This window comes from Dipteris shenzhenensis, chromosome 4 (assembly GCF_047967505.1).
Source record: "Dipteris shenzhenensis isolate YYH24624 ecotype China chromosome 4, Dip_SZ_1.0, whole genome shotgun sequence".
In the NCBI taxonomy this organism is placed as follows: Eukaryota; Viridiplantae; Streptophyta; class Polypodiopsida; order Gleicheniales; family Dipteridaceae; genus Dipteris; species Dipteris shenzhenensis.
In genome coordinates, this window is record NC_141599.1 from 18498506 (window position 1) to 18622085 (window position 123580).

At 42.0% G+C, this 123580-nt stretch overlaps 1 protein-coding gene across 1 annotated transcript; it reads left to right on the forward strand.

Annotated features, from left to right (window-relative positions):
* The first annotated feature begins 26751 nt into the window (after positions 1-26751).
* On the forward strand, positions 26752-87318 carry LOC147902547 (uncharacterized). Its single transcript, XM_087373893.1, has 15 exons — positions 26752-27592; positions 27824-27946; positions 28102-28256; positions 28374-28584; positions 29623-29857; positions 30054-30204; positions 30446-30873; positions 56961-57109; positions 59415-59852; positions 83715-84105; positions 84274-84667; positions 84785-84995; positions 86067-86301; positions 86498-86648; positions 86890-87318. The coding sequence occupies exons 1-15, from the start codon at positions 26803-26805 to the stop codon at positions 87316-87318; spliced, it is 4491 nt and encodes a 1496-aa protein (XP_087230019.1). The 5' UTR covers positions 26752-26802.
* The last annotated feature ends 36262 nt before the right edge of the window (positions 87319-123580 follow it).

The window sequence follows — 123580 nt, forward strand, 5'->3', positions numbered from 1 at the left end:
ACCTCTTTGGCTCCCCCTACCTCTAAGGTTACCACGTCCTCCATAGGATTGGTTTTCTTGAATTTGTTGCATATTTTGATTTTTGCCACGGCCTTCAGATCGGCCTGCTCTACCTCTGCCTCTACCCGTTCCAGCATTTGAGTAGAAGACAGTTTCTTTTGAAGTTCCTCCTGAGAAAGATGCACCACCATTTCTCTACTCTTCAGAAATTAGAAGAGCAATCAACTCCTCAAAGTCAGGAAATTTTTCACGGATGGCAATGGATGTCCGGAACTGTGCATAATCCTTTCCTAGACATTCAAGGTCACAGAAACTAAATCATCATCTTCCACTGGTGACCCAATGGAAGAAAGTGCATCTGCAATCTTCTTCACCTTCATGTGGTAGTCATTGATGCTCATATTTTCTCTCTGCACATTATGCAACTCCCGCTTGAGCTGCATTTTCATGGCTTGCATATTTGTGCTGTACATTTTATGCCTCCTTCGACGTGCTTGCATCCTGAATATGCACAATCATAGAAATTGAAATACTAATAGATAGCCAGTACATAACTTTTCTGGCTCTCTCATGCCATCCTTTAAATGCCTGCAACTCCTATTGATTGGAAACATTAGGAATAACTGGTTCTTGTTCAGCTCCAGTAATGAACTCCCAATAGCCTTTTCCCTTAAGGAATTTCATCATTCTAAACTTCCATGCTTGGAAGTTATTCTTGTCAAGCTTTTCAGTGACTATCTATGAAAGATCATCAGATGCCATTACAAAACACTACAAAAAACACAACTTTTGTCTCACAAGGGTAGATCTGCAAAATTGACAAAAGTGGTATTTGACCACACAGTCACTTCCTAGTGACGATTTTGCATCAATAGACAATAAGAACGATTCTGTCACTTCCAATATCTCTGCGCATAGGCATACGATGCAATTTCTATGATAACTTTTCACTGACCTGCAGAACAATGGTTGCACAACCAAAATAGAGCACTTTTCTGAGTGCCTGCGGAAAACCTCCGCCACCAAAATGAGCCCCGAAACAGCCTCAAATCAGAAAAATAATGTGACCAAGGGCTTTGCCTTCACCCATAGCATATGCTACCCTCTCATTGCACCACAAAGGGCGTCTCAATCTGAGACAGTGCACTCTTGCACTTTCTAGCTGTGCTACCTGCAAAGATTTACTCCACAACTGAAAAAAGGAAAGCAACATTGATCCTCTTACCAAGACACTACGAACTTGGTTTGCTTCCTTGAGCTCCTTACCACGAACTGAGCTCTGATAACATGTGAAGAGCGGAGGAAGAGAGTGGGAGACAGGTAAGGAGTCTCACTTGTAGCTTTCTCACATACACAATGGGGGAATACACACAAAGGTGGAGGCTGAAAATAGTTTTTCTCTTTTTAGTTGTGAAAAGCCAAAAGAACTCTCTCTCTCAATAAAAAACGAATAGATGAACCCTATATGTAGGTCTCAAACCAAACTCAGCTAACCTAAGTGGCATACTAACTGAGCCACTAACTAGAGTAGATAAAGATAGCTGTCATCCAGCTATTATTCATGGGCGGTGTACCAACTGCATCTGCAGCTAATAAGTCAGTGACATAAATGCACAACCGTCACCCTGGCATATCACAAGTGGAGCTCAATATCTCAACTATGTGTAGGAAGAGAGAGAGAGAGAGAGAGAGAGAGAGAGAGAGAGGGAGAGAGAGAGAGAGATGGAGAGAGAGAGAGAGAGAGAGAGAGAGAGAGGCAGGGAGGGAGGAGGAGAGAGAGAGCAAAAGAGAGAGCGAGAGAGAGAGAGAGAGAGAGAGAGAGAGAGAGAGAGAGATTAATATATATATATATACACACATACATATATACATATATTAAGAAGAGAAATAGCTTTGACTAGAGCTTATTTAGGGTAGAGATTAATTGGGGGGTTTGCAGAGACAAGAGACGTAAGAGGAGGGGGGGGGGATGGGGATAATGTGAATATCTAAATGTCAATAACTACATGAATGCGTATAAGAGTGTAGAAAATGTGTGTGTGTGTGTGTGGATTCCCTTTATGGTGATTTTCAAAATTTATCCAACTTCAACAAAGTGGTGGTTTTGGGGTTAGAGTCAGGTAGATGTGTGCGTGTGCATGTGAAATTTGTTTTGAGAAAAGTGTGTGTGTGTTTAAAAAATAATACCTTTTAACAACATGGCACACGAAGCTCAAATAAGAGTGGATAAAACATTGTATTAATATGTGGGTGTACATAAGTAAAAATTGCTAAAAAGGTATTGAATCTGTCAGGTAGTCCAAGCTCGAAGGTGAAGGTCCACTTACCTACCACCATCCAAACCAACCATTTCACAACAACACAAAGCAACTACAGACGCACTTGGTAGATGCGCAAAATACCGGGCACGTCTATAGGCATTGCTTTAGTAGAGGAATTACGGGCGCATCTAAAAGTGCATCGAACAACTCGTCTATTTGTGCGTATATTAACACGTCTACTTGCGCGTCTAAACTAAAAAATACGGGCCCGTCTAACATCGCGTTTATCAGCGCGTCTATTTGCGTGTGTATTAGCGTGTTTATTTGTACATTTACACTGAGAATCAGACACGCATTTAGACGCAAACCAGAGAATACAAAAAGTGAGATTTTGGTGTACATCATTGCTTTCCAAACATTGCCCATGATTACCAAAGCACATAATTTTTTGCAAGCCCACATACACAAGAATTAAGTGAGATGAGGAGAATGAGACAATATGTAAAATAGTTTTTCCAATATCAATTATGGAGCTACGGTTCAATCTCATCCTCAATGAGATCAACCCTTGCCAAACTATCTACTTCAAAATCCAAACAAGTGTTTAGATCTACAAATACATTCAACCCACTACTACTTGTGCCACTCATGTGCTCATCGAAATCAGCATCTTGAACGGTAGGCTCGTCCTCACGGGTAATGGCCTCAATATCTATATCTCCTATCTCATGATCATCCTCCTCTCTCGTATCACGGTCATCATCACGTCCATGGCCATGATAATCCTCCATACACTCCATATTAGTAAGTGTACTATACATCACTTTGGAACGTGGCATAATAGGTATGACATGCCACCATCTATTATTATCCACCATTGGTTGATAGACAACCTAATTCAAACACAAATACAATCATGTTATTTTTCTTGCATCAAATATTTAAAAGCGAGTATTTTTATATGTGTGCACAGTACCTGTTCACATTGTTGCGGTAGTACTAGTGTGTCCTTCCTACTTTGCCAAAACTTTGTGGAGTCAATAGTTACAAAGCCACTTGCATGGCATTTGATTGTTGCATTAGGGCCTCTTTCCACCACGTCCTTAAACCACTTTACATCCAAAACATACACAAAGAAGCGTCGAAAGTCAAGCATAATAATATCTTGGATTATGCCACAATAATCATCCATGGCTCCATTGGCTCCCTCAAAGCTAGCAATGACGCCGCAAGCTTGTGTGTTTCTCTTATCATCAATCCATTGTGTTCGAAAATGCTTGCCCTCACACCATATAGCATTGAACATAGTGCACTACACCAAGAAAAAATCAATTAAATAAGCAATCTAAATTATTGAAAGCTCCTAACTTATGCATAACATTCTATATACCGACCTTGCTCATGCATCCCCTAGCATACTCCCATTCTTCCATTGTGATATGCATCCCCTCGTCTTTCTCTGCTTTCTCCATTTCATCAAGTAGCCAATCCACATGAATATCCTTTGGAAGTGCTCTTAGATACTGAGGGTATGGCACACGAGATCCGTGGTGTGTACAAAAGAGGGCCCTTTCTTCTTGTCTTCTTGCCTTTGCATCCTCGTATCTTGTCACCCATCTTTTCATAACATCACTATTAAGCACGCAAAAGAGGTTAATACTATTATGCAACTCCGTGTCTATTACTTTGTTGCGTCCTTTCCCTTGAGGCACAATAGAGGTCATCCTTAGGTCTTCATCATCTCTCGATAGTCATGGGAGAGAGCTATCCACATCAACAAGAAAATCAGAAATATATACAAGTGACTCTTGTATCAACCAACCCTCAGCCATGCTACCTTCGGGTCTTGCATTTTGTCTCACAAAGCCCTTCAAGGTCTTCATGAAGCGCTCGAGGAAGAACAACCATCGTGCATGTATAGTACCGCATATAGCAATCTCATCCACCAAATGCACTGTGAGATGTAGTTGGCTTGTGAAAATAGAACGTGGAAATGTCTCCTCCACTAAACAAACCACCTCCACTGACATAACTCGAGCATTCTCAAGCGTGGTGGGATCTCTTTCCTTTGAGCTCACATACCTAGAAATGAAAAAGTACAGCATATTAGCAATATGCATTCAAACTTGCATGGAGCATTGATACGCATCATATTTTGTATCATGTAAAGTACCTCACAAGCTCGCCCATCTTGTAAATACAATCTTTCATGTCCTTCGATGCACTGCGTGAAATGCTAGTAGGTAGTATGAACTGAACCCATGAGGAGGTGGTTGATTAGTTGCTTATAACTATTCACTCACAAATTTGAAAGAAAGAGATATTATGCACATAAAATTCTTACTTGGAGCATCTTGTGCCAATCATGAGATTTCAAGCCATATAATTGCTCTACACCTCTTTTCTTGCTCTTTGTAAAGGCTCCCTTCAAACACCTCATGCCTCCAGTGGGAGTACGAATTGTAGTAATAGCACGATCACCGTCGCCATCTCTAGCTTTGATACCATCCATAGTGCACGAGGTAAAAAAACACGCCCATTTGGTCTCTCTTGAGGCCAAGCTTCACGCATCCTCCGTGTAGTACGTAGATCCTCCCTTATGCCTGCCGAATCTCGTGTCCCATTCAAATGCTCCCAAATGGTAGATACCACATTCTTGAAGATATGCATGGGATCAAGCAGGTGATTGATCTTGAGGTGGGACCAATATGGTAAATGATAAAAGATGGAGTATCTAAACAAAATAAAGTGTTAGCGGGCAATCTTTACTTTCAGCCAATATAGCTAATCTTTACTTCCAGCCAATAGTTACAAACCCTTACCGGCTCATGCCGAGTGGTGGAGGAGTCGTGGAACCATCCCAAATTCTCATCCAATCTCCTGCAGTGAGTGATTGTGGGAGGATTTCATTCCAAGGGGAAACATATCTAGGATGATCAGGTGGGAGAAATCGATGGTGATTCTCATAGATGACCTTATTCAATGCGTCTGCCCATGAGGCAACTAGCGAAGGACCACAAACAGGACATGCATGGTAACCCGATGTAGTGAGACCTGAACAATAGATGCAATTAAGAGTTGAAGGTGGGTTTAGGGTGCCACATCCTTTGCCTATTCATAATTAGAAGTGCAATGCTTACCTAAACACTCGCCATAGCCTGGGAAGTCATGCATCGTCCACATCAAGACTGCTTTGTAGTTGAAGTCTCATGACGAGGGAGGCCTGCTCACATCATGCATCTCAATACCTCTCCAAAGTATCTCTAGCTCGTCAATCAAAGGCTCCAAATAAACATCAGGGTTTTTGACTTTATGTTTCCCTGGAATTAGAAGGGACAGCATAACATGTCCTTTCTTAATAGCCATAGAGAGTGGAAGATTGTAATTCACCAATATCACTGGCCATACACTGTAAGACATGCTTTTGAGTCCAAATGGGTTCACACCATCCATAGCCAATCCAAGTCTCAAGCTCCTAGGTTCTTCCTTGAAGCTTGGCCATGTGTCTTCAATATGCTTCCACGTAGGAGAGTCCGCGGGAGTTCTCCACTTGCCATCAGTTGATCGATGGGAGGAATGCCATGACATTAGCTCTGCAATAGATTTGCACTTGAACATATGTTGGATGCAAGGGATTATGGGAAAATGTCGCAGAACCTTACGAGGCACGTCCAAGGTTTTGAGATCTGCTCTATATCTTTCCTTTCCACAAGTAGGACACTCTCTTGCATCCTTATGTAGTCCACAAAACAAAACGCAATCGTTGACACATGCATGGATGCACTTGTATTCTAATCCTCCAAGAGAGGTCACATGTTGCCTTGCCATATCTCTTGAGGTCGGTAGTTTATTCTCCCTTGGAAGCATTTTATACAATAGCCTGCACGTGAAGACCATAAATGAGGAAAAGCATTCGAGTAATTGACCCACTAGCATAATTCACCATGTTTGCAAAATAGACTTTAAAGCTTACTTGAGTGATGCATTCAAACTTGCATTGCTCCATCCATAGATGGTTTGCAAGTTTAGTAACTCAAGGGAGGCACGTAGAACAGAGAATGTACACCCCTCAAATAGTGGAGTCGATGCTGTAGTAGTCATCCTGCTCCATCCTATCATCCCTCCCTTGATGGACATATAAATCCCGCACCATATCATCAAACACCTCCTCCTCCACGGCTTCATGAGGTAATGGCGGAGGGCTACTATCACCATCACTCCATGCATCCGTAACGGTCCCTCCTGAAGATCCCACCTCATATCGCCGACGCTTCACCTCCTCACGGAGAGCATAGGGCAACATATGCAGGTGTGGCACTGCATCGTGCATCAAATTAAAACGGGAGCATAACTCAAACGTATGAACACCCATAGGTATCTCAATCAACCTTAACTTACAAACCCTTACCCTGTTTACGATCACATCCCATTCTCCATACTTTGAGATATGATTGAGTGTAATCCTGCATGCATGATACATGTTTCCTCGACATCAATCACACAGACATTTGATTTTTTGCTCCAACCACATTTCGCGATGGTGGATACGGAGGGATTCATCCTCACTGGAGCTACTTGTTGAAGACGAAGACATCCTACAAACAAACAACCTACCAAATTTGCTCTTCTTCAAATGTTTAATTTTAAACTCTGTGGCACGTCTAAAGGCACGTCTAAAAGCACGTCCACAGTTGCTTCTAAAAGCGCGTCTAAAAGCGCATCTACTCTGTGTATTTAGATGCACCTATAGATGTGCCATTAGATGCCATTATAGATGCTGCTTTTAAACCTGCTTTTAGCGCGCTCGCTTTGCTTTTCTTCACATTACTTATACTTCGCGCGACTTGCTTCCTTCCGTATTAGCAAATCCATAGTTTCGACGCTTAAGAGGAAGGCTCCCATACTTACTTCCAAGCTCACACTTAAGAGGAAGGCACCCACACTTACTTCTAAGCTTAAAGGAGAGGAGGACGAACAAGGAGGAGAAGCAACTTTGAAAAAGTTTTTGAAAAAGAAGAAGAACCTTCCATACCTCTATCCAAGGTAAGTCTTTTTGCAGTTGATCTTGTTTGGAGGTTTGCTCTCTTTAGATTTGTACTTTCTCGTATCCAAGAAATGCATGATCTGGGTATTAGTGTCACATTTATGTGTCAGGCGCAATGTCCTTTTCTACTTTTTAGAAATTTCGTCTGTCGGGGCGCGTCTATAGGTGCGTCTTAGAGCACATCTAAAACCACGCCTATAGGCGCATCTAAACGCACGTCTAGTCTATTTGTAGACACAAATAGACACGTCTATAGATGCGCTATTATACGCAAAAATAGACGCGCTAATCAGACGCATCTATAGACGCACTCTGATAGTAAGCCTCTCTTCTTTTCCCCTTTCTTCTCAGCTCAACAGTAATAGATTTTTTTTCTTTTTTCCAGTTCAACATGTGGCCAGGAAGCGCTTCCAGCTCACCTGATCCCCGGGATTCTATTTGGAAGGACTTATATAACCTTTTAGGGCACCCTCCTAGTCCTGTGGAGTTATACGGGTATATGACGGGTACTCTAAACACTCCCCAAGAGTCGGCACTATAGAATGCAAACCACCCCACACTGCTTGAGATCACCCCAACGGAATCAGCACAGCCGTCTTATGCCCCTTCTTATGCCCCTTCCCCCTTCCCCCATGCCATCTTATGTCCCTTCTGCCATCCCATCTTATGCCCCTTCCCCCATGCCGTCAGGAGGTCCTTCTGTCTCGCAGAGCCGTCGACGTACTCCTGTGCCGTCGAGACTCGGTTCTCTAGCTACGAGTGGTCAGCGTAGTCTCGTACAGTCTCCAGCTACGAGTGGCCAGCGTATGAGCTTGACACGACACGGTAGCAGGCGTAGTAGCAGGGAGAGTGGTGGGGGATGCATGGCACAGTGCTTTGGGAGGGGTGGCGGTAGGGACGATGATGATTCAGATGATTTAGACGTGCCTCCGGGTGATGGTACGATATTCTATGACATCACTCAGACAAGAGGCATCTTGATGGATGCACGGGGGAAGGACATCATGGCCTTCATGCACTCTGTAATTGCTAACAATTACAGAGATTTCTTTATCCACTTCAAAGACTAGCCAAAGAGGTTGGCTGATGAGACCCTCATTGTTATTCGCTTCAGGTATCCTAACCCCCCCAATTGCCAGTAATCCCTATATTCCTTGGCTTGTTATCACTATACCTAAGAATTTAAACAAATTTTTCAGATTCTAGAAGGAAAGTGAAACAACTTCTTAGACTATCAAAAAATTTAACAAGATTTAAGATCAACAAAAAGGATTATTTAAGAGAGAGGAGTAAATAGTGAGGGTAATAAAATGTACATAAATTACTTGAGAAACAAATTAAAAAGGGGGGTTAGGCCACACCCTTAACCAAATAATTATCTAAGAATTAAATAAAATGGAATAGACAAGCGGGGGGGAATCCACACCCTTAGAAAATTTCCATTACCAAAACTACATGACAAAGGAAACTAATTAAATGATCGTAAATTTCATGAAAATTTGACTAAATTCCTAAGAAGTATTAAGCAGAAAGGGAGGGTAGATAGTTATGAAATGTTTTTATTTAAAATTTCAAGAAGTTACGCGGTGCTACACACTACAAGGCACAGGCCATTTTCCGACGAAAATACCGACGCTTTTTACATTAAATTTTTTTTTTTTCACGGGCGCAAACATCGCTAAAAGCGTCAGAAAAGGACCATCGCTATAAATCGTCGCTATATAGGGATTACTTGTCTAGTCAAATTTAACTATATTACTTTTTTATTGTTAGCCATGGTGGGATATTGTAATTCACCATGACTATGGGCCATGTCGACCAAGATGTCGAGCGTAACCCGAAAGGATTCACGCCGTCCATGGCTAGCCCAAGATGTAAGTTGCGTGGCTCCCTCGCAAAGTCCGGCCACTGATTATCTATGTGCTTCCAAGGTGCACAATCTGCGGGAATCCTCAATGTGTCATCAGTGGACCGATGAGATGCATGCCATGTCATCAACTCCGCTATGGATTTGCATCGAAACATGTGTTGTATTCTTGCAATGATGGGAAAGTGTCTCAAGACCTTTACCGGTATCCGCTCACCCTGTAAGTCATCTCTATATCGTTGTTCCCCACACTTTGGACAACTAGCCAAATCTCCATTCCACGACAAAAGAGAATACAATCATTACGGCAAGCATGGATGGTATCATAATCCATATCCACCGTTGTTAGCATCTTTTTCGCTTCATCTCTTGATGCGGGCATGGTATTTGGTGCAGGCAACATCTTCTGGAGCAACCTATGACAAAGACAGTATCCAAATGATGATTCTCAAAACAAACAATATACAAATAATGAGTCAAATTAATGCAAGGGCTAACCTCATTAAGGCCGAGACACTTGTATCCGACCACCCATACTGTACTTGTAGATTCAAGATTGAGAGACAAGCACGTAGTTTAGACATCCTAGCACCCTCGTACAATTGTGTTGATTGCAACTCTCGCATTTTGACCTTAGACTCTGACATCACATGTACGTGGGATGTAGTGCCCCTAAAAATGGAATCCATCATGTCGACCATACCCTTGTCGTCATCCGAGAGACTATAGTCTTGCTGAAAGTGAGAAGGTATATGTGTACCCTCGTCACCCTCCTCATTTTGTTTTAAGATTTCGTGTAAATATAAGATCTTCCATTTCCTGGTATACAATAAGATTGCGAACTTAAATAGCTTTGACTTACAGATGAGCCATCAACATGTGCAACACCAACGGGGGGTACTAGTTCCGGTTCCTCTCCATACATCCGCAAGTGGTGCATGATAATACGACGTTGATGTCATACTTCTCGCTTGCAATGAGTGCAATGATAGTACAACCTTTCCATAAGCCACTTCGTGCTCCCGGGCGTTGGCGCATCATCGGCGGATGAGCTTCCACTCGTCCCTTCCATCTACACTTATAAAATCACAACATAAGCATGAGGAGGACATATTGACAATTATAAAAAAGCATGTTTGAGCTTCTCTTGATGCCACATCAAAAAAATGACAGTAAGCGTCGCTATATAGTGACGCTTTCCTCTGTTCCGTCGCTATATAGCGACGTTTTTAATTAAAAACATCGCTATATAGCGACGCTGTGGGTTAAAACCCGAAACGCCGAAACGCGCGGCGTTTTGCTCATTCCATTCCCTAATCTCTCAAGTAAGCAACCCAAAATCTCCTCCCACGTATTTGCGACGACATCCCATCTATTCCAAGCAACCTTCCACTCTATTTTCCACTCCTCACACTTCTCCTACCTCTTGTACTCCCTCTCTATCCTTTTTCCCTCTTTGGTTTCTTGAAAGAAAGTTCTTCAAGAGGTGAGTTTGTTTCAACAATGTAGGTTGTTTGTTTGTTAGCTTTAGTTTTGTGAGTGTTTCTTCTTGTATTGCTAAACCTGTAAACTAGTTTTCATGCTTGTTTTGAAAGGATTGAAACAAAAAACGAGATTTCAAGAAAGAAAGAAAACTCACCTCTTTTTTCTGTATTTCTCTTCCTTCTCTTTCTCCTTGTCTCCTCAATCTCCTCCTTTCCTTGTCTCCTCAATCTCCTCCCTTCAAGAAGTTGCTTTTGTAATCTCCTCCTTCCACTAACATCTTGTTTGAAAAAATGGGTTGTTTTCTCTCTTTTGTAGGGCCAATCCACTACACCGAGTGGGACATACTATTTCAGGTAAGTGCTTCCTCTTTTTTCCATTTATTATTTTTGTTATTTGCATTGGCCTTCAGCTAGCGCCTTAAGCGCTAGCTGCAGTGATGGGCGTAGGAACCCTCTCTTCCCCTCCCACTCTTTCCTTCTTCCCCCTTCTCTTATTCTCTTTTTTCCCCCTTCTCTTTTTTCCCTCTTCTCTTATTCTCTCTTTCCCCCTTCTCTATTTCCCCCTCATCTCTTTTCCCTTCTCTCTTTACTTTCCCTCTTATTCTCTATTTCCTTTCCCTCTTATTCTCTTATGCTTATGCTTCTCTCATTCCCCCTTCTCTCTTTCCCCCTTCTCTATTTTCCCCTTCTCTCATTCGCATAAGCTCATGCTCACGCATAAGCTCCTTCTCTACTTCCGCATGAGCATAAGCATGAGCTTATGCATGCGCATGAGCATAAGCATAAGCATGAGCTTATGCTCATGCATGAGCTTATGCGGAAATAGAGAATGAGAGAAGCTTATGCGGAAACTCATTCTCTATTTCCGCATAAGCTCCTTCTCTACTTCCGCATGAGCATAAACATGAGCTTATGCATTAAGCATGAGCTTATGCTTATGCATACACATAAGCATAAGCTCATGCTTATGCTCATGCATGCGCATGAGCTTATGCTTAAGTTTCTGCATAAGCTCATGCTTATGCATGAGCTTATGCGGAAATAGAGAATGAGAGAAGCTTATGCGGAAACTCATTCTCTATTTTCGCATAAGCTCCTTCTCTACTTCCGCATGAGCTTATGCATAAGCATAAGCATAAGCTCATGCGGAATGCTTATGCTCATGCGGAATGCTTATGCATAAGCTCATGCTTATGCTCATGCGGAAGTAGAGAAGGAGCTTATGCTTATGCATATAAGCTCATGCTTATGCTCATGCATGCACCTCATGCTTATGCATGAGCTTATGCGGAAATAGAGAATGAGAGAAGCTTCTTTATTTCTCTATTTCCCACTCTATTTCCCTCTTCTCTTATTTCCCCCTCATCTCTTTCCCCCTCATCTCTTTCCCCCTTCTCTCATTCAAATAAACTTTCCCTCTTCTTTATTTCTCTATTTCCCACTCTATTTCCCTCTTCTCTCATTTTCCCCTCATCTCTTTCCCCCTTCTCTCATTCGCATAAGCTTTCCCCCTTCTTTATTTCTCTATTTTCGCACAAGCTCCTTCTCTATTTCTGCATGCGCATGAGCTTATGCATGAGCTTATGTGGAAATAGAGAATGAGAGAAGCTTATGCAGAAACTCATTCTCTATTTCCGCATAAGCTCCTTCTCTATTTCCGCATGAGCATAAGCATGAGCTTATGCGGAAACTCATTCTCTATTTCTGCACAAGCTCCTTCTCTATTTCCGCATGAGCATGAGCTTATGCTTAAGTTTCTGCATAAGCTCATGCTTATGCATGAGCTTATGCGGAAATAGAGAATGAGAGAAGCTTATGCGGAAACTCATTCTCTATTTTCGCATAAGCTCCTTCTCTATTTCCACATGAGCATAAGCATGAGCTTATGCGGAAACTCATTCTCTATTTCCGCACAAGCTCCTTCTCTATTTCCGCATGAGCATGAGCTTATGCTTAAGTTTCTGCATAAGCTCATGCTTATGCATGAGCTTATGTGGAAATAGAGAATGAGAGAAGCTTATGTGGAAACTTATTCTCTATTTCCGCATAAGCTCCTTCTCTATTCCGGCATGAGCATAAGCATGAGCTTATGCGGAAACTCATTCTCTATTTCCACACAAGCTCCTCCTCTATTTCCGCATGAGCATGAGCTTATGCTTAAGTTTCCGCATAAGCTCATGCTTATGCATGAGCTTATGCGGAAATAGAGAATGAGAGAAGCTTATACGGAAACTCATTCTATTTCTGCATAAGCTCCTTCTCTATTTCCGCATGAGCATAAGCATGAGCTTATGCGGAAACTCATTCTCTATTTCCGCATAAGCTCCTTCTCTATTTCCGCATGAGCATGAGCTTATGCTTAAGTTTCCGCATAAGCTCATGCTTCTCTATTTCCGCATGAGCATAAGCATGAGCTTATGCGGAAACTCATTCTCTATTTCCGCATAAGCTCCTTCTCTATTTCTGCATGAGCATGAGCTTATGCGGAAATAGAGAATGAGAGAAGCTTATGCGAAAACTCATTCTATTTCCGCATAAGCTCCTTCTCTTATGCTCATGCATGGGCATGAGCTTATGCTTAAGTTTCCGCATAAGCTTATGCTTATGCATGAGCTTATGTGGAAATAAAGAATGAGAGAAGCTTATGCGGATCATGAGAGAAGCTTATGCGGATCTCATTCTCTATTTCCGCATAAGCTCATGCAGAAATAGAGAATGAGAGAACCTTATGTGGATCTCATTCTTTATTTCTCTATTTCCGCACAAGCTTTCTCTTATGCATGAGCTTATGCTTAAGTTTTCGCATAAGCTTTTCCCCCTTATCATTCCCCCTCATCTCTTTCCCCCTTCTCTCATTCGCATAAGCTTTTCCCCTTCTTTATTTCTCTATTTCCGCACAAGCTTTCTCTTATGCATGAGCTTATTCTCTATTTCCGCATAAGCTCATTCTCTATTTCCGCATAAGCTTATGCTTATGCATGAGCTTACGCGGAAATAGAGAATGAGAGAAGCATAAGCATCTCATTCTCTATTTCCGCATAAGCTCATTCTCTATTTCCGCATAAGCTTATGGTTATGCTTCTCTCATTCCCCCTCATCTCTTTCCCCTTCTCTAATTCCCCCTTCTCTCATTCTCTATTTAAGCTCATGCATAAGCATGAGCTTATTCTCTCTAACTCTTATTCTCTATTTCCCTTTTCTTCCTCTTCTCTTTCCTTTCCCTCTTCTTTCCTTTCCCTCTTCTTTCCCTCTTTCCTTTCCCTCTTCTTTCCTTTCCCTCTTCTTTCTTCTTGCCTATGCCTATGCTTATGTTTGTTTTTTTGTTTTCTGTTTTCGTGTTTGTGTCTATGTGAGACATGGGATCACACCGCTCATCCGACGAGTACAGACAGCCTCGCAAGAGGAGATCTCACGATCTATATGCTCCAGAGGACTTTGATTCCTCTCATGCGACTACCCCGAGGACTACCCCTGGTCCGACTCCTCTTGGACCTAGCACTACGACTACCCCTGGTCTGACTCCTCTTCCACATAGCACTGCGACTACCCCTCGGGGAACTCCTTTGCTAGCCACGCATGGCTTTGTCGGGAGTCCCGACGAGTTTGTAGCGTAGATGAGCGATGAGGAGGCAGCAAGATTCTTCTCTCTGCTCTCTCAAAGGACCTCAGCAATTCCTTCCCCTACACCAACGGGTGGACGTACTGCCCAGCCATCACCTCGCGCCCCTTCGACCGCGGGATCATCACCTGCGCATGCCTCTCGCAAGGGAAGGAAGAGTAGGACGGGCGGCTCATGTTGTGCTGACTCCAGAGATGTAGACGAGTCAGCACACTCACGCTCCTTTAGGTCTCCACTTGGTCCGGAGACACAGTATCAGTCAGGTCCCTTTCCCTCTCCTAGTCCCACTACTACTCCTTGCTCTAGAAGCGCTCGCGCACGTTCCACTCCTTCAGACTCTGCTACTGTCAGTCCCCCTTACTCATCAGGGGATCTCTTCTATCAAATCACATCTGCCGGAGAGATAATAGAAGATAAAAAGGGCAAAGAAGTGATGGCTACCATGAGGAGGTTGATGAGTCATCACCTCAAGAGCGGCATAAATACCGATTGGCAGTATCAAGATGCCCAAAAGAAGCAGGCGGTGATTGATGAGTTAAAACAAAGATATCCTAATCTGCCAAATGTGGAGTTTAATGACAATTATATGCGAGAGCGCATGGGTTTGGTCCTGAAGCGTCGTAGATCAACCTTGCGTACTTCCATCACAAAGGGGTTGGCTAAACCCAGCTGGGCAGACAAAGCTGATTGGAAGTACTTCAAGAAGCAACATAGGGACCATCCCGAAATGTTCGAGGGTCAAAGGAGGGCTGCGAAGAGACGACTGGATGTCGTAGGTACTTCGCACTTTGGTGCAGGCGGACGGTATGCGTTCGAGGCAATCGTGGTAAGTCTACTTCTTCTCATTTAATGTATTGTTCTATTTGTTTTACTTACATATTACATGCACTTTAGCTAACTCTAACTCTCCTAAATTGGATCCACAACAAGCTGCGATGGGCCGTATTCCTACAGATGCAGAGATGTGACGCGCATTTCGGATAGGAACAAAGCCGTGGTTCATTGAGCAAGAGGCAATGGGAGCGACGGTCAATTGGGCTGAGGTGGCTGCTCGCACGGTATAAGTTTACTCCTACTTGTAATCTCACTTTTTAATTTAAGTTCCAATCTAATTTTTGATTTATATGGTTCACTCTTAGGGTCAAAGCTCAAGCATCCCATCATCGGAGGCGAGCGATCAACAGGGCCAAGGATCAGATGCAGGTGGCGACGACGAGGGAGAAGACGCAGGTGTCAAGGACCAAGGAACAGGCCAACAAGACGAAGATAATTCGGATTCGGATTCGGATGAGTAGTAGTGGTAGTAGCATCTTATATATCCGCTCGTTTGAGCAATTTTTTATCGCCCTTTCGAAAGGGTAATTTTGTTACAAACACTGTTGTATATGTCCGACATGTATATGCATTTGTTACTCATCATTTCACAAGAACAATTTTGTATCACCCTGCAAGCAAGGGAAATTTTGTTATAAAAAACTTTCTTTTGTAACTACAAAAAAAAAAAAGGATTAGTGGGGCTAAACAGGGCCAAAAGGAAGCCCTGTTTAGCTCCACTAACCCTTTTCTTTAACTTCTGTTAATTGTTGCTATATAGCGACATTTACTAGTGTCGCTATATAGCGACGATTAACAGTGTCGCTATATAGCGACGATGCAAACGTCGCTATATAGCGACATTTGCCAGTGTCGCTATATAGCGACGATTTATAGTGACGGACCTTTTTCGACGCTTTTAGCGACACTTATAGCGACGTTTGCGCCTGTGAAAAAAAAAAATTTTAATGTAAAAAGCATCGGTATTTTCATCGAAAAATGGCCTGTGCCTTGTAGTGATATATACATACACGCGCGCGCGCACACACACACACACACACACATATATATATGTATACAAAAACTTATATATAAATAATGATAAATAAATAACTAGAGATACATATAAAGAAAGAAATAATAATTAAAGCAACCTTAAATTAAATTAAAAAATGAAAGTAAAAAAGGGGAGGCTAAGAGACAATTTTATATTAAAGAAACATACACTTAAATAACGAAATCTCGTAGGATAATAAAGACAAAATGCAAATACTAATAACTCATCAAAGAATTCGTGTAATAAACCCATATAACTGAATAAGAAACTCTAAACATACTTATGAAGATAAAAACGTAATACAATATCAAATCCCTTCACGGATTGTGAGAGTTAAAAAAAGCTCACAAATCTTGAGAATACGAGTCGCGATGTCAGTGGAGAAAACTAAAAGTAGTATGCGACAAACAACTAAGATAAGCTTAGTGCCGTAAGAGCTTTTGTCAGCCATTTGCATGCTTTTGCCGTTGAAAGCAGGGAATACAAGCAAAGCGGACACGGAGTTAAGCGAGGAGCAACCACTAAAAGGGAGCCCCCCTGTACTGGGAGCTTGATAACTCTAAAGAGTGAGCTTGTTACGGGTAAGCGTAGGTTATCCGAGAAGGAGGTGAAGCACCTAAAAGACAAGCGAAGGTTGCCGATCACGTAGAATAGCTCAGTGAGTCAACTTGAAGGGTGGCATATCGGCCTACTGCGAAAGTTACTAAGGCAAACTGAGAAGAAGCCCGAGACGAAGCGCCAAAATGGGGAGTCGTAAAGGTTTAGAGAAGATTCGTGAACCCAAGCAGTAGGCAAGAAGTAGTCATGAATGTGGTTAGGGAAGACACTAAGCAAGAAAGTGAAAGCTAGGGCAAAGAGTGTAGACTCTGTCCGTTAACACAGAGAGGCGAACTATGAAAGAGCAAGCTACCCGAAGGGAGACTTGACGAGAGGCCGTAAGGAAAGCACCACTAAGAGGCATTGAGAAGAAGGCCAGAGGAGGGTGTGCAAGACGAATATCAAGACTGTAGAACAATACGTATGGGTTGGCAAAGAAGCTTAGCAGTCAAAGGTAGGTTGGAGAAATGGCAGAATTAGTAAGGGTAGCGAGCTCGAAAGGCATAATAATAGTACTCAGTGTAAGAGAGGAAGGGTGATGGTGCCAAACGATGGGCATAAAGAACATGGTAGTCCATAAGGGTGGCGGTGCATAATGGTTGGTAGTGGTGGCAAAAAACAAATGGGTGGTTGGGAGAGGGTCACGTAAGAGGGAGAGTTAGGTAGGAGGGCCGGTATTAATGGTTTGGAACTTTGGAGGTTTGGAAGTTACTTTAAGTGGGGGTCATATGTGGCTAAGGGTTTAGAGAAAGTGTGTGTAAGTGTGAGCGTGTGTGTGTGTGACCGAATGGTTGGGGATGGTACATTTTGGAAACACGAAAAATTTACTAATACGTAACCATAAAGGTGCAATTAAAGTAACTTTAAAGGGGGTTTTTGGGAGTAAGGTAGGGGGCTAGGGAGGTCCATATAGTTAAAGTGTATATCAGGGTAAGGGGAGTTAGTAGCATAATAATTAAACAACAATAAAAAATTAACGAGAGTGGACAATATCTAAAAGAATATAAAATAATTAAAACATAAAGGGTTTTAGGGAGTAAGGTAAGGGCCTAGGGAGGTGTTAGGGGGTATGTGCATGTGTGTGAATGTGTAATAATACAATGTGCTAAAAAAGAGACCGTGGGGCAAAGTGTGTGTGTGTGTGTGTGTTTCCTATCAAACATCTATCCTACTATACTACTGGACCAGTTTTCAATGTCATAGTAAATCAATTGCAAACATCTACTATTGCCCCTTTCAAACACCTAGTGAGAGTAGTCCATTAATAACCAACTTCTCAATACCGCATAAGTGAGAATAATCCATATCATACCATTCCTCCTAACAAGGTGTCAAAGTGAGATTCAAACATTATAGTCACATTTATATCAGTAGATTTCCAAAATTACAATGATACTGATGATTAGTCTCCAATAGAGAGTTCAATCTTATTTAGCAGTACTTGGCGAGGATCCATTGTAGAGTACTCCTCAAAGTTGCCAACACCGTGTCTTTATGCCTTAGATTTCTAATGCAAACCTGATGGAGAGGTATGCTGACTCACCTGCATCCATCCACAAACATAGCACGTTAGAACATGTACACTATGAATTGTGGGACTGCAGGCTTCAATGCCGGCACACAATTGTTATCCATGTCACTCGATCTAAATTAGCATAATCAAATCTTGGCATTTTAGTATTCAATAGTAATCAGAGGTGGGCAATTAAAGATATGAATAAATGCATATAAAATGTTAGTGAAATCCAAGTAATAAGTGGGAATCTCAAGTAAACCATAAATTTGGGTATTCCAGCCAAGTCCAAGGGAATTACCAATGTCAAAAAATCAAAATATAACCTCAATATACTTATACCTTTCCTCGATCTCTTGTTGGTACTTTCCAATTATCAATATCACAATTAAATTTATGCACACATCAAAGTATGATAAGGTCCTTGAGAATGTTAATATTCAAGGACAGACTCCATGCTACATGGCCTTTTCACCATTTCACATTTAAAATCATGCTAAAATCTTTTCTATTAATAATCACACCATGAATGTTTCTTAATTCAGTAGATAGGAAATTCTCTTCATAATACAACTTATAAGATAAAAGAATACTCCGATGATAATTCTCTCGCCAATCACATTAGGAGAAGTTCTCAAGAAATGCAACCCAATATAACAAACATTGTTGGCAAGTTACCAACTCATGACAAATGCTAGCAAATTACCGACTCATGACAAATGATGGCCTTTTCCATTTATCAAAGTATAAAGTGTAAAGTGTAACATATTAAAGTATAAAGTGTAAAGTGTAACCCAATACCATCCTAAGGGTAAAATATTACCCAGGTGCTCTTAGTATAGAAAGATGGTTGTGCCAGACCCTACTACTATAATGAAATTCAAGTCACCAATCAACCAAACCTTAGGGATCTTCAAATAAGCCAAGGACTAATCCAATCCAATGATCATAGAATACAATAACAAAATTTCAAACAGTAAATAGCAAAAAAGTAGAAGGATACTCCCTTAATGATAGAAATATCGACCAAGGACTCTCCCTTGGTACAAGGTTGTACTCCAAGCCATGCCATCAATGGAGTATAATGAATTTGCTTGAAAAATTAGAGATATTCCCTTGGCACAAAGTTGTTTGATCCAAGGCAAATTCTAAGAGATATATTACAAGCAAACATAATATTTAAAGGATTTTCGATAAAGGATTCCTTTGGAATACAGTTTCCAAAAAGGGAACTCCCTTAAACCACCTCATTTGATCAAGTATAGGGGAGCTTTAAAAACTCTAGGGGGGTCCCTTAGGGAAAAGCCCTGTATAATCCTGAGGCACATCAGTATTTATAGGCATATCCTACCAAACCTAGCTGTTAAGGTATAAAGCTAACAAGTAATTCTGACAACTCAATTTATCTTTATGTGCCAAATGTATATCTAAGGCATGTAATTAACAATTGACCAACAGTTCTTTTGCTCAATAATTAAAGAAAATTTTCAAAGTAATGCATTATACTTTTCCATCTTGTTTGTCTAGCCATTGCCCCTAAGAGTCCAAATAATTATAGTCCAACCATTGCCCCTAGGAGTCTGAATAAATATAGTCCATGGATAATCATCCTTATGCAACTAAGGACGACTTTGTACTTACCCCCCAAGATCTATTAAGTCAAGAGGAAATTAACAGCATTTTTTTTATATAAAATTATAAGGTTTCATATAGCATTAAAAGACTTGGTCTTCAAGCCTTAATGCTTGAGAGTAAATAGATGTGGATATGTCCATGTGTGAATATAGTCAATTCTTTTGAAACCACATGTAAACAACACTAAATATGTCTACTATACATTACGTCCAAGGAGATGAGAAGGAGTGCAATCATGTAGACAGTTAGGCACCCCCTGATGGGCAATAAGCTACCTTTGAAGCAGTCAATAAAAGTACCCAAAAGGGGCCATGCACTTGGCAACAAAAAAGAAACCAACCACCACTACACACCAATATTCATCATGATATCAACAATTAGTGAGAGTATCAATGACTCAAGCTGAAAATCCCTTCAGCACTAATGTAAAATCATAGAGAACCATTATCATGATACTGAGACACTGGGATCCATAATAGAGAACAATATTTCCTCCCTATCTCTCTTATACACTTGAAGATATCAACGTCGCATTACAATAGTGCCCAGCATAACTTGTGCAAATGAGGGGATTATCCTCAAGTAATGGATTTAGAGTGTGATAGATTTTTATTGGGTCTAGCTCTAAGACAAGAAAATGCCATGCAAGTAAAGAGCCAACACAATTTCATGCAACTAGGCACCTAACACAGTAAGCCAGCAGTGCTACTAGCTCTAGCAGATGCATTTCCTATCCCGCCAAGATCTACGTAGCTACAATACACAACACTGGAAGGTCTGTGTACACGAATGCAACAACGAGATCAAGGCTCTCGCTGCCAGCTTGGCAGAATGATGACCGAGTGCAACGATGAGCTCAAGGGCTCATGAGCCATACAAAATGCAATGACCTGTCGACCATAGAACCGAAAGTATGTACAATGCACTCCACCAATAGCACGTAAGGCTATTGCAATTGTGGCACGGAGAACTATGACTAGAAAGAGTAGCTTTCCAAAGACTAAAAATCTCTACGTAGAGTTCTTCGTGAGACGTGCAAATGTAGAAGGCACAGTGGTAGTGCAAATGTAAAAGGCACCTACAGTAATCTGGAGTCGCACAGATTGGTAGCTCTTATGTTTAGTGAGCTGTGCCACAACAAATCCCAACTAAACAAACAAGATGAAGCCAGTCGGGGCAGCGATCTCCTAAAGCAATCAATGGAACTCAAAAGGTGAAAAACTCTAAATGTGTGCATGGTATAACTCACAGAGGTTGCCTGACCACCGACTATGTAGTAGCACATCCTAACAATGGTGGATAATAATGCAAGGCCCAGCTCAAATCCAAATGTAGCAGGTCTCATGGTCATCATGGGTTTGTTCTCGGTTTGTTTCCCCCTAGAATTTTTGAAAGCAAGGTCATAATCGACGATAGCACAAAAAGTTGAAGAATGAAAAGTGGAAAGCTCTCCATGAGCTTGTGACTATGTGTGACCGGCATAAAAAAACTTAGCAACATGGAATTAGTGTCATAATGGATGCAGAGAACATATATATTTGGAATGAGATCTGGATGTAGAGAATATATATATATATCTGGAACATCTTGCAGATCGAAAAGTTCCACAGGGACGGCTTGCTCCTCACCGTAGGTATTGCATTTCAAAACAGAGCTTCATAATGAAATGCATATTTGAGGTAATGCCAAGGAATAATTAGACAAAGGTTCTAAGTAAGGGATATGACAGAGGTTCCAAGTTTCCAAACGATGAGCATCCAAGTGAGGAGAGCACACAAGAATAAGAGAGAAAGTCTAGGTCGCTACCCTTTTACGTTCCACCTAGTCAGTAGTAGAGATGCTCATAAAACTCCTTACTTGAGCTCGAAGGTAATGTCCATTCATTTCAAAGATTTATCTCCAGTGCGGAGCTCCATTCAGCCACTCAACGAGAGCTTCCAACTAGTCCTAGCTTGTACCTAGGGACTATTCATCCTTCCACTGGCTGCCTATTGCCTTCTCTTGCATAGGTACCTCTTGTGCTAGTTCTTGAGCCAAGCATAAAGGAGTCGTCTTATCCAAGTCGTGACCATCTCAACTTCTCTAGCTTGGATCTTGCAGCTTCAGCCACTCAACATTGAACCATAAGATCAAACATTCGTAACTTCTAAGTTCTCGTAAGTGATATAGAATAGACAGCAGGGTTTTGAGCTCTTGAGTTGGCTATCACTAAGTGGTACAAAATAGAGACGTCCACTGAGGCTTTGTCCAAGTACAATGTCTTTACTTGTGTGAGAGGGGAGGAGTACATGTATCTGCCAAGTTTTTGGCATGCTTTTTATGGATACACTCAGACCATTAATGCGATATCCTCCTCCATATCTCACAAAAAAGTGTCAAATGGTCGTATTTTGAGTCTTGAGAATGCATCCACCCAAACTAGGGGAAGGGGGCAAGATGTACCGGCCAATGTACTTAGTAAGCTGCAATTATGTGAGTGGTCATAGTGGGATTATCACGTGGTCCAAGAGATATCTTATATGGGAGTGACCTGATACGAGGCAAAATCCATAGGGTCAAAACACCGCATCTCCTCCTCTATGATCACACAACTATAGGACTCTAATAATCATCCTTATAATTGTAGCTCTTTGGATTTTTCTTTATAAATATCCATATCAAGTCTTACTACTTACCACATCTAATATCATATCTGGTAGCTGACTAAGTCATCAAATTTTGAGTTATTGTGGGTCGAGTACTAATCCTCTCTTCAATCCATGAGCAGGTCCTCAAAATAATGAATCTATCATACCCTGATTGGGTATGTGGATCCCATAATCACCACTACTGGAACAAATGGAATAAATAAGTACAGTGTGACTATTCTTCCTTCGAGCTGATGAAAATGAAACAAATCAAATGCATAATTCCCAATGCTTACAAATACTCTCTCCCATGTCCCTCTCGCATCCATGTAGAGCCTTACTACTACTAATCCCTAAGGTAGATACAAACCATGTTGTAAAAAAAATGTTATCAGAATGAGCCACACCCTTAGAAAACAAGGGTTCCCAAAGGGGGAGGGGTGTGTGTGTGTGTGTGTGTGCATGCGTGCATGCGTGCGTGCATGTGTGTGTGTGTGTGCACGTGTGTGTGTGTGTGTGTGTGGCCCACCCCCAACCCAGAGGTAAGACCACATGGTGGGGAGTAAGCCCACCATGTGGAACTTACTCCCCACCTAATAGTAAATGCCAGAAAAATGGATTTCTATGATAAGTGTAAAAATGATTTAAAGGCACAATGCCATTAGTAGATGTATAATCTAGTTTTTCGTACCAATGTTATTGTACATAAAAAGTAACCATTAGTACACCAAGGAAATGGACTCAAAAAACTTGCAATGATAAGGATTTAGCCAAGCATAAAATTATCCTATGATTATGAATTAATTATATGGTACTAGCCTGACCAAAGGCTAGTTAGGAGATCAGTTTGTGTGTTTAGATTTAATAACCCGATCAAATAATGAACCATACAATTAATTCAATCATTGGATAATAATAAAAAGTTGCATATAAAAATTTAAGAAAACAAAATTGGCATAAATTTGACCTGAGTAACATGATTAGCAATAGAAGTTTTTATTTATATTGAAGCTGCAAATCTAATCAATGAAATAGTACAAACGTGTCGAATCCATCAGGTAGTCCAGGCTCCAAGGTCAAGGTTTCTGGGGTTTGACTAGGTTGGGTTTCTAGCGAGGGATAGTTTACGCAAGCGTAGTAACTAAGATTCTAATAAAATTAAATTTATTATTCAATAAGTAAAGGATAATAAATAGAGGGGGTTAAAAGTGAGAAAGAGAAAAAGGGGGGATGTCACATTGTAGATAAGATGATTTTTTACTTTAAATAAATAATTTTAAAAAGTAAAAATGAAATGAAGCAAGACCTAAATGAAAATAATACTGGGAAAAATATAATGTTAATAAAATTAGCAAGGGTAAGAAATAAAATATAAGGGGGGTTATTTTGAAAAAATGGGGGGTTGAATGTGCATGTGTGAGCAAAATTTATTGATGTGTGTGTGTGTGTCACAAATTAAGGATATGTGTGTGTGTTTGGGGGGGTTAGGAGTACGTGTGTGTACGTACATAAATGTGTGTAAGAGTGTAAAAACAAGTGTGTGTGAGTGTGTGTGTGTGTGAATGGATTCCCTTTATGGTGATTTTCAAAATCTATCCAACTTACAACAAAGTGGTGGTTTTGGGGTTAGAGTCAGGGAGATCTGTACAGGTGCATGTGCATGTGAAAATGTTTTTGAGAAATGTATGTGTGTGTGTGTGTGCGCGTGCGCGTGCATGTACGGAGAGAGAGAGAGAGGGGGGGGGGAGCATGGAGTATCTTGTAATATCTAGTCATTAGATTATGTTTTTTTCAATGGTACGAGAGGGGAGGGAGGGAGTAGGGACTATCTTGTAATATATGGTCATCAAATTATGCTTTTTTTCAATGGTACTTATGGCCATGACATTGTTTTTCCACACAATTAGGTGCTCATTGCAACTCGTCCCATGTGATTTTAACACTCGATTGTGTACATATGTATACATTTTTATTCGCAAATGCTCCAAGATGATCAATGAACAGACTTGAGTCCAAAATGCATGGGATTAACCATAGCAATTTGACTGCCTTCATTCTAATTATTGGTGTAAAGGTCTTCTTGAAATCCACCACTTCTTGTTGAGAGTAACCTTTTGCAACCGACCTTATTTTCCATATTTTGAATGTGCCATTTGCATTAATCGTCCCTCGATGCATTACCACATTTCCATGATGCTCTTAACACCTACCTCTATGCTCTAGCTTATTATTAATTTATGTAATAATGCATGATGTCTTTATAATATGTTCATCCTCCACAGTTTGAATTCAATTTTGTAGCTTGATTGCTTCTCCAGATGGTGCTCTCTATGTTTAACATTTGATAGTGTGTAATAAAGCTCTTGAGATCTAAGTTTCTTGTTCTTAATGAAAATATTGTGTGCACCTATTTTCTTACCGCTTGAGCATTAGATAGTAAAGTCTTTCAAAAAAAACATCAGCACAACATTCTTCGGGCATTTTTCTAAACCTATTTTCATCAAGTACTCTTTAATCTAATTTTTTTAAAAAGCTAGCAGAACATTCTTGTGAAATGTATGCAATTGGATGCATTTACCTTAAAAGCACATCCTCAAGAGAAAGTGACTTCCAACACTTGTTCTTTATCGTGGGCCATGTCATTTCAATTCTACTCCATTTGCCCCTTTCTTGACTCACAATGGGTACCTCTTTCCTCCCTTTGATTGAATTTGAGTCCACCTTGTTCTTCACGATACTTGAATTCCACAACTTGTACTTCACGGCAAGGAGGAAGGGGCATTTCATTTTGAATCCATTTTTCCCCTTTTTTGAGTCACCATGGATACCCCTAAATCACTTATTTTTCTAAGGCGACCCCCCTTTCATTGAATTTTTAGACGCCCTTTTGTGCACCCCCATGATGAGCTTTCATTCAAGGACTCTATATACATATGGCTCAAGATATGTTTACAACACTCTCCCCCTTGTAGATATATTGGGACTACCTATAGACAACCTAACAATAGTTGGCCTAACATCTTGATTTATGCATAAATCATTTGCAAAGCTCACAACAGTTTGATATCATTGTCGAGTTTTGTATGGCACCTTATTTCATTGTCATGAAATAAGTCTAGAAAGTCAAGGGGTGGTTGATATTAAGCAATATGTAATGGTCCAATGGTTCATATGATGATGGTGAGCTACAAACCTCCACATATGTTACGTGACATTATGGTTGGACCCAAGTCCTCTTGGAAGGAAGGTGAAAGTTCAAAGCACTTAGTATATACCATTGTGCCATTAATTTGCTTGGCATTGGAGAGGATCTCGAGGGTGGGTGTTCGAAGGTCACCTTTGAAAGTGAAATTGCAAACCACTTAATGGGAAAGCGGCCCTAGAAACATTGCCTTTCTTTTCCTAAATGCTTACTCTCATGCAATTTTTGGGGCACTTTTGCTAAGAAGTAAGCTTATAGACAGTAGCAATGGTTGGGTGGTGTGGTGCCACTTGTTAATTAACATTAGCGACATCGTTGTCACTATCTCCGCATGCTTGGTTGTATCATTAGTAGAGTTTAGTTGAGCATTGGAAGGCTAAGCCAACATTGGGGGTTTAGGGGTTGCTCGTCTAGCACTGCTTAGAAAAGTAAAATGATAGTAGAGGAGCTCCGATGCTACATAGTGATTAGAGAGATTTTGAAAACGTCCAACCAGAGTGCTTGCATCGTGCTCAAAATTTCATGAATTTGTCAAAGCCCTAGTACCAGCTATGTGGGGGATGTATTTCTCCCATAGGCAGTTGTAGCCACCAGAACCAAGTGGGGCATTGAAGAGTGAAAACAAAATGTTGCTAGCACTCGTGTGGGAACGTCAACAATAATAAGGCTCGAATGTCTTGGGTCGAGGTCCAAATGAAGGGAAAGTGCCTCAGCTACCGCGAGCCACTTTGTAGCGATCGGGAAAGCGGTGATCAGAGCACTTTCTGAGCTATCGAGGGCCGAAGGGAGGGGGGGATGGCAATGTGGACCAGATTACATGGCAAGGCGGGGAAGATTGTGAGAGCGCGGACTGACGGAGAGGTAGAAAAGAAGGGGTAGACTAGTAGTCGAAAGTAAAGGTAGTAGGACGAAGGAAAACCGTTGGATTAAAGTACGAGGAGGAGGGATCGCAACCGTTGATAGGATGGTGCCTACGGCCACCTTTTTTCTTTATCGTCCTTGTAGCCTCTTTTTCGTCGTCTTCATCTTCATCATCATCTTCGTTGTAGCCTCTGTTGTTGCAAAGCGCATACTGTGATCTTCATGGGTTGCTCCTCGTCCTCCACCCTCACCTTCTTCTTCTCCTCCTCCCTCCTCCTCCTCCTCCTCCTCTCCTCCTTTCCTCTCGTAGCTCATACCGAGTGCACCAACCAGTCCTCTCCCCTTCAACTCCATGGCTCCTTCAACCAAACGCTCTCCTCCCTCCTCCTCTCCCTCAACCTCTCTTCCTCCTCCCACCTCTACCACTTCAACTCCTCCTCCCCCTCCCCCGGTTCCAACCTCAGCGCCATGTACCAATGCCGTGGCGACTTGACCTTCCCCCAGTGCTCCACTTGCGTCTCCCAGGCCCTTAACACTGCTGCCCAGAGCTGCCCCAACGGCGCCACTTATCGCAATGACCTAGACACGTGTACTCTCCTCTACAAAAATGATACCATCGCGGCTGATTTCTCCCTGCTTTATTGGGTTTATAATACGAATAACAACACAGATGCCACCTTCCGTTCCAATCGTGACGCCGTTCTGAAAACAGTTTCGAGAGCAGCTCCTGCAAATGGCGGATACAATTCCTCATATTCAGGGGGTAGTGTTTCAGAGGGAGTTTACGCGCTTGCCCAATGCCATGGCTACCTCTCTGAATCTGACTGTCTTCAGTGTCTGTCGCGCGTATCTGACGTTCAGAGAATCGTTGGAGATCAAGTAGGGGCACGTGTAAATTATGGTAGCTGCTACTATCGCTTTGAGACCTACCTCTTCTACGCCCAGAGTTCCGTTGCACTTGGGCCAAGCTTTCCTCGCTCAGTGTCTTCTCCGGCACCGAATTCAAACACAGGTATTCTTCCAGAATTCCGAGGAAATATTAAAATCATTTTCATTCGCTCAATTTCCGAGATGACCCAGCGAAGTGCTGTTTCCAAGGCCACGCCCAGCGAGTGTGAGTCTGATATGTGTTCACCAAAAAAAGTGAGAGTGGTGTCTGCGAGTCTATTAAAACTGGCCTTGCCGGTATTGCTTACGAATCACCATCGTCCCTTAAAATCTTGGGATGTTGTGCGGGCTGCAGCTAAGAGCGTGAACAGATTACTTGTAGTCGGACTTGTAGTGGTGAGCTCCCTGCTTATTGTTGTTTTCGGCATCATTTCGTTCCTTTGGACGGGGATAAAGCGGAAGCGACCAAGATACACTGGTATGCGACAATTACTCCTTTCATTGTTGTCGTTTACATTTTCCCGATTCATTTATTTCACCCCGGCTGTGCTGTACATCTTCAATTGAGAGTCATGCGGAGAAACGCTGGTTTGATCATTAGTTCCTTCTGTATTCCCTTGTGCTCCCCAATAGAAACCCCAGATCCAGGACCGCAAGATTCTCTAGAACTGCAGTCGCGCTTGCAACATCAGGTTCAATTGTTTTCGCTCGAGGAAATGAAGATAGCTACAAACAACTTTCATGATGACCATAAGCTTGGGGACGGAGGATTTGGCTCCGTTTACAAGGTAGGAGATTTCTGACAGGAAACTGATCTTATTTTTCTTTCGGGGATACCCAAACATATTATCTAGTTCATTTGGGCATGGATGTACCGCATTAGGCAATGAGCTTTGTATTTACAGGGAAGAGTTGAAGGTGGACAAGTCGTAGCAATCAAGAAGCTTTCACGCCCAAGTCAACAGGCAGAACACCAGTTCTTGAGCGAAATAAAACTTATCACAACTGTACAGCATCGCAATCTCATCAGGCTGCTTGGATGTTGTGTTGAGGATTCAGAGAGGCTGCTAGTATATGAATACTTTCCAAATCAAAGTTTAGACAAGCATCTGTTCGGTAAGTCAATGATCTCCTGGCTAAAAGCTACTCGACAGTTCAAACCTTTGCTTCTCTAGAGGAGTTGTCACTTTGAGTGTCTTTCTTCTTTTTAATATGTCCTCTCTTTCTCTCTATACGAGTAGTAGGACCCGTCTACTACGGATTACAACCCCGCTCTGTTGGGTCTCAAAGTTTCGATCAAAAAACTGTCTTTCGTTTCTAGGAATAAAATATAAGGTTTCATTTACAAATTTCAAGCTTTGAGAAATTTTTAGGAAATCTCTCTCTCCCTCTCTCTCTCTCTCTCTTACATCTCTCTATAAAACACATGTGTGTGCATGTGCACACACACACACGCACACATAATCTCTCTCTCTCTCTCTCTCTCTCTGTGTTAACATTGTGTCAGCCACAATTACACCCCCTATCCAGCCGCATCGACTCCCCCCTCATGTCTACACACACACACTCCCCTCTCTCTCTGTCTCTCTCTCTCTCTCTCTCTCTCTCTCTCTCTCCATGTGTCAGCAGTGTGTCAGTCGCATTTACTCCCCCCCCCACACACACACACACACTATTATTATTATTATTATTATATACATGTGTGTGTGTGATAATATATAGTATATTATATATTATTTAATATATATTATAATATCATATATTATATTCGAATATCATGGCCTAGAGCTTGAGAACTATAATGAAACCCTAGATCATGGCCTTAAGAGCTCAAGAACTAGAATGAAATCCTTGTTTTTAAGGACTAGAGATGACGCCACATGTCCTCTACCAAGTTCTTTCGACTGTTAATCATAGGTGAGATTTAAATATGCATACAACCAGCTTTTTGCATTTGCATCCTGTTCCTCCCATGTACTCAGACCCTAGTTCCCTAGGAAGTTTCATAAAGCATTTATGATAGAAGAGACAATTTTGTGACTACAAATGGGACAAAAAACTGAATACTTATTTCCTTACTTTTCCCACCCATGTGGTAAGACTCTAAAGTAAATGTTAATTTGTGGTATATTTGACACCTTGCACATGTTGCAGATCTACAAGGACGAACAAGGTTGAGCTGGAGCATTCGACGAGAGATTATACTAGGCACAACTAAAGGGCTTGCATATCTGCACCATGATGCACACGTGCGAATTGTCCATAGGGACATTAAGGCATCAAACATTCTATTGGATGATAAGCTACACCCAAAAATTTCTGATTTTGGCTTAGCTAGGCTATTTTCAGTTAGCCAAACCCACATTAGCACACAAATTGCAGGAACACTGTAAGATCCCTTCTTGCTACACCTTTACTTCTTTATCAACTACATCAAGCTTCATTGTTTGTTAAAGTACGCTTGCTTGCATAGAGTAGAATTTAGAAAAAGGAAAATAGCCCAAAATAGTAGTTACATTCCATTTACATGCCACCTATTTTCTTAGCATTTCCCTTCAATGATTGATAAATCTATTTATATGCAGGGGTTATCTTGCTCCCGAGTATGCAATGCATGGACAACTCACAGAAAAGTCTGACGTTTTTAGCTTTGGGCTTGTCATTTTGGAGATAATAAGTGGACGAAGAGTTCTGGATATTAACCTACATGAGGAACAACAAGTCCTTCTCAATTGGGTGAGTACACTCTTTGTTTAGGATAGATGATAATGCCTTCACATGTTTCCAACATAGTTTGATTGAGAAAAGAATAGCCACTCCCTTTGTTTTATAGTTTTGCAATAATTGTAGAAGCAATTTTACTAGAGATGAATTTTGCTCAATGCTTGATTTCTACTATTATTGTTATATAAATTGCATGATGGTATGAAGTCCTTGGTAGCTATAACAAGTTATTGCTTAAAATCTGTGGTGGCAGACATGGAATTTGTATCAAGAGCAACGCCAATTGGAGCTAGTAGACCCATTATTGAACAATAATTATTCCATGAATGAAGCAGCTAGATACATTCATGTAGCACTATTATGCACACAAGCAGTTGCAGGATTGAGGCCCAACATGAACAAAGTGATTCTATTGCTGGATGGTCAATCAGAGATCTTGGACATACCCACCCAGCCTGCTTTTCTATCAAGTAGTGTCATTGAGGCTAAATTTGAAATGACCAATAATTATTCTCAAAATTATCAAAGAAATGCTCCATCATACGTGCCACCAATTTTGTTCGAACCTAGTCCAGCTAGCACATCCTCTCCTTCTCAATTGTCACCCTCTAGAACTCCCCTCATCTCCAAAGCATCTACAAATATTGTATCTTCCATCAGTGATGTACCAGAGCCTCGATGAACCAGACATTGTGCTCTTCCTATGTTTTTTAATTATAAGAAGGGTGAACTACTTCACAAAACGTTTTGATAATGGAGGTGTGATCTATTTATATCGATGTATGCCAAAAATTCTAGATCTAGTACTATTGCAGTGCATTTCTTGTCTTTTAGACTAGAAAAATATAATGTTTTATGCCTCCTTTATGCTTGTTTCTACACTAGATGTTTCATGATTCTCATGACACAATGGTCCTTTTTTCCATCAATTGTGGTTGGGCATAGTCATTGATAAGACAAAATAAGGCTTTGCAATGGAAAAATGAGAAGCATTACTCACAGTAATTTGATACTAATAGAGGAACACATGTGAAGATAGGCATTAAGGAGGACGGCCATCATAAATGCTTAAGATTGGGAATGTTTAAAAAATCGCACAAGGGTGATGTAGAAGTAGTATACAAGCTAGGAAGAACAAGGAATAGATGTACACAAATGAGATACGGTTGACTAACTATTCATCAAAAACTACGGGAATTTACTCAAAAAGAGCCTCATGAGGAGTGGATTATCAAAACAAATTAAGAACTAACAAGGCCTATGGAGGGTCCCATCACCCCCATATTGGGACAAGAAGGTACACCTCCCTAAGCCCTTGGGGGTCCCAAAAAGTGCACCTACCTATCCCACTTGGAGTGGCCCCTCACTTCCTCAAAGTTGACTCTCTTTACACTTTTCTGGTGGTCCCCATCCCTAAAAAGTATCTCGGGGGTAACCTTCTCACAAAAAAATTGAATTTTTTCAAAAGTGCCAAAAATGTCCCAAAACCCTTCTAAACCTTCCCTAAATTATACCTATGCATCCAAATCACTTTCCAACAACTAATCCCTACTCCTTCTCACCATAATCATGAGCACGGAAGGGGGTAGCTAACATCTGTGCAAATGGCTAACTGTCAATGTTGGCTATGTGTGATGGGGTTTGATGCTTGTGGATACTATTATGAAGTAACTAAGCGCACTGTCTCACAACAACACAAAGCAACTATAGACGCGCTTGGTAGACGCGCAAAATAGCGGGCGCGTCTATAGGCGTTGTTTTAGTAGAGAAATTACGGGCGCGTCTATTAGCCCGGCTAAATCCTCGTTTTTTTTCGCGTCAATATTCGCGTTTATTTGCGCGTTAGACCAAAGAAATTACGGGGCCGTCTATCATCCCGTTTATTAGCGCGTTTATTTGCGCGTGTATTTGCGCGTTTATTTGCACGTATATTTGCGCATTTACACTGAGAATCAGACGGGCATTTAGACGCGTAAATAGACGCGCTCCAGAGAATACAGAAAGTGAGATTTTGGTGTACATCATTGCTTTCCAAACATTGTCCATGATTACCAAAGCACATAATTTTTTGCAAGCCCACATATACAAGAATTAAGGGAAATGAGGAGAATGTGACAATATGTAAAAAATAGTTTTGCTAATATCAATTGTGGAGCTACGGTTCAATCTCATCCTCAATGAGATCAACCCTTGCCAAACTATCTACTTCAAAATCCAAACAAGTGTTTAGATCTACAAATACATTCAACCCACTACTACTTGTGCCACTCATGTGCTCATCGAAATCAAGATCTCCAATGGTAGGCTCGTCCTCACGAGTAATGCCGGCCTCAATAGCTATATCTCCTATCTCATGATCATCCTCCTCTCTTGTATCACGGTCATCATCACGTCCATGGCCATGATCATCCTCCATATGCTCCATATTAGTAAATGTACTATACATCACTTTGGAACGTGGCATAATAGGTATGACATGCCACCACCTATTATTATCCACCATTGGTTGATAGACAACCTAATTCAAACACAAATACAATCATGTTACTTTTCTTGCATCAAATATTTAAAAGCGAGTATTTTTATGTGTGTGCACAGTACCTGTTCACATTGTTGCGGTAGTATTAGTGTGTCCTTCCTACTTTGCCAAAACTTTGTGGAGTCAATAGTTACAAAGCCACTTGCATGGCGTTTGATTGTTGCATTAGGGCCTCTTTCCACCACGTCCTTAAACCACTTTACATCCAAAACATACACAAAGAAGCGTCGAAAGTCAAGCATAATGATATCTTGGATTATGCCACAATAATCATCCATGACTCCATTGGCTCCCTCAAAGCTAGCAATGACGCCGCAATCTTGTGTGTTTCTCTTATCATCAATCCGTTGTGTTCGAAAATGCTTGCCCTCACACCATATAGCATTGAACATAGTGCACTACACCAAGAAAAAATCAATTAAATAAGCAATCTAAATTATAAAAAGCTCCTAACTTATGCATAACATTCTATATACCGACCTTGCTCATGCATCCCCTAGCATACTCCCATTCTTCCATTGTGATATGCATCCCCTCGTCTTTCTCTGCTTTCTCCATTTCATCAAGTAGCCAATCCACATGAATATCCTTTGGAAGTGCTCTTAGACGCTGAGGGTATGGCACACGAGATCCGTGGTGTGTACGAAAGAGGGCCCTTTCTTCTTGTCTTCTTGCCTTTGCATCCTCGTATCTTGTCACCCATCTTTTCATCACATCACTATTAAGCACGCAAAAGAGGTTGATACTATTACGCAACTCCGTGTCTATTACTTTGTTGCGTCCTTTTCCTTGAGGCACAATAGAGGTCATCCTTAGGTCTTCATCATCTCTCCATAGTCGTGGGAGAGAGCTATCCACATCAACAAGAAACTCAGAAATATATACAAGTGACTCTTGTACCAACCAACCCTCGGCCATGCTACCTTCGGGTCTTGCATTTTGTCTCACGAAGCCCTTCAAGGTCTTCATGAAGCGCTCGAGGAAGAACAACCATCGTGCATGTATAGTACCGCATATAGCAATCTCATCCACCAAATGTACTATGAGATGTAGTTGGCTTGTGAGAATAGAACGTGGAAATGTCTCCTCCACTAAACAAACCGCCTCCACCGACATAACTCGAGCATTCTCAAGCGTGGTGGGATCTATTTCCTTTGAGCTCACATACCTCACAAGCTCGCCCATCTTGTAAATACAATCTTTTACGTCCTTTGATGCACTACGTGAAATGCTAGTAGGTAGTATGAACTGAACCCACAAGGAGGTGGTTGATTAGTTGCTTATAATTATTCACTCACAAATTTGAAAGAAAAAAGATATTATGCACATAAAATACTTACTTGGAGCATCTTGTGCCAATCATGAGATTTCAAGCCATATAATTGCTCTACACCTCTTTTCTTGCTCTTTGTAAAGGCTCCCTTCAAACACCTCATGCATCCAGTGGGAGTACGAATTGTAGTAATAGCGCGCTTCACCGTCGCCATCTCTAGCTTTGATAACATCCACGGTGCACGAGGTAAAAAAACACGTCCATTTGGTCTCTCTTGAGGCCAAGCTTCACGCATCCTTCCTGTGGTACGTAGATCCTCCCTTATGCCTGCCGAATCTCGTGTCCCATTCAAATGCTCCCAAATGGTAGATGCCACATTCTTGAAGATATGCATGGGATCGAGCAGGTGATTGATCTTGAGGTGGGACCAATATGGTAAACGATAAAAGATGGAGTATCTAAACAAAATAAAGTGTTAGCGTGCAATCCTCACTTTCAACCAATATAGCCAATCTTTACTTCCAGCCAATAGTTACAAATCCTTACCGGCTCATGCCAAGTGGTGGAGGAGTCGTGGAACCGTCCCAAATTCTCATCCAATCTCCCGTGGTGAGTGATTGTGGGAGGACTTCATTCCAAGGGGCAACATATCTAGGATGATCAGGTGGGAGAAATCGATGGTGATTCTCATAGATGACCTTATTTAATGCGTCTGCCCGTGAGGCAACTAGCGAAGGACCACAAACAGGACATGCATGGTAACCCGATGTAGTGAGACCTGAAACAATAGATGCAATTAAGAGTGGAAGGTGGGTTTAGGATGCCACGTCCTTGCCTATTCATAATTAAAAAATGCAATGCTTACCTGAACACTCGCCATAGCCTGGGAAGTCATGCATCGTCCACATCAAGATTGCTTTGCAGTTGAAGTCTCGTGACGAGGGAGACCTGCTCACATCATGCACCTCGATACCTCTCCAAAGTGTCTCTAGCTCATCAATCAAAGGCTCCAAATAAACATCAGGGTTTTTGACTTTATGCTTCCCTGGAATTAGAAGGGACAGCATGACATGTCCTTTCTTAATAGCCATAGAGGGTGGAAGATTGTAATTCACCAATACCACTGGCCACACACTGTAAGACGTGCTTTTGAGACCAAATGGGTTCACACCGTCCATACCCAATCCAAGTCTCAAGCTCCTAGGTTCTTCCTTGAAGCTTGGCCATGTGTCTTCAATATGCTTCCACGCAGGAGAGTCCGCAGGAGTTCTCCACTTGCCATCGGTTGATCGATGGGAGGAATGCCATGACATGAGCTCTGCAATAGATTTGCACTTGAACATATGTTGGATGCGAGGGATTATGGGAAAATGTCGCAATACCTTACGAGGCACGTCCAAGGTTTTGAGATCTGCTCTATATCTTGCCTCTCCACAAGTAGGACACTCTCTTGCATCCTTATGTAGTCCACGAAACAAAATGCAATCGTTGACACATGCATGGATGCGCTTGTAATCTAATCCTCCAAGAGAGGTCACATGTTGCCTTGCCATATCTCTTGAGGTCGGTAATTTATTCTCCCTTGGAAGCATTTTACACAATAGCCTGCACGTGAAGACCATAAATGAGGAAAAGCATTCGCGTAACTGACCCACGCGCATAATTCACCATGTTTGCAAAATCGACTTTAAAGCTTACTTGAGTAATGCATTCAAACTTACATTGCTCCATCCATAGATGGTTTGCAAGTTTAGTAACTCAAGGGAGGCACGTAGAACAGAGAATGTGCACCCCTCAAACAGTGGAGTCGATGCTGCGGTAAAAAGATCATCCTGCTCCATGCTATTATCCCTCCCTTGATGGACATATAAATCCCGCACCATATCATCAAACACCTCCTCCTCCACGGCTTCATGAGGTAATGGTGGAGGGCTACTATCACCATCACTCCATGCATCCGTAACGGTCCCTCCTGAAGATCCCACCTCATATCGCCGACGCTTCGCCTCCTCACGACGGGCATAGGGTAACATGTGCGGGTGTGGCACTGCATCCTGTATCAAATTAAAACGGGATCATTATAACTCAAACATATGAACACCCATAGGTATCTCAATCAACCTTAACTTACAAATCCTTACCCTGTTTACGGTCACATTCCATTCTCCATACTTTGAGATATGATTGAGCGTAATCCTGCGTGCACGATACATGTTTCCTCGACATCGATCACACAGACATTTGATTTTTTGCTCCAACCACATTTCGCGATGGTGGATACGGAGGGATTCATCCTCACTGGAGCTGCTTGTTGAAGATGGAGACATCCTACAAACAAACAACCCACCAAATTTGCTCTTCCTCAAATCCTTAAAAACTCTGTGTTGCGTCTATCTTCGCGTCTATCATCGCGTCTAATTGCGCGTCTAAATGCCCGTCTACTCTGTGTATTTTAACGCGCCTTTAGACGCGCTAATAGACGCGACTACTCTGTGTATTCAGACGCGACTATAGACGCGCTAATAGACGCGACTATACCCGCGACTTTTAAACCTGCTTTTCGGCGCGCCGCTCGCTTTGCTTTTCTTTTGACTACTTAAACATCCCGAGCGGTTTTCTTTCTTCTTTATTAGCACTTCTATAGATTCGAAGCTCCCATACACAAAGCTCCCATACACAGTTTCAAGCTTTCACTCAAGACAAAAGAGCCGTACCTGCACAGCTTGCTTCCAAGCCTAAAGAAGAGGAAGAGTACAAACAAAGAGAAGAAACAAGCTTGGAAAAGAAAGATCCTTTCGTACCTTTTCCAAGTAAGTCCTTTTGAAGTTGTTCTTGCTTGCCTTTTCTAGTTTTGTACTTTTTCGCATCCACGAAACGCAGCATCTAGGTATGAGCAACACGTTCTTTTGTCGGGCGAAACGTCCTTTTCCACTTTTGAGTATTCTCGACTGTCGGAACGCGTGTATAGAGGCGTCTCAGAGCGCGTCTAAACCTGCGTCTATGGGCGCGTCTATATGCGCGTCTGAGTTGCTCTAAACATCACAAACGCGGCGATAGACGCCCAAATAGACGCCCTGTTAAACGATGTTTTAAACGAAGGTTTAGACGCAATTTTAGACGCGCTGTGTAACGCACTGATAGACGGAATCTAGAACGGACTGTTAGACGCTCTTTTAAACAGAGTTTTAAACGAACTTTTAGACGGTCTGTTAGACGCGATTATAGACGCGCAGATCAGACGGATCTATAGACGCGCTCTGACAGAGCCTCTTTTTTTTTTCCCCCCTTTTCTTCTCAGCTCCCAAAGTAATAGATTTGTTTATTTTTTTCCAGTTCAAGATGTGGCCAGGAAGTGCTTCTAGCTCACCTGATCCGCGGGAATCGATATGGAAGGATTTATATAATCTTTTAGGACACCCTCCTAGTCCTGCGGAGTTGTACGGGTATATGACGGGTACCCTTAACACTCCCCAGGAGTCGGCACTACAGACTCCGAGCCACCCCACACCGCCTGAGATCACCCCAGCGGAGTCCGCACAGCCATCCTATGCCCCTTCCCCCGTACCGTCCTATGCCCCTTCCCCCATGCCGTCTTATGTCCCTTCTGCCATCCCGTCTTATGCCCCTTCCCCCATGCCTTCAGGAGGTCCTTCTGCCTCAGCGAGCCGTCGACGTACTCCCCAGCCGTCGAGACTCGGTTCTCCAGCTACGAGTGGTCAGCGTAGTCCCGCGCGGTCCCCAGCTACGAGTGGCCAGCGTACGAGCTCGACACGACAGGGTAACAGGCGTAGTAGCAGGGAGAGCGGTGGCGGATGCTGCTTTGGGCCATGTGGCGGTGAGGAGGAGGATGATTCAGATGATTTAGACGTGCCTTTGGGTGATGGTACGATTTATTATGACATCACCCAGACAGGAGGCATCTTGATGGATGCGCGGGGGAAGGACATAATGGCCTTCATGCGCTCTGTAATTGCTAACAATTACAGAGATTGCTTTATCCACTATAAAGACCACCCAAAGAGGTTGGCTGATGAGACCCTCGCTACTATTCGCTCTAGGTATCCTAACCCCCCCAATCGCCAGTTCACAGATAAATGGGGGAAGTCAAAGATTGTTACGATACTTAGCAATAAAAGATCTTCCCTTAAGAGGCAGGCACTAGCGGAGCTTGCCAGACTTGAGGCAGGTCAACCTCCAAGGGGCCCGCCCCACACCGCTCACAAGCGTGAGTGGAAGAAGGCAATGAAGTCAGCGAGGGAGGAGCCCAGTCTACAGCACGTGGAGGCACGGAGGATCCAGATGGAGGAGTATGGGAGCGCGTATTTTGGAGCAGGGGGTGTTGACTCATGGGAGGCCCAATTTGTAAGTATCGATCTCAAATTATATTGCTTATGTAGTTTCTTAGGAGGTTGGTTGTTTCTTTGTACTAATCCCTCCACAAAGTGTATCGCGGTCATGCAGCTTGAGATCGTGGGCAGATACCCTACTCCAGTGGAGACAGCCTACCACCGCCACCATCGCAGAGGAGATACATGGAGGCACTTCTATGATGACGGGTTGATTACTGAGGAGCAGTATACCCGAGCTACTGGACAGGCCCCCCAGGTATTTGAAAGTAATTAAATAATGCCAAAATTATAAGTAAAGATTTGATTTTTCATACATTGATATATGTTGTCCCTTGTTTACAGGGCGCCCCTGCACAAGACGACGAGGAAGACGCAGAAGGCAGCGCAGAAGGGAGCGCAGAAGGGAGCGTGGAAGGCAGCGAGGATTAGTCGTAGAAGTAGTGCTACTATTCTTTTTTGTACTTAAAGCCATTGGCTTGGCTTCGTGCCTCTTGTATATAGACTCCTCTTATTTTTTGTACTTGAAGCCACATGACATGGCTTAGCTTCCTTATTCTTTGTACTTGGAGCCACATGACGTGGCTTAGCTTCGTGCTATATGTATATACAAGCACTTTTTGAGCTTTCAATTTTATTGCGTTTTGGAGTTGCAATATTTTATTTGGAATTGTAATTAAAATGCTGTGGATATGGGACTCTTGTAACTATATAGCATACACAACATACACAATATTCTGTAAAATTTCTATTTTATTTTTTTAAAGGCGCGTCTATCAGTGCGTTTAAAAACGCGTTTATATGCGCGTCTGTCTGTTCGAATTGCGTTTATACATGCGTCTATCAATGCGTTTATAGGCGCGTCTATTTACGCATGTCTGAGCGCGTCTATACGCGCGTAAGTCTGATATATAGACGCACAATTAGACGCGGGTCTCCTGACGCGCGAATAGACGCGCAAATAGACGCGCCCGTAAGTTTTTTGTTTAGTTCATAAAACGCGTCTGTGCGCGCGTCTATGGGTGCTTTGTCTTGTTGTGTCTATTTTGTTTTACCTGATAAGTTTGCTCATACCTAGATTCATGTAGATGTATGTCTATTAGGATTGCATTTGATATCCCCCCTTGTTTTCTTTAGGGGTTTTCTAATTATAATATAAGCTAGCATACTATACACCCCCAAAAGAAGAGGGATTGTGTTTGATCAGCTCTGCTTTTACTGCTAGGTCTATAAGAATGTTGATGTGGTCACATATTAGTATAGCCCACCCCTGCTTTTGGGTTGGAGTTTGTTTTTACAATAAAAGCCCAACTTCTTAGCCTGTGTAGATGCGTGAATCTCCATCATTAACATGGAAATACATGCATGTGTCCTCCAACTAATTTTGGGTGCAGTTTATACAAGTAGCGGCCTTTGTGGCCACTACTCTAGAAGTGATTGAGCAAAGAATTGAGAGAGCATGGTGGGTAGGGAGGGACCCCAACCGAGAGTAGCCCCTTATCATATGATTCCATGATGCCTAGGCACCACTTTCGGCTTTATGTCGTAGGTTAGCCTTACGAGACCAGCCAGCGATCTCGATGGATGAGGATCTCACTCCACTAAAGGTTGAGGAGAGGCGCTTTCTATTGCAGTAGCAGGATCAAGCCCACAAGGAGGGGAAGTGGGTGGTAGTACGAGATAGACGACTCCTTATAGGCCCTCGTCGGGCACCCACCTCTCCTCCCACATAGGGAGGCAGGGTCTATTAGACTCAAACATCCGAAACCCTATCTTGTACCATCTGGAACTGTAATGGTACCTTATGATCAGAACCAGGGAACTTCTCGGAATCCTATACAGGTCACGACATAGTCCTTTATACAGAGAAACATCAGAGTCTAGAGCACCCACTACCAGTAGTCAACAGGTATACATGGGAGTCTGCCTACAAAGATGAGATGAGGGATACAGGAGGGGTTCAAGGGTCAAGAGGAGTCGCAGTCCTTTACAGATCCACACTTTTGGGGGCCATCTTAGTGGGGCAGAGAGATACACATTCTAGGTTTCTCTGGATCCAGATTCAACACATGAACAGCCGGGATCTGTTTATTGAAGTTTGCTACTTCCCCTCTAAGACCTCCCGCTTTGCCAGAGATATTCAAGGGGACGATGAGACATCCCCATTTGCTGCTCTTTATCAGTCCACCATTGACTTCTCTACATTAGGGGAGAATTGGGGTCTCAAAAGGGACTCATAAGGAATGGATTAGGGAATGCTTAGTGGGCTAATGCAAGGGGCTTGGAGGGTCCCAAGGAGGCCTAACCAGCCCAACCTAGGTGGGTTAAGCCCACATTTTTGAAATTTGAATTTCAAATTTTGAATCTCCCTCCCTCCCTCTCTCTCTCTCTCCCTCCCTCCCTCTTTCTCCCTCCCTCCCTCCCTCCGTTCCTCCCTCTCCTTCCCTCCCACTCCCTCCTCCTCTCCCCTCCTCCATCTTGCTCCTCCTCCTCCCTGCTCCCTCTCCCCTCGTCCTCCTTCTGGCTCCTCCTCCCTCCTTCCTCTCCCCTCCTTCTCCAGCCGCCTAGGATCCCTCTCCTCTACTCCTCCCTCCTGCAGAATCTCTCCCCTCCTCCTCCCTCTTGTAGCATCTCTCCCCTCCTCCTCCCTTCTACATCTGTCACCCTACTCTTCTCCTCCTCTTCCTCTTGCCCTCATTTGCTTCTCCTCCTCCCTCTTCCTTGCTACTCTCTCCCTCTCACTGCTCCATCTTTGCCAGCTCTCCCCTACATTTTAGCCTACATCAGCGATACTTCTCTTTAAGTACTCATGGCAGCATTCAAGGACATATCCAACAAGTACCATGTGAACCTACAACTGGAGGTAGAATATGCAAGCACACATTCGTTGGGATATAGTGGAACTCCTCAAAGTGTGCTCCACAGTCTTCGATTGCAAGGGAAGAAGCATCTTGACCTTTGATAGAACGAGTACAAAAGTTGAAGGGAACACCTTTGGGACTGAAGGAGAGGAAAAGCCAATTGCAATCTATGGATGCATTGTCAACCAATAGTGGTGCCCGAAAGAGGAGAATACGAGCTGCACGGTTAGTTCCCCAAATTTCCAATGAAATTTCTTACCCTAAGATATTTGTGGTGTTTCATTCTTTCCACTAAGACTCATTTGTACTCTACTTTAGGAATTTCATAGAGGATGTGATGGGAACAATGGAAATGGATGATAGTGATCCTTCATATGTTCTAAGAAGTTTAATAAAGCCAAGTGATGTCATGGAAGTGTTGAAGGACTCTAGATAAAAAGGGCTATGTAAACAAGTTGCTAGAGAGGTAATGAAGGATTTCAAGGGCCTCGTCCAAGCAAAGGAGGTGCTTGGAGCTTGTGATGCTGCTGGTGTAAGTCGTGAAGCTTACAACTCTGTTTTTAAAATTTTCAAGTCTGCTATGGAGGAAAAGTATAAGATATCTACAATGCCATTGCCAACACCATGGTCTATAAGGCTTACATGTCAAGAAACAAACTAATGTGCTAGAGAAAAGCTTGAAGGATACCATTGTGAAAGTGGCACAATGACTTGGAAGAGTAAAAAGAAATCTGGCATCCAAATGTTTGAGATGAATGCTTTCAATAATGTTTACGTGGATGTAGAGAATTTGCAGAGAGCCATGGTCAAATTATATGGGATGAGAGAAGAAGGTAAAGAAATTCCCTCTTCACATTCAACTTTATTTCTTCTGATTTCTATATCCTTACTAAGTTTCTCTTTCATTGTACAGATGGCAAGCTAGTATTTGTTATAAAAATAAATGAAGCTCAGTTGGTAAAAGAGCACAAGCTAGAGAGGGTGAGCATTTGTATTATGAACGACGCCTTGCGTTTTGCTCAAGGGGATGAGGAAGTTGAGCAGGGTTTCTCAATCCAATTTGAGAAGGACATACGGTGGCTTGCAGCCTTTGAGACCCCAAAGGCGTGCCACGAGACATTGAAGTGGGTTTTGGAGAGAACTAGTATCCCGTCGATTATTTGAAGACAAGAGGCAGTGCAAACATTAATTGTGGATGGGCATGGAACGTTTCAAGTTGAATGGCATCTAGCTGATGATTTGAAGACCCTCAAGTGCTTGTATGGTTGTGATACAGGTGCAGATGCAAAATGGACATGCTTGTATTGCACCCACTCTCAGAAGATGCAAAAGGAAAGCCTACAATGGGAAAATGGCATCCTTTCTTGCAACCAAAGTGCAGCCCGTGATTGTCACAAAAAGGATCCTAAGTGGGACCCCATTCTACCAATTCCATTGGAGCAGGTACACGTGTGTACTTTACATGTTGAACTGCGTATACTTGATAAGTTACTCTATCTCCATCTAGTTTATGCTTGGAATCTGAGGCCACAGCAAGTATCTGCACAATGCATTGCAAAAGCTGAAGAACTACTCTCACTAATGGGACTTCATGGAGGCAATGTGAAGCTTAAGCAGGACAAGAAACAATCAAGAAAGACACAAAATCTTCCTACTAAAGTGTCTATGGGTGGAGGAAAGGCACGAAGGTTCTTGTCCAACCATAGTGCTGATAAAGAAAAACATACATTGGCTCAAAGCACCCTAGGTTGGGAGTACTGGAAAGATTTGTGTGAGTGCACCACGAATCAAGCTTCACATCCGCGAATTACTACTTTGAGAGAAAAATTGTGGACAAAGCTTGATGCATTTATAAAGTTGCTTAGACAAGGTCAAACAAATGAGCTTTATTATGAGAGATTCAAGACAGCATTGGGAGAATTCATATCATTGATGGTAGAAGCATGGGGGGAGTCACATATTACACATTACATGGTAATCCCTCAATGAAGAATATGGCACTATTGTAACCACACTCACCAATATTCCAAAGATAAATCTGGTAGAATTGAAGCATCACTCTTGGAAGAGGAGAGAAAGATCAAACAAACAAGTGATTACAAAGAAGGGGCATATTTGGCCAAAAGCAACTTAAGCAACTTCAAGGGAAAGAGCAAAATGAAATGTAACTTTTGTGGCAAACCTGGACACTTTGAAGAGGAATGTTATGCCAAAAAGAGATGTTTAGCCAATCTTGTTGAGGAAGCAGAAACTAAAGAAGAAGAAGAACCAGAAATTGTCAAAACTCAAGCTCTCACTACTTACAACACCCAAGTCAAATCTGACAAGGGTAAGGATCCATATGTTTTCTGAGTTATGTGTGTAAGAGGTCAATAATGGTTCTCTACCATGGATAGTCCATCCTTAAATGATTGTTAGTCTTTTGAGATTTTTCCTTGTTGGACTCATTGGGCTTTACATACATAGTCTATGTCCATCTCCCAATCGTAAACCAAGAATCCTATGAGTGAATCACAGGTTGGGGCCATGAGTGTTGCCACATGATAGTGGGCAAGCCATGGAGCATCCCATGTACTACTGCTAAGGGATGAGGTCATCAATTTGTGAGAGGGAATGAAGGGGCAAATTGATGTGTGTGTGTGTGTGTGTGTGTGCCTATGGGATTGGAGTCCTATGCAAGAAGTGTGTGTGAGTATAGGTGTGCTAGAAGGTTCTATTTAGGTGTGTCAGATTGGTGTGATCATGAGTGAGTGATCATAGGAGGTGATTGATTGAGATAATCAGGGAGATCATTGTGGATCTAGGATTTACCTACATGGAGGCAGTTGCCTACATATGTAACCACTCTTGGAATAAAGATTCACACCTACATGTGTGTCTCATTGCATCTATATGGATTAACACCTACGACCACCAATTGCACTTAGCCTTGGTGTGATTCTCACAATAGAAGTAGCAACAAATCTATGATGTCCCTTGGTTTCTACCTTCATCATTCTTGCCTTTACCTTTGCCTTGCTCAACCTTCAATGGTTTTGGGCTTAATCTCCCCTCATACCTGGTGGACATCTGTATTGCAATTTTTATTATACATACAATTAAAATCGTCATGCCCAAATTTGGTATAGGTGTTGCGGTACTTGTCTTGCCCCTATGTGACCTCCTTGTGTGTTAATAGGTTTTTTCTATGTTATTAACTAACATATAGATACAACATTTATGGATTTCAACACCAACAGTTGGAAATAGAGAAAACAAGTAAGTTGATTTCAGCACCAGCAATTGGAAATAGAAAAAACAAATTAGGGAAACACCATAAGACATTTGATTCAAGTCGCAGCTCCAAAATACAATGTGAAAACACAAAACAAAACATACAGTAATAAACAAAATGGTAGAAGGAAATGCCAAAAGATTTAATGATGAATACGTTGCTCATATCATCGCAAAGTGCAACTTCTCAATGGTTGGGATCAAAAATATCACACACTTTTGAATTAGAAAGAACAACCGGTTCAACAACAATCGGAGGTGTGTTTCCTATATAAATTCTACTTTCTTGCCAATGATCATCCACGACTTGTGAGAATGTCAAGAGTTTGAACTAAGATACATTTAAACTACTGACCACATATGTGTCCTATGGCCACAGTCCTAACTTGATTATGTGGTGGATAGACAAAAGCAGTAGAGCCTAACCCGCCTTCACAGCCACCCTCATCCACATTTAAAACACCCAAACAACACAATCACAAGGAAAAAGGCATTCATACAACATCATTGCTCTACACATACCTTCTGATACAACTCACACTCTGGCCACACTTTCTCCAGAAGCCAAACAACCTCAGAAAGAACCTAGAGGACCACACAGCCCAACATGATGCTCCTACTGATTGAGCTCAAGCTCACAAAAAATATAAAGACATACTGCATCCAATCCCACAACTCATCAGACAACCATCCACAAGTTCCTTATGGACTAAAGGAAATCTGACATGCACTACGCTCCCGTATCACAGCTCGCCACCCTTGGAGATCTTGATATACTGCCTGGCAAGGCCTCTCTACCTTCAACCCACAACTAATGCAAGCCCATGCTCTCTTTACAACACTCCTGGCACTTTCTTCATGCAATTCCATCAAGAAAAAGACGACCTCTTCCAAAATCCTACTAAGGTGTTCCTATAGTAGTCCTCTTCTTTCAAAATTCAAAATCATAATCGAGGCTATGGCTTCTCTTGCTCTGACTGGTCCTTTTGCTTCTCAGAAACCCAAAGAGCTCATGCTTAGCTTCCTCCATTTAAAAACTTCATGGTACGCAATAGACACGCCGGCTGAGTAACTCCCTGCCCATATACTTTGCATGCGCCATCACCTTGCCACCGATAGTTGGCTCCTCCATCAGCTCGCAGTCTCGTGTTCTCTTCTACTAGTAGCCAACGAGCTCTCCTGTGACGTAGTCCTTCAGCAAGCCTCCCTCTCCTGAGCTTTTTACCGCCACGCAGCTCTCTTTCCTCTGGCGACGCCCCCTATGGGCCTTTCCTTCTGAGATTTCCGAGGTTCCCTTCGCTCTCCCTAGTCTTTCGGCTTTCTTCCCCAAGTCCTCTTCTAGATCCCGTAACCACCGCTCCTCATAATCTACCAAAAGCGGCGCTCCCCTTCCATCCAGCAGACCCCAGCCTGAGTGTCCTTCACGATATCCACGTCGCCATATACCTCCAACCACAACCAAGTACTACAACCTCCTCTCCTGTACTCACATAGCATCTGCGATGCCTTTCTCCTTCACGTGATCATATCTGGCAACTATTTTTTTGCTCTCAAAGTATCCGAGCTCCCGTCACCTTCAATGGTAGCTCCCGTCACCTTCAATGGTAGCTGCCTTTACGTAGGTTCTCTCCTACAACTCCTGCACACACACTCGTAGCCAAGGTCTTCCAATTCCTTGGCCTGCATAGTAAGATGCTCCCTCCCAATCGAGAAGCTCTTGGCTTCCATCACCCCCCGTATCTGCGACGCCCTCCTCCTCTGACAAAAGCCATAGCCTGTGCCTCTACTTTCATAATGATCCTAGCCTTAATGTTTCCTCCCTTGCATCACATAACTTCTGCCTCTGTCGTCCACGAACTCCAGCCTTCATTTATCCAAGGGACTCCTCCTGTGTAGTAGCGACGCCTAGCCAAATCGAGAAGCTCCCTCCAAAGTAACAATGGACCTTCACCGCTCCTCCTTCGCTCGCGTGCTCCTCCTTCATCTCAGAAGCTCCCTCCTCCTTTTTGCGCTGTCATGTTTCTAGCCAAGTCCCAAAGCTTCCCGCCACCTTCAGATCCCCAGCTCGCAGAACAAAACGACCCCCACTGCCTCTCCGAGCTCGCATCATCGCGACCACAGTCAGGACTTTACAGGACTTCAATAAGTGCCACTTCGTCACACACAACGAACCCACACCAAAACTTGCACACAAGCCTCACTACGCCTTCCGCTCTCCAGCTCCTTGAAGCTCTCCACACACACGTCATTAAGCAACCTCTCTCACCAGATCATAGCTCCCTGAGCTCCCCCCGCCGTCGCCCTCATCGAGAAGAGCCTCTTCTACTCCACCGAGCACCCTCTGTCGTCCACGAACTCCTTCTAAAGTAGTCCTTCACGTAGCATGCCAGCATCGTCGTCGAGAAGCTTCCTCTTCCTCCTCACGTAGCCACCTGCATGCATGCTTTTTTGATTATGGCCACGTCACCTTTTGCTTTTTCACCACTCTCCCCCATCCCTTCAAACTTTACACCAAGGTCATGGATGCCCAAAATCCCATTCTTTAACACACCAATGCATGCTAGAAGCACTTAGCACCATATTGCCCATGCTGCCACATATGGTGAGCACCATTCCGACATAATGGATTTTTAAGACAGCCACGACAAAAAATTACTCATGTCCTCCTACAAAAAGGATTCGGGACAACCATGAAGAGCACATGTCATCCCACAACAAAACCCCGTCACACTGCTCTGGATTGCCTGCTGCAACCACACTGCACTTCATTATCTCCCAGAGTCCCTGTAGAAGTGTCTTCCATCTCAAGAAAGTATAGCATCAATGTCGAGTCCTTCATGAGAGTATCCATAGCTCATTTCCACAACCAACTAGCTATGTACATAGCTATGCACTCACCCAGCAACATGCAACAATTGAAAAATATTATTCCTTTTTTATCCACACAATGGGATGGCCATCAAGGGGCCTAAAATATGCCATCTTGGCCATAAAGGTTTGATAGGTGCAGTTTCGACTAGGAGTTGGAGATAGTAGTGTCATCGGAGACATATTGACCAGAGGTGGGTTCATAATAACACTTTGGCACACCCAAGGGATGGATGACAACTTGATTAATAAATTTAAGTGGCTATTAGGGGATGTATATATATATATATATATATATATATATAATTTTAGGCAAACCCAAGGCCAAGAACCCAAATGACTCAAATGATGCTTACCAAGAGACAAAAATGTGACTCGAACTATGATGATGTCCCATTGAAAACCACGGGCCAGCACCAACTAGTTGAAAAGAGGCTAGTGGGATTTGCATAACTATACGTAAGCTCCCACTATCTAGAAGTGAAGGCACTACCCCTAATAGTAACACATGAATTCATGTCACCTTGTGTTGCTCATGCTATATCTCCACCTACAGTAGCAGCAGCTGGCCAAGATGGAACTCATCCTCAAAAAGTTCTCTAAAAGAAATGGGTGTTAATATTCTTCAATACCCTCTAGTACATAGAGGGTCATATGTCTTCCAGCTCCTAGGCATCATCAAAATTATCTAGTGGGGTAGTGAAGATGATAGCTGAAGCAAGTAGAGGCAGAGGTGGAGCCATAAGTGGAGGCATCATAACCTAATTTTGGACATGGGCCTACATGAGTTGGGATAAGGCTAGATATCATAGAGGTTTTGGTATATTTTCCTATATGGCCAAGTTTGCAAGTCATGTGTGCTTCTTAGACCGAGACATTGTTGGGCACTAGTTAGTTCCTCCTACAAGTTCTGCTACTTGCAATAGAGCTCTTGGTGTGCCCATGCGTAAATCAATCACCTCCTTGCTGAGCTTGTCCTTCTCGTGGGTGACTTGGAGGAAATGCTACCACTCAAATGTCTTCTTCTTGCCCCATAAGTTTTTGGTAATGGTGGGAATGGTGGTGGCACTGGACAAGGGGTGTTTAGATGTGTTAGCCCAAGCCACAACTTCCTCTTTCAATAACCCCAGGTGCCTTTGGAGCACGTGCTATGCTGTTTGAAGGACAATATTTCCTTGTCCTTCTCCTCTTCTTCTTTGCTCCAGGCCTTACCCTCCAAGTCAAATGGTAGCCTGGTTGCCTCAAGGTCTACCTTGGCCACATCCTAGTTATGCTAGAGTACTAGTATCTAGTCCTTCAAGAGCACATTGCACTAGGACTTTGGAGAGAATCCTTGGACTAGGTCAGCAAGGAGGGTGACAGAGTTTGGCATGGTAGTTTGATTATTATGGGTGCCTTTCTCTTATCAAGGCCTTTAGCCACATTTTGTGTGTTGACCATCTTGGTGTTGTTAGTTGGGACAATGTCACAATGCATGCGTGTGGCTAATGATTGGGTCCAATTATCTGCAAGGCCTGCTTGGGGGACTACATAGATACACTTGTGTTGTTGGCATCTAGCCCTATCTTGTCTCAAGGAAGGATCACCAAGCATTTTTAGTCGGGGATGAGGACGTGCTCAACTATTCAATGTACTACTACCACTTCTTGGCTAGCTATGTCGTAAGGAGATTAGAGAGCTTGGATAACCCTTTTAGGTTCTATGTTGTTGGATTGTAGAGAGACTAAACCTAGGCATCAAGAATTAGGACAAGCATTCGCATTAGCATACTGTTGGTAAAGGCTATCGAGCATCCTAACAGGCTCTACATAGAAATCCCTCTGTGCTTGGCAGAGCAAGGTGACTTCTTTTGTAGATGCTTGACTAGGTGTTTAAGATGCTCCCTTTATGTTGTTACCTAGTGGTTGGTTCTAGCAAGAGTGGCACACAACCAATCTACTTCCAGGCACAACTATTTCTTAGTGGTGGCAAAGAACTTCGACAAGTATTTGGCACAATGTTCTGCAACTTGGAGTTTGGGGACCTGGGGTAGTGACACTTGTAGGGCATCAGGTTGCACGTTTACTAGGCTTTCTATTTGAACTTTGCACTTATATTCTGTGATGATGGATCTATTCAATCCAGAGTGAGTGGGGTTTCGGGGCTTACTGGTGGCCACAATTGTAGGTGTAGAGTGGCAGATACATAGGGAAGTGAGGCCAGCTTATTAGGTAGCAAAACAATTATTGTAGTGGATGAGGTTGCCATGATTTATCCAGGTAATGATGCTTTGAGACTTGGTATGGATGGGGGTGGTCCTCCATGACAGCATGGCTACTTCCAAGAGTTGTGTGCAATGCAACCAATCTTGAATAGCAGTGAGATTTGTGTCAAGCTTAGTGAAGGTGTTGTAGATCACCATGGTAGTAGAGCAAGCACACAAAGGAGACACCTGTAGAAAGGCAAGGGCTGTGAGCAGTGAGAAAGCAAGAAAGTCAAGGAAGAGAACTATGGCAACTAACAAAGGCAAATGTGCAAAAACTAACAAAGGCAAATGTGCAAGCATGAGCGATAGGAAATTGAGCAAAAATTCAGTTATTGAGGGTAACAAATTGCTTCATGCAAGGCTAATAGGAGAGAACAGTGGGCAGCATGCATGTAGAAGCATGAGCACTAAATTTCGAGGTTCATTCCAAAAAAATGCAACTACAATCACCTCAAAAATAGTTTGTGCACCCATGAATGATGACTCAACATCTGACACAATGACATTCACACGTGTTGATGTGATAGCTATTGCTTTAGGCTACTCCTCAAGAAATGGGTAAGGAAGCATGGGGCCAAAATAGGGCCTATGATGATAGCCATTAACTATCTTCTTAAATGTATCACCCTATAATGTGCCCAATAAAAATCTAGCATCATAGAACCAATGAACAATCCAATATGGTCTAGACCACTAGATATTTATCTTGCCATGGTGGAGGCCCTACTCAAACTGAAATAAGAGCACTACTCAGACTGAAATAAGAGCACTACACCCTTTTCTTTAAAGACCCAGAGTTTGGCATGCTGATCTACCCACTTCTTCCTATGGCATTATGTGACATTAGAGACATATGATGCTATGAATGACCTTCACTGAGCTTGTGGAGTTGGTCCATCTGATGCATAAGAGACTATTCTAGGATCAACTGTTCAATCACCATGATCTAGGAACTCAAAACCAAGAACTCGATGAGTATTATTGCCTCAATGCCATAAACCATTTTGAAGTGGTGGAGGCTAGTTGCATTTTTATATGATATATGAGGTCCCAAAGGGTGGAATATAACTTTTGATCCAGTTCTCATTGATGACCTTCTTCTATTCTTTTTGGATGAGCTTCTTGGTGGATGATTTTGCCTAATCATTGGCTTGAGCATAGTAGATAATGGAGAGCTTATGGGGATAATTATATGCCTCTTTGTAAGCTTGGACATGACATCATTGACAAAGTGGCACTAATGATCTCCACTAGACATTTGAAACACCTCATAATTTTCTCATTGAATTTGTCTATAGAAGCTGCTAAATTGTCTCTCATTGCTCGTGCCTCAACCCTGTATCGGTTGTGAATAATGTACTTGTTTCAAGATGCATGGGTGGCTAGATTGAAAAGACCGATGAAGTCTAAGCCCCATTTTTAGAATGGATTGAGGGGGAGGACTACTTGTGTGGCATGTGATCATGAATGGTGGGCAAACCCAACCATTGGCAGACATCACAATGCATGGCAAAGGCGATGGCATCACCAAGAATAGTAGACCACCATAGTCTGGCCTAAAGGATTTCTAGACTATAGTATCATCGGCAAGAATAGTAGGCCAAAATGGACTGTTCATGTGGTGGCACACATCAATGAAGAACTTTGTCAAGGCTAAGATGATAAAGACATCCCATGATGATGCAAAAATTCTGACACCAGAGGGTGAGTTGCTTGCGCCTCTATTTTAGGACAAGTGTTTTTTACCATGGATTTTGCTTTCAACAAACTAGAACATATCATCATACCACATTGGTACAAATGCTAGAACATTATCTTACATCTATTGTTCATCTAATGCCATCGGTGGTGCTCCATCCAGCACCTTGGTTGGAGTTGTGTCAAGTTTCACAGCCGCAATCACATTTTGGTCTACATCAAGGAAATAATCCACCACAAATAGATTGGGCTATTCTTTGCTCTCTAGACGAGATAGGTAGTTGGCGATCGCATGCAAGCTAACATTAGGCAAGCACTGACTAGAGCTTCTTTCTTGGTGGTCTAGTAGTTCTTCTTGACATTGGGCAATTGTTGATCAGTGTATTAGACGATTCAGTACCACCTTTGGTTTTTTGCTACTTCAAGAATATGCCAATGGCTCTATTGCAGGCATACATGAACACATGGAAGGGAAATTTTCAACCCGGAGGTTGAACAATCAGAGCTTTCTATAAGAAAACAATACGTCTGTGCTCAACAGATAACAGGATCTCGTACACAAGAGAGAAAACCAGATAGTATGGAGAATCAAAAATTTGATTACTATAGAATTGATACAATAGATGGCGCTGCCTTCCAGCCGTGTGCTCCTATGAAAGAAGCTTTGATGGCGAGCTGGAAACAGTAGAGGACGGAGGCTGGATGCTAAGGAATCAGGGTTGCTATAGCCAGTGATGAAATGGGCTTCATGGGCTTGCTCTTATATAGCCACTAGTCATAGTCGGTTGGACCCAATTGGGTGACCGATCCAGTCCACCCAAAACAGTTGACTAGGGGTCCCGAAATAGGCCACCGACCACACGATAGAACCGTGGCGTAAAATAGAGCAACTTACCTACGGTCACTGTTTGGCCCACAGCCATCCGAGATCATCTGGGACTCTAAATGGGCCCTGCAACCTGAGAGTGGGCTGCCCCAAGAAATGCTATGTCTACCCTCAATGCGGTCAGTCATGGGATGCCTTCCCACACTTGCATGTAGCCTAGTTGGCAGTGTGCCAACTCCATCCAGCCATCAAGCCACACATGGCCCCCATCTGGTGTCCAAACCAAGACCTGCCAGATAACCGAGCTACTCAAATGCCTTCTCCTCATATGGGGGGCTTACAAGTAGAGTTAGCTAGTTCCCGCGTAGTTACATGAGAGTGGAGCATTGATATCTAACACCCCCCCTCAATGTCCACCCGCAAGTGAACTTACTTTTTCGGCCCAATGCCAAGTCGATGAAGATGCCTCTCCAGCAAGTCTCCTCCAAGAGCCTCCATGAAGATGTCCGTAGCATTCTCTGTAGTCAGACAGTACACCAAGTCGACCTCTCCATCCATGATGAGCTCGCATACAAAGTGATATTGAATCTCAATGTGTTTTGTGCGAGCGTGTAACACAAGGTTCTTTGCAATCACCATGCAACTCTGATTATCACATGATAACTGCATTGGCTTGTTCTGCACTATACCCATGTCCCCCAAAATCCTCCTCAACCACACTGCCTCGCAAGAAGCAAAGCAATTTGATTTGTACTCAGCCTCGGTAGAAGAAAGAGCAACTATAGGTTGCTTCTTGCTGACCCATGACACAGCTCCAAATCCAAGTGAGAAACAGTAACCTGTCACTGATCTCCTGCTGTCCACGTCTCCTACCCAATCCGAGTCACAAAATTCGGTCAAGATGTTGCCCTTGGTATAGGTGATGCCATAATCAAGTGTGCCTTTGATGTATTTCAGCACTTACATCCCTGCCCTCTAATGGTTCTCTCGGGGCTTATTGGAAAACCTGCTTAGTACACCAGTCGCAAAACTGATGTCCGACCATGTGTTGCACAAGTAAATCAAACTGCCCACAAGCCTTCTATACTTCGCTTCATCCACAAATGGTGATGAATCCTTGTTTGAGAGTTTCACGTCAACCTCCATAGGGGTACCAACTATCTTGCACTCAGCCATGCCAAATGCCTTCATTATCTCTCCAGCATACTTTAGTTGTGAGATGAAGATCTGTTTCGGCTCTTGCCAAACTTCAATCCCCAAATAGAAATGCATCAGCTGTCATTTCAAACTCTCTTCCTAGCAAATGCTTTGTCTGTGAGATCTTCTCTTCATGGTTCCCTGTTATGACAAGGTCGTCCACATAAAGGACCACAATCATACACCTACCTCCTTCTCTGAAGATATACAAATTTGCATCAGATGGGCTTCTCCTGAACCTGTTTTGTAGAAAATAGGCATCAATTCATTAGTACCATGCTCGTGGGGCCTGTTTCAGTCCGTAAAGTGCCTTCTTTAGTTTACAGACTTTACCTTCTGAATCGGGGATCACAAAACCTGGTGGTTATTCCATGTATAGCTCCTTGAGATCCCCATTCAAAAAGGCAGATTTTACATCCATCTGAAACACGGGCCAACTTCCCTGGGCAGCTAAAGCCAAAACACTGCGAATTGTGGTTACTCGATCTGTGGGAGCAAAAGTATCCTGATAATCAAAAGCATGTACCTGTGCGAATCCTTTTGCCATGAGCTGAGCCTTGTACTTATTCAATGTGCCGTCGGACTTGTACTTGGTCTTGTACACCCACTTGGTGCCGATTACCTTGTGTTTTGGTGGATGATCCACAAGGTCCCAAGTGTTTGTTCTTCATTATGGAGCCATACTCCAACTGCATAGCCTCCATCCACCTATCATCACCCTGTGCCTCTTTAAGACACTTGGGTTCATCAGCACGGATCACTTCTGTCATCAAAGCATAGTTGACCAAGTGTTCCTACGCCCTTCTTTGCTCCTCTAATCTCTTGGACCGGCGGTGTTCGGATGGTTCCTCCTCAATGGCTGGAGGTTCTCTACCATCCAAAAGCTGCTTTACCCACTTCAGGAATGGCCGTTGCCATTGTGGTTCTGCAGGCTCTTCTTTATCTTGAATCCTCCCAAGCACTATTGGGAGAGTTCGGTCTTCTATTGGTGGTGGTACTAGATGGATATCCTGGTCCTGGTTGTCTGGGAAGGAAGCATCCTCCTCCAATTGATGCGGCTGTTCTGAGAAGACCACATCGCGACTTACTATTATCTTCTTGGTAATAGGGTTATAGCGACGCTAACCCTTCGCCTCTTCACTGTAGCCCAAGAAAATACACTTCCGGCTCTTTGGTTCCCATTTGGTCCAGTTAGCATCAGGGACATACACAAAACAGTCACATCCAAAAACTCTGAAATGTGCAACTGAAGGTTTCTTACCAAAAAAGGCCTACAGTGGAGTCATCCTGTTCACAGCCTTCGTGTATCTACGATTCAGAATGTAAACTACCGTGTTACATGCTTCAGCCTAGAAAGCCTTTGACAAATCTTTCCCTTTCATCATACTCCTACCCATTTCACAGATGACGTGCATCTTGCGCTCTGCTACTCCATTGTGCTGTGATGTATGTGGCGGGGGCTTCTGCCTCTTGATCCCGTGACTTTTGCACTAACTTTCGAATTCAGTTGATGTGAACTCTCCACCTCTGTCTGATCTCAATTTCTTCACCTTCCTCCCCGATTCTTTCTTGACCATTACATACCATTCCTTGAACTTACTAAAAGCCTCGTCCTTAGTCTTCAGGAAGTATATCCATATCCTTCTACTGTAGTCATCGATCAGCATCATGAAGTAGTAAGAATCACCCAAAGCTTCCGTCTCCATCTTTGCGCAGAGGTCTGTGTGAACGAGCTCTACAGGAGCCTTTGCCCTGCTGGCCTCTTTAGGAAAGGGCTGCCGATGCTACTTGCCCATCATGCAAGCTTCACATACATCGGGCAGAGCTAAAATTTTTGTTAGGTCTACAATCATTCCACTTTTATGCATCTCCTTTAAAGACCTAAGGTTTAGATGACCAACCTCTCATGCCACAGCTTAGTGTTCTTCACATCGGCTCGAGCACTGAAAACTGAGAGTTCGTAGATGTTGTTGCACCGTGTACCTTTACCAATGACCTTCCCTTGAAGATCCAAGATCTGTGCACCAGTCTTATTGAATTGAACTTTGAGTCTCGATCCGTGATCGCAGAAACAGACAACAAGTTCCCCTTGATATCTATTGCCTCCGTGCAAATCTCCTCAATTGCTACGAATAGCTCTACTAGTACTGCTTGTGCATTGTTGCTAGACTCTCTTTACTCCATTCTTCTCATCTGCAATCTTCTTTTAGCACTCATTCTACTTGTGCCCTGCCTTGTTGCAATAGAAGCACTTGATCTTCTTCTTTCTCTTTTTATCATCAGAAGAAGATGGGTTACCAGAGTCCTTACCCTTACCTTTCTTTGATCTAGTCCAAAAAGCCAAATCTTCTCTAGTCCTCGCCTTTTGACGCATCTCCTCCTCCAGAAGCATCACGCTAAAATCCTCAAAGTTGAGGGGCAGATTTCGATTCTGCGTATTCAGCACCGTAACAAGACTGTCGTACTTTGGTGGGAGAATCTGTAAGCACCTTCATGCTAGATTCTTGCTTGTGATGGTGATGCCAATCGCAATCATCTAATCGCACAGATTCTTCACCCTGGTGATGAACTTGAGAGTGGGCTGCCTTGGGAAATGCTCTGTCTACCCTCAGTGCAGTCAGTCATGGGATGCCTTCTAGCCATGCACTCCTGTGAAAGAAGCTTCGATGGCGAGCTGGAAACAATAGAAGATGGAGGCTAGATGCTAAGGAATCAGGGTTGCTATAGCCAGTGATGAAATGGGTTTCACGGGCTTGCTTTTATATAGCCACTAGTCATAGTTGGTTGGACCCAATTAGGTGACCAACCCAGTCCGCCCAAAACGGTCGACTAGGGGTTGGTCCCGAAATAGGCCACCGACCACACGATAGAAACGTGGCATAAAATAGAGCAACTAACCTTCGGCCCACAGCCATCCGGGATCATCTAGGACTCCAAACGGGCCCCGCAACCCAAGAGTGGCTTGCCTCGAGAAATGCTCTGTCTACCCTCAATGTAGTCAGTCATGGGATGCCTTCCCGCACTTGCATGTAGCCTAGTTGGCAGTGGCCCAACTCCATCCAGCCATCAGGCCACAATGGCCCCCATCTGATGTCCGAACCAAGACCTACTGGATAACCGAGCTACTCAAATGCCTTCTCCTTGTATGGGGGGCTTACAAGTAGAGTTAGCTGGTTCCCGCGTAGTTACACGAGAGTGGAGCATTGATATCTAACACTTTTTGCCAGCATGAGTTTCAAATATTGGAATACATGGTCACATTGTTCAAACAACCAAGAGGGGATGTCATCTTCCATGTGCATGTGGATGCTTCTAATTATGCTTTGGGTATTATTCTAGCGCAGTTGGATGGTCAATTGGACTATCTCAGTATATAATGCTAGCAAGTTACTAACACCTACTAAGTCAAACTATAGCACAACTGAGTGAGAAGCTTTGGGGATGGTTTTAGTGTACAAAAACTAAGGCATTATTTACTCAAAAATCCCTTTTTCTATGTGGATCATCAAGCTTTATTTTATCTTATTAACAAGACTGCCATCCAAAGATGGCTTGTTTCTTGGATTCTTCTGTTGCACACATTCAACTTTAAAGTTATTCATGAACCAGGCAAGAGCCATGTGGGACTAATTGTTTGTCCAGGTTACCAGCACCCAAGCAAACACATGTAGTTGACATGGAATTGCCAGATGCTGACTTGTTTGAAATTGATTATTGTGAGAATGAATATGCTGAGTTGGTAGATTACCAGTCGAAAGGCACATTCCCTGACACTATGCCTCGAGATAAGCGTATGAAACTCACTCTCAAGGGGTGGAAATACACTCTCATTGGTGGGCAATGTTGTGGTGTAAAGGCCCTATGTAACATTCATAGTTTGTATATAATGTGAAACCGGTTCGTTGAACCAGTTCCACCCTAACCCTAACACATGAATAAAACTCATGGGTTGTGGTGTGCCCATTATCCATTCTTCACACCCACACATTGTTGACTCTTGTCTCCTACTCTCTCTCACTCTCCACTCACTCCATCAACTGGTATCAGAGCCTGGGAGCTCACACCCCCCGCACACTTGGCGACAACCCCCGAATACTTGGCGACAACCACACGCGAAGCAACTCCAACCGAGCACTGAGAAGATGTAGAAGCATGACGAACAGGACGGTGGAGCATTGCGCGGAGGTAAAGAGTGCACACTGAAGGTCGCACGCGCAGAACCATGCAGCGGGTGCAAAAGCTGACTGTCAGAACGTTGCACGACACAGAACAGCATGGAGTGAAAGAACGTGCAGAGCATCCCGAACGCAGGTGCGCAAAGTAGCCTAGACGCAGCAAGACCAAGAGCAGAACAGTGCAGATCTAGGGAAACAACGTCTAGAATTGCCATTTTGGGGATGTTGGAAGAGGTGAAAAACGTGCTTGTGAGATAAGAGGTTTGAAAAAAAATTCTCGTTCTTCTCAACGGGTGTCATAACGGGGCATTCCCCCCCATGCAAATGTGTCCTTAAACCATTATTTATCGCACTTCTAAAGGGAAAGAAGAGTGCCCCCGTTACGGGCCTTGGAAAATCCCATTTGCGACGTGGTTCGAAGGGCGTGTTTGTGTAGTGGTGGCACACCCTTGTGAGCATCCAACGGTGATTTTGTGACACTTCGAAAACTCTTGACTCTTAAGGTACTTGCTCTCTAGACCCTCCTTGTGAACATAATCCACTTGGGGAGTCGTGGTTCGTAGGTACATATCACATTGGGCACTTTGGCAGTGATATTGCATGACATTCGTCACGTAACACTGTGATTGCACTAGTGGGTATGCTATTGATGCATTGAGAGCACTTTTGATGCCTATTGTGCTTGGATAGCACTTGCCGTTCAAAGGGCTTTTGTGGTTTGGATGCATATGCGTTTAGGAGGAAGCTATTGGATGCCGTACATGCCTCACATGTTCAGAAATTAATCAAGGGGCTTTTGCCTATTTGCAGTTCTGAATTGTTTGCCATAGTTTGGGGGACTCTTACATGCCTTTTGGTCACTAATTGAGGACTTTAAGTTGGGGAAATTGTGCCATTTTCTGAGTATAACAGTAATTCACTGTTTCGGGACTGTTTGAGTCTCGTTTCGTCCTCGAACACTCATCTTTTGGTGTTGTACCGTCATTTACTATTTTTGGACAGTTTTGGTGGAGCTTTCCTGCTACTGTACCACATTTTCGAGTGCTATAATTGTCATTAAAGCTTGTTGTACCGTTTCTGCAGCAAGTGGGAGGTGTTATTTATCTGGGAGTGTTTCCACGCTTTGGAGATACTTTGTTGAGCACTTCTAAGTGCTTGCAGGGAGTCACACACTTTATTTCTTGGTTCTATTTGCTGATGTGGCTTCATCAGGAGAGAGCTTTGCTCCACATCCGGAAGCTTGAGGGTGCTAAGAGCTATGACATCTGAAGGACCCAGGTGTACAATGTTTTGTTGCAGAAGAGTCAGCATCTCCCTATAAGGGAAAAGGGTGTCAAGCCCTCCGCCATTAGTGATGAGCAGTGGCTCAACATAGATGAGCTTACACATTCCACACTCATGCTATCAGTTGTGGCTTCTCTTAGGTTCATTGCCAGAATCTTGGGACACTTTCAGGACAGCCACAAGCAACTCCAATCCTCTCTTAAATGTGGCAGATGTGGAGGGTGCCATCCTGCAGGAAGATATGAATCGAAAGAACAACTCAAGTGGGAAAGGGAATGCATTGCAAGCACGTGGCCGAACCAAGAATAGAGGCAAGAGTCAGGACAGAAATGGTAGGAGCAAGCCCCGCTCCAAAAAGGATGTTGAATGCGATCATTGTGGCAAAAAGGGACATCTTAAAAAGCAATGTTGGAAGTTGAAAGCAGAAAAGAAAGAGGGCAAGAAAAGGCAGATGCAAGTGATGATTCGAAGGCCATTGTGCCTCATTCTAAGAAGTCTTCTATCAAGATAGAGGAGCTGAATTATGTGTCTAATGGCAGCCATTGCTCTTCAGATCTTCTTTTTACCTCTACTATCAGTGCACACTCTCTACATGTGGGGTGTCTCTCAGATCTTAACACATGGCTGATTGATTCAGGGGCTTCTTTCCATGTTACTCCTTTCAAGAATAGCTTCAGCAAGTACCATGCTCGGAAGCCTCAATATGTGTATTTGGGAGATAATCATGCATGCCTCATAGAGGGAATGGGTGACGTGAAATTGCAGCTCTATGATGGTTCAGCTTTCATGCTTCATGATGTACGCTACATCCCTGAACTTAAGAAGAATCTCATTAGTATGGGACAGCTTGATGATATGGGATATCACACCACTTTTGGTGCTCAGAAGTGGAAGATAGTAAAGGGCTCCATGGTTGTTGCTAGGGGTCCTAAGATGGACACTCTCTATCCATTAGTTGCTGGAAAAATTGTTGTATCTGGTGATGCTTCTGTTGCCGAGCTGCCAAAGGTTTCATTGTGGCATAGCCGGCTTGGAGACATGAGTGTTAGAGGAATGGAAGAGTTGTCTCGTCTTGGTCTCTTAAATTTTCAGAATTGAAAAATTGTGAGCATTGCATTTATGGTAAATAGAATATGTGTCCTCATAAGAGGGTGACAAAGTGCGGATCGTATTAGCCTAATCTATCACTTAATGAGCATAAAGATCACGGAGGATCAAACCAAATACGGAAAGCCATGGGGAGAGAGATAGGAAGTATGAAACACTCAATCTATTCCAAATGTGCTTGTAATCAACAATACATGATAGGCTTCTTATAGAGAGTGCCCTTTGAATAGTCATCTGTGGGATCCTCTGGTCCACATCTCTCCTTGTGGATATCCTCAATCCACATCTCTCTTTGTGGATATCCTCAATCCACATCTCCACATCATGTAGTCCACATCCTAGGGTGGCTACTTTAATTCTTTCCTATACCATACCTTAGCCTTTAATTATGTGCTCATGGCACCACAACTCTCAACACCTCCCCTTGGTGCCATAATCCTTTGGCTACTGCAAGGTGGTCAGATGTGAGTTACATTCCATCACCTCCCCTTAGTGCTTGCATTGCTACTTAAGGTGGTCAAATGTGGTTTTTACATGTTAATACCTCCCCTGGGTGCTTTCATAGCTACTCTCAGGTGGTCAGGCTTGATTTACAAACATATGGGCCGAAGGTGGAAAGGATTTTACTTTTCAATGCTTCATGTTAATGGCATTCACTTCTTCGCTTAACGTAGCTTGATGCATGATGCTTTGTTCTTCCATGTGCCTTAATGCTTTCTGTGTGGATGCCATGCTTTGTGCTATGGTCATCTCATGCACTTGTGCTTTTGGCATGCTTTTTGCATTCATGTGTCGCTTTTCCATTTAATGCAACGGTCTTACCAATTGATTTCTTTCAATATTGGTAGTGTCTAATTGCATACAATGATTCTGACTTGACAGGCACGTAGAGCTCGAAAAGCTTTTTGGAGCGTGTCCAAATTCTTTCTGGATTGAGAGTTACGCCTAGTCGAAGATTTTGTGGAGAAGAGATGGCCTTTGCTAATGTGGCACAGGGATTCACATGCAGAATTCCAAACTGTGCTTGGCAAGGGCTATGTGCTTAGGTGACACTTGGTGATGTGGCAGTTAACCAATCCTGAACCTAAACCAGCTTGTGGTAAACTTACTTTTCAATGCTTCATGTCAATGGCATTCACTTCTTCGCTTGACGTAGCTTGATGCATGATGCTTTGTTCTTCCATGTGCCTTAATGCTTTCTATGTGGATGCCATGCTTTGTGCTATGGTCATCTCATGCACTTGTGCTTTTGGCATGCTTTTTGCATTCATGTGTCGCTTTTCCATTTAATGCAACGGTCTTACCAATCGATTTCTTTCAATATTGGTAGTGTCTAATTGCATACAATGATTCTGACTTGATAGGCGCGTAGAGCTCGAAAAGAAGATCACTTTTCCTTTTTGGAGCGTGTCCAAATTCTTTCTGGATTGAGAGTTATGCCTAGTCGAAGATTTTGTGGAGAAGAGATGGCCTTTGCTAATGTGGCATAGGGATTCACATGCAGAATTGCAAACTGTGCTTGGCAGGGGCTATGTGCTTAGGTGACACTTGGTGATGTGGCAGTTAACCAATCCTGAACCTAAACCAGCTTGTGGTAAACTTGATTGCTGGTGGTGACTTAACTAAACCAGATAGTCTCAACCAAGGTTAAGTATGCTTAACCACAATTACTTCCAATCTGCAAATCACCATGCAAGAAGGCATTCTTTAAAGACCATCCCTTCGATGCATCCATAGCAATGACTGCTCTTACAATTGCCATCCTTGCAACCAGAGTGAATGTTTCTTCATACTCAATGCCATATGTCTATGCATACCCCTTGACAACTAATCTTGCCTTGTATCTGCTCATAGAACCATCTGCATAGTGCTTCACCTTATAAACCCACTTGTAGCCAATTACATTCTTGTCTTTTGGCAAAGGCACCAATTCCCATGTAGCATTTGCATCCAAGGCATGCATTTCTTCATCCATCGCTTTCTCCCATTTTTCTTTTCCCATGGCTTGCTCAAAAGAAGTGGGTTCTAGTTCTTGTATCACTTTGACCATATAGGCATAGTGAATGGCTGTAAATCCATCATATTTCAGCCTATCCACAAGATACTTAACTATGGTAGACCTGCGCAAAATAGGCTCACTACCAGGTGCTCTCAAAACATCCCTTGTCTTCCTTACTCCAGGTGTAACAACAGAAGGAATACCCAACTCATCATCAAGGCTCTGTTCTGAGCCACTAGATTCACCATCCACATAAGAATGACCTGCATTCACATCAACCATGGGCTGATCTACTTTCTCTTTTCCTTTTCATGATACTTGCATACCACGATCTGCATTGCTTTGAGGAGATTCTCCTGATCTCAATCTGCCTATCCATGGCAAAGTATGTGAACCACTGCTAGAGGACACTACAGGTCCACTAATATTTTGTGATTACTACTGTGAATTCTGTGCAGCATTACCATTTTGTGCATCTACATCATCAATCACATTTACTGGTTTATACCAGCTGCTCATCTCATCAAAAACATCTCTGCTCACTGTAAACTTATGAGTAGAAGTGTTATAGCATCTATACCCTTTCTGCTGTAGAGAATAACCAATAAAGATGCACTTGTCAACTTTTGGATCCACAACTTGGATCTCAACTCATTTGGCACATGAACATAGGCAATGCAACCAAAAACTTTCAAATGAGAAATATCTGGTTTCCTACCACTATACCTCTCCTCTGACATCATGCCATGTATTGCTGCAGTGGGAGTCTTGTTCATTATGTAGACTGCTGTAGCAACTGCTTCAGCCCAATAATAATCTGGCAGGTCTTTTTTGTTGAGCATGGCACGAGCTACCGCTCCAATATGCCTATTTTTCCTTTCTGCAAGTCCATTTTGCTATGGGGTATGACTGCATGAATATTGCTACTTTATGCCATGCTCTTGCAGGAACTTGCAAAGTCATTTGAGAGATACTCTCCCCCTCCATCTGACCTTAGGCATTTTATTTGTAGGCCGGTTCCTTTTCAACCATAGCTTTAAAAGCTTTGAAATGCCCAAACACTTCACTTTTTTTTTTCATAAAATGCACCCAAACTTTTCTGCTGTAGTCATCAATAAAAGTCACAAAATAATCGCAACCTCCAATAGATACAGCTTTAGTAGTCCACACATCAGAGTGGACTGGTTCCAATGGCCTCTTACTTTCTTGAACATGTCTAGGAAATGGTTTCCTTGCCTGTTTTCCAAATTGACTGGCTTCACATATCTTATGCATTTTTGCAACCTTGAACTTTAGCAATCTTGCAACAATATTTTGGGCCTGCATTAATTTTAGTCACTGTACATTAACATGACCAATGCATTTATGCTAGATATCAATATCTGCAACTACACTAGTCCCATGTGCAAACATTGCTGCACTCAATTCAGGCATGTCCACATCCAACGTAAACATCCTGCCCTTCTTCTTCCCTTTTGCTATCAAGCGACCTTTATTTTTCATATCCTCAACAAAGCATCCATGCGCATTAAATATGACCTGTAAGCCCTGCTCAACCATTTGACCAACAAAAACCAGGTTCTTGGTGATGTTCGGGACATGAAATACATCAAACAGGTATTTCTTTTTCCCATCCTACATAGACAAAGGAATTTTACCAATCTGCACAATAGGATGTGCAATATCATCACCAGTCTCCACAAATCCTAGTTTTTCCATTTTCCTTGCATCCTACATCCATTCTGCATGACCTGTCATGTGGTTTGATGCACCTGAGTCAACATACCACACATCATTGCTTTCTTCTGCACTTGTCACAAAACTAGTCATGTGCTGCACCATAAACAAATGCTCATTTCTGTCATCACCCTGTCTACTAGAGGATGCATAATTTCCTTGCTGCAATTTTCCATTCATAATGTCATTCTGCTTTTTATAGCAATCATTAGCCATATGACCCATTTTACCACAGTAGTAGCATTCAACATTGCTATTTGCATTTTGGCCTCTCTACCATCCACCACGACCTCTTTGGCTCCCCCTGCCTCTAAGGTTACCACGTCCTCCATAGGATTGGTTTTCTTGAATTTGCTGCATATTTTGATTTTTGCCATGGCCTCCAAATCGGCCTGGTCTACCTCTGCCTCTACCCATTCTAGCATTTGAGTAGAAGACAGTTTCTTTTGAAGTTCCTCCTGAGGAAGATGCACCACCATTTCTCTGCTCTTCAGATATTAGAAGAGCAATCAACTCCTCAAAGTCAGAAAATTTTTCACGGATGGCAATGGATGTCCAGAACTGTGCATAATCCTTTCCTAGACATTCAAGGTCACAGAAACTAAATCATCATCTTCCACTGGCAACCCAATGGAAGCAAGTGCATCTGCAATCTTCTTTACCTTCATGTGGTAGTCATTGATGCTCATATTTTCTCTCTGCACATTATCCAACTCTCGCTTGAGCTACTTTTTCATGGCTTGCGTATTTGTGCGATACATTTTATGCCTCCTTCGGCGTGCTTGCATCCTAAATATGCACAATCATAGAAATTGAAATACTAATAGATAGCCAGTACATAACTTTTCTGGCTCTCTCATGCCATCCTTTAAATGCCTGCAACTCCTATTGATTGGGAACATTAGGAATAACTGGTTCTTGCTTAGCTCCAGTAATGAATTCCCAACTCGGGGGGGTCACTATGTATAAACCCTCTATATCACGTGCGTTCAAGGCCTATATTTAAAGTCCCTTATCTGTAAAAAATTTCATTAATAAAATGTACCCCTTTTCTATACAAATCTGTAAATTTTTTCCAAAACTATTTTAAATAGTCCCTTATGTATATTGATTTCTGTAAATTTTAGAAATAAAAAAAATCCTTCTGTTGAACTCACGTGATAGGGTTACATATGATGAGTGACCCCCCCGAGATTCCCAATAGCCTTTTCCCTTAAGGAAAGTCATCATTCTAAACTTCCATGCTTGGAAGTTGTTCTTGTCAAGCTTTTCAGTGACTATCTATGAAAGAGCATCAGACGCCATTACAAAACACTGCAAAAAACACAACTTTTATCTCACAAGGGCAGATCTGCAAAACTGATGAAAGTGGTATTTGACCACACAGTTACTTCCTAGTGACGATTTTGCATCAATAGATAATAAGAATGATTCTGTCACTCCTAATATCTCTACGCATAGGCATACGATGCAATTTCTACAGTAACTTTTCACTGACCTGCAGAACAATGGTTGCACAGCCAAAATAGAGCACTTTTCTGAGTGCCTGCGGAAAACCTCTGCCACCAAAACGAGCCCCGAAATGGCCTCAAATCATAAGAATAATGTCACTGAGGGCTTTGCCTTCACCCGTAGCTTATGCTACCCTCTCATTGCACCACGAAGGGCATCTCAATCTGAGACAGTGCACTCTTTCACTTTCTAGCTATGCTACTTGTAAAGGTTTACTCCCAAACTCAAAAAAGGAAAGCAACATTGATTCTCTTACCAAGACACTGCGAACTTGGTTTGCTTCCTTGAGCTCCTTACCACGAACCGAGCTTTGATACCATGTGAAGAGAGGAGGAAGAGAGTGGGAGAGAGGTAAGGAGTCTCACTTGTAGCTTTCTCACATACACAATGGGGGAATACACACAAAGGTGGAGGCTAAAAATAGTTTTTCTCTTCTTAGTTGTTAAAAGCCAAAAGAACTCTCTCTCTCAATAAAAAAGGAATAGATGAACCCTATATGTAGGTCTCAAACCAAACTTAGCTAACCTAGGTGGCATACTAACTGAGCCACTAACTAGAGTACATAAAGATAGCTATCATCCAGCTATTATTCATGGGTGGTGTACCAACCACATCTACAGCTAATAAGTCAGTGACATAAATGCACAACCGTCACCCTGGCATATCACAAGTGGAGCTTGATATCTCAACAATGTGTAGGAAGAGAGAGAGAGAGAGAGAGAGAGAGAGAGAGAGAGAGAGAGAGCGAGAGAGAGAGAGAGAGAGAGAGAGAGAGAGACGGAGAGAGAGAGAGAGAGAGAGAGAGAGAGAGGCAAGGAGGGAGGAGGAGAGAGAGTGCGAGAGAGAGAGAGAGAGAGAGAGAGAGATTAATATATATATATATATATATATACACACACATACATATATACATATATGAAGGGAAATAGCTTTGACTAGAGCTTATTTAGGGTAGAGATTAATTGGGGGGTTTGCAGAGACAAGAGACGCAAGAGGAGGGGGGGGGAAATGGGGATAATGTGAATATCTAAATGTCAATAACTACATGAATGTGTATAAGAGTATAGAAAATGTGTGTGTGTGTGTGTGTGTGTGTGTGTGTATTCCCTTTATGGTGATTTTCAAAATCTATCCAACTTTAACAAAGTGGTGGTTTTGGGGTTAGAGTCAGGCAGATGTGTGCGTGTGCGTGTGAAATTTGTTTTGAGAAAAGAGTGTGTGTGTGTGTGTGTGTGTGTGTATGTGTGTGTGTGTGTGTGTGTGTTTTAAAAATAATACCTTTTAATAACACGGCACACGAAGCTCAAATAAGAGTGGATAAAACATTGTATTAATATGTGGGTGTACATAGAGAAAAATTACTAAAAAAGTGTTGAATCTATCAGGTAGTCCAAGCTCCAAGGGCAAGGTCCACTTACCTACCATCATCCAAACCAACCATTTCACAACAACACAAAGCAACTATAGACACGCTTGGTAGACGCGCAAAATAGCGGGCGCGTCTATAGGCGTTGCTTTAGTAGAGGAATTACGGGCGCATCTAAAAGCACGTCTAATAACTCGTCTATTTGTGCGTATATTAACACGGCTACTTGCACATCTAAACTGAGAAAATACGGGCCCGTCTAACATCGTGTTTATCAGCGCATCTAGTTGCGCATGTATTAGCGCGTTTATTTGCACATTTACATTGAGAAACAGATGTGCATTTAGACACGTAGATAGACGCAAATCAGAGAATATAGAAAGTGAGATTTTGGTGTACATCATTGCTTTCCAAACATTGCCCATGATTACCAAAGCACATAATTTTTTGCAAGCACATATATACAAGAATTAAGTGAGATGAGGAGAATGAGACAATATGTAAAATAGTTTTGCCAATATCAATTATGGGGCTATGGTTCAATCTCATCCTCAATGAGATCAACCCTTGCCAAACTATCTACTTCAAAATCCAAACAAGTGTTTAGATCTACAAATACATTCAACCCACTACTACTTGTGCCACTCATGTGCTCATCAAAATCAGCATCTCGAATGGTAGGCTCGTCCTCACGGGTAATGGCCTCAATATCTGTATCTCCTATCTCATGATCATCCTCCTCTCTCATATCACGGTCATCATCACGTCCATGGCCATGATCATCCTCCATACGCTCCATATTAGTAAATGTACTATACATCACTTTGGAACGTGGCATAATAGGTATGACATGCCACCATCTATTATTATCCACCATTGGTTGATAGACAACCTAATTCAAACACAAATACAATCATGTTATTTTTCTTGCATCAAATATTTAAAAGCGAGTATTTTTATATGTGTGCACAGTACCTGTTCACATTGTTGTGGTAGTACTAGTGTGTCCTTCCTACTTTGCCAAAACTTTGTGGAGTCAATAGTTACAAAGCCACTTGCATGGCATTTTATTGTTGCATTAGGGCCTCCTTCCACCATGTCCTTAAACCACTTTACATCCAAAACATACACAAAGAAGCGTCAAAAGTCAAGAATAATAATATCTTGGATTATGCCACAATAATCATCCATGGCTCCATTGGCTCCCACAAAGCTAGCAATGATGCCGCAATCTTGTGTGTTTCTTTTATCATCAATCCGTTGTGTTCAAAAATGCTTGCCCTCACACCATATAGCATTGAACATAGTGCACTACACCAAGAAAAAATCAATTAAATAAGCAATCTAAATTATTGAAAGCTCCTAACTTATGCATAACATTCTATATACTGACCTTGCTCATGCATCCCCTAGCATACTCCCATTCTTCCATTGTGATATGCATCCCCTCGTCTTTTTCTGCTTTCTCCATTTCATCAAGTAGCCAATCCACATGAATATCCTTTGGAAGTGCTCTTAGATACTGAGGGTATGGCACACGAGATCCGTGGTGTGTATGAAAGAGGGCCCTTTCTTCTTGTCTTCTTGCCTTTGCATTCTCGTATTTTGTCACCCATCCTTTCATCACATCACTATTAAGCACGCAAAAGAGGTTGATACTATTATGCAACTCTGTGTCTATTACTTTGTTGCATCCTTTCCCTTGAGGCACAATAGAGGTCATCCTTAGGTCTTCATCATCTCTCCATAGTCGTGGGAGAGAGCTATCCACATCAACAAGAAACTCAGAAATATATACAAGTGACTCTTGTACCAACCAACCCTCAGCCATGCTATGTTTGGGTCTTGCATTTTGTCTCACGAAGCCCTTCAAGGTCTTCATGAAGCGCTCGAGGAAGAACAACCATCGTGCATGTATAGTACCGCATATAGCAATCTCATCCACCAAATGCACTATGAGATGTAGTTGGCTTGTGAGAATAGAACGTGGAAATGTCTCCTCCACTAAACAAACCACCTCCACTGACATAGCTCGAGCATTCTCAAGCATGGTGGGATCTATTTCCTTTGAGCTCACATACCTAGAAATGAAAAAGTACAGCATATTAGCAATATGCATTCAAACTTGCATGGAGCATTGATCCGCATCATATTTTGTATCATGTAAAGTACTCACAAGCTCGCCCATCTTGTAAATACAATCTTTCATGTCCTTCGATGCACTACGTGAAATGCTAGTAGGTAGTATGAACTGAACCCACGAGGAGGTGGTTAATTAGTTGCTTATAACTATTCACTCACAAATTTGAAAGGAAAAAGATATTATGCACATAAAATACTTACTTGGAGCATCTTGTGCCAATCATGAGATTTCAAGCCATATAATTGCTCTACACCTCTTTTCTTGCTCTTTGTAAAGGCTCCCTTCAAACACCTCATGCATCCAGTGGGAGTATGAATTGTAGTAATAGCGCGCTTCACCGTCACCATCTCTAGCTTTGATAACATCCACAGTGCACGAGGTAAAAAAACATGCCCATTTGGTCTCTCTTGAGGCCAAGCTTCATCCATCCTCCCTGTGGTACATAGATCCTCCCTTATGCCTGCTGAATCTCGTGTCCCATTCAAATGCTCCCAAATGGTAGATGCCACATTCTTGAAGATATGCATGGGATCAAGCAGGTGATTGATCTTGAGGTGGGACCAATATGGTAAATGATAAAAGATGGAGTATCTAAACAAAATAAAGTGTTAGCGGGCAATCTTTACTTTCAGCCAATATAGCTAATCTTTACTTCTAGCCAATAGTTACAAACCCTTACCGGCTCATGCCAAGTGGTGAAGGAGTCGTGGAACCGTCCCAAATTCTCATATAATCTCCCGCAGTGAGTGATTGTGGGAGGACTTCATTCCAAGGGGCAACATATCTAGGATGATCAGGTGGGAGAAATCGATGGTGATTCTCATAGATGACCTTATTCAATGCGTCTGCCCGTGAGGCAACTAGCGAAGGACCACAAACAGGACATGCATGGTAACCCGATGTAGTGAGACCTAAACAATAGATGCAATTAAGAGTTGAAGGTGGGTTTAGGGTGCCACATCCTTTGCCTATTCATAATTAGAAGTGCAATGCTTACCTAAACACTCGCCATAGCCTAGGAAGTCATGCACCATCCACATCAAGACTGCTTTGCAGTTGAAGTCTCGTGACGAGGGAGGCCTGCTCACATCATGCACCTCGATACCTCTCCAAAGAATCTCTAGCTCATCAATCAAAGGCTCCAAATAAACATCAGGGTTTTTGACTTTATGTTTCCCTAGAATTAGAAGGGACAGCATAACATGTCCTTTCTTAATAGCCATAGAGGGTGGAAGATTGTAATTCACCAATATCACTGGCCATACACTGTAAGATGTGCTTTTGAGACCAAATGGGTTCACACCGTCCATACCCAATCCAAGTCTCAATCTCCTAGGTTCTTCCTTGAAGCTTGGCCATGTGTCTTCAATATGCTTCCACGCAGGAGAGTCCGCGGGAGTTCTCCACTTGCCATCGGTTGATCGATGGGAGGAATGCCATGACATGAGCTCTGCAATAGATTTGCACTTGAACATATGTTGGATGCGAGGGATTATGGGAAAATGTTGCAGAACCTTACGAGGCACGTCCAAGGTTTTGAGATCTGCTCTATATCTTGCCTCTCCACAAGTAGGACACTCTCTTGCATCCTTATGTAGTCCACGAAACAAAATGCAATCGTTGACACATGCATGGATGCGCTTGTAATCTAATCCTCCAAGAGAGGTCACATGTTGCCTTGCCATATCTCTTGAGATCGGTAGTTTATTCTCCCTTGGAAGCATTTTACACAATAGCCTGCACGTGAAGACCATAAATGAGGAAAAGCATTCGAGTAATTGACCCACTAGCATAATTCACCATGTTTGCAAAATAGACTTTAAAGCTTACTTGAGTAATGCATTCAAACTTGCATTGCTCCATCCATAGATGGTTTGCAAGTTTAGTAACTCAAGGGAGGCGCATAGAACAGAGAATGTGCACCCCTCAAACAGTGGAGTCGATGCTGCAGTAAAAAGATCATCCTGCTCCATGCTATCATCCCTCCCTTGATGGACATATAAATCCCACACCATATCATCAAACACCTCCTCCTCCATGGCTTCATGAGGTAAAGGCGGAGGGCTACTATCACCATCACTCCATGCATCCGTAACGGTCCCTTTTGAAGATCTTACCTCATATCACCAACGCTTCACCTCCTCATGGCAAGCATAGGGCAACATATGCGGGTGTGGCACTGCATCCTGTATCAAATTAAAACAGGATCATAACTCAAACATATGAACACCCATAGGTATCTCAATCAACCTAAACTTACAAACCCTTACCCTGTTTACGGTCACATCCCACTCTCCATACTTTGAGATATGATTGAGTGTAATCCTGCGTGCACGATACATGTTTCCTTGACATCGATCACACAGACATTTGATTTTTTGCTCCAACCACATTTCGCGATGGTGGATACGGAGGGATTCATCCTCACTGGAGCTACTTGTTGAAGATGAAGACATCCTACAAACAAACAACCCACCAAATTTGCTCTTCTTCAAATGTTTAATTTTAAACTCTGTGGCGCGTCTAAAGGTGTGCCTAAAAGTACGTCCACAGTCACATCTAAAGGCGCGTCTACTCTGTGTATTTAGACGTGCCTATAGACGTGCCATTAGATGCGATTATAGATGCAGCTTTTAAACCTGCTTTTAGCGCGCTCGGTTTGCTTTTCTTCACATTACTTATACTTCGCGCGGCTTGCTTCCTTCCTTATTAGCAGATCCACAGTTTCGATGCTTAAGAGGAAGGCTCCCATACTTACTTCCAAGCTTACACTTAAGAGGAAGGCACCCACACTTACTTCCAAGCTTAAAGGAGAGGAGGACGAACAAGGAGGAGAAGCAACTTTGAAAAAGAAGAAGAACCTTCCATACCTCTATCCAAGGTAAGTCTTTGTGCACTTGATCTTGTTTGGAAGTTTGCTCTCTTTAGATTTGTACTTTCTCGTATCCAAGAAACGCATGATCTGGGTATCAGTGTCACGTTTGTGTGTCGAGCGTAATGTCCTTTTCTACTTTTTAGAAATTTCGTCTGTCGGGGTGCGTCTATAGGTGCGTCTCAGAGCGCATCTAAAACCGAGCCTACAGGTGCGTCTAAACGTGCGTCTAGTCTGTTTGCAGACACAAATAGACGCGTCTATAAATGTGCTGTTATACGCAAAAATAGACGTGCTTATCAAACATGTCTATAGATGCACTCTGACAGTAAGCCTCTCTTCCCTTCCCCTTTCTTCTCAGCTCATCAGTAATAGATTTTTTTTCTTTTTTCTAGTTCAATATGTGGCCAGGAAGCGCTTCCAGCTCACCTGATCTCTGGGATTCTATTTGGAAGGACTTATATAACCTTTTAGGGCACCCTCCTAGTCCTGCGGAGTTATACGGGTATATGATGGGTACTCTAAACACTCCCCAGGAGTCGGCACTACAAACTCCAAACCACCCCACACCACCTGAGATCACCCCAGCAGAGTCAGCACAACTATCTTATGCCCCTTCTTATGCCCCTTCCCCCATACCGTCTTATGCCCCTTCCCCCATGCCATCTTATGTCCCTTCTGCCATCCTGTCTTATGCCCCTTCCCCCATGCCGTCAAGAGGTCCTTCTGTCTCGCAGAGCCATTGACGTACTCCTGTGCCATCAAGACTCGGTTCTCCAGCTACGAGTGGTCAGCGTAGTCCCGTGCAGTCTCCAACTATGAGTGGCCAGCGTACGAGCTCGACACGACATGATAGCAGGCGTAGTAGCAGGGAGAGCGGTGGGGGATGCAAGGCACAGTGCTTTGGGAGGGGTGGCGATGGGGACGATGATGATTCAGATGATTTAGACGTGCCTCCAGGTGATGGTACGATATTCTATAACATCACTCAGACAGGAGGCATCTTGATGGATGTGCGTACATAAATTACTTGAGAAACAAATTAAAAAGGGGGTTAGGCCACACCCTTAACCAAATAATTATCTAAGAATTAAATAAAAGGGGGGGGAATCCACACCCTTAGAAAAATTCCATTACCAAAACTACATGACAAAGGAAACTAATTAAATGATCGTAAATTTCATGAAAATTTGACTAAATTCCTAAGAAGTATTAAGCAGAAAGGAAGGGTAGATAGTTATGAAATGTTTTTATTTAAAATTTCAAGAAGTTACGTGGTGCTACAGAGAGTTTCATAAGTTTATATATATGTATATGTATATATATGCATACACACACACACACACACACACACATATATATATATGTATACAAAAACTTATATATAAATAATGATAAATAAATAACTAGAGATACATATAAAGAAAGAAATAATAATTAAAGCAACCTTAAATTAAATTAAAAAATGAAAGTAAAAAAAGGGAGGCTAACAGACAATTTTATATTAAAGAAACATACACTTAAATAATAAAATCTCGTAGGATAATAAAGACAAAATGCAAATACTAATAACTCAGCAAAGAATTCGTGTAATAAACCCATATAACTGAATAAGAAACTCTAAGCATACTTATGAAGATAAAAACGTAATACAATATCAATATACATACAATATCAAATCCCTTCATGGATTGTGAGAGTTAAAAAAAGCTCACAAATCTTGAGAATACGAGTCGCGATGTTAGTGGAGAAAACTAAAAGTAGTATGCGACAAACAACTAAGATAAGCTTAGTGCCGTAAGAGCTTTTGTCAGCCATTTGCATGCTTTTGCCTTTGAAAGTAGGGAATACAAGCAAAGCGAACACAGAGTTAAGCGAGGAGCAACCACTAAAAGGGAGCCCCCCTGCACTGGGAGCTTGATAACTCTGAAGAGTGAGCTTGTTACGGGTAAGCGTAGGTTGTTCGAGAAGGAGGTGAAGCACCTAAAAGACAAGCGAAGGTTGCCGATCACGTAGAATAGCTCAGTGAGTCGACTTGAAGGGTGGCATATCGGCCTACTGCGAAAGTTACTAAGGCAAACTGAGAAGAAGCGCGAGATGAAGCGCCAAAATGGGGAGTCGTAAAGGTTTAGAGAAGATTCGTGAACCCAAGCAGTAGGCAAGAAGTAGTCATGAATGTGGTTAGGGAAGACACTAAGCAAGAAAGTGAAAGCTAGGGCAAAGAGTGTAGACTCTGTCCGTTAACACAGAGAGGCGAACTATGAAAGGGCAAGCTACCCGAAGGGAGACTTGACGAGAGGCCGTAAGGAAAGCAGCGCTAAGAGGCATTGAGAAGAAGGCAAGAGGAGGGTGTGCAAGACAAATATCAAGACTGAGTGTAGAACAATACGTATGGGTTGGCAAAGAAGCTTAGCAGTCAAAGGTAGGTTGGAGAATGGCAGAATTAGTAAGGGTAGCGAGCTCGAAAGGCATAATAATAGTACTCAGTGTAAGAGAGGAAGGGTGATGGTGCCAAACAACGGGCATAAAGAACATGGTAGTCCATAAGGGTGGCGGTGCATAACGGTTGGTAGTGGTGGCAAAAAACAAATGGGTGGTTGGGAGAGGGTCACGTAAGAGGGAGAGTTAGGTAGGAGGGGTATTAATGGTTTGGAAGTTACTTTAAGTGGCGGTCATATGTGGCTAAGGGTTTAGAGAAAGTGTGTGTAAGTGTGAGCATGTGTGTGTGTGTGACCTAATGGTTGGGGATGGTAAATTTTTAATGGGGGGTTATGGGTAGGTGTGTTAAGTAAGCAAAGCTAGGGGGAGCAAGCATGTAGGCTAGACTGATTACTTGGATCAAAGCAAAACACAAAAAATTTACTAATACATAACCATAAAGGTGCAATTAAAGTAACTTTAAAGGGGGGTTTTGGGAGTAAGGTAGCGGGCTAGGGAGGTCCATATAGTTAAAGTGTATATCAGGGTAAGGGGAGTTAGTAGCATAATAATTAAACAATAATAAAAAATTAAGGAGTGGACAATATCTAAAAGAATATAAAATAATTAAAACATGAAGGGTTTTAGGGAGTAAGGTAAGGGCCTATGGAGGTGTTAGGGGGTATGTGCATGTGTGTGAATGTGTAATAATACAATGTTCTAAAAAAGAGACCGTGGGGCAAAGTGTGTGTGTGTGTGTGTGTGTGTGTGTGTGTGTTTCCTATCAAACATCTATCCTACTATACTACTGGACTAGTTTTCAATGTCATAGTAAATCAATTGCAAACATCTACTATTGCCCCTTTCAAAGACCTAGTGAGAGTAGTCCATTAATAACCAACTTCTCAATACTGCATAAGTGAGAATAATCCATATCATACCATTCCTCTTAACAAGCTGTCAAAGTGAGATTCAAACATGATAGTCACATTTATATCAGTACATTTCAAAAATTACAATGATACTGATGATTAGTCTCCAATAGAGAGTTCAATCTTATTTAGCAGTACTTGGCGAGGATCCATTGTAGAGTACTACTCAAAGTTGCCAACACCATGTCTTTATGCCTTAGATTTTCTAATGCAAACCTGATGGAGATGTATGTTGACTCACCTGCATTTATCCACAAACATAGCACGTTAGAACATGTACACTATGAATTGTGGGACTGCAGGCTTCAATGCCGGCACACAATTGTTATCCATGTCACTCGATCTAAATTAGCATAATCAAATCTTGGCATTTTAGTATTCAATAGTAATCAGAGGTGGGCAATTAAAGATATGAATAAATGCATATAACATTTTAGTGAAATCCAAGTAATAAGTGGGAATCTCAAGTAAACCATAAATTTGGGTATTCCAGCCAAGTCCAAGGGAATTACCAATGTCAAAAAATCAAAATATAACCTCAATATATTTATACCTTTCCTCGATCTCCTGTTGGTACTTTCCAATTATCAATATCACAATTAAATTTATGCACACATCAAAGTATGATAAGGTCCTTGAGAATGTTAATATTGAAGGACAGACTCCATGCTACATGGCCTTTTCACCATTTCACATTTAAAATCATGCTAAAATCTTTTCTATTAATAATCACACCATGAATGTTTCTTAATTCAGTAGATAGGAAATTCTCTCCATAATACAACTTATAAGATAAAAGAATACTCCGATGATAATTCTCTCTCCAGTCACATTAGGAGGAGTTCTCAAGAAATGCAACCCAATGTAACAAACATTGTTGGCAAGTTACCAACTCATGAAAAATGCTAGCAAATTACCGACTCATGACAAATGATGGCCTTTTCCATTTATCAAAGTATAAAGTGTAAAGTGTAACATATTAAAGTATAAAGTGTAAAGTGTAACCCAATACCATCCTAAGGGTAAAATATTACCCAGGTGCTCTAAGTATAGAAAGATGGTTGTGCCAGACCCTACTACTATAATGAAATTCAAGTCACCAATCAACCAAACCTTAGGGATCTTCAAATAAGCCAAGGACTAATCCAATCCAATGATCATAGAATACAGTAACAAAATTTCAAACAGTAAATAGCAAAAAAGTAGAAGGATGCTCCCTTAATGATAGAAATATCGACCAAGGACTCTCCCTTGGTACGAGGTTGTACTCCAAGCCATGCCATCAATGGAGTATAATGAATTTGCTTGAAAAATTAGAGATATTCTCTTGGCACAAAGTTGTTTGATCCAAGGCAAATTCTAAGAGATATATTACAAGCAAACATAATATTTAAAGGATTTTCGATAAAGGATTCCTTTGGAATACAGTTTCCAAAAAGGGAACTCCCTTAAACCACCTCATTTGATCAAGTATAGGGGGGCTTTAAAAACTCTAGGGGGGTCCCTTAGGGAAAAGCCCTATATAATCCCGAGGTGCATCAATACTTATAGGCATATCCTACCAAACCTAGCTGTTAAGGTATAAAGCTAACAAGTAATTCTAACAACTCAATTTATCTTTATGTGCCAAATGTATATCTAAGGCATGTAATTAACAATTGACCGACAGTTCTTTTGCTCAATAATTAAAGAAAATTTTCAAAGTAATGCATTATACTTTTCCATCTTGTTTGTCTAGCCATTGCCCCCAGGAGTCCAAATAATTATAGTCCAACCATTGCCCCTAGGAGTCGGAATAAATATAATCCATGGATAATCATCCTTATGCAACTAAGGACTACTTTGTACTTACCCCCCAAGATCTATTAAGTCAAGAGGAAATTAACAGCATTTTTTTTATATAAAATTATAAGGTTTCATATAGCATTAAAAGACTTGGTCTTCAAGCCTTAATGCTTGAGAGTAAATAGATGCGGATATGTCCACGTGTGAATATAGTCAATTCTTTTGAAACCACATGTAAACAACACTAAATATGTCTACTATACATTACGTCCAAGGAGATGAGAAGGAGTGCAATCGTGTAGACAGTTAGGCACCCCCTCATGGGCAATAAGCTACCTTTGAAGCAGTCAATAAAAGTACCCAAAAGGGGCCATGCACTTTGCAACAAAAAAGCAACCAACCACCACTACACACCAGTATTCATCATGATATCCACAATTAGTGAGAGTATCAATGACTCAAACTGAAAATCCCGTCAGCACTAATGTAAAATCGTAGAGAACTATTATCGTGATACTGAGACACTGGGATCCATAATAGAGAACAATATTTCCTCCCTATCTCTCTTATACACTTGAAGATATCAACGTCGCATTACAATAGTGCCCAGCATAACTTGTGCAAATGAGGGGATTATCCTCAAGTAATGGATTTAGAGTGTGATAGATTTTTATTGGGTCTGGCTCTAAGACAGGAAAATGCCATGCAAGTAAAGAGCCAACACAATTTCATGTAACCAGGCACCTAACACAGTAAGCCAGCAGTGCTACTAGCTCTAGCAGATGCATTTCCTATCCCGCTAAGATCTACGTAGCTACAATACACAACACTGGAAGGTCTGTGTACACGAATGCAACAACGAGATCAAGGCTCTCGCTGCCAGCTTGGCAAAATGATGACCGAGTGCAACGACGAGCTCAAGGGCTCATGAGCCATACAAAATGCAATGACCTGTCGACCATAGCACCGAAAGTATGTACAATGCACTCCACCAGTAGCACGTATGGCTGCTGCAATTGTGGCACGGAGAACTATGACTAGAAATAGTAGCTTTCCAGAGACTAAAAAGCTCTACGTAGAGTTCTTCGTGAGACGTGCAAATGAAGAAGGCACAGTGGTAGTGCAAATGTAAAAGGCACCTACAGCAATCTGGAGTCGCACAGATTGGTAGCTCTTATGTCCAGCTAAACAAACAAGATGAAGCCAGTCGGGGCGGCGATCTCCTAAAGCAATCAATGGAACTCAAAAGGTGCAAAACTCTAAATGTGTGCATGGAATAACTCACAGAGGTTGCCTGACCACCGACTATGTAGTAGCACATCCTAACAATGGTGGATAATAATGCAAGGCCCAGCTCAAATCCAAATGTAGCAGGTCTCATGGTCATCATGGGTTTGTTCTCGGTTTGTTTCCCCCTAGAATTTTTGAAAGCAAGGTCATAATCGACGATAGCACAAAAAGTTGAAGAATGAAAAGTGGAAAGCTCTCCATGAGCTTGTGACTATGTGTGACCGGCATAAAAAAACTTAGCAGCATGGAATTAGTGTCATAATGGATGCAGAGAACATATATATTTGGAATGAGATCTGGATGTAGAGAATATATATATATATCTGGAACATCTTGCAGATCGACAAGTTCCACAGGGACGGCCTGCTCCTCACCGTAGGTATTGCATTTCAAAACAGAGCTTCATAATGAAATGCATATTTGAGGTAATGCCAAGGAATAATTAGACAAAGGTTCTAAGTAAGGGATACGACAGAGGTTCCAAGTTTCCAAACGATGAGCATCCAAGTGAGGAGAGCACACAAGAATAAGAGAGAAAGTCTAGGTCGCTACCCTTTTACGTTCCGCTTAGTCAGTAGTAGAGATGCTCATAAAACTCCTTACTTGATCTCGAAGGTAATGTCCATTCATTTCAAAGATTTATCTCCAGTGCGGAGCTCCATTCAGCCACTCAACGAGAGCTTCCGACTAGTCCTAGCTTGTACCTGGGGACTATCCATCCTTCCACTGGCTGCCTATCGCCTTCTCTTGCATAGGTACCTCTTATGCTAGTTCTTGAGCCATGCATGAAGGAGTCGTCTTATCCAAGTCGTGACCATCTCAACTTCTCTAGCTTGGATCTTGCAGCTTCAGCCACTCAACATTGAACCATAAGATCAAACATTCGTGACTTCTAAGTTCTCGTAAGTGATATAGAATAGACAGCAGGGTTTTGAGCTCTTGAGTTGGCTATCACTAAGTGGTACAAAATAGAGACGTCCACTGAGGCTTTGTCCAAGTACAATGTCTTTACTTGTGTGAGAGGGGAGGAGTACATGTATCTGCCAAGTTTTTGGCATGCTTTTTATGGATACACTCAGACCATTAATGCGATATCCTCCTCCATATCTCACAAAAAAGTGTCAAATGGTCGTATTTTGAGTCTTGAGAATGCATCCACCCAAACTAGGGGAAGGGGGGAAGATGTACCAGCCAATGTACTTAGTAAGCTGCAATTATGTGAGTGGTCGTAGTGGGATTATCACGTGGTCCAAGAGATATCTTATATGGGAGTGACCTGATACGAGGCAAAATCCATAGGGTCAAAACACCGCATCTCCTCCTCTATGATCACACAACTATAGGACTCTAATAATCATCCTTATAATCGTAGCTCTTTGGATTTTTCTTTATAAATATCCATATCAAGTCTTACTACTTCCCACATCTAATATCATATCTGGTAGCTGACTAAGTCATCAAATTTTGAGTTATTGTGGGTCGAGTACTAATCCTCTCTTCAATCCATGAGCAGGTCCTCAAAATAATGAATCTATCAAACCCTGATTGGGTATGTGGATCCCATAATCACCACTACTAGAACAAATGGAATAAATAAGTACAGTGTGACTATTCTTCCTTCGAGATGAAAATGAAACAAATCAAATGCATAATTCCCAGTGCTTACAAATACTCTCTCCCATGTCCCTCTCGCATCCATGTAGAGCCTTACTACTACTAATCCCTAAGGTAGATACAAACCATGTTGTAGAAAAAATGTTATCAAAATGAGCCACACCCCTAGAAAACAAGGGTTCCCAAAGGGGGAGGGGTGTGTGTGTGTGTGTGCATGCGTGCGTGCGTGCGTGCGTGCGTGCATGTGTGTGTGTGTGTGCACGTGTGTGCATGTGTGTGTGTGGCCCACCCCCAACCCAGAGGTAAGACCACATGGTGGGGAGTAAGCCCACCATGTGGAACTTACTCCCCACCTAATAGTAAATGCCAGAAAAATGGATTTCTATGATAAGTGTAAAAATGATTTAAAGGCACAATGCCATCAGTAGATGTATAATCCAGTTTTTCATACCAATGTTATTGTACATAAAAAGTAACCATTAGTACACCAAGGAAATGGACTCAAAAAACTTGCAATGATAAGGATTTGGCCAAGCATAAAATTATCCTATGATTATGAATTAATTATATGGTACTAGCCTGACCAAAGGCTAGTTAGGAGATTAGTTTGTGTGTTTAGATTAATTAACCCGATCAAATAATGAACCATACAATTAATTCAATCATTGGATAATAATAAAAAGTTGCATTTGACTTGAGTAACACGATTAGCAATAGAAGTTTTTATTTATATTGAAGTTGCAAATTTAATCAATGAAATAGTACAAACGTGTCGAATCCATCAGGTAGTCCAGGCTCCAAGGTTAAGGTTTCTGGGGTTTGACTAGGTTGGGTTTCTAGCGAGGGATGTTTTACGCAAGCGTAGTAACTAAGATTCTAATAAAATTAAATTTATTATTCAATAAGTAAAGGATAATAAATAGAGGGGGTTAAAAGTGAGAAAGAGAAAAAGGGGGGATGTCACATTGTAGATAAGATGATTTTTTACTTTAAATAAATAATTTTAAAAAGTAAAAATGAAATGAAGCAAGACCTAAATGAAAATAATACTGGGAAAAATATAAAGTTAATAAAATTAGCAAGGGTAAGAAATAAAATATAAGGGGGGTTATTTTGAAAAAATGGGGGGTTGAATGTGCATGTGTGAGCAAAATTTATTAAGAAACATTTGTGTGTGTGTGTGTGTGTGTGTGTGTGTGTGTGTGTGTCACAAATTAAGGATATGTGTGTGTGTTTGGGGGGGTTAGGAGTATGTGTGTGTACATACATAAATGTGTGTAAGAGTGTAAAAACAAGTGTGTGTGAGTGTGTGTGTGTGTGAATGGATTCCCTTTATGGTGATTTTCAAAATCTATCCAACTTACAACAAAGTGGTGGTTTTGGGGTTAGAGTTAGGGAGATTTGTACAGGTGCGTGTGCATGTGAAAATGTTTTTGAGAAATGTATGTGTGTGTGTGTGTGTGCGCGCACGTGCGTGTACGGAGAGAGAGAGAGAGAGAGGGGGGGGGAGCATGGAGTATCTTGTAATATCTAGTCATTAGATTATGTTTTTTTCAATGGTACGAGAGGGGAGGGAGGGAGTAGGGACTATCTTGTAATATATGGTCATCAAATTATGCTTTTTTTCAATGGTACTTATGGCCATGACATTGTTTTTCCACACAATTAGGTGCTCATTGCAACTCGTCCCATGTGATCTTAACACTCGATTGTGTACATATGTATACATTTTTATTCGCAGATGCTCCAAGATGATCGATGAACAGACTTGAGTCCAAAATGCATGTGATTAGCCATAGCAATTTGACTGCCTTCATTCTAATTATTGGTGTAAAGGTCTTCTTGAAATCCACCACTTCTTCTTGTTGAGAGTAACCTTTTGCAACCGACCTTATTTTCCATATTTTGAATGTGCCATTTGCATTAATCGTCCCTCGATGCATTACCACATTTCCATGATGCTCTTAACACCTACCTCTATGCTCTAGCTTATTATTAATTTATGTAATAATGCATGATGTCTTTATAATATGTTCATCCTCCACAGTTTGAATTCAATTTTGTAGCTTGATTGCTTCTCCAGATGGTGCTCTCTATCTTTAACATTTGATAGTGTGTAATAAAGCTCTTGAGATCTAAGTTTCTTGTTCTTAATGAAAATATTGTGTGCACCTATTTTCTTACTGCTTGAGCATTAGATAGTAAAGTCTTTCAAAAAAAACATCAGCACAACATTCTTCGGGCATTTTTCTAAACCTATTTTCATCAAGTACTCTTTAATCTAATTTTTTTAAAAAGCTAGCAGAACATTCTTGTGAAATGTATGCAATTGGATGCATTTACCTTAAAAGCAAATCCTCAAGAGAAAGTGACTTCCAACACTTGTTCTTTATCGTGGGCCATGTCATTTCAATTCTAATCCATTTGCCCCTTTCTTGACTCACAATGGGTACCTCTTTCCTCCCTTTGATTGAATTTGAGTCCACCTTGTTCTTCACGATACTTGAATTCCACAACTTGTACTTCACGGCAAGGAGGAAGGGGCATTTCATTTTGAATCCATTTTTCCCCTTTTTTGAGTCACCATGGATACCCGTAAATCACTTATTTTTCTAAGGCGACCCCCCTTTCATTGAATTTTTAGACGCCCTTTTGTGCACCCCCATGATGAGCTTTCATTCAAGGACTCTATATACATATGGCTCAAGATATGTTTACAACACTCTCCCCCTTGTAGATATATTGGGACTACCTATAGACAACCTAACAATAGTTGGCCTAACATCTTGATTTATGCATAAATCATTTGCAAAGCTCACAATAGTTTGATATCATTGTCGAGTTTTGTATGGCACCTTATCTCATTGTCATGAAATAAGTCTAGAAAGTCAAGGGGTGGTTGATATTAAGCAATATGTAATGGTCCAATGGTTCATATGATGATGGTGAGCTACAAACCTCCACATATGTTACGTGACATTGTGGTTAGACCCAAGTCCTCTTGGAAGGAAGGTGAAAGTTCAAAGCACTTAGTATATACCATTGTGCCATTAATTTGCTTGGCATTGGAGAGGATCTCGAGGGTGGGTGTTCGAAGGTCACCTTTGAAAGTGAAATTGCAAACCACTTAATGGGAAAGCGGCCCTAGAAACATTGCCTTTCTTTTTCTAAATGCTTACTCTCATGCAATTTTTGGGGCACTTTTGCTAAGAAGTAAGCTTATAGACAGTAGCAATGGTTGGGTGGTGTGGTGCCACTTGTTAATCAACATTAGCGACATGGTTGTCACTATCTCCGCATGCTTGGTTGTATCATTAGTAGAGAGTTTACTTGAGCATTGGAAGGCTAAGCCAACATTGGGGGTTTAGGGGTTGCTTGTCTAGCACTGCTTAGAAAAGTAAAATGATAGTAGAGGAGCTCCGATGCTACATAGTGATTAGAGAGATTTTGAAAACGTCCAACCAGAGTGCTTGCATCGTGCTCAAAATTTCATGAATTTGTCAAAGCCCTAGTACCAGCTATGTGGGGGATGTATTTCTCCCATAGGCAGCTGTAGCCACCAGAACCAAGTGGGGCATTGAAGAGTGAAAACAAAATGTTGCTAGCACTCGTGTGGGAACGTCAACAATAATAAGGCTCGAATGTCTTGGGTCGAGGTCCAAATGAAGGGAAAGTGCCTCAGCTACCGCGAGCCACTTTTGTAGCAATCGGGAAAGCGGTGATCAGAGCACTTTCTGAGCTATCGAGGGCTGGAGAGAGGGGGGGGATGGCAATGTGGACCAGATTGCGTGGCATAGCGACGACTTCCATGATGTCGAGCCGATTACATGGCAAGGCGGAGAGGTAGAAAAGAAGGGGTAGACTGGTAGTCGAAAGTAAAGGTGGTAGGACGAAGGAAAACCGTTGGATCGCAACCGTTGATAGGATGGTGCCTACGGCCACCTTTTTTCTTCATCTTCCTTGTAGCCTCTGTTGTTGCAACACTGCTGCCCAGAGCTGCCCCAACGGCGCCACTTATCGCAATGACCTAGACACGTGTACTCTCCTCTACAAAAATGATACCATCGCGGCTGATTTCTCCCCGCTTTATTCAGAACGGCGTCACGATTGGAACGGAAGGTGGCATCTGTGTTGTTATTCGTATTATAAGCTCTGAAAACAGTTTCGAGAGCAGCTCCTGCAAATGGCGGATACAATTCCTCATATTCAGGGGGTAGTGTTTCAGAGGGAGTTTACGCGCTTGCCCAATGCCATGGCTACCTCTCTGAATCTGACTGTCTTCAGTGTCTGTCGCGCGTATCTGACGTTCAGAGAATCGTTGGAGATCAAGTAGGGGCACGTGTAAATTATGGTAGCTGCTACTATCGCTTTGAGACCTACCTCTTCTACGCCCAGAGTTCCGTTGCACTTGGGCCAAGCTCTCCTCGCTCAGTGTCTTCTCCGGCACCGAATTCAAACACAGGTATTCTTCCAGAATTCCGAGGAAATATTCATTCGCTCAATTTCCGAGATGACCCAGCGAAGTGCTGTTTCCAAGGCTACGCCCAGCGAGTGTGAGTCTGATATGTGTTCACCAAAAAAAGTGAGAGTGGTGTCTGCGAGTCTATTAAAACTGGCCTTGCCGGTATTGCTTATGAATCACCATCGTCCCTTAAAATCTTGGGATGTTGTGCGGGCTGCAGCTAAGAGCGTGAACAGATTACTTGTAGTCGGACTTGTAGTGGTGAGCTCCCTGCTTATTGTTGTTTTCGGCATCATTTCGTTCCTTTGGACGGGGATAAAGCGGAAGCGACCAAGATACACTGGCATGCGACAATTACTCCTTTCATTGTTGTCGTTTACATTTTCCCGATTCATTTATTTCACCCCGGCTGTGCTGTACATGTTCAATTGATAGTCATGCGGAGAAACGCTGGTTTGATCATTAGTTCCTTCTGTATTCCCTTGTGCTCCCCAATAGAAACCCCAGATCCAGGACCGCAAGATTCTCTAGAACTGCAGTCGCGCTTGCAACATCAGGTTCAATTGTTTTCGCTCGAGGAAATGAAGATAGCTACAAACAACTTTCATGATGACCATAAGCTTGGGGACGGAGGATTTGGCTCCGTTTACAAGGTAGGAGATTTCTGACAGGAAACTGATCTTATTTTTCTTTCGGGGATACCCAAACATATTATCTAGTTCATTTGGGCATGGATGTACCGCATTAGGCAATGAGCATTGTATTTACAGGGAAGAGTTGAAGGTGCACAAGTCGTAGCGATCAAGAAGCTTTCACGCCCAAGTCAACAGGGAGAACGCCAGTTCTTGAGCGAAATAAAACTTATCACAACTGTACAGCATCGCAATCTCATCAGGCTGCTTGGATGCTGTGTTGAGGATTCAGAGAGGCTGCTAGTATATGAATACTTTCCAAATCAAAGTTTAGACAAGCATCTGTTCGGTAAGTCAATGATCTCCTGGCTAAAAGCTACTCGACAGTTCAAACCTTTCCTTCTCTAGAGGAGTTGTCACTTTGAGTGTCTTTCTTCTTTTTAATAGAGCATTGTTTTTTTCTTCTCTTAGTTAGCAATTCCTTGTCCTCTCTTTCTCTCTATACGAGTAGTAGGACCCATCTACTACGGGTTACAACTCCGCTCTGTTGGGTCTCAAAGTTTAGATTAAAAAACTGTCTTTAGTTTCTAGGAATAAAATATAAGGTTTCATTTACAAATTTCAAGTTTTGAGAAATTTTTAGGAAATCTCTCTCTCTCTCTCTCTCTTATATCTCTCTATAAAACACATGTGTGTGCGCATGCACACACACACGCACACATAATATCTCTCTCTCTCTCTCTCTCTCTCTCTCTCCGTGTTAACATTGTGTCAGCCACAATTACATCCCCTATCTAGCCACATCGACTCCCCCCTCATGTCTACACACACACACTCCTCTCTCTCTCTCTCTCTCTCTCTCTCTCTCTCTCTCCACGTGTTAGCAGTGTGTCAGTCGCATTTACTCCCCCCCTCTTACACATACACACACACACTATTATTATTATTATTATTATATACATGTGTGTGTGTATGTAATAATATATAGTATTTTATATATTATTTAATATATATTATAATATCATATATTATATTCGAATATCATGGCCTAGAGCTCGAGAACTATAATGAAACCCTAGATCATGGCCTTAAGAGCTCAAGAACTAGAATGAAATCCTTGTTTTTAAGGACTAGAGATGACGCCACATGTCCTCTACCAAGTTCTTTCGACTGTTAATCACAGGTGAGATTTAAATATGCATACAACCAGCTTTTTGCATTTCCATCCTGTTCCTCCCATGTACTTAGACCCTAGTTCCCTAGGAAGTTTCATAAAGCATTTATGATAGAAGAGACAATTTTGTGACTACAAATGGGACAAAAAACTGAATACTTATTTCCTTTCTTTTCCCACCCATGTGGTAAGACTCTAAAGTAAATGTTAATCTGTGGTATATTTGACACCTTGCACATGTTGCAGATCTACAAGGACAAACAAGGTTGAGCTGGAGAATTCGACGAGAGATTATACTAGGCACAACTAAAGGGCTTGCATATCTGCACCATGATGCACACGTGCGAATTGTCCATAGGGACATTAAGGCATCAAACATTCTATTGGATGATAAGCTACACCCAAAAATTTCTGATTTTGGCTTAGCTAGGCTATTTTCAGTTAGCCAAACCCACATTAGCACACAAATTGCAGGAACACTGTAAGATCCCTTCTTGCTACACCTTTACTTCTTTATCAACTACATCAAGCTTCATTGTTTGTTAAAGTACGCTTGCTTGCATAGAGTAGAATTTAGAAAAAGGAAAATAGCCCAAAATAGTAGTTACATTCCATTTACATGCCACCTATTTTCTTAGCATTTCCCTTCAATAATTGATAAATCTATTTCTATGCAGGGGTTATCTTGCTCCCAAGTATGCAATGCATGGACAACTCACAGAAAAGTCTGACGTTTTTAGCTTTGGGCTTGTCATTTTGGAGATAATAAGTGGACGAAGAGTTCTGGATATTAACCTACATGAGGAACAACAAGTCCTTCTCAATTGGGTGAGTACACTCTTTGTTTAGGATAGATGACAATGCCTTCACATGTTTCCAACATAGTTTGATTGAGAAAAGAATAGCCACTCCCTTTGTTTTATAGTTTTGCAATAATTGTAGAAGCAATTTTACTAGAGATGAATTTTGCTCAATGCATGATTTCTACTATTATTGTTATATAAATTGCATGATGGTATGAAGTCCTTGGTAGCTATAACAAGTTATTGCTTAAAATCTGTGGTGGCAGACATGGAATTTGTATCAAGAGCAACACCAATTGGAGCTAGTAGACCCATTATTGAACAATAATTATTCCATGAATGAAGCAGCTAGATACATTCATGTAGCACTATTATGCACACAAGCAATTGCAGGATTGAGGCCCAACATGAACAAAGTGATTCTATTGCTGGATGGTCAATCAGAGATCTTGGACATACCCACCCAGCCTGCTTTTCTATCAAGTAGTGTCATTGAGGCTAAATTTGAAATGACCAATAATTATTCTCAAAATTATCAAAGAAATGCTCCATCATACGTGCCACCAATTTTGTTCGAACCTAGTCTAGCTAGCACATCCTCTCCTTCTCAATTGTCACCCTCTAGAACTCCCCTCATCTCCAAAGCATCTACAAATATTGTATCTTCCATTAGTGATGTACCTGAGCCTCGATGAACCAGACATTGTGCTCTTCCTATGTTTTCTAATTATAAGAAGGGTGAACTGCTTCACAAAATGTTTTGATGATGGAGGTGTGATCTATTTATATCGATGTATGCCAAAAATTCTAGATCTAGTACTATTGCAGTGCATTTCTTGTCTTTTAGACTAGAAAAATATAATGTTTTATGCCTCCTTTATGCTTGTTTCTACACTAGATGTTTCATAATTCTCATTACACAATGGTCCTTTTTTCCATCAATTGTGGTTGGGCATAGTCATTGATAAGACAAAATAAGGCTTTACAATGGAAAAATGAGAAGCATTACTCACAGTAATTTGATACTAATAGAGGAACACATGTGAAGATAGGCATTAAGGAGGACGGCCATCATAAATGCTTAAGATTGGGAATGTTTAAAAAATCGCACAAGGGTGATGGTAGAAGTAGTATACAAGCTAGGAAGAACAAGGAATAGATGTACACAAATGAGATACGGTTGACTAACTATTCATCAAAAACTACGGGAATTTACTCAAAAAGAGCCTCATGAGGAGTGGATTATCAAAATAAATTAAGAACTAACAAGGCCTATGGAGGGTCCCATCACCCCCATATTGGGACAAAAAGGTACACCTCCCTAAGCCCTTGGGGGTCCCAAAAAGTGCACCTACCTATCCCACTTGGAGTGGCCCCTCACTTCCTCAAAGTTGACTCTCTTTACACTTTTCTGGTGGTCCCCATCCCCAAAAAGTATCTCGGGGATAACCTTCTCACAAAAAAATTGAATTTTTTCAAAAGTGCCAGAAATGTCCCAAAACCCTTCTAAACCTTCCCTAAATTATACCTATGCATCCAAATCACTTTCCAACAACTAATCCCTACTCCTTCTCACCATAATCATGAGCACGAAAGGGGGTAGCTAACATCTGTGCAAATGGCTAATTGTCAATGTTGGCTATGTGTGATGGGGTTTGATGCTTGTGGATACTATTATGAAGTAACTAAGCGCACTGTCTATTTTGTTTTACCTGATAAGTTTGCTCATACCTAGATTCATGTAGATGTATGTCCGTTAGGATTGCATTTGATATCCCCCCTTGTTTTCTTTAGGGGTTTTCTGATTATAATATAAGCTAGCATACTATACACCCCCAAAAGAAGAGGGATTGTGTTTGATCAGCTCTGCTTTTACTGCTAGGTCTATAAGAATGTTGATGTGGTCACATATTAGTATAGCCCACGCCTGCTTTTGGGTTGGAGTTTGTTTTTACAATAAAAGCCCAACTTCTTAGCCTGTGTAGATGCGTGAATCTCCATCATTAACATGGAAACACATGCATGTGTCCTCTAGCTAATTTTGGGTGCAGTTTATACGAGTAGCGGCCTTTGTGGCCACTACTCTAGAAGTGATTGAGCATAGAATTGAGAGAGCATGGTGGGTAGGGAGGGACCCCAACCGAGAGTAGCCCCTTATCATATGATTCCATGATGCCCAGGCACCACTTTCGGCTTTATGTCGTAGGTTAGCCTTACGAGACCAGCCAGCGATCTCGATGGATGAGGATCTCACTCCACTAAAGGTTGAGGAGAGGCGCTTTCTGTTGCAGTAGCAGGATCAGGCCCACAAGGAGGGGAAGTGGGCGGTAGTACGAGATAGACGACTCCTTATAGGCCCTCGTCGGGCACCCACCTCTCCTCCCACATAGGGAGGCAGGGTCTATTAGACTCAGACATCCGAGACCCTATCTTGTACCATCTGGAACTGTAATGGTACCTTATGATCAAAACCAGGGAACTTCTCGGAATCCTATATAGGTCACGACATAGTCCTTTATACAGAGACACATCAGAGTCTAGAGCACCCACTACCAGTAGTCAGCAGGTATACATGGGAGTCTGCCTACAAAGATGACACGAGGGATACAAGAGGGGTTCAAGGGTCAGGAGGAGTCGCAGTCCTTTAAATTTTTATTATACATACAATTAAAATCATCATGCCCAAATTTGGTATAGGTGTTGCAGTACTTGTCTTGCCCCTATGTGACCTTGTTGTGTGTTAATAGGTTTTTTCTACGTCATTAACTAACATATAGATACAACATTTATGGATTTCAACACCAACAGTTGGAAATAGAGAAAACAAGTAAGTTGATTTCAGCACCAGCAATTGGAAATAGAAAAAACAAATTAGGGAAAAACCATAAGACATTTGATTCAAGTCGCAGCCCCAAAATACAATGTGAAAACACAAAACAAAACATACAGTAATAAACAAAATGGTAGAAGGAAATGCCAAAAGATTTAATGATGAATACGTTGCTCATATCATCGCAATGTGCAACTTCTCAATGGTCGGGATCAAAAATATCAAACACTTTTGAATTAGAAAGAACAACCAGTTCAACAACAATCGGAGGTGTGTTTCCTATATAAATTCTACTTTCTTGCCAATGATCATCCACGACTTGTGAGAATGTCAAGAGTTTGAACTAAGATACATTTAAACTACTGACCACATATGTGTCCTATGGCCACAGTCCTAACTTGATTATGTGGGATGGCCATAGAGGGGCCTAAAATATGCCATCTTGGCCATAAAGGTTTGATAAGTGCAGTTTCGACTACGAGTTGGAGATAGTAGTGTCATTAGAGACATATTGACTGGAGGTGGGTTAGTAATAACACTTTGGCACACCCAAGGGATGGATGACAACTTGATTAATAAATTTAAGTGGCTATTAAGGGATGTATATATATATATATATATCATTTTAGGCAAACCCAAGGCCAAGAACCCAAATGACTCAAATGATGCTTACTAAGAGACAAAATGTGACTCGAACTATGATGATGTCCCATTGAAGACCACAGGCCAACACCAACTAGTTGAAAAGAGGCTAGTGGGATCTGCATAGCTATATCTAAGCTCAAACTATCTAGAAGTGAAGGCACTACCCCTAATAGTAACACATGAATTCATGTCACCTTGTGTTGCTCATGCTATATCTCCACCTATAGTAGCAGCAGCTGGCCAAGATGGAACTCATCCTCAAAAAGTTCTCTAAAAGAAATGGGTGTTAATATTCTTCAATACCCTCTAGTACATAGAGGGTCATATGTCTTCCAGCTCCTAGGCATCATCAAAATTATCTAATGGGGTAGTGAAGATGATAGCTGAAGCAAGTAGAGGTAGAGGTGGAGCCATAAGTGGAGGCATCATAACCTAATTTTGGACATGGGCCTACATGAGTTGGGATAAGGCTAGATATCATAGCGGTTTTGGTATATTTTCCTATATGGCCAAGTGTGCAAGTCATGTGTGCTTCTTAGACCGAGACATTGTTGGGCACTAGTTAGTTCCTCCTACAAGTTCTGCTACTTCCAACAGAGCTCTTGGGGTGCCCATACGTAAATCAATCACCTCCTTGCTGAGCTTATCCTTCTCGTGAGTGACTTGGAGGAAATGCTACCACTCAAAGGTCTTCTTCTTGCCCCATAACTTTTTGGTAATGGTGGGAATGGTGGTGGCACTGGACAAGGGGTGTTTAGATGTGTTAGCCCAAGCCACAACTTCCTCTTTCAATAACCCCAGGTGCCTTTGGAGCACGTGCTATGTTGCTTGAGGGACAATATTTCCTTGTCCTTCTCCTCTTCTTCTTTGCTCCAGGCCTTACCCTCCAAGTCAAATGGTAGCCTGGTTGCCTCAAGGTCTACCTTGGCCACATCCTAGTTGTGTTAGAGTGCTAGTATCTACTCCTTCAAGAGCACATTGCACTAGGACTTTGGAGAGAATCCTTGGACTAGGTCAGCAAGGAGGGTGATAGAGTTTGGGCATGGTAGTTTGCTTATTATGGGTGCCTTTCTCTTATCAAGATCTTTAGCCACATTTTGTGTGTTGACCATCTTGGTGTTGTTAGTTGGGACAATGTCACAATGCATGCGTGTGGCTAATGATTGGGTCCAATTATCTGCAAGGCCTGCTTGGGGGACTACATAGATGCACTTGTGTTGTTGGCATCTAGCCCTATCTTGTCTCAAGGAAGGATCACCAAGCATTTTTAGTCGGGGATGAGGATGTGCTCAGCTATTCAATGTACTACTACCACTTCTTGGCTAGCTACGTCGTAAGGAGATCAGAGAGCTTGGATAACCCTTCTAGGTTCTATGTTGTTGGATTGTAGAGAGACTAAACCTAGGCATCAAGAATTAGGACAAGCATTTGCATTAGCATACTATTGGTAAAGGCTATCGAGCATCCTAACAGGCTCTACATAGAAATCCCTCTGTGCTTGGCAGAGCAAGGTGACTTCTTTTGTAGATGCTTGACTAGGTGTTTAAGATGCTCCCTTTATGTTGTTACCTAGTGGGTGGTTCTAGCAAGAGTGGCACACAACCAATCTACTTCCAGGCACAACTATTTCTTAGTGGTGGCAAGGAACTTCGACAAGTATTTGGCACAATGTTCTGCAACTTGGAGTTTGGGGACCTAGGGTAGTGACACTTGTAGGGCATCGGGTTGCACGTTTACTAGGCTTTCTATTTGAACTTTGCACTTATATTCTGTGATGATGGATCTATTAAGGCCAGAGTGAGTGGAGTTTGGGGGCTTAGTGGTGGCCACAATTGTAGGTGCATAGTGGCAGATACCTAGGGAAGTGAGGCCGGCTTATTAGGTAGCAAAACAATTATTGTAGTGGATGAGGTTGCCATGATTTATCCAAGTAATGATGCTTTGAGACTTGGTATGGATGGGGGTGGTCCTCCATGACAGCATGGCTACTTCCAAGAGTTGTGTGCAATGCAACCAGTCTTGAATAGCAGTGAGATTTGTGTCAAGCTTAGTGAAGGTGTTGTAGATCACCATGGTAGTAGAGCAAGCACACAAAGGAGACACCTGTAGAAAGGCAAGGGCTGTGAGCAGTGAGAAAGCAAGAAAGCCAAGGAAGAGAACTATGGAAACTAACAAAGGCAAATGTGCAAGCATGAGCGACAGGAAATTGAGCAAAAATTCAGTTATTGAGGGCAACAAATTGCTTCATGCAAGGCTAATAGGAGAGAACAGTGGGCAGCATGCATGTAGAAGCATGAGCACTAAAGTTAGAGGTTCATTCCAAAAAAATGCAACTACAATCGCCTCAAAAATAGTTTGTGCACCCATGAATGATGACTCAACATCTGACACAATGACATTCACACGTGTTGATGTGATAGCTATTGCTTTTGGCTACTCCTCAAGAAATGGGTAAGGAAGCATGGGGCCAAAATAGGGCCTATGATGATAGCCATTAACTATCTTCTTAAATGTATCACCCTATAATGTGCCCAATAAAAATCTAGCATCATAGAACCAATGAACAATCCAATATGGTCCAGACCACTAGATATTTATCTTGCCATGGTGGAGGCCCTACTCAAACTGAAATAAGAGCACTACTCAGACTGAAATAAGAGCACTTATACTGAAATAAGAGCACTACACCCTTTTCTTTAAAGATCCAGAGTTTGGCATGCTGATCTACCCACTTCTTCCTATGGCATTATGTGACATTAGAGACATATGATGCTATGAATGACCTTCACTGAGCTTGTGGAGTTGGTCCATCTGATGCATAAGAGACTATTCTAGGATCAACTGTTCAATCACCATGATCTAGGAACTCAAAACCAAGAACTCGATGGGTATAATTGCCTCAATGCCATAAACCATTTTGAAGTGGTGGAGGCTAGTTGCATATTTATATGATGTATGAAGTCCCAAAGGGCGGAATATAACTTTTGATCCAGTTCTCATTGATGACCTTCTTCTATTCTTTTTGGATGAGCTTCTTGGTGGATGATTCTGCCTAATCATTGGCTTGAGCATAGTAGATAATGGAGAGCTTATGGGGATAATTATATGCGTCTTTGTAAGCTTGGACATGACATCATTGACAAAGTGGCACTAATGATCTCCACTAGACATTTGAAACAGGTCATAATTTTCTCATTGAATTTGGCTATAGAAGCTGCTAAATTGTCTCTCATTGCTCGTGCCTCAACCCTGTATCGGTTGTGAATAACGTACTTGTTTCAAGATGCATGGGTGGCTGGATTGAAAAGACCGATGAAGTCTAAGCCCCATTTTTAGAATGGATTGAGGGCGAGGACTGCTTGTGTGGCATGTGATCATGAATGGTGGGCAAACCCAACCATTGGCAGACATCACAATGCATGGCAAAGGTGATGGCATCACCAAGAATAGTAGACCACCATAGTCTAGCCTGAAGGATTTCTAGACTATAGTATCATCGGCAAGAATAGTAGGCCAAAATGGACTGTTCATGTGGTGGCACACATCAATGAAGAACTTTGTCAAGGCTAAGGTGATAAAGACATCCCATGATGATGCAACGATTTTGACACCAGAGGGTGAGTTGCTTGCGCCTCTATTTTAGGGCAGGTGTTTTTTACCATGGATTTTGCTTTCAACAAACTAGAACATATCATCATACCACATTGGTACAAATGCTAGAACATTATCTTGCATCTATTGTTCATCTAATGCCATCGGTGGTGCTCCATCCAACACCTTGGTTAGAGTTGTGTCAAGTTTCACAGCCGCAATCACTTTTTGGTCTACATCAAGGAAATAATCCACCACAAATAGATTGGGGTATAATTTGCTTCTTTCTTGGTGGTCTAGTAGTTCTTCTTCACATTGGGCAATTGCTGACCAGTGTATTAGATGGTTCAGTACCACCAAAATCCACCTCAACCACACTGCCTCGCAAGAAGCAAAGCAAACTGATTTGTACTCAGCCTCAATAGAAGAAAGAGCAACTGTAGGTTGCTTCTTGGTGACCCATGACATAGCTCCAGATCCAAGTGAGAAACAGTAACCTGTCACTGATCTCCTGCAATCCACGTCTCCTGCCTAATCCGAGTCACAAAATCCAATCAAGATGTTGCCCTTGGTATAGGTGATGTATTTTAGCACTCACATCCCTGACCTCCAATGGTTCTCTCGGGGCTTATTGGAAAACCTGCTTAGTACACCAGTCGCAAAACTGATGTCCGACCGTGTGTTGCACAAGTAAATCAAACTGCCCACAAGCCTTCTGTACTTCGCTTCGTCCACTAGTGGTGATGAATCCTTGTTTGAGAGCTTCACGTCAACCTCCATAGGGTACCAACTATCTTGCACTCAACCATGCCAAATGCCTTCAATATCTCTCCAGCATACTTCAGTTGTGAGATGAAGATCTGTTTCGGCTCTTGCCAAACTTCAATCCCCAAACAGAAATGCATCAGCTGTCATTTCAACTCTCTTCCTAGCAAATGCTTTGTCTATGAGATCTTCTCTTCATGGTTCCCTGTTATGACAAGGTCGTCCACATAAAGGACCACGATCATACACCTACCTCCTTCTCTGAAGATATACAAATTTGCATCAGATGGGCTCCTCCTGAACCCGTTTTGCAAAAAATAGGCATCATTTCACTGGTACCACGCTCGCGGGGCCTGTTTCAGCCCGTAAAGTGCCTTCCTCAGTTTACAGACTTTACCTTCTGAATCGGGGATCACAAAACCTAGTGGTTGTTCCATATATACCTCCTTGAGATCCCCATTCAACAAGGCAAATTTTACATCCATCTGAAACACAGGCCAACTTCCCTGGGTAGCTAAAGCCAAAACACTGTGAATTGTGGTTACTCGAGTTGTGGGAGCAAAAGTATCCTGATAATCAAAACCATGTACTTGTGTGAATCCTTTTGCCACGAGCCGAGCCTTGTACTTATCCAATGTGCCGTCGGACTTGTACTTGGTCTTGTACACCTACTTGGTGCCGATTAGCTTCTGTTTTGGTGGACGATCCACAAGGTCCCAAGTGTTGTTCTTCATTATGGAGCCATACTCCAACTGCATAGCCTCCATCCACCTATCATCACCCTGTGCCTCTTCAAGACACTTGGGTTCACTGAGCACGGATCACTTCTGTCATCCAAGCATAGTTGACCAAGTGTTCCTACGCCCTTCTTTGCTCCTCTAATCTCTTGGACCTGCGGTGTTCGGATGGTTCCTCCTCAATGGCTGGAGGTTCTCTACCATCCAAAAGCTGCTTTACCCACTTCGAGAATGGTCGTTGCCATTGTGGTTCTGCAGGCTCTTCTTCATCTTCTTTATCTTGAATCCTCCCAAGCACTGTTGGGCGAGTTCGGTCTTCTGTTGGTGGTGGTACTGGATGGATATCTTGGTCCTGGTTGTCTGGGAAGGAAGCATCCTCCTCCAATTGATGTGGCTGTTCTGAGAAGACCACATCATGACTTACTATTACCTTCTTGGTAATAGGGTTAGAGAGACGCTAACCCTTCACCTCTTCACTGTAGCCCAAGACAATACACTTCCGGCTCTTTGGTTCCCATTTGGTCCAGTTAGCATCAGGGACATGCACAAAACAGTCACATCCAAAAACTCTGAAATGTGCAGTTGAAGGTTTCTTACCAAAAAAGGCCTACAGTGGAGTCATCCCGTTCACAGCCTTCGTGTAGCTACGATTCAGAATGCAAACTACCGTGTTACATGCTTCAGCCTAGAAAGCCTTTGACAAATCTTTCCCTTTCATCATACTCCTGCCCATTTCGCAGATGACGTGCATCTTGTGCTCTGCTACTCCATTTTGCTGTGATGTATGTGGTGGGGGCTTCTGCCTCTTGATCCCGTGACTTTTGCAATAACTTTCAAATTCAGTTGATGTGAACTCTCCACCTCTGTCTGATCTCAATTTCTTCACCTTCCTCCCCGATTCTTTCTCGACCATTACATGCCATTCCTTGAACTTACTAAAAGCCTCGTCTTTAGTCTTCAGGAAGTATATCCATATCCTTCTACTGTAGTCATCGATCAGCGTCATGTAGTAAGAACCACCCAAAGCTTCCGTCTCCATCTTTCCGCAGAGATCCGTGTGAACGAGCTCTAGAGGAGCCTTTGCCCTGCTGGCCTCTTTAGGAAAGGGCTGCCGATGCTGCTTGCCCATCATGCAAGCTTCACATACATCGGGCAGATCTAAAATTTCTATTAGGTCTGCAATCATTCCACTTTTATGCATCTCCTTTAAAGACCTAAGGTTTAGATGACCAAACCTCTCATGCCACAGCTTAGTGTTCTTCACATCGGCTCGAGCACTGAAAACTAAGAGTTCGTAGATGTTGTTGCACCATGTACCTTTACCAATGACCTTCCCTTGAAGATCCAAGATCTGTGCACCAGTCTTATTGAATTGAACTTTGAGGTCCCGATGCGTGATCGCAGAAACAGACAACAAGTTCCTCTTGATATCTACTGCCTTCGTGCAAATCTCCTCAATTGCTACGAACAGCTCTACTGGTACTGCTTGTGTGCTGTTGCTGGACTCTTTCTTTACTCCATCCTTCTCATCTGCAATCTTCTTTCGGCACTCATTCTGCTTGTGTCCTGCCTTGTTGCAATAGAAGCACTTGATCTTCTTCTTTCTCTTTTTATCATTAGAAGAAGATGGGTTACCAGAGTCCTTACCCTTACCTTTCTTTGATCCAATCCAGAAAGCCGAATCTTCTCCTGTCCTCGCCTTTTCATGCATCTCCTCCTCTAGAAGCATCGCACTGAAATCCTCAAAGTTGAGGGGTAGATTTCTGTTCTGCGTATTCAGTGCCGTAACAAGACCGTCGTACTTTGGTGGGAGAATCCGTATGCACCTTCGTGCTAGATTCTTGCTGGTGATGGTGATGCCAATCACAATCATCTGATCGCACAGATTCTTCACCCTGGTGATGAACTTCTCTACCGCTTCAGACTCAGACAGTTTCTCATTCACGAATTGAGTCTCCAGATTCTGAATCCCCCACATCTGATTTGTGGTCTCGTACTGATTTCGCAAGACCGTCCATGCCTCCTTCATTGTGGTGACATGTTGAATTAACGCCATGACGGAATCACTTACACTGCAGACAATAGAACACAGCGCATCTGCATTTCTTCTTATCCACACGAGAATCTCATCCGCAGTTGGTACTATCTATTGTCCTACATTGGCTGGATCCAATCTCGCAACCGGCCTCACGTCCACCCCAGTAGCAGTATCCCAAAGCTTGTATGCGCTTAGGATGGGTCTTCATCTTGAACTTCCAAAGTGGATAGTTAGAGCCGTCCAACTTTTCGCTTTCGCCGAACGGTGGGATTCGCAGTCTTGCAGGCTGGGCCATCTCTCACAATCTGCTCGCAAACATAAACACACTACCAAATCTTCTTGCTGGAGTCCAAGCTCTGATACCATGTAAGAAAACAATACAACGTCTGTGCTCAACAGATAATAGGATCTCGTACGCAAGAGAGAAAACCAGATAGTATGGAGAATCAAAATTTTGATTACTGTACAACTGATACAATAGATGGCGCTGCCTTCCAGCCATGCACTCATGTGAAAGAAGCTTCGATGGCGAGCTAGAAACAGTAGAGGACGGAGGCTGGATGCTAAGGAATCAGGGTTGCTGTAGCCAGTGATGAAATGGGTTTCACGGGCTTGCTCTTATATAGCCACTAGTCGTAGTCGGTTGGACCCAATTGGGTGACCAACCCAGTCCGCCCAAAATGGTCGACTGGGGGTCGGTCCCGAAATAGGCCACCAACTACACGATAGAACCGTGGCATAAAATAGAGCAACTAACCTTTGGCCCACAGCCATCCGAGATCATCTGGGACTCCAAACGGGCCCCACAACCCGAGAGTGGGCTGCCCCGGGAAATGCTCTGTCCACCCTCAGTGCAGTCAATCATGGGATGCCTTCCAGCCATGCGCTCCTATCAAAGAAGCTTTGATGGCGAGCTGGAAATAGTAGAGGATGGAGGCTGGATGCTAAGGAATCAGGGTTGCTGTAGCCAGTGATGAAATGGGTTTCACGAGCTTGCTCTTATATAGCCACTAGTCGTAGTCAATTGGACCCAATTGGGTGACCAACCCAGTCCGCCCAAAACGATCGACTGGGGGTCGGTCCCGAAATAGGCCACCAATCACATGATAGAACCGTGGCGTAAAATAGAGTAACTAACCTTTGGCCCACAGCCATCCGGGATCATTTGGGACTCCAAACGGGCCCCGCAACCTGAGAGTGGTTGCCTCGGGAAATGCTCTATCTACCCTCAATGCAGTCAGTCATGGGATGCCTTCCTGCACTTGCATGTAGCCTAGTTGGCAGTGTGCCAACTCCATCCAGCCATCAGGCCACAATGGCCCCCATCTGTTGTCCAAACCAAGACCTACCGGATAACCGAGCTACTCAAATGCCTTCTCCTTGTATGGGGGGCTTACAAGTAGAGTTAGCTGGTTCCCGCGTAGTTACACGAGAGTGGAGCATTGATATCTAACACTTTTTGCCAGCATGAGTTTCAAATATTGGAATACATGGTCACATTGTTCAAACAACCAAGATGGGATGTCATCTTCCATGTGCATGTGGATGCTTCTAATTATGCTTTGGGTATTATTCTAGCTCAGTTGGATAGTCAATTGGACTATCTTAGTATATTATGCTAGCAAGTTGCTAACACCTATTGAGTCAAACTATAGCACAACTGAGTGAGAAACTTTGGGGATGGTTTTAGTGTACAAAAACTAAGGCATTATTTACTCAAAAATCCCTTTTTCTATGCGGATCATCAAGCTTTACTTTATCTTATTAACAAGACTGCCATCCAAAGATGGCTTGTTTCTTGGATTCTTCTGTTGCACGCATTCAACTTTAAAGTTATTCATGAACCAGGCAAGAGCCATGTGGGACTAATTGTTTGTCCAGGTTACCAGCACCCAAGCAAACACATGTAGTTGACATGGAATTGCCAGATGCTGACTTGTTTGAAATTGATTATTGTGAGAATGAATATGCTGAGTTGGTAGATTACCAGTCGAAAGGCACATTCCCTGACACTATGCCTCGAGATAAGCGTAGGAATCTCGCTCTCAAGGGGTGGAAATACACTCTCATTGGTGGGCAATGTTGGGGTATAAAGGCCCTATGTAACATTTATAGTTTGTATACAATGTGAAACCGGTTCGTTGAACCGGTTCCACCCTAACCCTAACACATGAATAAAACTCATGGGTTGTGGTGTGCCCATTATCCATTCTTCACACCCACACATTGTTGACTCTCATCTCGTACTCTCTCTCACTCTCCACTCACTCCATCAACTGGTATCAGAGCCTGGGAGCTCACACCCCCCGCACACTTGGCGACAACCCCCGAATACCCGACGATAACCACACGCGAAGCAACTCCAACCGAACGCTGAGAAGATGCAAAAGCATGACGAACAGGATGGTGGAGCATTGTGTAGAGGTAAAGAGCACACAGAGAAGGTCGCACGCGCAAAACCATGCAGCGGGTGCAGAAGCTGACTTTCAGAACATTGCACGACACAGAATAGTGTGGAGCAAAAGAATGCACAGAGCATCCCGAACGCAAGTGCGCAGAGTAGCCTGAACGCAGCAAGACCAAGAGCAGAACAATGCAGATCTTGGGAAACAACGTCTAGAATTGCCATTTTGGAGATGTTGGAAGAGGTGAAAAACGTGCTTGTGAGATAAGAGGTTTGAAAGAAAATTCTCGTTCTTCTCAATGGGTGTCATAACAGGGCATCCCCCCATGCGAATGCATCCTTAAACCGTTATTTATCGCACTTCTAAAGGGAAAGAAGAGTTCCCCAGTTACGGGCCTTGGAAAATCCCATTTGCGACATGGTTCGAAGGGCGTGTTTGTGTAGTGGTGGCACACCCTTGTGAGCATCCAACGGTGATTTTGTGACACTTAGAAAACTCTTGACTCTTAAGGTACTTGCTCTCTAGACCCTCCTTGTGAATATAGTCCACTTGGGGAGTCGTGGTTCACAGGTACGTATCACATTGGGCACTTTGGCAGTGATATTGCGTGACATTCGTCACATAACACTATGATTGCACCAGTGGGTATGCTATTGATGCATTGAGAGCACTTTTGATGCCTATTGTGCTTGGATAGCACTTGCCGTTCAAAGGGCTTTTGTGGTTTGGATGCATATGCGTTTAGGAGGAAGCTATTGGATGCCGTACATGCCTCACATGTTCAGAAATTGAGCTCTAAACAAGGGGCTTTTGAAGACATAGGTGTTATTGTGCATTGGACAAACTATAGCAGGAAGTACATGCCATAAATCCTCGTCAAAAGTGTTCAAATCAAGGGGCTTTTGCCTATTTGCAGTTCTGAATTGTTTGCCATAGTTTGGGGGACTGTTACATGCCTTTTGGTCACTAATTGAGCAGTTTAAGTTGGGGAAATTGTGCCAATTTCTGAGTACAATAGTAATTCACTGTTTCGGGACTGTTTGAGTCTTGTTTCGTCCTCGAACACTCTTTTTTTGGTGTTGTACCATCATTTATTGTTTTTTGACAGTTTTGGTGGAGCTTTCCTGTTGCTGTACTGCATTTTCGAGTGCTATAATTGTCATTAAAGCTTGCTGTACCGTTTCTGCAGCAAGTGGGAGGTGTTATTTATCTGGGAGTGTTTCCGCGCTTTGGAGATACTTTGCTGAGCACTTCTAAGTGCTTGCAGGGAGTCACACACTTTATTTCTTGGTTCTATTTGCTGATATGGCTTCATCAGGAGAGAGCTCATCTTTGCTCCACATCCGGAAGCTTGAGGGTGCTAAGAGCTACAACATCTGAAGGACCCAGGTGTACAATGTGTTGTTGCAGAAGAGTCAGCATCTCCCTATAAGGGAAAAGGGTGTCAAGCCCTCCGCCATTAGTGATGAGCAGTGGCTCAACATAGATGAGCTTACGCATTCCACACTCATGCTATCAGTTGTGGATTCTCTTCTTCGTGGGATACAGGATATGCCCAATGCATGGACAATGTGGCAGCAGTTAGAGAACACTTACTCTCAAAAGAGTGCCACAGGCAAGGTTTATTGGCTCAAGAAGCTTACAAGTCTCGAGATGAAAGAGGGAACATCAGTCAATGCACACATAAATGAGTTTAAAAGCATATTCAGCCAAGTGCTTACACAAGGGCTGAAACTAGATGAGGAGGTACAGGCTGTAATTCTCTTAGGTTCATTGCTAGAATCTTGGGACACTTTCAAGACAGCCACAAGCAACTCCAATCCTCTCTTAAATGTGGCAAATGTGGAGGGTGCCATCCTGCAGGAAAATATGAATCAAAAGAACAACTCAATTGGGAAAGGGAATGCATTGCAAGCATGTGGCCGAACCAAGAATAGAGGCAAGAGTCAGGACAGAAATGGTAGGAGCAAGCCCCGCTCCAAAAAGGATGTTGAATGCGATCATTGTGGCAAAAAGGGACATCTTAAAAAGCAATGTTGGAAGTTGAAAGCAGAAAAGAAAGAGGGCAAGCAAAAGGCAGATGCAAGTGATGATTCGAAGGCCATTGTGCCTCATTCTAAGAAGTCTTCTATCAAGATAGAGGAGCTAAATTATGTGTCTGATGGCAGCCATTGCTCTTCAGATCTTCTTTTTACCTCTACTATCAGTGCACACTCTCTACATGCGGGGTGTCTTTCAGATCTTAACACATGGCTGATTGATTTAGGGGCTTCTTTCCATGTTACTCCTTTCAAGAACAGCTTCAACAAGTACTGTGTTCGGAAGCCTCAATATGTGTATTTGGGAGATAATCATGCATGCCTCATAGAGGGAATGGGTGACGTGAAATTGCAGCTCTATGATGGTTCAGCTTTCATGCTTCATGATGTACGCTACGTCCCTGAACTTAAGAAGAATCTCATTAGTACGGGACAGCTTGATGATATGGGATATCACACCACTTTTGGTGCTCAGAAGTGGAAGATAGTAAAGGGCTCCATGGTTGTTGCTAAGGGTCCTAAGATGGACACTCTCTATCCATTAGTTGCTGGAAAAATTGTTGTATATGGTGATGCTTCTATTGCCGAGCTGCCAAAGGTTTCATTGTGGCATAGCCAGCTTGGACACATGAGTGTCAGAGGAATGGAAGAGTTGTCTCGTCTTGGTTATATCCCGTCTCTTAAATTTTCAGAATTGAAAAATTGTGAGCATTGCATTTATGGTAAACAGAATATGTGTCCTCATAAGAGGGTGACAAAGTGCGGATCGTATTAGCCTAATCTATCACTTAATGAGCATAAAGATCACGGAGGATCAAACCAAATACGGAAAGCCATGGGGAGAGAGACAGCAAGTATGAAACACTCAATCTATTCCAAATGTGCTTGTAATCAACAATACATGATAGGCTTCTTATAGAGAGTGCCCTTTGAATAGTCAACATCTCTGGGATCCTCTGGTCCACATCTCTCCTTGTGGATATCCTCAATCCACATCTCTCTTTGTGGATATCCTCAATCCACATCTCCACATCATGTAGTCCACATCCTAGGGTGGCTACTTTAATTCTTTCCTATACCATACCTTAGCCTTTAATTATGTGCTCATGGCACCACAACTCTCAACACCTCCCCTTGGTGCCATAATCCTTTGGCTACTGCAAGGTGGTCAGATGTGAGTTACATTCCATCACCTCCCCTTAGTGCTTGCATTGCTACTTAAGGTGGTCAAGTGTGGTTTTTACATGTCAATACCTCCCCTGGGTGCTTTCATAGCTACTCTCAGGTGGTCAGGCTTGATTTATAAACATATGGGCCGAAGGTGGAAAGGATTTTACTTTCCAATGCTTCATGTCAATGGCGTTCACTTCTTTGCTTGACGTAGCTTGATGAATTATGCTTTGTTCTTCCATGTGCCTTAATGCTTTCTGTGTGGATGCCATGCTTTGTGCTATTATCATCTCATGCACTTGTGCTCTTGGCATGCTTTTTGCATTCATGTGTCGCTTTTCCATTTAATGCAACGGTCTTACCAATTGATTTCTTTCAATATTGGTAGTGTCTAATTGCATACAATGATTTTGACTTGACAGGTGCGTAGAGCTCAAAAAGACGATCACTTTTCCTTTTTGGAGCGTGTCCAAATTCTTTCTGGATTTAGAGTTACGCCTAGTCAAAGATTTTGTGGAGAAGAGATGGCCTTTGCTAATGTGGCACAGGGATTCACATGCAGAATTCCAAACTGTGCTTGGCAGGGGCTATGTGCTTAGGTGACACTTGGTGATGTGGCAGTTAACCAATCCTGAACCTAAACCAGACCTAAACCAGCTTGTGGTAAACTTGACTGCTGGTGGTGACTTAACTAAACCAGATAGTCTCAACCAAGGTTAAGTATGCTTAACCACAATTACTTCCAATCTGCAAATCACCATGCAAGAAGGCATTCTTTACATCCATCTAATGTAAAGACCATCCCTTCGATGCAGCCATAGCAATGATTGCTCTTACAATTGCCATCCTTGCAACCGGACTGAATGTTTCTTCATACTCAATGCCATATGTCTGTGCATACCCCTTGACAACTAATCTTGCCTTGTATCTGCTCACAGAACCATCTGCATTGTGCTTCACCTTATAAACCCACTTGCAGCCAATTACATTCTTGTCTTTTGGCAAAGGCACCAATTCCCATGTAGCATTTGCTTCCAAGGCATCCATTTCTTCATCCATGGCTTTCTCCCATTTTTCTTTTCCCATGGCTTGCTCAAAAGAAGTGGGTTCTAGTTCTTGTATCACTTTGACCATATAGGCATAGTGAATGGCTATAAATCCATCATATTTCAGCCTATCCACAAGATACTTAACTATGGTAGACCTGCGCAAAATAGGCTCACTACCAGGTGCTCTCAAAACATCCCTTGTCTTCCTTACTCTAGGTGTAACAACAGAAAGAATACCCAACTCATCATCAAGGCTCTGTTCTGAGCCACTGGATTCACCATCCACATAAGAATGACCTGCATTCACATCAACCATGGGCTAATCTACTTTCTCTTTTCCTTTTGTGATACTTGCATACCACTATCTGCATTGCTTTGAGGAGATTCTCCTGATCTCAATCTGCCTATCCATGGCAAAGTATGTGAACCACTGCTAGAGGACACTACAGGTCCACTAATATTTTGTGATTGCTGCTGTGAATTCTATGCAGCATTACCATTTTGTGCATCTACATCATCAATCACATTTACTGGTTTATACCAGCTGCTCATCTCATCAAAAACATCTCTGCTCACTGTAAACTTATGAGTAGAAGGGTTATAGCATCTATACCCTTTCTGCTATAGAGAATAACCAATAAAGATGCACTTGTTAACTTTTGGATCCACAACTTGGATCTCAACTCATCTGGCACATGAACATAGGCAATGCAACCAAAAACTTTCAAATGAGAAATATCTGGTTTCCTACCACTATACCTCTCCTCTGGCATCATGCCATGTATTGCTATAGTGGGAGTCTTGTTCATTATGTAGACTGCTGTAGCAACTGCTTCAACCCAATAATAATCTGGCAGGTCTTTTTCGTTGAGCATGGCATGAGCTACCTCTCCAATATGCCTATTTTTCCTTTCTGCAAGTCCATTTTGCTATGGGGTATGACTGCATAAATATTCCTACTTTATGCCATGCTCTTGCAAGAACCTTGCAAAGTCATTTGAGAGATACTCTCCCCCTCCATTCCTTTTCAACCATAGCTTTAAAAGCTTGGAAATGCCCAAACACTTCACTTTTTTTTTTCATAAAATGCACCCAAACTTTTCTGCTATAGTCAAAATAATGGCAACCTCCAATCGATGCAGCTTTAGTATTCCACACATCAGAGTGGACTGGTTCCAATGGCCTCTTACTCTCTTGAACATGTCTAGGAAATGGTTTCCTTGCCTGTTTTCCAAATTGACTGGCTTCACATATCTTATGCATTTTTGCAACCTTGAACTTAGGCAATCTTGCAACAATATTTTGGGCCTGCATTAATTTTAGTCAATGTACATTAACATGACCAATGCGTTTATGCTAGATATCAATATCTACAACTACACTAGTCCCATGTGCAAACAGCTGCACTCAATTCAAGCATGTCCACATCCAACGTAAACATCCTGCCCTTCTTCTTCCCTTTTGCTATCAAGCGACCTTTATTTTTCATATCCTCAACAAAGCATCCATGAGGATTAAATCTGACCTGTAAGCCCTACTCAACCATTTGACCAACAGAAACCAGGTTCTTGGTGATGTTTGGGACATGAAATACATCAGACAGGTATTTCTTTTTCCCATCCTACATAAACAAAGAAATTTTACCAATCTGCACAATAGGATGTGCAATATCATCACCAGTCTCCACAAATCCTAGTTTTTCCATTTTCCTTGCATCCTACATCCATTCTGCATAACCTGTCATGTGGTTTGATGCACCTGAGTCAACATACCACACATCATTGCTTTCTTCTGCACTTGTCACAAAACTGGTCATGTGCTGCACCATAAACAAATGCTCATTTCTATCATCACCCTGTCTACTAGAGGATGCATAATTGCCTTGCTGCAATTTTCCATTCATAATGTCAATCTGCTTTTTATAGCAATCTTTAGCCATATGACCCATTTTACCACAGTAGTAGCATTCAACATTGCTATTTGCATTTTGGCCTCTCTACCATCCACCATGACCTCTTTGGCTCCCCCTCCCTCTAAGGTTACCACGTCCTCCTCCATAGGATTGGTTTTCTTGAATTTGCTGCATATTTTGATTTTTGCCACGGCCTCCAGATCGGCCTGCTCTACCTCTTTCTCTACCCGTTCCAGCATTTGAGTAGAAGATAGTTTTTTTTGAAGTTCCTCCTGAGGAAGATGCACCACCATTTCTCTGCTCTTCAGAAATTAGAAGAGCAATCAACTCCTCAAAGTCAGGAAATTTTTCATGGATGGCAATGGATGTCCGGAACTATGCATAATCCTTTCCTAGACATTCAAGGTCACAGAAACTAAATCATCATCTTCCACTGGCGACCCAATGGAAGCAAGTGCATCTGCAATCTTCTTCACCTTCATGTGGTAGTCATTGATGCTCATATTTTCTCTCTGCACATTATGCAACTCCCACTTGAGCTGCATTTTCATGGCTTGCGTATTTGTGCTGTACATTTTATGCCTCCTTCGGCGTGCTTGCATCCTGAATATGCACAATCATAGAAATTGAAATACTGATAGATAGCCAGTACATAACTTTTTTGGCTCTCTCATGCCATCCTCTAAATGTCTGCAACTCCTATTGATTGGGAACATTAGGAATAACTGGTTCTTGTTCAGCTCCAGTAATGAACTCCCAATAGCCTTTTCCCTTAAGGAAATTCATCATTCTAAACTTCCATGCTTGGAAGTTGTTCTTGTCAAGCTTTTCAGTGACTATCTATGAAAGAGCATCAGACGCCATTACAAAACACTGCAAAAATATTCTATCACTGCAAAAAACACAACTTTTGTCTCACAAGGGCAGATCTACAAAACTGACGAAAGTGGTATTTGACCACACAGTCACTTCCTAATGATGATTTTGCATCAATAGACAATAAGAATGATTCTGTCACTCCCAATATCTCTGCGCATAGGCATACGATGCAATTTCTATGGCAACTTTTCACTGACCTACAGAACAATGGTTGCCCAGCCAAAATAGAGCACTTTTCTGAGTGCCTGCGGAAAAACTCCGCCACCAAAACGAGCCCCGAAACAGCCTCAAATCAGAAAAATAATGTCATCGAGGGCTTTGCCTTCACCCGTAGCATATGCTACCCTCTCACTGCACCACGAAGGGCGTCTCAATCTGAGACAGTGCACTCTTGTACTTTCTAGCTGTGCTACCTGTAAAGATTTACTCCCAAACTCAAAAAAGGAAAGCAACATTGATCCTCTTACCAAGACACTGCGAACTTGGTTTGCTTCCTTGAGCTCCTTACCATGAACCGAGCTCTGATACCATGTGAAGAGAGGAGGAAGAGAGTGGGAGAGAGGTAAGGAGTCTCACTTGTAGCTTTCTCACATACACAATGGGGGAATACACACAAAGGTGGAGGCTGAAAATAGTTTTTCTCTTCTTAGTTGTGAAAAGCCAAAAGAACTCTCTCTCTCAATAAAAAAGGAATAGATGAACCCTATATGTAGGTCTCAAACCAAACTCAGCTATCCTAGGTGGCATACTGACTGAGCCACTAACTAAAGTACATAAAGATAGCTGTCATCCAGCTATTATTCATGGGCGGTGTACCAACCACATCTGCAGCTAGTAAGTCAGTGACATAAATGCACAACCATCACCTTGGCATATCACAAGTGGAGCTCGATATCTCAACAATGTGTAGGAAGAGAGAGAGAGAGAGAGAGAGAGAGAGAGAGAGAGAGAGAGAGAGAGAGAGAGAGAGGCAGGGAGGGAGGAGGAGAGAGAGAGCAAAAGAGAGAGCGAGAGAGAGAGAGAGAGAGAGAGAGAGAGAGATTAATATATATATATATATATACACACACACACATACATATATACATATATTAAGAAGGGAAATGGCTTTGACTAGAGCTTATTTAGGGTAGAGATTAATTGGGGGGTTTGCAAAGACAAGAGACGTAAGAGGAGGGGGGGGAAATGGGGATAATGTGAATATCTAAATGTCAATAACTACATGAATGTGTATAAGAGTGTAGAAAATGTGTGTGTGTGTGTGTGTGTGTGTGTGTGTGTGTGTATTCCCTTTATGGTGATTTTCAAAATCTATCCAACTTCAACAAAGTGGTGGTTTTGGGGTTAGAGTCAGGCAGATGTGTGCGTGTGCGTGTGAAATTTGTTTTTAGAAAAGTGTGTGTGTGTTTAAAAAATAATACCTTTTAACAACACGGCACATGAAGCTCAAATAAGAGTGGATAAAACATTGTATTAATATGTGGGTGTACATAAAGTAAAAATTGCTAAAAAAGTGTTGAATCTGTCAGGTAGTCCAAGCTCCAAGGTCAAGGTCCACTTACCTACCACCATCCAAACCAACCATTTGTTAGAACAATATAGTTAAATTTGACTAGACAAGTAATCCCTATATTCCTTGGCTTGTTATCACTTTACCTAAGAATTTGAACAAATTTTTTAGATTCTAGAAGGAAAGTGAAACAACTTCTTAGACTATCAAAAAATTTAACAAGATTTAAGATCAACAAAAAGGATTATTTAAGAGAGAGGAGTAAATAGTGAGGGTAATAAAATGTACATAAATTACTTGAGAATTAAATTAAAAAGGGGGGTTAGGCCACACCCTTAACCAAATAATTATCTAAGAATTAAATAAAATGGAATAGACTAGGGGGGGGGAATCCACACCCTTAGAAAATTTCCATTACCAAAACTACATGACAAAGGAAACTAATTAAATGATCGTAAATGTCATGAAAATTTGACTAAATTCCTAAGAAGTATTAAGCAAAAAGGGAGGGTAGATAGTTATGAAATGTTTTTATTTAAAATTTCAAGAAGTTACGTTGTGCTACAGAGAGTTTCATAAGTTTATATATATGTATATGTATATATATACATACACACACACACACACACACACATATACATATATATATGTATACAAAAACTTATATATAAATAATGATAAATAAATAACTAGAGATACATATAAAGAAAGAAATAATAATTAAAGCAACCTTAAATTAAATTAAAAAATGAAAGTAAAAAAGGGGAGGCTAAGAGACAATTTTATATTAAAGAAACATACACTTAAATAACGAAATCTCATAGGATAATAACGACAAAATGCAAATACTAATAACTCAGCAAAGAATTCGTGTTATAAACCCATATAACTGAATAAGAAACTCTAAGCATACTTATGAAGATAAAAACGTAATACAATATCAATATACATACAATATCAAATCCCTTCACGGATTGTGAGAGTTAAAAAAAGCTCACAAATCTTGAGAATACGAGTCGCGATGTCAGTGGAGAAAACTAAAAGTAGTATGCGACAAACAACTAAGATAAGCTTAGTGCCATAAGAGCTTTTGTCAGCCATTTGCATGCTTTTGCCGTTGAAAGCAGGGAATACAAGCAAAGCGAACACGGAGTTAAGCGACGAGCAACCACTAAAAGGGAGCCCCCCTACACTGGGAGCTTGATAACTCTAAAGAGTGAGCTTGTTACGGGTAAGCGTAGATTATCCGAGAAGGAGGTGAAGCACCTAAAAGACAAGCGAAGGTTGCCGATCACGTAGAATAGCTCAGTGAGTCGACTTGAAGGGTGGCATATCGGCCTACTGCGAAAGTTACTAAGGCAAACTGAGAAGAAGCCCGAGACGAAGCACCAAAATGGGGATTTGTAAAGGTTTAGAGAAGATTCGTGAACCCAAGCAGTAGGCAAGAAGTAGTCATGAATGTGGTTAGGGAAGACACTAAGCAAGAAAGTGAAAGCTAGGGCAAAGAGCGTAGACTCTGTGCGTTAACACAGAGAGGCAAACTATGAAAGGGCAAGCTACCCGAAGGGAGACTTGACGAGAGGCCGTAAGGAAAGCAGCGCTAAGAAGCATTGAGAAGAAGGCAAGAGGAGGGTGTGCAAGACAAATATCAAGACTGAGTGTAGAACAATACGTATGGGTTGGCAAAGAAGCTTAGCAGTCAAAGGTAGGTTGGAGAAATGGCAGAATTAGTAAGGGTAGCGAGCTCGAAAGGCATAATAATAGTACTCAGTGTAAGAGAGGAAGGGTGATGGTGCCAAACGATGGGCATAAAGAACATGGTAATCCATAAGGGTGGCGGTGCATAATGGTTGGTAGTGGTGGCAAAAAACAAATGGGTGGTTGGGAGAGGGTCACGTAAGAGCGAGAGTTAGGTAGGAGGGGTATTAATGGTTTGGAACTTTGGAGGTTTGGAAGTTACTTTAAGTGGGGGTCATATCTGGCTAAGGGTTTAGAGAAAGTGTGTGTAAGTGTGAGCGTGTGTGTGTGTGACCGAATGGTTGGGGATGGTAAATTTTTAATGGGGGGTTATGGGTAGGTGTGTTAAGTAAGCAAAGCTAGGGGGAGCAAGCATGTAGGCTAGACTGATTACTTGGATCAAAGGGAAACACGAAAAATTTACTAATACATAACCATAAAGGTGCAATTAAAGTAACTTTAAAGGGGGTTTTTGGGAGTAAGGTAGGTGGCTAGGGAGGTCCATATAGTTAAAGTGTATATCAAGGTAAGGGGAGTTAGTAGCATAATAATTAAACAATAATAAAAAATTAAGGAGTGGACAATATCTAAACGAATATAAAATAATTAAAACATGAAGGGTTTTAGGGAGTAAGGTAAGGGCCTAGGGAGGTGTTAGGGGGTATGTGCATGTGTGTGAATGTGTAATAATACAATGTGCTAAAAAAGAGACAGTGGGGCAAACTGTGTGTGTGTGTTTCCTATCAAACATCTATCCTACTATACTACTAGACCAGTTTTCAATGTCATAGTAAATCAATTGCAAACATCTACTATTGCCCCTTTCAAACACCTAGTGAGACTAGTCCATTAATAACCAACTTCTCAATACCGCATAAGTGAGAATAATCCATATCATACCATTCCTCTTAACAAGGTGTCGAAGTGAGATTCAAACATTATACTCACATTTAAATCAGTACATTTCAAAAATTACAACGATACTGATGATTAGTCTCCAATAGAGAGTTCAATCTTATTTAGTAGTACTTGGCGACGATCCATTGTAGAGTACTCCTCGAAGTTGCCAACACAGTGTCTTTATGCCTTAGATTTTCTAATGCAAACCTGATGGAGAGGTATGCTGACTCACCTACATCCATCCACAAACATAGCACGTTAGAACATGTACACTATGAATTGTGGGACTGCAGGCTTCAATGCCGGCACACAATTGTTATCCATGTCACTCGATCTAAATTAGCATAATCAAATCTTGGCATTTTAGTATTCAATAGTAATCAGAGGTGGGCAATTAAAGATATGAATAAATGCATATAAAATGTTAGTGAAATCCAAGTAATAAGTGGGAATCTCAAGTAAACCATAAATTTGGGTATTCCAGCCAAGTCCAAGGGAATTACCAATGTCAAAAAATCAAAATATAACCTTAATATACTTATACCTTTGCTTGATCTCCTGTTGGTACTTTCCAATTATCAATATCACAATTAAATTTATGCACACATCAAAGTATGATAAGGTCCTTGAGAATGTTAATATTGAAGGACAGACTCCATGCTACATGGCCTTTTCACTATTTCACATTTAAAATCATGCTAAAATCTTTTCTATTAATAATCAACCATGAATGTTTCTTAATTCAGTAGATAGGAAATTCTCTCCATAATACAACTTATAAGATAAAACAATACTCTGATGATAATTCTCTCCCCAGTCACATTAGGAGGAGTTCTCAAGAAATGCAACCCAATGTACATAACAAACATTGTTGGCAAGTTACCAACTCATGACAAATGCTAGCAAATTACCGACTCATGACAAATGATGGCCTTTTCCATTTATCAAAGTATAAAGTGTAAAGTGTAACATATTAAAGTATAAAGTGTAAAGTGTAACCCAATACCATCCTAAGGTTAAAATATCACCCAAGTGCTCTAAGTATAGAAAGATGGTTGTGCCAGACCCTACTACTATAATGAAATTCAAGTCACCAATCAACCAAACCTTAGGGATCTTCAAATAAGCCAAGGACTAATCCAATCCAATGATCATAGAATACAGTAACAAAATTTCAAACAGTAAATAGCAAAAAAGTAGAAGGATACTCCCTTAATGATAGAAATATTGACCAAGGACTCTCCCTTGGTACAAGGTTGTACTCCAAGCCATGCCATCAATGGAGTATAATGAATTTGCTTGAAAAATTAGAGATATTCCCTTGGCACAAAGTTGTTTGATCCAAGGCAAATTCTAAGAGATATATTACAAGCAAACATAATATTTAAAGGATTTTCGATAAAGGATTCCTTTGGAATACAGTTTCCAAAAAGGGAACTCCCTTAAACCACCTCATTTGATCAAGTATAGGGGAGCTTTAAAAACTCTAGGGGGTCCCTTAGGGAAAAGCCCTATATAATCCCAAGGCGCATCAATACCTATAGGCATATCCTAACAAACCTAGCTGTTAAGGTATAAAGCTAACAAGTAATTCTGACAACTCAATTTATCTTTATGTGCCAAATGTTTATCTAAGGCATGTAATTAACAATTGACCGACATTTCTTTTGCTCAATAATTAAAGAAAATTTTCAAAGTAATGCATTATACTTTTCCATCTTGTTTGTCTAGCCATTGCCCCCAGGAGTCCAAATAATTATAGTCCAACCATTGCCCCTAGGAGTCTGAATAAATATAGTCCATGGATAATCATCCTTATGCAACTAAGAACAACTTTGTACCTACCCCCCAAGATCTATTAAGTCAAGAGGAAATTAACAGCATTTTTTTTATATAAAATTATAAGGTTTCATATAGCATTAAAAGACTTGGTCTTCAAGCCTTAATGCTTCAGAGTAAATAGATGCAGATACATGTCCATGTGTGAATATAGTCAATTCTTTTGAAACCACATGTAAACAACACTAAATATGTCTACTATACATTACGTCCAAGGAGATGAGAAGGAGTGCAATCGTGTAGACAGTTAGGCACCCCCTCATGGGCAATAAGCTACCTTTGCAGCAGTCAATAAAAGTACCCAAAAGGGGCCATGCACTTGGCAACAAAAAAGCAACCAACCACCACTACACACCAGTATTCATCATGATATCCACAATTAGTGAGAGTATCAATGACTCAAGTTGAAAATCCCTTTAGCACTAATGTAAAATCGTAGAGAACTATTATCATGATACTGAGACACTGGGATCCATAATAGAGAACAATATTTCCTCCGTATCTCTCTTATACACTTGAAGATATCAACACCGCATTACAATAGTGCCCAGCATAACTTGTGCAAATGAGGGGATTATCCTCAAGTAATGGATTTAGAGTGTGAAAGATTTTCATTGGGTCTGGCTCTAAGACAGGAAAATGCCATGCAAGTAAAGAGCCAACACAATTTCATGCAACCAGGCACCTAACACAATAAGCCAGCAGTGCTACTAGCTCTAGTAGACGCATTTCCTATCCCGCCAAGATCTACGTAGCTACAATACACAACACTAGAAGGTCTGTGTACACGAATGCAACAACAAGATCCAGGCTCTCGCTGCCAGCTTGGTAAAATGATGACCGAGTGCAACGACCAGCTCAAGAGGTCATGAGCCATACAAAATGCAATGGCCTGTCGACCATAGCGCCGAAAGTATGTACAATGCACTCCACCAGTAGCACGTAAGGCTGCTGCAATGGTGGCACGGAGAACTATGACTAGAAATAGTAGCTTTCCAGAGACTAAAAAGCTCTACGTAGAGTTCTTCGTCAAACGTGCAAATGTAGAAGGCACAGTGGTAGTGCAAATGTAAAAGGCACCTATAGCAATTTGGAGTCACACAGATTGGTAGCTCTTATGTCTAGTGAGCTGCGCCACAACAAATCCCAACTAAAGAAACAAGATGAAGCCAGTCGGGGCGGCGATCTCCTAAAGCAATCAATGGAACTCAAAAGGTGAAAAACTCTAAATGTGTGCATGGAATAACTCACAGAGGTTGCCTGACCACCGACTATGTAGTAGCACATCCTAACAATGGTGGATAATAATGCAAGGCCCAGCTCAAATCCAAATGTAGCACGTCTCATGGTCATCATGGGTTTGTTCTCGGTTTGTTTCCCTCTAGAATTTTTGAAAGCAAGGTCATAATCGACGATAGCACAAAAAGTTGAAGAATGAAAAGTGGAAAGCTCTCCATGAGCTTGTGACTATGTGTGACCGACATAAAAAAACTTAGCAGCATGGAATTAGTGTCATAATGGATGCAGAGAACATATATATTTGGAATGAGATCTGGATGTAGAGAATATATATATATATCTGGAACATCTTGCAGATCGACAAGTTCCACAGGGACGGCCTGCTCCTCACTGTAGGTATTGCATTTCAAAACAGAGCTTCATAATGAAATGCATATTTGAGGTAATGCCAAGGAATAATTAGACAGAGGTTCTAAGTAAGGGATACGACAGAGGTTCCAAGTTTCCAAACGATGAGCATCCGAGTGAGGAGAGCACACAAGAATAAGAGAGAAAGTCTAGGTCGCTACCCTTTTATGTTCTGCTTAGTCAATAGTAGAGATGCTCATAAAACTCCTTACTTGATCTCGAAGGTAATGTCCATTCATTTCAAAGATTTATCTCCAGTGCGAAGCTCCATTCAGCCACTCAACGGGAGCTTCCAACTAGTCCTAGCTTGTACTTGGGGACTATCCATCCTTCCACTGGCTGCCTATTGCCTTCTCTTGCATAGGTACCTCTTGTGCTAGTTCTTGAGCCATGCATGAAGGAGTTGTCTTATCCAAGTCGTGACCATCTCAACTTCTCTAGCTTGGATCTTGCAGCTTCAGCCACTCAACATTGAACCATAAGATCAAACATTCGTAACTTCTAAGTTCTCGTAAGTGATATAGAATAGAGAGCAGGGTTTTGAGCTCTTGAGTTGGCTATCACTAAGTGGTACAAAATAGAGACATCCACTAAGGCTTTGTCCAAGTACAACGTCTTTACTTGTGTGAGAGGGGAGGAGTACATGTATCTGCCATGTTTTTGGCATGCTTTTTATGGATACACTCAGACCATTAATGCGATATCCTCCTCCATATCTCACAAAAAAGTGTCAAATGGTCGTATTTTGAGTCTTGAGAATGCGTCCACCCAAACTAGGGGAAGGGGGCAAGATGTACCGGCCAATGTACTTAGTAAGCTGCAATTATGTGAGTGGTCGTAGTGGGATTATCACGTGGTCCAAGAGATATCTTATATGGGAGTGACCTGATACGAGGCAAAATCCATAGGGTCAAAACACCGCATCTCCTCCTCTATGATCACACAACTATAGGACTCTAATAATTATCCTTATAATCGTAGCTCTTTGGATTTTTCTTTATAAATATGCATATCAAGTCTTACTACTTCCCACATATAATATCATATCTGGTAGCTGACTAAGTCATCAAATTTTGAGTTATTGTGGGTCGAGTACTAATCCTCTCTTCAATCCATGAGTAGGTCCTCAAAATAATGAATCTATCAAATCCTGATTGGGTATGTGGATCCCATAATCACCACTACTGGAACAAATGGAATAAATAAGTACAGTGTGACTATTCTTCCTTCGAGATGAAAATGAAACAAATCAAATGCATAATTCCCAGTGCTTACAAATACTCTCTCCCATGTCCCTCTCGCATCCATGTAGAGCCTTACTACTACTAATCCCTAAGGTAAATACAAACCATGTTGTAGAAAAAATGTTATCAGAATGAGCCACACCCCTAGAAAGCAAGGGTTCCCAAAGGGGGAGGGGTGTGTGTGTGTGTGTGTGCATGCGTGCATGCGTGCATGTGTGTGTGTGTGCACATGTGTGCGTGTGTGTGTGTGGCCCACCCCCAACCCAGAGGTAAGACCACATGGTGGGGAGTAAGCCCACCATGTGGAACTTACTCCCCACCTAATAGTAAATGCCAGAAAAATGGATTTCTATGATAAGTGTAAAAATGATTTAAAGGCACAATGCCATCAGTAGATGTATAATCCAGTTTTTCATACCAATGTTACTGCACATAAAAAGTAACCATTAGTACACCAAGGAAATGGACTCAAAAAACTTGCAATGACAAGGATTTAGCCAAGCATAAAATTATCCTATGATTATGAATTAATTATATGGTACTAGCTTGACCAAAGGCTAGTTAGGAGATCAGTTTGTGTGTTTAGATTTAATAACCCGATCCAATAATGAACCATACAATTAATTCAATCATTGGATAATAAAAAAAAGTTGCATATAAAAATTTAAGAAAACAAAATTGACATAAATTTGACCTCAGTAACACGATTAGCAATAGAAGTTTTTATTTATATTAAAGTTGCAAATTTAATCAATGAAATAGTACAAACGTGTCGAATCCATCAGGTAGTCCAGGCTCCAAGGTCAAGGTTTCTGGGGTTTGACTAGGTTGGGTTTCTAGCGAGGGATAGTTTACACGAGAGTAGTAACTAAGATTCTAATAAAATTAAATTTATTATTCACAATAAGTAAAGGATAATAAATAGAGGGGGTTAAAAGTGAGAAAGAGAAAAAGGGGGGATGTCACATTGTAGATAAGATGATTTTTTACTTTAAATAAATAATTTTAAAAAGTAAAAATGAAATGAAGCAAGACCTGAATGAAAATAATACTCGCAAAAACATAAAGTTAATAAAATTAGCAAGGGTAAGAAATAAAATATAAGGGGGGTTATTTTGAAAAAATGGGGGGTTCAATGTGCATGTGTGAGCAAAATTTATTGAAAAACATTTGTGTGTGTGTGTGTGTGTGTGTGTGTGTGTGTGTGTGTCACAAATTAAGGATATGTGTGTGTGTTTGGGGGGATTAGGAGTATGTGTGTGTACGTACATAAATGTGTGTAAGAGTGTAAAAACACGTGTGTGTGAGTGTGTGTGTGTGTGAATGGATTCCCTTTATGGTGATTTTCAAAATCTATCCAACTTACAACAAAGTGGTGGTTTTGGGGTTAGAGTCAGGGAGATCTGTACATGTGCGTGTGCATGTGAAAATGTTTTTGAGAAATGTATGTGTGTGTGTGTGCGCGCGCGCGTGCGTGTACGAAGAGAGAGAGAGAGAGAGAGAGGGGGGGGGAGCATGGAGTATCTTGTAATATCTAGTCATTAGATTATGTTTTTTTCAATGGTACGAGAGGGGAGGGAGGGAGTAGGGACTATCTTGTAATATATGGTCATCAAATTATGCTTTTTTTCAATGGTACTTATGGCCATGACATTGTATTTCCACACAATTAGGTGCTCATTGCAACTCGTCCCATGTGATCTTAACACTCAATTGTGTACATATGTATACATTTTTATTCGCAGATGCTCCAAGATGATCGATGAACAGACTTGAGTCCAAAGTGCATGTGATTAACCATAGCAATTTGACTGCCTTCATTCTAATTATTGGTGTAAAGGTCTTCTTGAAATCCACCACTTCTTCTTGTTGAGAGTAACCTTTTGCAACCGACCTTATTTTCCATATTTTGAATGTGCCATTTGCATTAATCGTCCCTCAATGCATTACCACATTTCCATGATGCTCTTAACACCTACCTCTATGCTCTAGCTTATTATTAATTTATGTAATAATGCATGATGTCTTTATAATATGTTCATCCTCCACAGTTTGAATTCAATTTTGTAGCTTGATTGCTTCTCCAGATGGTGCTCTCTATCTTTAACATTTGATAGTGTGTAATAAAGCTCTTGAGATCTAAGTTTCTTGTTCTTAATGAAATTATTGTGTGCTCCTATTTTCTTACCGCTTGAGCATTAGATAGTGGACGAAGAGTTCTGGATATTAACCTACATGAGGAACAACAAGTCCTTCTCAATTGGGTGAGTGCACTCTTTGTTTAGGATAGATGACAATGCCTTCACATGTTTCCAACATAGTTTGATTGAGAAAAGAATAGCCACTCCCTTTGTTTTATAGTTTTGCAATAATTGTAGAAGCAATTTTACTAGAGATGAATTTTGCTCAATGCTTGATTTCTACTATTATTGTTATATAAATTGCATGATGGTATGAAGTCCTTGGTAGCTATAACAAGTTATTGCTTAAAATCTGTGGTGGCAGACATGGAATTTGTATCAAGAGCAACGCCAATTGGAGCTAGTAGACCCATTATTGAACAATAATTATTCCATGAATGAAGCAGCTAGATACATTCATGTAGCACTATTATGCAAACAAACAGTTGTAGGATTGAGGCCCAACATGAACAAAGTGATTCTATTGCTGGATGGTCAGTCAGAGATCTTGGACATACCCACCCAGCCTGCTTTTCTATCAAGTAGTGTCATTAAGGCTAAATTTGAAATGACCAATAATTATTCTCAAAATTATCAAAGAAATGCTCCATCATACGTGCCACCAATTTTGTTCGAACCTAGTCCAGCTAGCACATCCTCTCCTTCTCAATTGTCACCCTCTGGAACTCCCCTCATCTCCAAAGCATCTACAAATATTGTATCTTCCATCAGTGATGTACCAAAGCCTCGATGAACCAGACATTGTGCTCTTCCTATGTTTTTTAATTATAAGAAGGGTGAACTGCTTCACAAAACGTTTTGATGATGGAGGTGTGATCTATTTATATCGATGTATGCCAAAAATTCTAGATCTAGTACTATTATAGTGCATTTCTTATCTTTTAGACTAGAAAAATATAATGTTTTATGCCTCCTTTATGCTTGTTTCTACACTAGATGTTTTATAATTCTCATGACACAATGGTCCTTTTTTCCATCAATTGTGGTTGGGCATAGTCATTGATAAGACAAAATAAGGCTTTGCAATGGAAAAATGAGAAGAATTACTCACAGTAATTTGATACTAATAGAGGAACACATGTGAAGATAGGCATTAAGGAGGACGGCCATCATAAATGCTTAAGATTGGGAATGTTTAAAAAATCACACAAGGGTGATGGTAGAAGTAGTATACAAGCTAGGAAGAACAAGGAATAGATGTACACAAATGAGATACGGTTGACTAACTATTCATCAAAAACTAGGGGAATTTACTCAAAAAGAGCCTCATGAGGAGTGGATTATCAAAATAAATTAAGAACTAACAAGGCCTATGGAGGGTCCCATCACCCCCATATTGGGACAAAAAGGTACACCAACAGTATGCTAATGCAAATGCTTGTCCTAATTCTTGATGCCTAGATTTAGTCTCTCTACAATCCAACAACATAGAACCTAAAAGGGTTATCCAAGCTCTCTGATCTCCTTACGACATAGCTAGCCAAGAAGTGGTAGTAGTACATTGAATAGTTGAGCACATCCTCATCCCTGACTAAAAATGCTTGGTGATCCTTCCTCGAGACAAGATAGGGCTAGATGCCAACAACACAAGTGCATCTATGTTGTCCCCCAAGCAGGCCTTGCAGATAATTGGACCCAATCATTAGCCACACGTATGCATTGTGACATTGTACCAACTAACAACACCAAGATGGTCAACACACAAACTGTGGCTAAAGACCTTGATAAGAGAAAGGCACCCATAATAATCAAACTACCATGCCCAGACTCTGTCACCCTCCTTGCTAACCTAGTCCAAGGATTCTCTCCAAAGTCCTAGTGCAATGTGCTCTTGAAGGAGTAGATACTAGCACTCTAGCACAACTAGGATGTGGCCAAGGTAGACCTTGAGGCAACCAGGCTACCATTTGACTTGGAGGGTAAGGCCTAGAGCAAAGAAGAAGAGCAGAAGGACAAGGAAATATTGTCCCTCAAACAGCATAGCACGTGCTCCAAAGGCACCTGGGGTTATTGAAAGAGGAAGTTGTCGCTTGGGCTAACACATCTAAACACCCCCTGTCCAGTGCCACCACCATTCCCACCATTACCAAAAACTTATGGGGCAAGAAGAAGACCTTTGAGTGGTAGCATTTCCTCCAAGTCACTCACGAGAAGGACAAGCTCAGCAAGGAGGTGATTGATTTAAGCATGGGCACCCCAAGAGCTCTATTGTAAGTAGCAGAACTTGTAGGAGGAACTAACTAGTGCCCAACAATGTCTCTTTTTTCAGAACCAGTGGTCTAAGAAGCACACATGACTTGCACAATTGGCCATATAGGAAAATATACCAAAACCTCTATGATATCTAGCCTTATCCCAACTCATGTAGGCCCATGTCCAAAATTAGGTTATGATGCCTCCACTTATGGCTCCACCTCTGCCTCTACTTGCTTCAGCTATCGTCTTCACTACCCCATTAGATAATTTTGATGATGCCTAGGAGGTGGAAGACATATGACCCTCTATGTACTAGAGGGTATTGAAGAATATTAACACCCATTTCTTTTAGGGAACTTTCTGAGGATGAGTTCCATCTTGGCTAGCTACTGCTGCTGTAGGTGGAGATATAGCATGAGCAACACAAGGTGACATGAATTCATGTGTTACTATTAGGGGTAGTGCCTTCAGTTCTAGATAGTGGGAGCTCATACAGCTATGCAGATCCCACTAGCCTCTTTTCAACTAGTTGGTGCTGGCCCGTGGTCTTCAATGGGACATTATCATGGATGATCATTGGCAAGAAAGTAGAATTTATATAGGAAACACACCTCTGATTGTTGTTGAACCAGTTGTTCTTTCTAATTCAAAAGTGTTTGATATTTTTTATCCCGGCCATTGAGAAGTTGCACTTTTCGATGATATGAGCAACGTATTCATCATTAAATCTTTTGGCATTTCCTTCTACCATTTTGTTTATTACTGTATGTTTTGTTCTGTGTTTTCACATTGTATTTTGGAGCTGTGACTTGAATCGAATGTCTTATGGTTTTTCCCTAATTTGTTTTTTCTATTTCCAATTGCTGGTGCTGAAATCAACTTACTTGTTTTCTCTATTTCCAACTGTTGGTGTTGAAATCCATAAATGTTGTATCTATATGTTAGTTAATGACGTAGAGAAAACCTATTAACACACAACAAGGGCACATAGGGGCAAGACAAGTACTGCAACACCTATACCAAATTTGGGCATGATAATTTTAATTGTATGTATAATAAAAATTGCAATACAGATGTCCACCAGGTATGAGGGGAGATTAAGCCCACAGATGGAAAACCATTGAAGGTTGAGCAAGGCAAAGGTAAAGGCAAGAATGACGAAGGTAGAAACCAAGTGCCATCATAGATTTGTTGCTACTTCTATTGTGAGAATCACACCAAGGCTAAGTGCAATTGGTGGTCGTAGGTGTTAATCCATATAGATGCAATGAGACACAAATGTAGGTGTGAATCTTTATTCCAAGAGTGGTTACATATGTAGGCAACTGCCTCCATGTAGATAAATCCCAGATCCACAATCATCTCCCTGATTATCTCAATCAATCACCTCCGATGATCACTCACTCATCACACCAACCTAACACACCTAACTAGAACCTTCTAGCACACCTATACTCACACACTTCTTGCATAGGACTCCAATCCCATAGGCACACACACACACACACACATCAATTTGCCCCTTCATTCCCCCTCACAAATTGATGACCTCATCCCTTAGCAGTAGTACATGGGATGCTCCATGGCTTGCCCACTATCATGTGGCAACACTCATGGCCCCAACCTGTGACTCACTCATAGGATTCTTGGTTTACAACTGGGAGATGGACACAGACTATGTATGTAAAGCCCAATGAGTCCAACAAGGAAAAATCTCAAAAGACTAACAATCATTTAAGGATGGACTATCCATGGCAGAGAACCATTATTGACCTCATACACACATAACTAAGAAAACATATGGATCCTTACCCTTGTCAGATTTGACTTCGGTGTTGTAAGCAGTGAGAGCTTGAGTTTTGACATTCTCTGGTTCTTCTTCTTCTTTAGTTTCTGCTTCCTCAACAAGATTGGCTGAACATCTCTTTTTGGCATAACATTCCTTTTCAAAGTGTCCAGATTTGCCACAAAAGTTACGTTTCATTTTGCTCTTTCCCTTGAAGTTGCTTAAGTTGCTTTTGGCCAAATATGCCCCTTCTTTGTAATCACTTCTTTGTTTGATCTTTCTCTCCTCCTCCAAGAGTGATGCTTCAATTTCTACCAGACTTATCTCTGGAATATTGGTGAGTGTGGTTACAATAGTGCCATATTCTTCATTGAGGGATTACCATGTAATGTGTAATATGTGACTCCCCCCATGCTTCTACCATCAATGATATGAATTCTCCCAATGTTGTCCTAAATCTCTCATAATAAAGCTCATCTGTTTGACCTTGTCTAAGCAACTTTATAAATGCATCATGATAGCTTTGTCCACAATTTTGCTCTCAAAGTAGTAATTCGCGGATGTGAAGCTTGATTCATGGTGCACTCACACAAATCTTTCCAGTACTCCCAACCTAGGGTGCTTTGAGCCAATGTATGTTTTTCTTTATCAGCATTGTGGTTGGACAAGAACCTCCTTGCCTTTCCTCCACCCATGGACACTTTAGCAGGAAGATTTTGTGTCTTTCCTGATTGTTTCTTGTCCTGCTTAAGCTTCACATTGCCTCCATGAAGTCCCATTAGTGAGAGTAGTTCTTCAGCTTTTGCAATGCATTGTGCAAATACTTGCTATGGCCTCAAATTCCAAGCATAAACTAGATGGAGATAGAGTAACTTATCAAGTATACGCAGTTCAGCATGCAAAGTACACACGTGTACCTGCTCCAATGGAATTGGTAGAATGGGGTCCCACTTAGGATCTTTTTTGTGACGATCAGGGGCTGCACTTTGGTTGCAAGAAAGGATGCCATTTTCCCATTGTAGGCTTGCATATTCTACCTCCAGTTGTAGGTTCACATGGTACTTGTTGGATATGTCCTCGAATGGTGCCATGAGTACTTAAAGAGAGGTATCAGTGATGTAGGCTAAAATGTAGGGGAGAGCTAGCAAAGATGGAGCAGTGAGAGGGAGAGAGTAGCAAGGAAGAGGGAGGAGGAGAAGCAGATGAGGGCAAGAGGAAGAGGAGGAGAAGAGTAGGGTGACAGGTGTAGAAGGGAGGAGGAGGGGAGAGATGCTACAAGGGGGAGGAGGAGGGGAGAGATTCTGCAGGAGGGAGGAGCAGAGGAGAGGGATCCTGGGTGGCTGGAGAAGGAGGGGAGAGGAAGGAGGGAGGAGGAGCCAGAAGGAGGAGGAGGGGAGAGGGAGGAGGGAGGAGGAGGAGCAAGACGGAGGAGGGGAGAGGAGGAGGGAGGGGGAGGGAGGGAGAGGGAGGAAGGGAGGGAGGGAGGGAGGGAGAAAGAGGGAGGGAGGGAGAGAGAGAGAGAGGGAGGGAGGGAGATTCGAAATTTGAAATTCAAATTTAAAAAATGTGGGCTTAACCCACCTAGGTTGGGCTGGTTAGGCCTCTTTGAGACCCTCCAAGCCCCTTGCATTAGCCCACTAAGCATTCCCAAATCCATTCCTTATGAGGCGCTTTTGCGACCAACGATGGACTGATAAAGAGCAGCAAATGGGGATGTCTCATCCTCCCCTTGAATATCTCTGGCAAAGCGGGAGGTCTTAGAGGGGAAGTAGCAAACTTCAATAAACAGATCCCGGCTGTCCATGTGCTGAATCTGGATCCAGATAAATCTAGAATG

Coding starts and splice junctions, on each gene's coding strand:
- LOC147902547 (XM_087373893.1), top strand. CDS start 26,803: ATGGGTTGCTCCTCGTCCTCCACCCTCACCTTCTTCTTCTCCTCCTCC. Junction 27,947..28,101: donor GAAGCGACCAAGATACACTG/GTATGCGACAAT, acceptor GCTCCCCAATAG/AAACCCCAGATCCAGGACCG. Junction 28,257..28,373: donor GATTTGGCTCCGTTTACAAG/GTAGGAGATTTC, acceptor TTGTATTTACAG/GGAAGAGTTGAAGGTGGACA.